General features: G+C 40.3%; 8 protein-coding genes across 14 annotated transcripts; 6 read left to right on the top strand and 2 right to left on the bottom strand.

The window, feature by feature from the left end:
* Window positions 1–19,229: 19,229 nt before the first annotated feature.
* On the top strand, window positions 19,230–23,486 carry LOC111229280 (fibroblast growth factor 8b-like). Its single transcript, XM_022755547.1, has 5 exons — window positions 19,230–19,908; window positions 20,006–20,042; window positions 20,568–20,748; window positions 22,310–22,416; window positions 22,691–23,486. Exons 1-5 carry the CDS (start codon window positions 19,850–19,852, stop codon window positions 22,985–22,987), a joined length of 681 nt encoding a protein of 226 aa, XP_022611268.1. The 5' UTR covers window positions 19,230–19,849; the 3' UTR covers window positions 22,988–23,486.
* Window positions 23,487–24,664: 1,178 nt separating this feature from the next.
* dpcd (deleted in primary ciliary dyskinesia homolog (mouse)) lies at window positions 24,665–27,935 on the bottom strand. The gene is made up of 6 exons (XM_022755700.1): window positions 27,781–27,935; window positions 27,128–27,208; window positions 26,902–27,026; window positions 26,632–26,765; window positions 26,364–26,466; window positions 24,665–25,822 (listed from the first exon to the last, which is right to left on the bottom strand). Exons 1-6 carry the CDS (start codon window positions 27,887–27,889, stop codon window positions 25,718–25,720), a joined length of 657 nt encoding a protein of 218 aa, XP_022611421.1. The 5' UTR covers window positions 27,890–27,935; the 3' UTR covers window positions 24,665–25,717.
* Window positions 27,936–28,100: 165 nt separating this feature from the next.
* Window positions 28,101–33,879, top strand: poll (DNA polymerase lambda). Its single transcript, XM_022755699.1, has 9 exons — window positions 28,101–28,129; window positions 29,237–29,380; window positions 29,533–29,830; window positions 30,030–30,147; window positions 30,333–30,671; window positions 30,870–31,043; window positions 31,783–31,911; window positions 32,555–32,723; window positions 32,828–33,879. The coding sequence occupies exons 2-9, from the start codon at window positions 29,266–29,268 to the stop codon at window positions 33,187–33,189; spliced, it is 1,704 nt and encodes a 567-aa protein (XP_022611420.1). The 5' UTR covers window positions 28,101–28,129; window positions 29,237–29,265; the 3' UTR covers window positions 33,190–33,879.
* Window positions 33,880–34,269: 390 nt separating this feature from the next.
* Window positions 34,270–49,574, top strand: LOC111229401 (WW domain binding protein 1-like). 2 transcript variants are annotated; one of them, XM_022755718.1, is made up of 4 exons: window positions 34,270–34,615; window positions 42,814–42,916; window positions 44,756–44,917; window positions 45,954–49,574. In XM_022755718.1, exons 1-4 carry the CDS (start codon window positions 34,529–34,531, stop codon window positions 46,790–46,792), a joined length of 1,191 nt encoding a protein of 396 aa, XP_022611439.1. In that variant the 5' UTR covers window positions 34,270–34,528; the 3' UTR covers window positions 46,793–49,574. The 2 variants fall into 2 exon arrangements, with proteins under 2 accessions (XP_022611439.1, XP_022611440.1); XM_022755719.1 differs by lacking the exon at window positions 44,756–44,917.
* Window positions 49,575–52,561: 2,987 nt separating this feature from the next.
* Window positions 52,562–58,376, top strand: as3mt (arsenite methyltransferase). Its single transcript, XM_022755563.1, has 11 exons — window positions 52,562–52,656; window positions 52,901–52,949; window positions 53,139–53,266; window positions 53,643–53,793; window positions 54,137–54,273; window positions 54,366–54,435; window positions 54,582–54,663; window positions 54,741–54,872; window positions 56,104–56,243; window positions 56,327–56,449; window positions 57,528–58,376. The coding sequence occupies exons 1-11, from the start codon at window positions 52,640–52,642 to the stop codon at window positions 57,633–57,635; spliced, it is 1,137 nt and encodes a 378-aa protein (XP_022611284.1). The 5' UTR covers window positions 52,562–52,639; the 3' UTR covers window positions 57,636–58,376.
* Window positions 58,377–59,360: 984 nt separating this feature from the next.
* Window positions 59,361–96,565, top strand: cnnm2 (cyclin and CBS domain divalent metal cation transport mediator 2). Of its 6 annotated transcripts, XM_022755605.1 has the most exons (9): window positions 59,361–60,846; window positions 85,210–85,353; window positions 87,199–87,336; window positions 89,614–89,783; window positions 91,308–91,401; window positions 92,588–92,650; window positions 94,843–95,021; window positions 96,284–96,412; window positions 96,482–96,565. In XM_022755605.1, exons 1-9 carry the CDS (start codon window positions 59,361–59,363, stop codon window positions 96,563–96,565), a joined length of 2,487 nt encoding a protein of 828 aa, XP_022611326.1. The 6 variants fall into 6 exon arrangements, with proteins under 6 accessions (XP_022611326.1, XP_022611328.1, XP_022611327.1 ...); XM_022755607.1 differs by lacking the exon at window positions 92,588–92,650; XM_022755606.1 differs by lacking the exon at window positions 92,588–92,650 and having other exon boundaries at window positions 96,284–96,415.
* Window positions 96,566–104,696: 8,131 nt separating this feature from the next.
* On the bottom strand, window positions 104,697–125,014 carry nt5c2 (5'-nucleotidase, cytosolic II). The gene is made up of 18 exons (XM_022755783.1): window positions 124,887–125,014; window positions 123,616–123,735; window positions 118,695–118,768; window positions 112,504–112,621; window positions 112,059–112,154; window positions 111,861–111,952; window positions 111,673–111,730; window positions 110,976–111,069; window positions 109,377–109,430; window positions 109,106–109,189; window positions 108,844–108,885; window positions 108,580–108,687; window positions 107,537–107,603; window positions 107,291–107,461; window positions 106,812–106,863; window positions 106,406–106,466; window positions 105,925–106,101; window positions 104,697–104,960 (listed from the first exon to the last, which is right to left on the bottom strand). The coding sequence occupies exons 2-18, from the start codon at window positions 123,714–123,716 to the stop codon at window positions 104,697–104,699; spliced, it is 1,713 nt and encodes a 570-aa protein (XP_022611504.1). The 5' UTR covers window positions 123,717–123,735; window positions 124,887–125,014.
* Window positions 125,015–128,275: 3,261 nt separating this feature from the next.
* ina (internexin neuronal intermediate filament protein alpha) lies at window positions 128,276–133,028 on the top strand. Its single transcript, XM_022755406.1, has 3 exons — window positions 128,276–129,382; window positions 129,917–130,041; window positions 130,252–133,028. The coding sequence occupies exons 1-3, from the start codon at window positions 128,336–128,338 to the stop codon at window positions 130,514–130,516; spliced, it is 1,437 nt and encodes a 478-aa protein (XP_022611127.1). The 5' UTR covers window positions 128,276–128,335; the 3' UTR covers window positions 130,517–133,028.
* Window positions 133,029–144,179: the final 11,151 nt, after the last annotated feature.

Raw genomic sequence — 144,179 nt, 5'->3', positions numbered from 1 at the left:
GAGTGGGAAGTCCTTAGAGAGAGCAGCCTCTCTGTGCCTTTGCTGATATTAGTCTGAAAGAACAAGGAGAAATGAGAACCCTGCAGGGGAAGGAACAGTATAGGAGAAGAGAGAGGAGGGGGTAAAAGTCCAAACTCGGCATCATTAAGTTGTCAAGTGGACGGGAGGCCCCCGAAATATGACTTGGAGTTATTGCTGGGGCCAGGGCTGATGATATAAGAATTACAGTACATGGATCATAGCCGGATCGATAGGTAGACAAAGTCATTATGGAGGGGCTAGAGTTCAATGCCTCCCTGGGGCTGCAAGTGAGGACAGAGGGCTTATATTTATCACCATGGCAATGTGTAACACACACAACACACAGGTGGGTAGCTATATTTTGCTTGTTGCTCTTATTTCCAAAGCTATCTGTTCCAGCTATATTGATTGTTTGAGTCATCTGTGGGTTCAGAAAAGGATCTCACCATGTGTTTCTCGACCTGGCATTTGTCTATACTTGTCAGCATGTTTGCGCCCTGTGAAGGATGTCCGTACATATGTGTGTTTACAGGTAAGCTAAATTTCTTGGTGCGTGCACATCAGTCAGCGGTGAACATTCGTCCTTCTTTGCTCTCTGTCTTTGCAGCAGAGGGAAGCAGAGGGATGGGGAGCACAAGCAGGGCAGCATCGATCCTATCTGTGCCGAGAGAAATTAGGCATGAAATTAAAGCTCCCATCAAAGGCCAGGGCTGGCACTGTCACCTGATCCAGCACAATTTATACTCCCAGGAGATGATGATGATGTCTCCATCACACTGATGATTACAGGACAGAGTGAAGAGAGAGAGAGAGAGAGAGACGGAGGTGGAGAAAGAGAGTCTCTCCCCTCCATCCACGGTGCCACTGACCTGCCATCATTTATACTGCCAGGGCCCAAGTGCAAGGTTAGCGCCAGCCTGAGCCCCCATAAATCACTGCTCTGCTGGACGGAGAGAGGCCGGGGTCGACGCCTCTTGCAGCCAACCTCTGCTGATGAGAGAGTATTTATAGATCAGGAAGGAGAGAGGGAGGGAAAAGTGTGAGGACGGAAGAGGCAGGATGTGTGTCTCTGTGGCATGTAAAGAAGCGTGTGCACACACATACAGATGTGATGGAAAAATATTAATGTAAATGCCTTCAAATCCACTTGATGATTGAAAGTTTAGCTTGAACAGATGAACTTAATTGTTCCTCTGGAGTAATGTAAAGTCATTGAGCACAGAGGCCTCACAGAGCTGAGAAGAACCTAGGAGACAGTAGGGGGAGCCAGTTAACCACACATCAGACCCCATATGTTCACTAAGCTGTTTCCCTCACACTCATACACTTCGACTTGATTGCAAAAACCCAAATTGCTTTTTCACATATACGAGAGGCAGAAACACGACAGCCATCTTTCCAAGTTAATGGTTCATCAAAAACGATCAGGAGTTCAAAACTTCCACATTAAATCCACAATTTTAAACTCACACGTGTTTCCTCCAGTCACATTCTGTTATGCTCAGTCCCTGCCAAGCACAGTGTTTTGACAGCAGTACAGCAGGCCCAGCATGGTGCTGTAATGACCAGTGGCCAAAGATTGTCCAGGCTAAACGCTGGTTATGGTCACCCACAAGATGACTGGGTGTCCCTCTGTCGCACTTCTTTTTTTTTTCTCCTCAGCCCTTTGCATGCTGCTGGTATGATGCACGGCGTCCACCTCTGCATCAAAAATAAACTGTGGCGCTGCGCCAGATTTTGAAGAAAGAATAACTTAAAAAGGTGGTTTTCAGGATCATTGTAGATCCCGTCTGGGCTCATATACTGCATGTCGTATGATGGTGATTTGAATGTTAGTTTTGTAAATTCACTCTGAATATGTGCAACAATTGTATTAATTGTGAATATTTACATGTGCAGTGGGAGTGTGTGTGTGTGTGTGTGTGTGTGTGTGTGTGTGTGTGTGTGTGTGTGTGTGTGTGTGTGTGTGTGTGTGTGTGTGTGTGTGTGTGTGTGAACAGCAGTCGCCTGGAGGTTAGTAAAGCAGGCTTGTGATTGGTTCAAATCCAAATTTGCTGGCATTGGTAAAGATGTGGAGAGTAACTCAGCACATTTACTGAGGTACTGCACAATACTTACTTATTTACGAGTATGTATTTTATTTTGTTTATTACATTCTGAGATACTTTTAAACTTTTACTAGAGTCTAAATTTCAGAAGGTGATATTGTGTTTTTGACTCGACTACATGTATTTGACAGCTGTAGTAACTTTTCAGAGTAAGTAAGGTTTACCAAATAAAATTTATCATTAGCTCATATGTGACTTAAACTCCAGCAGAGTTTAACACGTCAGTGTGACAAACACCAATCTGTTGGCTGAGTTGTTTTAAATTCAAAAGCTGTTTTCTGTCACTACATGGAGACAAAGTCAGTAAATCAGTTTGTTGTGATTAGTGCTGAAACTTAGGCTTAGTTTCAATAATGGAAATTTTGAAAAAATGCAAAATATTTGTTGGTTTTAGCTCCTCAATGTGACGATTTGTTTTTTTACTTTGCTGCATTGTAACTTTGTAACTTGTAATTTTGGACTGACAAACACAAGAAGCTGTTTGAAGATGCCGACTTGGGCTCTGGGAAATTGTAACAGGTTATTTGTTTTCAATCACTTTACTGACCAAAAAATGTATTGATTCATTGAAAAAAAAAAAGTAATTGGGATGTTAATCAATAATCAAAATAATCAATAGGTGCAGTCCCTAAGTAGGGACTTTTTATCACAGCTTAGTAATGTCTTGGATTTCCACAGACACCAAGCCCACATTACTTATTACTTCCCTTAAAAAAGCTACAGCACCATCAGTATGTCTTGTATAGTTAAACACACACACTTACAATGATCAGTCACAATAATGTTGCATTTTCAAAGAGACAAAAGAATTTCTTCATGATACTTTTTACAATGTAGTACAATTTACCATAGATCTTATACTTGGATTAATGGGCTTTCTACCATTAATTGAAGTGTTAATATTTTATGCATAGATATTTTTTACAATACAGGACTTCACTTCATTGTCATCTATTTTTCGCTAAACTAAAAAGTCAAACTCTATAATATGTTGAGAGTATTTTCTATTTTAGGTTTAAATTAATCAGTTTGAATTGAATTGAGTTGTAGGTTGGATAATAAAGTACTTTTGAAAAGTAGCAACACATTCACAAAAATACACTGATGAAAGATTTCTGTGCACAGAAACTCTGGTATTGTAATAAATTTCCTTACTCAATCACAAGACAAACCCCCAGCCACCGCTGTCTATATACCATTACAATCTCCCCACCCAAACACCCCTCCCCAGGACGTGAAGGTCAGCATGGAAGATAGGAGGGGTGTTTGATCGATAAGCACCACCTAACCCCTCGGCTCACTGACAGCTCCCGTCAAGTGTTCAGCAGGACTCGTATCAAATGGATCAAGCCTTTACCCCCCCACACACACACACCACCACCTCTCGCCTGCCCCCCCCCACTTTAAAGGAGAACTGTCACTAACTGCCACTGTCACATACCAGTCAGGTGCTTTCAACACACTGATAATGTGCCAAGGAATTTCACCAGGACTGTTGGCCCAACTGTACGGGGGAGGATGTGTGTGTTAGGAGGGGAGCTGCTGAAAGTTGTTCTGTTTCATGTGTGTGTGTGTGTGTGTGTGTGTGTGTGTTAGTGTGTGTGTGTGTGTGCCCATTGTGACCCTATTTTCTGCTCATCATTTCATATCTGGCTAAAAAAATAAAAAAAATCCACTCATATTTACACACAGTATTTCATATATTTTCTATGGACAAAAATGTCAGGAAGTTAAGAGTTGGGACACAAACCTGCATGAATTCATCATATGTGGAAGAGACTAACCAGCTGAGATAGGTTATGAGCCTGGAAACCTATAGTTTCAGGGTTTTTTTTTTCTTCGGAGACTCCTTGTTAAAAGAGACCTGCTACTCTCCGTATGTCACCAGAGGAGAGGTGCTCCTCAGTGACCCACATCACAGATGTTGGAGGTGGAAAAGTCCTTTGTGTGAAGTCTGAGAAAACTATGTTTGTGTGTCCCCGCCATAAGGCCTGCATTCTTAGGTTCTTAACACATCGACGACTGTGTCCTTAAACTGAGACGCAGCAAAGCGGGCTGCAGCCTCACAGACTTGGTGTTTGTGTGTCTTAGAGCAGGGGGGTTTAAAGGGGTGACAAGGAGATAGTGTCGCTGATTGACACGTGAAGAGCAACTAAAAAACGCTCCCCTTTGGAATGCGACAATCTCCCAGCGTCCCATGTTGCTCTGTGTCTGACAGTGAATTGTTAAAAGCATTCCTGGCAGTTGGGGTGAGGGTGAAAAGAGGGTGAAAGGAGACGGTCTGGTGCTAAAAGAGGAGTTTGTTTACCCCTAAAGAGGATGAACCATATCCAAACTGCCCCTGCAACATAATAACCCAGGAAAGATAAAGATGGACAACTGGAAGTAGATGAATTTGATGAAAAGTTTCCAGCCTATTTTCACAGTATATCATGTTACTGACATTTCAAAAATCACAAAAATCACTAGCTTCCATTAGCTCCCATCTTTTCTCTTTTAAAACAAGTCAAGCCCACATTCTACATTTTAACTGAGGACAGGGGTTCAAAAGAGGCCTGGTGGTCCCTGAGCTCCTGTGGTCACATAACTACACCCCCCCACACCCCACCCCACCGTCCCAAACCCACCCACTGAGGCAGGCAAGGTGGTGGTGGTGGTGGTGGTCGCTCTATGAGGCAAGGTCCTTTTGGAGCGGCAGGTTAAACCGACCACACGACAGGGGCAAAAGGCCCCAGCTTACAAGGTCTAATTGGTTCCACAGGTTGCAGACTACAGAGGAAAGAGGGGAACAGGGAAGAGTGGGAGGGGGAGAGAGGGGAGAGTAACAGCAGGGAGTGAGAGACAGATAAATGGTAGGAGAAGAGAGAGTAAGGAAGAGAGGAGGGTACAGGAAGGAGGGATCAGATGTGGCGGGGGGGGGCGTAGAAGACAGATAGAATATGAGATCAGAGATGTAAAAGACAGGAAAGAGACAAAATAAGGAAGAGAAGGAAAGATAGGGAGATGAAATAGGAAGACAAAGAGAGGAACGGAGGAATCCTGTTTCCATGATGCAACTGTTGGGTTTGAGTGACTTTTACTGCAGGACTGAGACTGGTTTTATCAGGAAGAGCTGGTGGAATAAGATGTCAGCTTTCAGTTCCAAGTACCACCACATAATAGATGGATAGATAGATAGATAGATAGATAGATAGATAGATAGATAGATAGATAGATAGATAGATAGATAAAAACTAAATGCTACTGTGCTAATGCTAACATGCTGATGTTTAGCACATGTAATAGAGCGCTGCTGAAATAAGGTCTGTGGTTAACTCGAGCTACCCCAGGGTCAAAAAGTTGCTAACAAGTGGCTTAATGAAACTACAGAGGTTATCAAGGACATTCAACATCATCACGCCGAACACGAAAACCAATCTACTCACCAGTCCGCCTTTACAGCCTTGTTGTGTTTATACTTGCACTTCTGTGAACTACTATCCACTTTGTAAGAGGAAAGGCTTTTCATTTGTTTATAGCCTTACAGTAATTTTGTGCTTCTGGTGATTGTAGGCTTCAAAAATCTTAAAAGTAGTGTACATTCATGAGGATTATCATGCTGAACAAAACGTGCACGTATCATAAACTTTTGTTTGCCACAGACCTCATTTTCTGGCAAAAACCAATTTAAAAATCCCATAGAGATTTTGTGGAGGGAACCAGGATGATGCTAACTTCCAAGTTGAGCTACAAAAATATGCCATGCCTGCGGCACTCTGTTTACTGTGTTCACAAACTTGGTTTGGACAAATATTATTATACTTCTTATTTAGGGACGGTTAAATATGGGCCTTTGGGATTAAAAGTGACACTGAATTCATTGAGCCTAATTGGACTAATTTTGACATATGTGGGTTTTTACTTACTCAAAGTGAAGTTCTGATCATGTTAGTATTAAAGTTGTTAGCTGTGAGGCATTAATAATCTCACAGAGCAAACAACTAAGGGCCTCTATGGTGAGGCTGATTTATGAGCTTGTATTTTGTTGCGATGGCGTTTTCTCTGATAGCTTGATATTATTTGTTATGCACTCTATGTGACAATGGACAAGTCAGCTATGGCTATGAAAACCACAGCAAAATGCCTGAAAGCTGTGATGCTATTGCGAAGAAATAAAATCTGGAACTGTTCAGCAGATGAAGGAGCGACTTTGTGAGTCCTCGGAGTATTTATTTCTTTTTATACCCCGACAAGCTTTAGTCTGTATTATTGGTAGTTATGAAGCAGAAAATGGTATTCCCAGAAAAATCACCCTGGGTACTGTCACACTGTAGGAAATCTTACAATTCATTGAATCTAGTTAGGACTCTTTAAATATTATTTTTCTTGAAAATGAGGTTGAAAAATTCTGCCAGTGGTAATTTGACATATTTCCGTTGCAAAAACTGTTTAAAAACGCTCAAAATTTCTTGAACTGTTCATTTCTTTGATACAACCGGAGCAATGTGCCTTGGTTTATACTAAAATACAGTTTCTTATTTCAACTCAGTTTCAGAGACAGTAATACTAAGGTGGGAATAAGTGGGATTACCGGACTCTCAATTTCACGTTTCTGAAAAAATAGGATTTCCTTATTAATATACTTTTTTTTTTTTTGTAGACAGCTTCACCATCTTAGTTCACCCTTTTATAAAGCAGGTCCAGTTTTACATCTCCATGACATCTGTCCTAGACTGTCTAGACCATAGTAATAATACATATAAATTCCTAAAGTGAGTGGCATTCCCATTTGATGTAAAGTGATCTGCTGTGTGCTTGCCAGGATCGAGTGAACAAGATCACTGACACTATTCCTGTTATACGATTTATTTGAAAGAGTCACTAAGTTTTAATGTTCTAAATCCTTGTGCTTTTGTACATGATACTGCAGCTGTAAAAATGGAGTGAAATCTACCGATGCCATTCAAACATAAAAGCCTCTATGAAGCTCCTCATCCCAAGGTTTTATTCACTAACACACACCACATCACCAGACGACCTATTAGAGCTTCTTTTTATTTTTGTTATCTCACAATGGGCTGTTTTCCTAATGTACGCACCTTCAGCCAAGTGATAGTACAGCTGCAGTCAGGTCTAAACTATTATGGCCCAGATGTACTGAGGAGTATGTATTACAGATGTTAACTGGCGCGTTCATAGATGTGTTATGAATGTGTCAAATATCTAGTAAATGTAAGTCTTTACCACATCTTTTAAATTAAAAAGAACTTGAAATAATGTAAAATCTGGTTTCTCGACTATGTGTCAGGACTTTAAACAGGTTATTGGACTGTATCCCGACATATTTATAGAGCCCAAACCCATCCAGTGATTCAACAAATTAATGAGAGCAACACTGCAACTATAGGCTGGCTAGCAGGACAGCTGGCTAACCACTGGGACTGTTAACTTTAGCAGAAGCAAAGCCTAGTGATCACAGCTTTAAACATTAGTGTGTAGGCTGGTCTGTGTGTGTGTGTGTGTGTGTGTGTGTGTGTGTGTGTGTGTGTGTGTGTATGTGTGTGTGTGACAGCACTGGGGGATGGAAGGAAAGGGGTGTGCAGCGTCTGTCTGTGTGTGAGAAGATTGATGCCTCTTCCATGCATGTACAATCGGGAGTTATCTTAGCTTAGCATAAAGATCGAAACAGCTAGCATGGCTCTGTCCAAGTAACAAAATCCACCTACCAGCACCTATAGCTCACTAATGAACACGTTATATCCTGTTTGCTTATCTTGTTTGGGCACGGTGACAGAATTACATACTCTGACACTTACTGGTTTCTTGTTCAAATTTGTTGCACCCATGGTTAAAAGTCAAATTATACAGGCAGCAAGCATCAGTCCAGCCTAAGACAGATATTTCATATTTTTGTAGATGTTTTGCTGGGCTGGACAGGGAGTGTGTGCACGGTCATCAGTTGGCTTTTGGTGTGTGATGCAATGAGACATTTTATCAATCACCAGTGGATCCCAGAGGTGGAAAACATACAAAATCAACAGAAGGTGATACTTTAATGGTATATTTCAAGAATATCTTCATTGTTTGTGTTAATCATCTAAACCTTATTGTGCTCTTGAATGTGAACATTTGAAGTGTTTTCTGGGAGACGAAGGGTTAAGCCCTCAGTTGGTTGGAAGAGATAGGGGCTGAGAGCAGCCCATGAATCCTGCAGTCTCTGCAGGCACAGCATGGTAAAATAATTAAGCTTGCCTTTGAAGGGGACTAAACAAACACAACAGCACTCAACACCAGCCCCGTCCACTCTTTACTTTTTTTCCTCCCTGCTTTAAAGTGGACTTTCCTTCTCTGCTTTCTCACTCTGTTATCTGCCATACTCAGCCCCTTGTGTTAACCAGCCACCCCCACCCTCACCCATATTTCTCATCCCTTCATCTTCCTCTTTCATTTTACATTTTGCGGTCTCGCTCTCTGTGCAGTTTCTCCTGGGGATGAAGGGTGGGGAGTAGGAAGGAGAGAGGGAGAGAGAGAAGGACCAGGTGATTCACAGGTCAGTTTTTTACATCTTCTAAAGTTGGCTTTAAACTGAGGGGGGAAACGGTGCTGCTGGAATACTTAACTACTAATCCATAAGTGTTATGATACTATTAAAGTCCCCTCTGTTAAGTGGCCTTTAAAACACTTGACAGTAAGGGAATGGAAAACGTGTGATTTGCTTCTTATTGGTATTTTAAGTTCTGCCGATGTTGTTTCAACACGTCAGAACGGGAAATGATCTGTCTTCACAGAGCGTTCTTGTACTTTTTGCATTCGTGACATGAAAAAGCTGAATATTGCTATTGTATGTTCATTTCTTATGATATTCTGTCATGTATTTAACATGATGATGATGGTGATGATGATGATGATGATGAAAAGACATTTGACATATGTGTGCTGTCTTATTCAGGATACTATGAACAAAGCAAAACTATTAACAACAAGAATACTCAATACTCACAGAACTCATTTAAAAGAATATTTTGCCATTTCAGGAAAAGGTTTAAACAGTTAAAACCACCCACATAAGCAAACCAGATGTTAAAGGAATAGTTTGACATTTTGGGAAATACACTTGTCAGCTTTCTTGCCAAGAGTTAGATAAGAAGATCAATGCTACTCTCACATTTGGACAGTAAGAATAAAGCTACCGCCAGCCGCATGTAAGATAGCTTAGCATCAGGACTGGAAACAAAGGGAAATAGCTAGCATGGCTCTGTCCAAAAGTTTTAACGAAATATTCCCACTTACAAATGAAAGTTTCCATTGGTTGGCTTTTTGTACAGCTCAAACAAATAAGAAAACACTTGTTAGCTAGCTCTTTGGAAGAGGGCTTCTCCTCTGTTGCTCTTCTTGAGGTTTCTTCCTTTTCTTCCGCGTTAAAAGAGTTTTTTGCAGCATAGAGAAGGATAAAGGGTGTCGGATGCTGTGCAGTTATTTGTGATTGTGAGGTTTATAAATATCTATTGGTTTCCTGGCTTCCTGTATTAATGCTAGCCTAAGTTAGCTGTTCAACAAGTGACTGTGACTGTTAACAGCGAAACATATTGTGCCTGTAGGGAAAACACCCATGGTTCACATATTATATTGACTGGAATAAATGTCCATCAGTGATGTGACCACAAAAACCACACATGGCGCTTGTTAGCGAGGAGGTTAAACACACCGAGGCAAGTCAATTACACCAAATTCAGTGTCTGTGCACATGACCACCCTTATTCCCACACGCACACCAGTTAAAGATACATATCCTACAACTTTAGATTGCCATAACTGCACACTTATGGCAATCTAAAGCAATCATGAACCCAAGTCACTACACTGATAGATCCCAGCAAGCATAAGACTGTCCAACACAAACAAATCAACTACAGGCAGCGCACAGTGTGGCTGGTATGTTCAGAGGGGCAACAATAAGATTAGAAAGCCTAGCAGCTATAAAACAGAGGAGATATTTGAGGAGCACCCATGAGGATGGTACAGATTCTCACCAATTGGTCATTTTTTTTATTATATCCCACCTCTTGGAGGAGTGTGAGGAATTTTAAAACCAGGACGGTGATCTCACCGCAGAGGGGACTGATGGTGATGATGCATGAGGGACATTACGTTCAGCTCCAAAACTCCAGCTCTTCTTTCTGATTTTACAGAAGCTGAGGCTGAAATACATTAATGCTGGAGATGAGAAAAGTGTCCGTTAGTCTTTGTTTCATGCCGCCTTTAAGGATAGAGCCCGAAACCAGGGTTAGTATTGTGTCAGTGTTGCTACACTAACATGATAGTTTGTGATTTACATCAACAATCACACAGGGTGTCCAGGGTGAACTCTCACACACACGCTAGGATTGGAGTCAGCCCCCCTGAGACCTTCAAAAGGATAAGCGGTATAGCTAATGGATGGAAGATGTTTTTTTTATTAACAAGCCTTATGCCTGCATTTATAATTCTGATTGACTTTGAATAAAATGTGTATTGTGATAGGGTTGCTCAAGCTCATGCTTTGCAGCTCTGCTCAAATGTCAGACGGATGAAGAAAACTAGAGGCTGGTGAAGAAAATCAAGTTCCTAGATATGAGCTATGAAGCTAAAGAGTCAGATATTTCCCAGCCGAAGGTTTATCACATTTTGACCCCTAGTGGTCACAGATTAATTCAAAATTGCTTGTTTAAATCTCATAACAGTATAATGACATAAATATAGATATGAATTAATATGGCTTTACATAGACATTATTTAGGATGTAAATCCAGTGAATAAGGTCAAAAATAGCAAGCACCAACTTTACCTTAAACATTGGCAATGAAACTAAGTTCACATCAAAGATGTACAGTATTTCTCTGGCTTCTTGTGGTGGTGGTGTCTGTCATATTCTTCACGCTATATGACCTGATTGTATTTTCAACTCTGGCAACTTTTGTACTTGACAACAAGCTTTGAAATAAAAGGACCCCGGTGAGTGCAGCTCTCAGAGCAGCAAATGTGGGAAATTTCATTGTTTTTAATTGTTTGAAGAGTTTTGATTAAATGTTAGAATTGTATCAAGTCTGGCAGAATTTTGTGATATCGGATGCACGTGTTGCATGTCCTCAGAGTTCAGGTAAACTCCTGATGTGCTGTACAGATACAGCACTGATGGAGAATGGTGTTGATTAGTATCTCTAATTCTAATATCCTAACCTTTTTACTTAAATCTGTAGATGGAAATCTTCCACGGCCACACTCAGTCTGAACCTTTTATGATTACAGAAACGTAATTGTTTTTTAAACTAATCATGAAATAAAAAACGTACACTCTTTTTCATTTTTGGCAGGTTATTATGAGACTATTACAGTTTAATTTCCTGAATTACATTTCTCACAGCTGGTTTTGGCCCTGCTTCTGGCCTGTTCTCAGTCCATCACTGACCCTCACTGATGGCCAGGATTTCTTCCTGCATCTCAGTTCCTTTTCATGCAATTCGATGATTTAGTGGTGAAATAGAGCAACTGTGGCAGAAGGTGATGTGAATCTAAACCAGGGCTGTTTCAGGTTTGAGGGTTGTAACTGGGAGAAAACTTTAAGGACAATAAGTAACTAAGAGGACTGAACAAAAGACTTAGAGGAAGAAGGAGTATCACAATGGTATCACTTTATCTTTCATAGATAGTGAGCTAGCAAGAAGAGAGATAAAGAAAAAGAGAGGAGGATAAAGGTAGAGAGAAAGAGAGAAGGAGAAAAAGAGCAAGAGAGAGGCACGGGGAGGTACTATTCCCAGAGGACCATTGAATTTCCTTTCTTTCTTCTCTGCGTTTTTCATGGTCCTCTCACTCCCAGGTCCGCACAGCTGTTTCAGGGCCGGGGGCTTCTTTCTCCAGAGCCCAGATGAAAGAGCCGCCCTAAGCAGCCCTGCAGGTAGGTCTGTTAAAGCCATTGCTCTGGCTGTCCACTGCCCAACGCATGAAATAAAAAAGGCAGAAAGAGAAAGAGCGAGGGAGAGAAAGAGCAGGGGGGTGAGGAGGGAAAAGAAGATGATATGAAAACAGGGATAAAGAGAAATGTAAAGAAGAGGGAGAGAAGGAATAGAGGACACAGATGACAGACAAGGAGAAAAGATGGAGATGGAGAGATGGATGAGCGAGGGGGAAGCCAGGGAAGGAGGGGAGGCTACCTGCCCTCAGCCACCCCAGACCTCCCCCTCACCACCCCCTGATACCAGGAATGATGTCTGCTTTTATTGACTTTGTTAAACCGTTTTCAATGCTACTTCCTATGTGTTTACAAGACAGTAAATCACGCTCCATTCGGGGTGGGGGGTTATGGGGTGAAATATGGGGGAAACATCCAAGTCGGTGGGAACAAAGAGCGCTTCGACTGAGCCAACGACAACTTTGCAGCTTTCTACCTCACTGCCAACGCTTCATGCCACACACGCACCTTTCCTCACAGGGAATTGATGGTGATGCCACGGTGGGGCCCTTTGTCTTCATCGCTTTCATTTTCATCTGTTCTGACAAGGGCAAATGAGAAATTTAAGACTTACTGAATGATAAAGTTGTTGTTGAGATACTTGAAAACAAGCCTACCATGAGAAATAGCAAAGCAGAACTGCCATACTCAACTGTTGTTAAAAGCTTCAGCAGAAAGCTTCATTTAATATCACTCAGAGCACTACTCAAAGTCGTTATGCAAACACATTTCGGTTATGGCAAAATTGGGTTCCCTTAATCACTTCTACACACCGGGGTCATTCCCAGACAGTCATTTCATCTAGTTAAAAAGTCATTCAAGCTCTCCGCTCGGCTCAAACACGAGTAAGCACTTCAAACGTCATTCAGTGGCGAGAACTTTGACTTGATTTTCCAAATTTTCTCACTGTAACAATGTTCTCAGGCGCTGGCGTTGTGACACCACCACATACACACTCACCAAATCATCACCGCGTGACTGGGTTGCTCCAAGGGGAGTGAAAGGTAGACAGACACCCCACCCCCACCCCACCCCACCCTGATTACCTCATTTTAATGGCACAGTGAAGAACAATTACTGTCCCTCTCACGCTGTCTTTCCATCAGTCCAAATTCATTTCTAAGATGAGAGCAGATTAAAAATGAAAAGAAATTCATGGCGGTACATTTGGGTACTTTATTGCTTCTTTACAGTGGATGAGAGGCAATATCCTCCTGTCTACCCCCTAGTAAGTTATGAAAGTGACTATATTCAAATTCACTCAGTTAAGAACATGTCTACCTCTATGACTGATATGACTCCAGAAGGTCTCCCCACTCAGAGAAATAACCTTTCAATAATACCATTTATATGGTGTTTATATGCTGTAACTGATTGGTTTATTAGTTATTGTATTATAAATCAGCTATAATCTATTAATGGGTTGCCAGATTGTAAAGAAAATCTATCTGGCTGATTAATCATCAATAAAGTCAAGTCGTTAATAAAGTGTCAATAATTTCTCACTTGCATATGTTAAAAAGACATCAGTGAAGTGCAATTAACCATCAAGTATGCTGTTATTAATGTTAATAAATGATTAGGTATGCTTTTATAAATGTTAATAAGGTTAGATTACCAACTAGGCAAAGCAAGCAGCTACCCCGCAGCCCCATACCCTGAGGGGTCATAAAAGCCCCAGGTCACTGCTTGTCAACTGGTTTTAGCAATCTGATTAATTATAAATTAGTTATGCACCACTAAAATACAATACCAACTACGATGGATCCATAGGTAAAAATGTGGCCCTGTGTTGTCTGAGTTTTATTGTTTTATACACAAAACACAGTAAATTGTGTGCAGTGAAATTTAGTATTACTCCGGCATAGGAGTAGTGGTTGTGCTAATAGGAATCTAGAGGAAACAGGGTGCATACACTTTGCACAGAGACTGGCAGGTGGGGGGTCAGTAGGGGCCCAACAGCTAGCCTACCTGCCTTGTGACCCCATAGGTTAATCCAGCCATGTGAGTAAGTCGTTTCTAAATGGTAATAAATATGCTGTTAAACATGTTCTAGAAGTTATTAAGAAATGGTCAAGGGTTTCTGATTTTATAATAAGCCTGCAGCAGAAGTAAGTTTCAATGGTAAAATGTCTATAATGAATAACAAATCCATTTTGGTTTAGATCACACACCAGAAAGGGTCCAGGGTCAAAGGGTCCATACAAAGGGTGACTTATTAAGGGTGGTATCCATTTTTCTATCAGTTATCATTGTCAGTTAAATTTACATCAAAATTTAAACAATGTCAGTAAAGAATGTGAGTGTTTTCATTGCATCAGTACAATGTATGCCTTTCATCCTCCATGTCATCCTGCAAACACACCAGGAACAAATTGTAACTTCCAGTGATGTAGTTGTGAGCCAGCACAAGGTAAGTTACTGGTGTGGTGATGTGGTTACAGGCACATTATGTGGTTCACGTTGTTGCAACAAAGCAGCAGTGCATAATTACGACAGGTGGTTGAAGAGTTTTTCTTCTAAAAAACCGCTGAGGTTTGGGCGGTGAGCGACACTGCTACCAGATGACACTGAGAATCACAACATCCCACATTTTCTTTCCACCTAAACACACACTCATGTGTACACACACACACACACACACACACACACACACACTGTCTCATATTATGTGCGTCTTCCTCTCTGGCTCTGTTTTTTCTCTTCCTCTATGGTGTCTGCCTTTCCATTGGCTCTGTCTTATGCAAGAGTGTGTATTTTTATGTCTCGCATTAGCTAGGGGGAATAATACCTCTCACTGAATGGTAGTCTGCTCTGGGGCCTTTTCAGACATTCAGTCACTCCTCTTCTAAGAATAACCAATGTGCATCTTTGCCAAAAAGTTCCTCTCTCCGATTTCTTTTTTCACAGCGTCCTGTGATTGCTGTTTTTGTACCTCACTCTCTGATACTGAGGCTTTGTATTAGCAAACTGTGATCCAAATGAGAAAAGCAGCATTGGGAGACTAAGAGAAAAGGCAAAAGAGTGGGGAACTGGGGCAAAACTTGGACCTGTGTCAACTTTTCTCAAACTCATTAGGAGGCCAGAGAGGCTGGTCACTAGAGAATCTCAGGAGTGGGGCAGCAGACAGTTAGGTATGTAAAAAACTTGAATAAAAAATGATAGCTTTTGATCATGTTTCAGAAGGAACCTTTCATGTACAGTCTGGAGAATTTTAGCCAAACCTGTCCGACAGGTCACCTTAACCAAATGTCATTTAAGTTTACAGAGATGGAATTGTTTCTAAATTGTAAGTGGCTGTTGTAGACTGTAGTGAAGTAAAAGAGATGTATCAACTTTATATCACTGAGCCAAATGTTCTCTGTCAAGTCTTCTAAAGCAGCAAAGACTGTGAGGGAGATACCGTATGTGGGATGACATAGCTAATACTAAGATGTTGTGTAAAGGAACAGTTCAACATTTAGGGAAATACACTTATTTGCTCACTTAGATGAGGACACTGATACCACTCTCATGTCTGTACATTTAATACAAAACTACAATCAGCAGCCGATTAGCTTAGCTTAGCATAAGGACTGGAAACAGGGGGAAACCCCTGGCTCTGTCTTAATGTCACCTCTAATGCTCACTAATTGACGTGTCATATATTTGTTTAAAGGAGATATTTGTAAGTTTTGCTATTGCTATATAGCCAGCATCAGCATTAACAGCTGTATACTTACCAGTCTAGAAGAAGTTCATTCCCTTGCTCACCAAGAGTCTCCAAGTCTCCGGTGGTGGAAAGCAACACCAATGTTAACTCTTGTCTCTATTACGTTTTTTCCTCTACTGAAGTTAGCACGCTAACCAGCTAGCCCCGGCCCATCCCTCACTGTAGCTTCCAATCTGCCTTGAAGAGTGTTGCTCAGATTGCGTATTATAACCTCTTGTCTTGTCTTGTCGTAAATGCAACAATAGCCGAAGCTCTTTTCAAGCTACAGTCACCACCACCTGCTCCCAGCAAGAAACCATGTTTGGCGGCAGAGAAAACTTTACAAATAGCCGCTTTAATTATGGCAAAAAAAAAAACAAAACTGAGACTTAAAATGACATGTTGTAGTTTCACTCAGGGTTATGCAAAGGACTATTTCTTGAGTGGGTGCAGTGATCTCCTGGAGTCATGACTTCCCCAGGCAAACGGCATAGACTTATACTGAGTGGACCAATGTATTCCTTTAATAACACAGATCAGATTCAGTAAAGATACCAGTGGATTTTCTATATCAGTACAAGTGGCACTTGTCAATAAAATCAATATTACTCTTCTATCGGAAAACTTCTCTTTCTTCACACGACTGACTGCCAGACAAAAAATGTATACTAATCAATAAAAATAAAAAAAAAACACAGATTGCATAGAATCACAAATAAACAAGCCAAGTCACTTTGTCAGAAACAGACCCTTTTTTGTGTACATTTTGCCTAAAATAAAAGACCTGAAACTGTTTTTTTATCAACATACATATTTACAAATCTTAACATTTTTACAAATACTCCTCAAATGTATCCTGTGTATCCAAATGTAGCTTTCCTAGCAATAAAGACAGATGACTTCTGTCATTGTCCTGTCTTGGCTGACATGACCCAAGGCCATGACAAGAGTAGACAAAGATGCAAGCTGGCGAGTATGTCACAGAAAAAAAAGCCACCTTGCAGTAAAATAGTGTTGTTCTTACTAAATTAAGAGACTGATCTGCCTGTCAACAGATCAACATTTAGTGGATGGGTTTGGTTGATTTATTTGAATCTTTATCTATTTTGAATCAAACAGAAATATAAGTAGGCAGTCTGGTACCAATTTATATATTCATGTCCTCTAAAAGGTAGACAACAAAAATAAATATTGATGATTTCCACCAAATCCCTGTACTGATAACCAACACCAGTCAGCAGTATCACAGGAACGTCATTCATCCAATTCTAATCTGACATGAGCTACAGTATGCTATGTGACTTCAGAGAATACAAATAAAAGTTTCTGCTCTAGAATAATGTGTGTATTAGATTACCAAACCTAAAAGAGAAATTTGAGTCATGTAGACTATTACAGTGGGTTTTGAATACATGGAGCCTAACCATGCAGAGGAGTCCAGGTTTCCTCTGCTTCTTAATCGAATTTATTTTAAATGACTCATGAGTGGACTAATTTGTGGGTTCAGACAGTTAAAGAGGCACTTTTGATGAGTCATTGTGTGGTCTTCATAAAAACACACACACACACACACACACACACACACACACACACACACACACACACACGCACTCAACAGCTTTAATTATAATGCATGTGGATTTCATATCAGGATGTGCGACCGTTGCTTCACAGGGGTCAAAATATGAAAATACAAAGTGCTGAATTGTTCCAGGTGGCAAAATCACTTGTTGCTGTGTCCCACTGGAACTAATAAGGCAGGTCCATTTTCACCCCCTAAATCCCCTGCACTGGCTAAAATGACTGATTTACAGCTAAGACATTGACCAAACTCACATAATTACATATATATTATATTTTACTCTTTTACAGCTGTTCTGTGTGAAGGGTGCAAAAGTTTCCCATACTGTTCACACAGAGAACGTGGGCCTGCGTTTATGAAGCCTCGCAGGTAAGAGTCGAAGTCCAAAAATCGGTTTCGGCTCATTAGGACGGTAATCAGATTTGAGGTTTGGAGTCAGTAAACCTATTCTGTCGATTTCCATTTCAAGTTTGAGTATCCAGGCACTGATGTCACCTAAAATCAGTCTCATTCATGGTGTCATGAGGACTCAGATATACAGAAGAGATTTAGAAGGCAGTCCCTGATGTTTTTACACCATTTTGTGTGTTCAGGTTGAGCCTATTAAGTCACACTCTCAAGTTGTGAATGACACTCCTAATGTTTATTTCATCTGTACATGCAGGAACAGTGAAAGTAAGGGAGAGCGGGGTTAAATGTAAGATTTGTTTCACGTTTCCATCCATATCTCCTCACTCATTTCAGATACTTAAACTGAATTTAACTTCAAAATCTGCTGCAAACATCTGTCATGACTCTGTTGCAAAGGTTTTACAACCATAAGCCTACTGCATAACAACCTCTTATTAACTATGAGGGTGTGTGGATGATGGCATTAAGGTTATAGAGAAAAAAAAAGATAATCTTTATTCACAGCCATTGTCTTCACATGTTGGACACAAACAGCAACTGATCACATTTAGAGTTTGTTCCTGACAGGCAGTGTTCAAGGTATTCCATGTTACAACCATCCCCTTTCTTCCCTATCAGATGAATGTGTAACAGTCATGTTCCCTTGAAGGAAACCCTGCTGCTTTGTTGTCACAAAGAATAATTACAATATAATTGCATGATATAGTGTATGAAACCATGCTGTGAAAGTAGCACACCAGGCCCAGGACACACTTTTCGAAAATCAAACCAGGATTGTGAAAAGTTATGGAAGAGTGATTGTGAGCGAGAGAGCATTTGTATCCAAGGCAAAGGCTTTAGATGTTATGTGAAAACCATTTTGTGTCATGTGTTCACATGGAATACATATTACTTACATATGTAGGATGAAAAAGTACATCAAGGTCTGTCCTGAGGGACCACCAACCAACCTCTAACCTGCAGCCAGGGAATAAGTTAATGTAACTGTAGATTTTCTTAAGTACATGCCAGGGAATTTTTCCATGTGGATGCCTGTGCTTATAGAAAAACAAGTGCACTGTGATTTTACATGTATGAAGATACTGCAATACAATGACATGTGCTGAATGAGATTAATGTTTATGACTGTGAATAAATGCTTAGTAAAACATTTTGGAAGACATATTATGTATCATATATTATGTTGTTTTAATCTAACTTGAATATTAACCCACAAATAAGCTCCTGTCTTCTTCATGTGGCTATTTTCATAGGTTGGATAATTATGTGCATTTAAATGATGAATGTTGTGTTTATGGATTTGCAAGCAAATAGTCGCAAAGCAATAGGCAAAGTGTTTTAACAAGTATTCAGTTTCAAATTGGCTCCAGCCTGAACGCTCCGCCTGCTCTCGCCGAGGATATTGACTTTCCCGCAAGTTAAAGTATTTAAATGTAGAGGGAGACAGATGCTGTATGCGGACTGGAGGCAACCACAAGAAATACACGTGTGGGAGGAAGGTTGATGTTGGAGCTTTACTATCTGCGCATCTTATAGAGAGACAGCCGTGCCACCATTGCTTTAACTGCACAGAAAACAAATAAATCCGTGCTGTCATTCATGGAATTCATTCAACATTTCTTTTTAATGTAATCACTTATTCTTAGGAAATCCCTAGTGCGCATCCTGCGTAAAGATCCGTGCGTAAAAATCTAAATCAGTGCCACTGCCGTGTCACAGAAAGTAAGAGAGGATTTATTTCGACTTGAAACGTTAATCAAGACTTTCATTGCTGAGTGGGTGATTGACACGAAGCGGATTTGGTGGAGGTGGTTTGGTGACAGCGACACTTTCTCCGGACTTTCAGTTTGGATTGGCACCGCAGCGCCTTTAAACCCTCTGGACTTTCTCATGTATCAGTAGAGTGGAGAGTGGATCCTTTACCCGCATGGGACCCTGACAGTTTCGGATCTCTTAATTGTCACGGCTATCACCTTCTATGTGTAACAAGAGGGGCATAAAACTGGGCTGAAATCCCTACCAGGAGGAACTTTATTTCCAAGAGCTTCCAGCACCGAATCAGTGGAGTATTCATGAAGCAATATTTGAACTATTACAAGATGAGGCTGAGAACATCGAGGTTAGGATATCTGTAAGTAAAGAGGTGTCAGGGTAATATAGTTGCTTGTGTTACTCACTGAATTCCAGCAACAGGTTAGAGCTATTCACTTTTTCCCTTTTTCCCTCAGGTTACTTCAGTTCACGGCGCTTTGCTTTTATGCACAGGTAACTCACATTTTCACTTCAATAAAAATCACTAATGTTGCGTAAAGTTCTGTAACTAACTAAGTAAAACTTAACAGTTATTCAGGCGCCGTGCTTAGCAGCTCATAGTCCACCGTCTCTACATCTGCAATGGGCTGCAATAACAATGAAAACATTTTATTATGAGTGCTATGGCAATTGGCAACAATTCAAACATCTTGAAAAGAGGTAAGGTCTAGCCTAAAAAGTAATTGTTAAAACACATGTGGATGGAGAAATGCTGAAATGAGAAAAAAAAAGAAGTCAAGAAGGGGCGAAAGATCATCGAGGGTAAAAGAAAAAAAAAAAAAGCAGGATGAATTATTTAAATATGATGAATGACATAATGAAGTGTGGGACAGCAGGGCAGGGCCCTGGCCGTTTGACTGGCAAGCTTCACAGTTGACATTAATATTTTCAGGCTTTACTGAGTTGCAAAGTAAAATTCTGCGACATTAAAAAGTGATTTCATATTTCATGACATGTGTTTCCCATATTGTCCGACAGAACTCTGTGCAGTCTCCTCCTAATTTCAAGCACCATGTCACCGAGCAGAGCCGGCTGTCGGACCGGATGAGCCGCCGGTTGACCCGAACCTACCAGCTGTACAGCCGCACCAGCGGGAAACACGTCCAGGTCCTGGCCAACAAGAGGGTCAACGCCAACGGAGACGACGGAGCAGTACACGGTAAGAAGCAAACGGCAGAAGAATAAAGCCAACAGATAGGACTGTGTGTTATAATGACAAATAACACAATTAAGTATCAATTAAACCACAGTACAATACGAAGCGGCAGCACGTGAGCAATAAAATATGCAGAATATCGCGAGAATATGTCACGAAATTAACTTTTGAGCATTTTGGTAAATGGCCTAGTTTAACCTTCCTTGAGGTGACATATATAATTACATATTTAAATACAGTTTAAGATAGAATAATATAGCTGAGCAAAAGTTCACATATGTTATTCCATTCAGGGAAAGCACTTTTTATTGTCTCTGAAACTATGAAGCAAGTTTACTTCTTAAAGTCCGTGTGCTGTGGCCAGATCCATCAAAAAGCGATGACAGCTAAAGGCCATCGTTTCTTACATTTCAATGGCTTTAAACCTCAGGAAAACAGTAAAATACGAAACATGTTCACCTTACAAACACGGGAATAGTTTGAATTCAATGGTGCGCGGTGCGGTGCTGAAAAGCAGCATAAATTATGTCGTTTTTGGCAGCCACTCGGAAAATTATTTGAGCCAGGAGAAACAGTAGCAGAAATTGTAAACAAAGTTAGTGGCATCGGTGTTACCATCATTTATGGCCTTATGAAGGTAATTTATTTCTGTAGTGTGTTGGTGGTCTAGAAAGTCCTTGACACCTGTTATGATGGACTTCAGTAGGGACTTTTTTTTTGTCTTTACTTCCAGCAGGAAAAAATTGTCTTAAAGGCAGCAGAATTCCTGTCACCAAAGGATTTTGGTGTGTCTAGCCATCTTTCCACCACAGCCACCACCATCCATCCACTGCTCTATGCCTGCTGCCTGCTTTTTGGAGGCTGATTTTATGAGGAATTTTCATTGCTTTACAACTCAATGTATGACTCAATTTATAAGGAGCGGTGAAGTCAGCATCTTCACTTTATACCTTTTCCTCTCCTTGCCTCTCCTGTGTGCTCTTTTGTCTTTTAAATTTCTCTGCTTACACCCACATTCACACACACACACACACACACACACACACACACACATATACAGATTCAGTCAGTCAGTCATGCACACACTGGCTTCACATCCTAAGTGGGTGTCACTCTTGTAACCGGCCCAAATCTGACCGCTGCTCTGTGCTTGTGGCTGTGTCCCTGACCGCAGTATTCTCACTCTCCTTTATCCCCAGACTGAACTGCATCACAGCACAGCATTTACAGACATTCAACAACAATCACGCCGTGTGAAATCACTATCATTTGATGCTATTTTGGAAGGCTTGCGTGCTTTGTTAAAGGTGGCTGCCGGGTCATTAAATTTATTTGCTATCTTCATGATTCTGGTTCCCTGGTCATGATCTCCTCAAAGCGATTTAATGCCATTTAATGATGACATGATGTAACTCCAGTTTATTACAGTCTCGGCTGCACATAAGGAATACATTCAGAGGAAAGAAGCTCATTTGTCTCACACACTGTAACATAATAATCTGCATGTCTGCACCATGTCAGAACTGTGTCATCTCATTATTTGTGATTTGTTTTGTCTGTGCAGCTAAACTGGAAGTGGAGACGGACTCTTTTGGAAGTCGTGTTCGTATTAGAGGGGTGAAGACAGGATACTACATATGCATGAACAAGAGGGGGAAGCTGATCGGCAAGGTAATCTGGAATTCATAGTTTTGTGGCTGCCTAAGACTACAGCAACATCTTGAAGTTTGTCTGTTTCTTGGAAATGTTAGTCCAGCTTTGCAGCTTATGGTGACACATTGTTGAGACACATTTGAGGCCAGAACAAATTAGATTTTTAGATTTGTCTGAGCAGGCTTCTCAAGGTTTCAAAGGGTATTTGATTAAATGGAAAGAAAGACAATGTTTCTGCTCCCTGGAAATTGTCCAAAGTATTTCAGCGTCTCCCCCTTTCTTTCTTTCGCAGCGGAAAGGACGAGGCAAAGACTGCATCTTCACTGAGATTGTTCTGGAAAACAACTACACGGCGCTTCAGAACGCCAAGTATGAGGGCTGGTATATGGCTTTCACACGCAAGGGCCGTCCGAGGAAGGCCTCCAAGACCAAGCAGCATCAGAGGGAGGCCCACTTCATGAAGCGTCTACCCAGGGGGCACTTGCTGAGTGAGAGGAGACCGTTTGATGTTCTTCCTCTCCCTGTCCCCGCGCACCCTTTCAGCAAGCGGACTAAACATTCCCATCACCAGCGCTCAGGGGGCCGCTGAGGACTGAAACCACTGAGGGAGAACTGTGGATGAACCAGCACAGAAGAACCACTACAAGAGAAAGCAAGTGCTCCAAGCGAAATCAACTTTTACAGTCAAGTTCCCATACACTTTTTGCCTCATTTTGTGGACTTATTATGTAATTCTTTGTACTGGATTGTATGTAAACATTGACTATCTAATCTGCTAGTTATTTCCAATTCAGACAGACTTTAGGAAATATTTTTTTCTCTTATTAAATCAGGGGGCAATTAAAGGACTGAAGAACTCAACTACAGTGACTTTGGTTAGAAGTTAGCCAGCTCAGCAACAAAGAATGTTTAAAAGAGAAGTGAGTACAATGAAGCTAGACACGGCAGCTATCTGTGGATTTTCTTGTGGCTACAGCATCTCAGTTGACACGCTATCTTGCCTTTAGGGGGCCATTTTGGAGAATTTTAACCTGTTTTTTCTACATATATGAATATATTTTTACTGTAAAAATGTAAATTACGTCAAATGATGGAAATATTTATTGTAGAGTGTATATTAAAACCACTAAAGAATCAGTTCACATGGTGCTTGGCTTTTCTCTTGTGTGGTTGTTTTGGGATGGAAAGCTAGCGTACAATGTTGGTTGCCCTCAAAAAAACAGTTGTTTTTTTTTCCTTCTTCTTCCTCAAGCTGGAGACCCAGATAACTGAGGGGCAATATCTGTGACAGGCTACTGAATTCAATGTGCTCAGCAAGTGAGACTTGGGCCTGAATGGCCTGAGCTATGCATTAAAAGCGATGAGGTCAGCCCACCATTTTGGCCCAAACAAAGGTTACCACCATGTAGTTGCATTTCTCACGATCGCACACCGTAACTCTCTGATCAAATGGGCCCTTTGTGAAACCTCATATAAAAGGGCATGTTATACAATAGTGGGTTCGAATAATAACACGAGGAGGGGTCAGTTATCAAAAAGAAGCCAGTCACACAGGGAGGGGTAAGAGGGATGGGGGGGGGGTGCAGAGAGGGAGTTGAGGGGTTGCAGAAAAAGCGTCAGGGCCTGTGTGGCAAAATGTGGCATCGGCTGAAAGAGTGGGAATGGCTGGGAAGAGGCATTCGGGAATGAAAGGGAGGCAGAAAAGAAACCCTCTTCCCAGAAGCAGTTGAGCATGACCATCAGAGGCCAAACGACAGGGGAGGAAGAAGACCCGGCTGCTCTCACAATGCATGAGCTGGATGTCCAATTTGTTAGTTGGTGTTTGCTGCCACAGGAATTTGTTTTGACAGCAGCTCAAGCTCTAAAGACTGTAAAGCATTAAGGAAAATTAGCAAAATTAAGACTTCATATAAACGCTTGGTGTTTAATGCATCTGCTAAACAGCAGAAACCTTTTTCATGTTATATCCATTTAGAATCACCACACGTCTTAAAAAAACAAACAAACAGACAAACACTACCTAATCAAGTATGTATGAATGCATTTTTGCGTTCATTTTTATGAATTCATGTCGAAGTTCCATCAAGACCCTCTCAGGAATTTGCAAAACAACAGGACAGACTGCTTTTAAAATGTTTTCTTGTATTCCTGTTCTTTCCATCTGGAAGAAGACAAAGCACAATAGTGAGGGAGACCTGTGGTTTTGTCTCTGCTTTTTGCACTTGCTCTCTGGGTTTGGACAAGTGGTAAAAAATGCAAGGAATCACAAGGTTGAAACAATCTATATTTAAATGCCATTGTCTCTTTTAAACAGCACCATTCTTTTTTTATCCACTGTCTAAGTATTTCTGACAGGACTTTTTCTTTTTTTAATTGAACTTTGTGAAAAAGTAGACATGTGACACAATGTCACATTTTGAAGCAAGGGTCCATACATACAATTATTTTGTACATGTCATATATATACACATGCCATGAGAAAATAAAGGCTTTTTAAATCATCACCCTCTTGAGTGCCTCAGATTTTGCCAAGAATCCTATGTACACATATAATTCCATATGCTAAAGATGTGAAATTTTATATTTGTCCCTCTTAGACAAGAATATCAAAACAATTTGGAAGACACCTCTGGAACAGTTGCTCCTATTTCTAACTTGTGTCTATGGAGTTTTAGCTGGAGACCACAAAGTCACAGTGACCCTCTGTTGTAATGGGAAACGGTAACACTAGTTTCAGTAATGGCTTTCAGGGTGGCCCACTACATGCATGGAACATAAGGGTATTCAGTTAACACAAATGGGACGTGCTCGTAACAGTGACCCCGGAACGAACAGGGATGAGGCATTGTATGTTTTGAGTGTTTTACAAGGACATCAATGAAAGGAGGGTGGTAGGTTATGTGACCCCCATCAACAGGCTCCCTTGTAGGTTTGGTAACAAGGAGCAAAAAAATAGATGTTGTTGCGATACAATGATAATTTCCATACAAATACTTTATGTGAGTTGTGAAATGATTTTTCTATGAAAAATAATTTGGGAAAACACTCATGGTCCAAACACAAAGTTAATATATCTGCCTGTGAGACTGAGAAACTTGGAATATATTTTACTGAAAATGTCAAAAATGTCAAATATCAAACATAAATAATAGGACAAATTTCAACAGTATCAACTCCAAGAAATGGACCCCAATTAAGAAAAGGTCTTTTGAATAAGGGATTCAGATAAATGAGAGCTCACATGTGACTGGAAAATGACGGTGTGAGGATCTGCTTTAAATGCAACGCAGAATTATTCTCTCGCTCCCACATTCACAATTCACTGACTTTTGCAGTCACCGTCCCGTCCTGCAGTGTCCTTCACTGTCTTCAGCTCCTTCAGTAGCTCCTGCTCAAGGGTTAAGATCTCTTTGGGTTTTTTGTACTGGACAAGAGAGAAGAAAAATAATTACTTCAACATTCTCCCCGTCTCCCTCCGGTAAATCCTTCACTGTAGTCATACTGAAAGACCATACAAAATACAAAGCATATAAAACTAAAAGTGCAATAATTTTGGGCAAAAATTATTATTGTAATGTTAAAAAAAAGCTTGACAGGTGCACAGAGGAAAAACTTGATCACAAAATCAAGAAAAAAAACACCCACATCTTGCCCTCATGATTTGCATGAAATACTTGAACACTGAACAAAGTTACACTTTTATGCACTATCACAGTTTAAAAAGTATCTTATGCAAGTGAGGAGGATGGTTTCTTGGACATTTTCTTTGGTTTTGTAAATTAATTTTTCCACTACTTTTGCTTAATTAATATTGCAAAGATGATACTGTTCAGGAACCTGAATTCAACATTTTAGGTAAGAACTAGGAATCAATCTTTAATACTTGCACCTTTATATTGAAAGAATACGGTTTCATAACATAGGTTTAGATTAATTTTTTTTTTTCATTGTAGTGTAGGACTTACGCTGACAATCAAAGTGTTGTTGGCGTGAGTAAAGCTGAGGGCAGAGCAGTCGAATGGCAGCTGACTGCGATCGAGGTCAGGAATATTGAACTTCTTATAATACCTGGGAAGACAAGGAGAAGATGTGATAGGTTTGTCTCGCCACCGTAGACAAAAGTATTGTACACAGTGCCATCTATAGGGAGGACATAAGGATTACATGCAACAAGTGTACTGCACAGGAAAGATGAGATGGCCAGGGAAAACCAGTGTTCTCATGCATATTTACTTTTTGTTTGAGGTTTTTATGATGATGCATCTCTCAGATGGCTCCACAGAAACATTGAAGACATCTTTGGGATAGGGAAGGTTGCGGATTCTCCACTGAAAGCTGCTCTTTATATCTTTACGCATGAACACAGGCTGTGGAAACAAAATCATTGTTTTCTCTCAAAGGAATCAGAGAGAACTCAAACAAACCAAAGTTCACATGAGAATATGTGGAGGTTAAATTGTATTTCTAGAGTCAAAATGAGAAAAAACTGAGAAGAAAACCAACATTGGAGTAGTTCTCCTTGATCACATCGGAGTCCAAAGATGCGACAGGGCTTGCAAGTGGCTCCCCGACCTCTACCTGCCATTGGCCTTGAGCTCCAAGTGTGCTTTTATGACGCCACTTTCGTACTGAAATGTACCAAATGTTTCACAGAAACAAAGAAACTCATTCCATGCATTGACTGATATTCATAAACTAGTAGCCCCACACAGCAAAACTTGTTGCTTACCAATGAGCTCATCTGTTTTTAAGTCATACTCTTCTGCCATTTCTTTTCCATCTGTGAAGAGGTAGTGAATCTTCCTTTTTCCTGGAGGTGGAATTCATAAACATATTTGCATATAAATTAGAACAGGAAAAAAAATCCTGGAATGTGTTTAATGTAGCACAAACAAGCCATATGGTTTCAGTACTAACCCAGCCTGACGTCTTACCTTTCTTAGGATATTAAGGAATATATTAAGCATTTCTTTTATTTTGCAACATACAATTATTAATGAAATATTGGTCAAATCAAATCAGATGCAATTGCTGTAAATATAAACGAGCACGTATGGATAAAGGATAGTGTTTCAAGGATTAGCATCAAGTGAGCAGAGATGCTAACAGGAAGGTTAGACCAGACTTGTCGATCAGAGATCTCACAATTAGCCGGATGTTTAGTTTCTTTACCTCTTCTTTAGCTCTTTTTTTAGTGCACAACTTTTCAGACATTGTGCTATAGATGAGAGATCACCACCTGCTTGTTGCCTAATAACATTAATGTTAACATGCTAACATTAGCTAACAGTCTGAAAAGAACTAGCTGTTAAAGGCAAATAACTGATTCTGGAAAATAGTTTGTTTTGATCATTAAGGCTAGTTTTTCTTCGTTGTACTCACCGTCGTGTATCAAAGCTGTTTTCTTTGATGATTTTAAGATATTACTCCAGCTCTGCACAGCCATGTCTCTACAGATGTTTCTGTTGCATAGGACCACTTCCGTAACCATAGCAACCAAAATCAACCCCAATAAAAGGACGTATATTTAAATATATGTATATATACATACCCTTTATCTTTTCAAAACGTATCACATACATGATATCGAACGTAGACTTTGTAGTTGTTGTATTAGTTAGCTGCAATTTTAAGCAAAACTAAACCGAACAATTGACCCGGAAGTGAAACGTTTGAATAAATGTTGTCCGTCTGTTGTGATTTCTGTACGTATGGTTCCATCTAAACAGAGGTAAGACCCAAAACATTACAGGTTAATACGTTTTATGCTTAAATGCGCAATAATATTCGAATGTGGGGTAATGAGTTAAAGTGTAGTGTATATATTAAGTGAAAAGAATAATCGAAACAGTCAAAACACCGACTGTGTGCTGTTTCTAGCGTTAGCGTTAGCATAAGCTAAAGGTAGCTAGTTAAGACTAGATAACATGAGAATACAGATGTTTTATGAAGCAGAATTAACTGTTCTGTCAAAGTTACAACCCGAAACAGCTCCCACGGTTGGCTATTCCAGTGTCCAAATTGCTGGAGAAAGCTGTAACTGTACGAGAAGTGTACTACTGTTCTGTACTACCTATAAATTAATACAAAACATTCAGTATGGCAGATATCAAACATCTTGCTCAGTCGTGGCAGTCCCGAAGTACGTTTACTAAAGTACTGCAGGACAGTTTTGAGGTCTTTGCACTTTACTTGAGTGCTCCCACTAAATGCCACGTTACTCCCACACCCCTACATTTTAGAATCCGTAATATTGTACTTTTTTCTGCACTACATCGATGTGACAGCTACAGTCACTTGTTACTATGCACATTAATACCATACTATCACAACAAATGATTGTGTTATTAATTAAAATGTGTTGTAAACCAGTAGTTGTATATTATATATATTGTATATATGTATGTTTATTTTTATTGTATATTAAAATATCGATTATAATATAGCATATCGATATTATACCATTCACAGGGAGAACTCTGTCTGCATGATGTGTACTTTTATATTTGATATTTAAGTACATTACAATGATAATACTTCCATACTTTCACTTAAGTAAGATTTTGAAATACCAACCTTTGAGTATTTTTACAACGCAATATTGTTACTGTGAACTTTACAGAATCAAAAGGAAGTATAAAAAGAAAGAATTAGCAAGCAAAAAGTGTTTTTCTACTTAGAGGTGTTATATTTAAAATGAGTCAGTTTTCCAGTATGAACTCACTACATATTAGTATGCAATGCACATTTGGTAGTACACAGCAAATGTTCTAGATTTGCAGGTGGCTTTTACCCTTTAAACTTATGAATAACTTTATAATTGTGCTTCGTGCCACAGGCCACTGGTGCCCCCCTTTAACAGGAAAGATGGAGCCTCGTCATGGCATCATGAAAGCTTTCCCTAAAGTTAAAAGGGCCAGAGTACTGCAGGGAAAGGATGCACCCCCACGAAAGAAGAAACCGGATGAATGTGATGACACAGGTTGTTATTGCTTGTGCATGTGTGACACTGAGTTGAAGAAAACAGATAAAGATGTACTTATAGCCAGAGATAAATACTTTTAACACCAAAGTAGAAGCCAGGCAATGAAACACATTTGCTCATAGTAATCATGTTCCTCTCCTCTGCCTCAGGAAACACTTTTAATGGTGTCACAGTGTACATCCTGCCTGCTGGAATAGGAAATGCCAGATGCCAGATCTTTCAAAGACAAATTCAGCAGAATGGAGGACAGACGGAGAATTCACTGTGTCCCAGTGTCACTCATGTTGTTGTAGATGACAACATGGACAGTGACAGGGCTCTGCGCCTACTGAAAGTGGATTGTATGCCCTCTGGAGTCCAACTGGTGAAATGCACTTGGTTGAGCTTGTGCATCAGTGAAAAACAACTGCTGGACATAGCCAACTACAGCCTTCTTTTACCAAAGAGGTTAATGAGCTTCTGGTTATTTTGTTGAAAAGACTTGCTTATGTCTGAAAGCCTTTCTTAATTGTATCTGTATCTCATGATCTTTCCAGGTTGTCACATAGACTTGTACGACTTGTACTGCACAGAGACAGTGGCTATATATTAGAAGACTGAATGAGTCATCAATCTTAATGCATCTTTTTATTTTCTGTCCATTTAGGGAATCTGAGACACAACATGCAAATATTAAAGAAGGGTTGCCGGATGTCAAGCCTGCAGCAGAAACTATTGTAGAGCCAGTGTCTCATCAAACTAACGAAGGAGAGACCATAGACATGGTAGGTTGCCAGGTCTTGTGAAGAAAAGACAAACTGAATTTGTTTGAATTTATCAGGTTTACCAGTCTTTCAGTAAGTAATCATTTGGTGCAACTGGGGACAAAAGTTAACAGATGAACGCATGAAAACAACAAGTCTGTGTGTGTTGGATCGTTATTATAGTTTTATTTTAATCTTACTCATAGACAGTGCCAGTTACCAAAGAGGAACTGCGAGGAGATGAAGATGGTGTCTCTCAGAGTGACCTGGAAGCGCTCATCACTGGCCAGCACCCCAAAGAGGAGACTCCTAGCCCCAGCCTCACCCCCAGTCCAGACTCTTCTGCTCAGAAGGCAGTCTTAGGGAAGTGGGTCTGTGCCCAGTCCTCTCAATCCAAAAGTAATAACTTCAACAAGCACATCACAGACAAACTTGAAGTGCTGGCCAAGGCCTACACCCACCAGGGGGACAAGTGGAGGGCGCTGGGCTACTCCAAGGCTGTCAACGCACTGAAGAGTTACCACAAGCCTGTTACATCATATCAGGTTATGTCGTGCAGATGCTTTTAATATTATGTTGTTGGTACTGTCAGTAATTTGAACTGTTGTTGGATATACTGTAGCAAGTACTTTTTGTTGAATGACGGATAACACTCAAGCACACAGATTGTTTTAGTGTACACTATTGGAATTATTTTGTTTGTATTCCATTTTCAATGAAAACCTTTTTTCCATTTGTTTCAGGAGGCTTGTCAGATTCCAGGGATCGGAAAACGAATGGCTGACAAAATTGATGAGATCATGGAGAGCGGTCATCTCCGGAAGCTAGATCACATCGGGGAGGCTGTGCCAGTACTGGAGCTTTTCACTAACATTTGGGGTGCAGGAGCTAAAACTGCACAACTGTGGTACCAACAGGTAAGGCAAATACACACACACACACACACACACACACACACACACACACATAAAAAAGACTGTTCTCAAAGGGTATTCACATCAAATCACAACTTACAACACAGTGACATAATATCTTGTAGCCAGCTCTTGTCTCTTGTCTGATAAATCTGCTGGGCTGATATAGTGCTGATATTAGCTTATTGACTGTAAACTGGTGTATGTCGCATGATTAAGGAGCAAGAAATTTCAGTGTAGAAATGCTAAAGAGGTAATTAAGAAACAATGTCTCCATGACATAATTTGCACACCAGACAGCACTGATAAGTTTATTTTCAACCTCAAAATGTCCTGCTCAGTACTTACTACTTACTCACAGCTCTTTAAAATCCAAATTTAAGAAAATGTTAATTAAAAGGGTTTGTTTATATTATGTTTTTGAAAATATATATGGTTATATGGTTGTTATTGGATTTGATTTTCTGAATTCTCAAATACTGAAATATCACTCTCACAAATCCAGAATCAGTCTGGCTTTTGTTTTCATGTATTTTGGAGCTTCTTCATCTGAGGCTTCTGTAAAACAATGCCTTATCAAAAGATTACAATAAAAAAAGCAGACATAATTTAATTGCAATTAAATGAATAACTAAGGCAAGAAGGAGATGGGAAGCAAATGTATAATATATAACATTATGTATTTTTTAAAGGTTTTTCTGTTTTTTTTTTTTTAAAAAGAAAAATGTTATTTGTATACCAGGGATTTCGCTCTTTGGAGGACATCCGCACAAAAGCCCACCTGAGCAACACTCAGAAAATAGGACTGAAGCACTACGATGACTTTCTAGACCGTATGCCCAGAGAAGAAGCAGCAGCCATAGAGAAAGTGGTAATGCATCTTCATTTGTCACAATATCTACATGTAACATTTTGTGATGATGACTGAAATATGTTTACTTCTTTCAACACTTCAAAATGTTTACTCATACGCATAGAAGTGAGATATCTCTGAAAAAGATTCTGCCTCTAACCTTCAGAAATTTGGAAGCAGTAGGCTTAAAGTAGGAAAAAGTTTGTGTCAGCTTTCCTTGACTGCTTGATAATGGGAAAACCAGACTGTATCCTCACAAAGTGGAGCATCCCAAAGGGGAAAACTAACTCTTAAACTTGCTGCATCTTAAGTTAGCCAGATACCTGTTCGCTCCAGAGCGTTGCATACAACGCTAGTTGTTTTCAGATAGTATTACTTGGATTTTCTTTTTCCTTCAAAGCTGCCAAATAGAAAGTGCACAGGAGACAGATGACTAAAGCATGTGTACTCCCTCAGGCTTGTCAAAATAAAATGTGATGCTTTAGTGAGCCTACCTCCCAGTATTTGGCTGGGAACAGGTAAAAGCTTACTTGTTCGCCAGTGGAAGGGACACAGTAAAAAAGAGAGAACATTCAATTTAAACACTGTTATTGAGAGTCCAAAGATTAAATAGATAGATTACAGCTTCTATTTTGTGTCTTTTTTTTCTGGGTATGTGCAGGTGAGGGATGCCACCCAGACTATAGACCCAGGCCTGGTGGCTATGACATGTGGCTCCTACCGTCGGGGAAAAGCCACATGTGGAGATGTTGATGTACTTATATCTCACCCTGACGGCAGGTCCCACAAGGGTATCTTCAGCAAAGTGTTAGAGATCCTCCATGACAGTGGTAAGCTCCATCTTTTTTAGGTGGAACAGATTTTCTCATGTCTTACTAGGTTTGTTTTCCCTGAGAGAAACTGGAGAAAAAAACAACAGTTTTTGTTCCCAAAGGGTTTCTGACAGATGACCTGGTTAGCCACGAGGAGAATGGAGAACAGAAGAAATACATGGGTGTGTGCCGCTTGCCAGGACCCGGCCAACGCCATCGCAGGCTGGACATCATCGTAGTGCCCTACAACGAGTTTGCCTGTGCTCTCATGTATTTCACCGGGTCAGCACACTTTAACCGTTCAATGAGAGCACTGGCAAAGACAAAAAACATGAGTTTATCAGAGCACTCGCTGAACCAAGCTGTGGTGCGTCAGGGAAACTTTAAGGTATATGGCGGCATTCCACTTGCTACACTAAGAGAGGAGGATGTTTTTAGTCTTTTAGGCATACCATACAGGAAGCCTCATGAAAGGGACTGGTGAAAATTTATCAATCACAATGCCATGCCTGGTTTTATAGAAAAATCATGATGATGAATGATGACAATGGAAAACAGCAATTATGCTCAAATAACTAATTTTAAGGATGTGTTACTGCTCCACTGATCACATAAGAAACCTGTTTGACTTGAATGCTATTTTTATTATACAGATAAAATGTTGGGTTAACTCAAATCTCAAAAATAGTATATCTTCTTACTTTGTCTTAGCTGTATCTGTTCCTCCAGCTTGTTTAAGCTGTACATGCTGAGGTTTTCAAGTTATCCACCTCTGAAACTTTTACTGCAATATATATTACACAATAAAAAACAATTAATGTAATTTTGTTGTCGTTTCCGGAGCCTTTGATTTTTATTTTGTATGGTCGGTTTATGGGTTAAGCTGAGTAACTGGGAACATTGTAAAAAGATATATTATAAATATCAGTTTTGTGATAAATAAATAATAAATTTCATCATTATCAGTCATACAAAGTATACAGCAAAAGTTTCAAAGATGGATATCTCCAAAGCTCAGCAGGTAAATCTAAAACTATCTGCAGGACTAGATATCATCAGAGGAAAGTGAAAAAATATGATTTGGCAAGTCGAGTGAACTCACCCCTTAAATACATTTTAATATAGGAAGTGCTTGATATAGTATATTTTATGACAGACGAATAATGATAATAAAACATGTTGAAAGATAATAGCAGATCTCTTCCTGTGTCACTTTTCAGAACGACATCAATTTGACATACTGGGTATAAATTTGACTGCCCTTTGACTTTTATCACTTTTTATTCTAAGTACAGTTTAGTAACAGTGGATAAACCTAAAAGGTTTTGAAGCTAGATCATAAAGAAGGGCAAGACTGACTTTTGAAAGGTGAAGAGGAAGAAGGCGAGGCCAGGAAAATAACAAGGCCATGCAGTAGAGACGCACCGATCAGTGATTGGTCAGCCTCTTCCCAGTTGGCCCGGACTGTCCAATCGCGGGTCAGTCCGCAAAACCAGTGGCGATTAACGCAACTGTACGCATATCACGTTGCGCACATGGATCGGGTCGAGGAGACCACGCCACACCCAGCAGACCGAGGCAGAGTGCCTGTGCTGGAGGAACGGCTTGTGTAACAGCTGTATCAGCCAGTCGCACCGAAAGCAACCAGTTGCGCCAGCACCGTGCCTTGTTGAAATGTCCAGTACGCAGAGGAGGCGGCGCATGCAGCGGCCTCTCAGCGCGACAGGGGCCGATAACTAGTAGAGGATATTCGGACACAGTTTGTGAACAACGGTGTTTACATGCTTGTGTTTTTACCGCAGCTGTAGCCACTTCTTGGAGGAATGAGAGGCCTATGTTCGGCTCTAAAAATGGGATTGTTTTTGCACGCCGTTGGCTCTGTCACCCCCACCGAGTCCGCAGTAGACAGGGTAAGGTTGAGCAGTCAAAAACAAGGCTCTCTCACAGGGCTGTTAGCTAGCTAGTTACGCGTTAGCAAACTGTCCAACTAGAAATGTAGCTTAGTAAGTCCAGTCCATTATTGCAGCATGTTATATCTGTTATCGTTAGATATTGTTTAGCTTTGACTCATACTGTGCTGTCAAGACAGCCTAGCACGTTTGCTAAGTTCGGCTGTTAGCTGCTATAGCTAATGTACCTAGCACAGCTGAAGTAAAGGGACTTTCAGTCTGGGCCTTGCTCTGTAGTGTTTATGGTTGAGGGTTGACATTTTAGCTAGAAGTGAGTTGCATAAACAACAAAAGCAGTTCTTCAGGTATGAATACAGACACACAATGACTTCTCTAATTATCTTTGCCAGCAAAAGAGAAAATGTCTTTTGTTATCTTAGTTTCTTAACATATAAGTTAATCTTCGTCAAGATGTTAATATTGGTGTGTTGAAATTGATTAAGTTATAATCTAGCAATATCTCGCAGTTTTATATTTTATAGAAATTACTTTTTTTCAAAGGGAATTATTATTGTATTACCATGCATTGAGTTATCTTCTTATGTACAACAGTTTCCAGTCATTGATCTTTGCAATAACAAGACACTGATGATTCACAGATGATGACAGGGTGCTTGAAGTGTGATGATGATGTATAGGTGGCTACTTCTAAATTAACACCTCTAGTAGTTAAAAGAAAGTAATCAGCTTAAAATCATATTCCATTCTCAAAATTGATTGCACCAGCCAAGAGAGAGTGAACTTGAAAATAGTTTTTTAATATTCTCTCTGATGCTGCATATTTGGAGACATGCAGTGGCTGCAATATTAAATATTGTTTTGTTTGTTATGACTACACATACCCATGTATAATTTGAGTGGGTGGGTAAATGTTTTTAGTCAGCATCCCATACTGTTTCTAATCAGCATTTGAATTTCATGTAATACAGAGTATATTTAGTCAGGAATTATTCTAGATCATATGACTGCTCAGCATAGAGAATGTAAAGGGCATGCACACTGATTTAAAATCTAGGCATTTCATGTATTTTTGATATGCTAAGGATCTGTTTGAAAACCAGACAAAGCGGATATTGAGTGACTTCACCAGTGTGATGAGGAAGTGATGAATATGAAACCACAAACCTCTATTCTACAAAATAAGACCACTTCATAACTGAATGCAGAAGCACAGCATATTCGTTTTGTATTGTATCAAGAATTTCTGTGGCATAAGAGATGCGGTAAAAACACTCAAAGCATTCTTGTGGTTCACAGACACAAGGATGCATCATAACAACTTCTCCATGAGCTAGACTGTGAGGAAGAATAAATTATCATCCAATACACAGTTCAAAAGATTTTCTTAATGACCCAGATTTAATACATTATCATCCACTGCACTGCTGTTAACTACAAAAACGTACAGATGTCAATTTTCTGGGTCCAAAGCGTATCAACCAAAGCTTTGCAGGGAGTTGCGTTGCAATTAATGTAAATATTAGCTATTTGTCCTGAGAAAACATTTCAGTTATCACCCATATCAGAACCTGACCAGTCCTTTCATACAAGATAACACTCTCTTTGTTTTATCAGTAGCTAATGTGCTAAAATATCTCTGAAGGTTCACATACGTGCTAAAGTTTAAAGTTCCTCTGCTCTGGAAGAACCCTGCTCCTGAAGACATCAGGGCACAAGGGTCAAAGTCTAATAGACTAAGTTGGATTTCTTCTTTTTTTTTTCTCTTTAGGCAATAGCTTCAGTTACTATGATTATCACATGCAGTATCATCTGTTTGTTATCAGTGCACACTCGTGTGCATAAACCATAGAGTTATTAAACAACGCTTATTTGTAGACAATTATCATTATTTTGAAGAACAAGTAGTAAAATGATGCCGGGGATCAGAAAGTATGTCATTTGATGGTGCATGTAAGCCTGACAGCTCCTGGTTACTGGGAAACAAAAGTCACATCACATGGCCCTGAGTAATATCCGCTATTTGCATTCAGACATTATGATTAATATTTTTCATCTGCAGTTCACCTTTGTACAGTCTAACATTTGAGAAAGGTGACATTCACTCTCTAAAACTAAAAAAATGTTTAAGGTGATTTGCAAGGGACACAAAAACCAAATATTTTCCTGTCATTGACTGACTTTTGTTTTAAACAATGACGGAAAAATCTGAAGGCCATCGCTTATTTTGACAGATCAGAGCAGAGTTAGACGACAGGTTCTGTGGCATCATGCTCACATAGGCAGTGGTGTAGACCTTTTCCGTATTGCGCACAAAGTACACAGAGTAATTAACTCCCCTTGGAGCAACACGTCTCGCTGTCTGCATGCTGACAAGGCGTTGAAGAGCTACACACTGGGGGCCTTGGAGCACATCTGTGACCACTATGGATCACGGAGGGGTTCAGCGACACTCTTGGTGCAAAAGGAGCATATGCTGTGGGATTTCCTCCCAGTGAAGCGAGTGCTTGCAGGATCATGAAATCCTACCTTCAGAAAGTCTTGCTGACTTCTGAGCTCTTCCCTGGGAGAAACTTTCCCCAACTTCCAAACTCTGGCTGAAGTAGCGCTGTTAATTCCAGTGTCCATTGTGGCAGCAGAGCACGAATTCAGCCCTCAGAACAAAATCACAGCCATGAGAAGTCGTCTGTGTGGCAAAGATGCAAAACCTAATGAATGCAGCAAACTCACTAGGAGCAAACTCTTTCATATTGTTATACTGTTTTCACATTGTCATTTGATACATTACAGCCATTAGAGCTTAGACCATTAGTTGATTAGTGGATTGAAATAAAACTATTCTGCAACTATTTTGATAATCAATAAATTGGTAAATTTTTCAAGCAAAATAGTGCGAGAGATAAGATAACAAAACTTTTCTGGTTCAAGCTTCTCAAATGAGATAATTTGTTGCCTTTCTTTATCTTAAACGACAGGAAAGTGAATATTTTGGGGTTTATTGACATTTAAAAACATCATCTTTTGCTTTCGAATATTGTCACTGCTTCTGGCTGTTTTATAGACCAAAAAATTTATTAATCAAGAAAATAATGGGAACATTCATCGATAATGATAACAAGGGATCATCTTATGATGGGATCACACCAGCTACGACGCTCGTCAACATGCTGGCGTTTCGACTCAGTCATTACTACATTATTACTTCATTATACTTATAGGTCAGACCACACCCATCTTCAAACTCGGCCTTCATTTTGATCTCAACAACAAAAGCTGTATCTTGAAAAGTTATGACGCTTTCAGAGTGATAAAATCTGTCTACAGACATAAACACCTGCCAAAGTACTCAAAGCTGCCTCGGCGGTAGTTCCTGCTACAGTAGGTGTCCCCAGGGCCACATTTTTTCCATGATGATACACACACACACAGACTAACAAGGTGAAAACAATACCAACCACGTGGTAATAATTGTTTGTTGCAGCACAAAAAAAAAAGCTGCTTGAAGGCAATGATAATCATGCAGAGTAGCGCAGCTTGTTTTGGTAGGGTGTAGATGGGAAGTCCATCCATCCAATGTTCTGCTTGACCCTGCCAGTATCTGGTTTCAGGACACTGGTAATGTTGGCATTACTGAGCAACAGCGGTTCTCTGTCAAAGCTAAATTGTGGTTATTTAATAGCGACAGCTGGAGTTTGTCTAAGTCTTGTATCCTTAAGTGAAGCGTTAGCTGCTGGCCAACATACTGTATGTTCTAACTTTGAGATAAAATTCATCAGTTCACAAGTTTGTTAAACTATCCTCCTCAACTGTTGAAATTTAGAAGACGCTCTCTGAAGGAATCTGCAGTATAACGGTTGCTACAAATACTTCAGCAGTGTTTTGTTCCACATAACCTTAATGACTATGTAAGAGCGCCTTTCTTTGTTACAGGACAGGATAATAAAGAACGGGTCACCGAGGTCTTTGCTTGCATCGGCTAACTTGCCAAGTCCTACAGGCCCGTGCTAAGTAGATCAGCTCTGACCATGCAGTCAAGAATTAACTAAGAACTGTAGCCACTTATCTTCAGGAGCAGCATTCGATAGTCGCTGGGGGATTATTAAACTGTTCTCATTGTCTGCTCATTTCAACAGCTTCTCATTATTAAGGCTGATTATTTTCTAATGCACCAATCATTTCTGGGACGGTAACCAAATCCGCTTTTAATCTGGTCGTACAGCATGAGAGAGGTGGATTTTTTCATTGTTGCCTGTTTGGGCTGGAGACAGAGGAATCTAGTCTGTCCAGATTCTTCACTCGGCCACTGTCTGTCAGGAGAAGTAAATACGAACAGCTAGAAACGTTCTCAAATGACCTAGATTTTTTCAGGTTCAGTTGTTTTTATTGATTGACTGTCACTGCAATCATGTTAAAGATTAGAGGGAGAACTTTTTCTGTATGAAGGACTGTTTGTGAAATCCCGACCCCCTTCAGTACATGGTTGTCCTTTTGCAGCACAGACCGAAGACCCAAACAAACTAGAGGGTTATCTGTATCAAATTGCAAAAAGGGTCCAGCCTGCCCAGTGGAGAGCATGTGGCGCAGAATAGTTAGTGAGCCAGTGAAAACAGCTTAAGTTATCAGAGACAAAGTGGAGGAACAGAACATCATGTGTTTATTACAGAGAGTGAAATCCCTCTGTGTTGGACAAGGGTTTTAAAAACATGTCATGTTGATAAAGATTAAACAACTGATGAGGAATGATTAATCTGTCAGGTTTGTAGTTGTGGCCACATTTAATGTCAGCAGTTTGGTTTGTGCTGTTCCAGTGTGTCGCGTGTGACTAATCATTCCTGTGTTACTGCTCTGTGTCTGGGTCTCTCAGGTCTGGATTTCTTGCCCTTCTCTCCCTGCCTCACACTTTGCACCGCCTGTGTACGCCTTATTAGCAGCTAGGGCTCGGCTAGGAGCTCGCTCTCCACTGCTGCTTGGAAATTTCCGTAGAGCAATCCTTGTCCACTGTTCGGATCTGGATTGGAGTGGGGCGAGGGAGTGTGTTTGTGTCAGTGTGGGTGGGTAGGGTGGACAGAGAGAGAGAGTGAGAAGGGGGGGGGGCGGCAAGGCGGGAGAGAGTGAGAGTATGTTTGAGAGCTGTTTGACTTTTCTCTTCTATGGGATAATGACCCATGAGGTGGAGGGGACTTGTCTGAGATTTTTGGACCCTGGATCATCATGCCTCTCAATCTTGGACCTGCACTGGTAATCTATAGAGAGAAAAAACTGCATAGAACGATGGGTAGCTAATCATTAAGCTAATCTATGAGAAAACATCTGAAGGATCCACAGACCTTTCTCATGAGAGGATTTTGATAACAGTGCTCCCTTGTCTTTTGACTCTATAGATCTATGTGGTCTGATTGTCATGTAGCCCGTGTCCTTCCACAACTTAACTTTTCACAGCTATGATATTAGCAATGTGCTTGAAATGGTAACTTTTGACCAGGCAGAGCTGCTGGTTTGGTCTTTTGACAGTTAATTGTAACATTGGAGCGGAGACAGATGCCTTATCGATTTTGGAGGGAAATCGACTGTTGGGCCAGATGCAATCTGACATTTTCCAAGTTCTGATTAGTTCTCAGCCAAACTTTTAAGTTGAAATCATGTTTCAGTTCTCGGGCAACATACTGAGTGGTTTGGTGCTGGCTGCTATTCAAAAATTTGCACTTGATATGGGTCTTAAACACTGATGAAATTCTAGCAGCTTACCAGCACAAGTGGCTAGGACTTGTTTACTCCAGATCCATAGCTAAGTATAAATGTTGGCTACTAGATATCTGCAGTGTAATCATTATTATTCTAAATCAAAGACCAGGGCTCGCCATGTAAAAAGAAAAAAAAAAAAAATGCAGCGTCCTAATTCTGTACTACATACTAACTGTACACAAGATGTACTACATGCTAATCTTTGTAGTTTTACTGTTTGTTGTAGTTGGTATATAAGAAATCAAAATACTTTAGAAGGTCTGTTTGCTATGATCAACTCCTTTTTCGTCTCCTCAGATCTCCTTGTTTTCAGTTTTTGCAGTTTGGAGTAGTGCCTCCATTTCCTATGTGCATTGCATTGTGAGACAGTATAGTACATCAACAGCACTCTCCAAAAAAAGAAAAAAAGAGTTAATTTAAGTGGGCATACTGACCATCTTTGAGTGCACTATGTTTTTGTTTCTCTAGTGTGTACTTAGTGCGTACCATACTTCTTAAAACCTGTTTAGAAATGTTACATGTGGAACTGGGCCAAAGTGCATGTTTCAGTGGACTGAAGAAAAGAGTGAATGATGATCAAGCTCAAAAACTCCCTAAACAAAGTGTAGACCTCTTATACAGTAGGAAAAGTACAGGTGTAAATAAAAAGAGCAATGGCCGAATTCCGTGTAGGTACTATGGTTTCATTCGCTGCATGCTGGCTCATTGGGACGATTAAATAGAACAGTTCCATTGTGAAGATTATTAGCAACACCTGTCGTGTTTCTGCTATGACAAGTCAAAATGTCTGCTATGAAAATAGCCTGTTGTTTTTATTTTTATTTTACAGTTGATTCTAAATGAAAGCAATAGAGTGGGCACTCTATAAGTGACCAACAAGCGCCATCAGTTGTAAGAAACTTTAACATGATAGTAGTAGCACTTTGAGCCACATCAGGGGAACATGGCGCTCCAGCGATGACAGTTAGTTGGTTTGTCTGTTCGAGCCACTTGGGTCGTGTGGGCTGTGAGGAACAACATGGGTTTTAGTAGTTGACATGTTGTTATCTCGTGTTTATCAGTGGACCACAAAATGACCAGAATGAGAAATCACATTGCCAAAATAAATATAAATTAAGCTTGAATTAGTGGTGTCGCAATATGCCAGTACTGATGACACCTGTGATATTTAAAAAACGAAATATTGATATTGTGCTAATAATACACATGATAATATTGTGATGGCAGATGATAAGCCTTTTGGATCTTTAGTTTATCTTTTGTATATCTCGTTGCCATGGTTACAGATTCTCTCCAGCTCCCTGCTTCTCTTGAGTCTAATTCATTTGCCAAAAAAGAGACAAAACACAATAAACAAAGTTAGAGATGAATTTCACTGATAGTATTATAATTATTATTATTTTTATTTTTTTTTTAATTTTATTTAGATTTAATGTTTCATGGATTCTTTTGGCCACGATAATCGTGAAGTGAAAAGCTGATATCGTGACAGCCCTAGCTTGAATGAAACGTATACTCCCAAAAATGTAAGGACTAGAATAAGTCAACCTGAAAATGAACTGAAACCAAATAAAACTGATTTAAACATGACAACTGAACAGCGTAAATATAATGCATATTGCAAATGTTCATAATTCCGATGGTCGCTACATGTGCATTTTCTGAGTGAAGCGGATTCTCTGCTAGAGTGAGAAAAACGTGTAAATGCTGATAGCAGCGCTGCAAAAACACACACAAAAATTGATAATCAATATTAAGGCCTCAGGTTACCATTTTATTCATCATTGCTCACAGCTCAATGAACACTTGGCTGTGCTGTGTAGTTACTGGCTGAGAGTAACATAATGCTTGTAATGTGTTTCTATTGCTATTAAAATCACTTTTCACTCTTTTATTACACACTGATCATTTCAACTTCACTTGTCACATAGCTTCAGAAAACAGCTGAAGCTGAGGCAGCGATGGTTTAGGTTGTGGCATCATAAAGGGGGCAAATATTTCACAAATAAATCATGCTTTGGCAGCCCTGTGTCAGGAAGTAGAGTCAGTCCTCTGCTAATCCCAGGGGTTGTGGTTCAATCCTCAGCTCCTCCTGCCCACACTGACGCCCAAACTGCTCCCACCCAGCTGTTGGTCCAGTACCTTCCTTAGTAGCTCGCTGCCATCAGTGTGTGTGAATGGTGAATGAGAGGCAAGATGTAAAGTGCTTTGGATAAAAGGGCTACATATATTTAGCTTTTTACCATTGTACTTTTTAGTCGGACTTGATGTAGCTCAATTTAGAGGACAATTTTTACTTTGGCAATAAGCAATTTATCTATTGATTATTGGAAAAACACACATTTTTGGCACTGCACATTGTAACTGGACTCCTCAAAATGGTTCATTTTTTTTTAAAGTTGAGATGTTGACAATACATTCCTTTTAAAGTGGCAGTGTTTCTCCTGCTTGTCTTATAGAGCCTACTGCACTGTGAAGGTGTTAACAACCAGAGCTACGTCTGTGAGTCTGGACACTGCTGCGGAGAGTCTCAGTGCTGCAGCTACTACTATGAGCTCTGGTGTAAGTATCCTGTTTGTCCTTCATTTGTCTTTTTCTTTACCCCTTGCCCTCTCTCTCCATATAGGCACTAATACACTGGATTTGACAGAACTGGTCTGTGATGATCTACTTTGTGATTCACCTTAGATCTAAGAAAAAGAGAAAGTAGAATAGGATAGATCATAAGGGTTGAAATACAGAGATGCATCTTTCTTAATTACTTGTATAAGAACTGAGTCCAGAGGATGTGACACACATTGTGTGATGCAGAAAAGTGTTGACAGGAATCCTGGTCCCAAAAAATGAGAGAAAAAGTTTCATGAAATATTGAAATATTGCGTCATCCTCAGAGCTGTCATTCGACTTGTTCTCATGGCGAGAACAAACTGTCAAGAATTATGTAACGGCCAGCAAAAGGGCTGCATACATGACAAGATAAGGTGGTTTGGATAGATGGTGGTTAACAGGTCAGAGTATTTAAGAAGAGCCTGCTGTAAGCACTCGACGGAGGTAAACTGCAAGATGATAGGTGCAACTGAAATGTTAAGAAATATTAAGATTGATTTAACCATTATATGTATATAGACATTTATATAAGAGAATGAAAATGTCTGTAACTCAGCTCTTGTCCAGTCTTGCTGGAAAGGTCGGCCCAAGGACAAAGACTGGGTCTGGGATTCGGTTTAGGTTTTTAGAAATAAGCAACACTTGACCTGACTTCAGAAGGATTCATATTATGACATTAACTGTTTATCGATGACCTGATGATTTCTGGATTGGATATAACCTTGTTTCTCCAGAATTTGCACAGTGTGAAAGAAGTTGGTAATGAGGTATGGCAGACATTACTATTGTTTCTTGAAACTCACGTGGAATCGGTATATCTTGGGATATCAGTACAGTGCATCACAAGAAAAGATCCACTGTAGTATCGTATTGTATAGTTTACATTCTTATTTCTCAGAGACGAAGGCTGCCCTTGCCCTCTCGTCCTTGAAGTGACGTTCTCCACATTTTGTCAACGTAGTGGCGTGTGTATTTCAGACACACAGTAAACACAAACTGGGTAGTTTTTGAAGTCTCACTCAGTTTTGGTTCTCTGCTGCTGTTTAGACTGGACTGGATAGCACAGTTTCACAAATAATTCCTTTGAAGAAAATTAGGACTTCATGCCTTATTCAAAAAAGTACAAAATGTTCTTAAACAATCACATTGTGATGGGATGTTCATGTCATGAAGAACTCCATCTAGAGATGAGTTTTCTCTTAATGTGTTTTATTATTATTGTTGTCCTCCCAAGATTTCAACATTTTGGAAATTAATGGCTCCCATTATCTTTTGGCATTTATTTTCCTGCTAAGTTGCACTAAAACAATCCAGTCAACATTTATAAATATGAGCAAATGTCTCCCAAAGTGAGAAACTGGAGAACTCAAGAGTTCAGCATGTGATACAGCTGTCAAATAAGGGGGATGCTCCATAGTGGGAAAGACTGTAAAACTGTCAGTGCTTTGTCATAAAGATACGAATCCAATGATGGTTCAATTGAAAAAATGTAAACAGCATAAAATTAAATTCTGTGATGAATTGCATAATACAGTAGATACAGTATGCAGGCATGTGAATGTTTCACTATGTTAGAACCAGATGTTGGCAGTATTTGATCTGCGGTGTTATGTGTGTGTTAGCAGCAGGGGCTTTATGTTACATCACCACATTAGCACAGTTAAATATTATGGATATTGTAGAGCACAGTTTCTCCTGTGTAAACATTTAAAAACATCAAACAAGACATTTTACCTATTTTGTAGGAGCTCCACTGTAAATACAACATGTCTGTGTTGGTTCTTCGCTCCGCAGGGTTTTGGTTGGTGTGGGCAATCATCTTCATTTTGAGCTGCTGCTGCGTGTGCCACCATCGCCGCACCAAACACCGGCTGCAGCAGCAACAACGGCAGCACGAGATCAACCTCATAGCTTACCGTGAAGCACACAACTACCCCTCTGTGCCCTTCTACTTCAGTAAGAGCTACCACTGGCACATGATAAAACCTGATGTTGATCATTTTTTGTGTTGTATGCAAGTTATACACCTATATGAACTCTCTTTATGAATGCTGACGGCAGTTATTCAGATTTGAGTATTTAAAGCTCAGCATCAGCAGCAGACAGAAAAAGTTAACAACTAGGCGGAAAACGGGTGAAGTGCTAAAGAGCCAAATATCACCCTCAGGAGTTGGTGGAGACCAAAACATTAAGGAGAGTGAATATTGGACTTGTACATTTACGGGGTGGCCAGAAACCCGACTCTAAATGAATGCCCCTCCATGTCTGTTGGATGTGTAAAAAGGCAACTCTTTGCTGGAATTGCCACACAGAACACACTATTCTTACCCCGGTAAACATGTTTGCAAAAGCATATATTGATACACTGATTGCACCCTGATTTCAAACCAGTGCACGTCTGCTCATAATGTGTATGTAAACTGTTGGGACGCTTGTTTGACATCTTTTTCTTTGTTGGTTGTTTGTTTAAAGTATAATGTCTCATCAGCAATTTTCCAGCTACATCAAACTGAGATATATAACACAAGTGACAGGCAAAGCAGTGGCTCCTGACTCAAAGGTGGTGGTGCTTGGCTCAAATGTAATGTTTGCACATGAGATCCATCCCTGGTTTCACACAGTGTCAGAACCTTTCCTGTTTGCATGCCCCAGTTTTCATGAAACAGCCAGCATTGCTCTCTTGGTACCTTGCCAGTGTTGCAACATCATCTCACACAGTACTGCAACGGCCCTCAGCACAGAATTGACCCAGAAATGAGCTTGTTTTGTCACATTTTCCCCCTATTGCGTTGGGAATGCTTGAATAGTGGTGTTGGAAGTTCAGTGAGGTCACACTGAAATTTGTGCGACTCAGACAGTGGTGTTTATTTAAGAAAGACTATCCCATCTAATTGTTACTTGCCTTGCAAAACGTATCTTGTAGATTTTTATCTGTGCATATGTAGATTTATGCTTTTCTTACTCAGCTGTTTTTCCATCTTCTTGTCTTCAGGGTTTCTGCCAAACTACCTCCTGCCTGACTATGAAGAGGTGGTCAACCGGCCACCGACCCCTCCCCCTCCCTACAGTGCCTTACACACAGGCCCATCCTCAGTGGCTTCGAGTCCACTTGCCTCAGAGCAGCAGGAGGGACACTGTCCAACCATCCAGCCCACTCCAGTGCCCCAAGTCTCTGACAGTCTGTGTTGCAGACCCAGCATAGAGGAGCCACAACCTCCCACTTTAGACTTTAGGCCAAAGCCTGACAACAAGCCCATGCAGACAGCACAAGATTCAGGCATGATACTGTTGTCAGATGGGCTCAATAGGGAGGGACTCACCAGCCAGGAAAAAAGAAGCGGAAGTGGGGAAGAGTCCTGCAAGGACCCGTTGCTGAAAGACCTGTCAGAGGGTTGCGCTGAGGACAAAGATCGACTCCCCAATGGAAGGAGGAGGCGATTTACAGGGGACTCTGGGATTGAGGTGTGTGTGTGCGGCACACGTGGAGGCAGCAGTTGTAGTGGAGCAGGAGAGACAGGCCAGGAAGGCAAGGAGTTGAGGGAGCTAGAGAGCCTCCTGGGGCGCGAGGGAGACGTTGACGACGACGAGGAGGAGGGGGAGGAGGCGGGTGACTTCTGCGACAGCTGCGGTCATCGGGCCTCCTTCAGCGTGGAGGAGGAGCAGGTGCTGGGCGGGCTGGAGAGGCGGGCCGCACGTGGGCCTTCAGGATCTCCTCAGCCGGCTCAGCAGATAGGCAGCGGCTCGCTCCACCCTCCTGTGTGTCTCCTCCTCCACACCATCAATGAGCAGGAGGGGCCGCACCACAACACCAGCACTGAGCCGCAGGGCTGAAACACAGCTGACACACCATTGTCATCGAGGGAAGGAGAACACTTAGGACAGGACATGGAGACATTGCTTTCGTATTTGAGCAAGTATTTATGTCTAAATGCTTTCTAAGTGAGTATTTTTATGAATGTGTGCATCTTAGATAAAACAGGTGTGGGCGCAGGAAGGGGATTCTCAACTAAATAAGAGTGAGATCCAAAGGTTTAGAAAGCCTGGTCCTCCCCACACTGGAACAGTGGCCTTAACCTGTGTATTTTGGGTTATACTGGGGCAGTGCAAGCCCTTTAACAGCCTGTGGCAATTCAGACTTCTCACACTGCACACACGCACGCACACATGCGCACACACATACTTGCACACACACACACACACACACACATAGTCTGTCACATGTCCCTCATTTACAATGGAAGCTACTGACATAGTCAAAGACTTGATAGCTGAAGCTGTTATGTCAGAACAGGACGTTCACTGCCTAGGATTAATGCAGCTCTCTAAACACGCACACACACACACAAACACACACACACACAAACACACACACACACACACACAGCAGGAACATTTTCAATGAGTGCAATGTGGAATTGCCACAGTGTGTGTTTATGCAAGCTGATACTGTACAGGGACACCAGAACAAGACTGTGTGGGACATCCTGTTAGACTCTTGCTTCTCAAGTGCTTTTTCAGCGATTAAAAACCGCTCTGCCTTGTGTCTGTTTTTGTTGCTCTCTATCTGCCCCGCCAGTGATAGATGAGTATAAGTGCATTAACAGATCTTCATGTGAGCAGTTCCTATTTTGCACAAAATGTATTTATCCTCATAAATGAAGCTTTTGGCTAGAAAATCAAAGCAAAAGTTTTTCTTGTTCATAAATTCAGTCTTACATTGCAGTACATGATTAGTTTCTTATGGTTTTGTTGCAACATCTGTAAAAAATGGACCTCTGTGAATTGTTAGTGGGGAATGCAACACATTCTCTTTGTATACAATCATTTTTAAACTTAATTTAATGAATGTTTCTAGTATGTGCCTACCCAAAAAATGCAGAATGTTGATGAACAACAATAAGCCTCAGTGAAACTGAGAGACCATCAGAAAGCAAGTACTAAAACCAAGAAAACAATACTAAGCTTCTTAGAGGTTACAACTGAGACGGGCGACATCAGATGTGACACTTTTGTTAGTCACATCAGTATCTTACCACCTTCACCAGCTGTACAGTATGAAAAACAAAGATTTACTAAAGATTACTCTTTATGTTGGATTTTCATATCAGCACAATTTTTTACCATACTTTAGTTTTGGTATTCTATGATTAAACATTTCTAACAGCCTGCTAAAGAGTCCATTAAAGGAGATTTTGGTTAACTGATTTTTACCCGTGTGTGATGCTGCCAATCTCCTGCATTTGTGCTATTTAATCTGAGAAATTCTCCTTTTAGTTTGTGCACACAATACGTGTAATATGAAGCATTTAACCCCACAGGGTATTTCAGAACATTATTTCACTGACAGCTGCAGCTGTGGGGGTGAGGCATGAGAACAGATTGAAATTAATGTGTTTTAGATAAAGAATAAATGAGGAAACAAAGAATCAGATTAGGTAATAAAATAACAGTCTGATAGTTTTCTGTGTTTTTTTTGTAATATGTGAATATCTTAACAAGTTTTCACACAACAGGAATTTTCCGGAGAAGCATGTTTTTTTTATGATTACCAAAAGAGTTTTGGCACAAGATGTGATTAATGAGCAACTTGTGCAATTCTACATCATGGACATAAAACAAAGACCATTTAGAAAAAGCACTGAATAGTGTTGATTGATGATGGAAAATTGATTGGCCTCAGGTCATATAATGAACATGATGTGTGAAACTTTTTAAGTAAAATTTTTGTTTGCCCACTCTCTAAAATGCCATTGTGTCATGGAAATATATATTTTCCAGACCTTTTCTCGGAGCACACTCAAAAATGCACACATTGCAATGTCTGCTGAGCACAACTGTTTTAGCCATCAATCTCTCAGATTGATCTACATACCCTGAAACAATCTTAACAGAAGATGTTTCCCAAAAATTTCTAGCACAAGTTAAACTGTAACATGTGAACTTTATGTATTAACGGTAAGGTGATTGAAACCTGAACACACTCTAAAGTGCTTTATATGTTAATGCTTTTTGTGAACTAGAAAATGTAATTGTGGTACATGTAGTACAAAGATGAGCTATTTTTCATATCAGCTGAATCCTTTAAAAATTACTCAAACTGTATAAAATTTCAAAACCACTTTATATTTGCAAATTGAGTACAATATTCTGTAACATGTTTGTGAACCAAATAGTTACTCTCATCATTTTTTTATGAAATCATTAGCTTAATTGTTATGGACAGATTTTCTTTTGTCATTATGGGTATTATTATTTTTTCTGTTGAAAAAAGATTTAACTTCTTATCCTGAAGATGTGTGAAGGGTACATTTGACTAACAATACAGTAGTTAATTTGTTAACAAGATCAGGGGCATCTTGCCAAAGACACTTTTTATTTCTTCACTAGTGTGTGTAAGGTGGTTTTGCACATATTTTTTGAATGTTCTGATCATAAGCCATTTATTACAACTACCAAGATGGATGTATGTTAAATAAACATACTCTTAAATTCAGGCAGATTTTTGTGTCATTGTGGCTTTTTCATTACAGAGTGTTGTTATCATAACTGACTGAAGTTCTGTGCGAAGAACTGTACTTGCATTTCTCAATACTTAGACTAAATTAAAAATATATACATAACACAACATTTTCTTTGGACTTTGACTGTGTCAGCTGTGATTTCCTGCAGTGAGGGACAGGGTGTGCTGTTGAGCAAGAAGTCAACTGTGAAACTCTACTGTGGGACTGTGAATGTATCCATCTGCAAGATGCAAGATGCCCACTACAAGTAACGCCTACTGCAAGACACTCCAACTGTATGTAAGCCTCACTACAAGACACGCCCACTTCATGTGACGCCCACTTGATAGATTCCATTGGTTGAGTTTAACACCATTGCTAACCAAATCAGTATTTAGCCATTTGACCATTGCTGAATACTTCACGTGTCCACCATGTAGGACAAGGCAAGACAGGCCTGTAAACAAATGCAAGTAAATGGCAGTCAGACAACTACTGCAGCTGGATGGAGGAACTGCATGTGAGTTGGCACCCTCTAGTGGATGCATTGTTTAACTTCCATCCCAACGTAAAGGACGCGTGGGAGTATGTGGTCAGTGACGGTTATAACCATTAAAACATATGCATCTATTTTCATACGTAAAAGAAGCATAAATGAGCCATTAAGCTTACATGAGCTAAAACTTAATGTGGTGGAAAATATTTCATACTTGTAAAAACATTTTTCAAACATGAATTTGGCAGATTTTCTAATACTTCTGGATACATCCCTACATAACATAATTTAAGTGGGTGGCTTAAAGTTTGTAATGGGTATATAATGTTTCTAAACTGCCTGGAAAACTATTGACTATACTTAAAAAAAATTTAAAAAAAAAATCAAAGTTCTATCAAGAGCAGAAATGCAAGACAGCAAGACATTGAACCAAGAACAGAGATTAATAAACACATTTCTAAACAGTTGTTCTGTCCTTTCATCAGAGGAAGCTGAACTGGAAGTTTTCTGGCATCATCATCATCATCATCATCATCATGATCACAACCCATTTGAGAACTCAAGATGTCATCCATGCCTCCTTTTCTCCACAACTTGATGAATGCCACCAAATCACATCGCTCCATGAGGTCCTCCTTCTGCCGGCACCGCTCATTCAGTTTTCACAGTGTGGATACCTTTCAAATTACAGTAAAAGACAAACACTTTAGTTGATGAATCACGTATGTGCATGAATGTGTGCTTCAGTTGAGGACTATTGTGCGTTATCTTACAGTATTAAATGAACAAATTCCAACATAGCAATGTTGTTCTATACACTCTTCTGTACACTGTGTATTGTAGGAACCACATACTGTAAGTTTCTTGCATATTCATGGCTGGTGGGAGCGTCACTACGCGGGATAAGATCACACTTCTAACTTGTTTGTGATATGATCATTACATAGAGATTCTCTCCCTCTCTCTCTCTCACTGTGTGTGTGTGTGTCTTGTGTGTTAACAGAAGGTCCTCAGGCTGAATATCAGACACAACAAAGTGGAGGTAAGACATCAGTATAACAGCATCAACAAAACTAAGAACCTTACAAACAAACCAACAGCAACACTGTCAGTGGAAAATGCCTAATCCATGACAAAAAACGAGAAAATAGCAGTAATTGTGACACGACTGAGTCAGGATGATGTGTACACCACACAAGCTCTTCTCTGGTGAATGACCCTACCACCTGCCTCGTCCAGTCGGCTTGTTGGCAATCTTTTTTTTCTTCTTTGGGTTTTAAGGGCAGCTTGCATCTTAAATGTTGAACTACTGCCATCTTCTGGAGTTAGTTAACTCCTACAGTGTCGAGGATGTCCGATTTTCCTCTGTTCTCATTTGGAAGCTGACCAAGCATCTTCTGCCTTGTCCCCTAACACCACACTCCAGTACACTCTGTTAGCCCTAATCTTTTCATTTCATCCAGCATGTCCTTTCTCTGCTACATTTTCCTGCAGCAGTTAACAAGTATGTACTCTACAGTTTCACATACCTTGCAGTGATCATAAAAACCAGTTGGATACTTCCCTGTAATGTGAAGTGCACTGTTCAGATTATTGTGTCATAGTCACGAATCCTGTCTTGTATTTTCTGTAATGTAACTACATGCTCCACAATTCTCCCTCTTAGTATCATTTATCATCACAATAAGGTGGGACTTAAAGGTGTGCTTCCTTCCATTCTCTACAACATGTTCGCTTGAAAGGTCTGACCCTATTTTCACATGGATGGATATACCGCTCAGACAGTCCTTTATCCCGTTGAAAACGCTCCCTCTGACTCCCATAACATAATTTGATCAACAGCCCCTCTCGCCATATCATGTCATGTGCTTTTTCAACACCAAAAAACACTGTGGCCACTGACCCTTTGTTTACTTGAGCTTTTCTTACTTCATCCTCCAGTCCAGACACAACTCGATCCATAGTGCCCCTTCCTCTCCTAAATCCACTTTGGTATGTAGCCATCATACCTCTTTTCTCCATTGACCATCCACCACATCAATTTACAAACATGCGTTGTCAAGGCAATAAGCCTGTATTTTGTTGGATTACCGGCATCCTTACCAGGTTTACTTGGCACAATAATTATTGTTTCCTTCCAGCTCCCTGGGACTCTTCCATCTTCCCACATTTGATTGAATAACATTAACAACTTTTTCAGCCACTACATACTTAAATGTTTCAGCAGAATGTAGCATCATCTTTCCCTGGGGCAGTCCACCCAGTTTTAGTGCCTTTCTTCGTTCTCCCATGCTAAAAATTGGACATTTGGTTCATCCTCAGTGCTTTCCTTTCTCTTTAGTGCCCCCAGGTTTTCTATTCAGACTTGGTTTCTTGTTGTTAGTCCTTCCAGACCAGGCATGTCAATCAAACCATCCATAGGCTACCTCTCTTTGAGGCCCTAATAACTAATTAGTTATGGAATTATTCTCAAAATGACTACAGCACACTGATCAGAAGGAGAGAATTTAACCCACTCAAACACTTTTTTATGGAGCCTGTTAAGAGCCCGCCCCTAGCGGCCCTCAGTGGTATTGCACTTTGAGGCACTTCCGCATTGACTTCCCTTGTCAAACGTACAGTCTACGTCTAATCCAACGTTCCCCTCTCTTTGTCGAAGTCTGCTGTACTCCCTCCCAGTCAATGGCCGAAGAACACAGGTAAGAACTGCCTTGTACATCGTCTCATTTTCATGCAGCACTATAAGTTGAACGAGTGGCATGTGACAGATTTGAACCTTCACCCATAAAGTTCACGAGAGAGATAAAGTTAGTTGAGTGACATAATATCACAGTATTACACTATTATACTTAAAACTTGTGGAGTGCAACTTAGTTGGTGCATAGTTAACTAAGCATGTAATTCGAAGTTAACGTGTAGCTAACTAATAATTTCTTTTTCAAGTGCACGTGCCAAAGGTTTCGTCGATAGCACCGTTCACGTGGATGTCAAGGTGATTTAACGTGCATCAAATCATATTTTTGTAGTTCAACTGTATTCTGTAACGAAAACGTAACTACTGCTTTGAAACGGCGTGTTATTGGTCAGTTCTGCACTGCCAAACTACCTGTTTTATACTAACTGATGACAACCCGCTGTATGATGAGGAGACACTGTTGCTGACATGTCTGTGCTCAAACAGGATTATTATGGCAAGAGGCTGCAGAAAAGCTCAGACCTGCAGAGCAACGCCTGTGTGGCTCCAGCTACGCCCATACCTGCCTTCATCCGCCAGGCTCTGAACAAAGTGCACCATGAAGTGACTGCCAGGTTTGTAGGGCTGCTGTTGCACTGTCTCCTCTTGTATTCACACTGCAAGAATAGAATAGAAATAGAATAGAAAGCCTTTATTTTCATTGTACAGATATACAACGGAATTCGGAGAGCTACTCCTGATCAGTAAAGAAAAAGAAACACACAACAATAGAGAAAAGGACAACAATAAGGATATTGCACTTAAAAGAAAAAAGAAGAAAAGTGCTTTGGGTAATTATATTTACAGTGAATATTAAGATGGTGGTGATTCAAAATAGGTTAGCAGATGATGGTTGTGAGTGTAAGTTTGTGGAGTCAGAGTCAGAGTTCTGATGGCTCAGGGGAAGAAACTGATACACAGATACTTACATTGTGTTTATTTCTACTTCAGGTATTATGGCTGTGGTCTGGTGGTGCCAGAGTGTCTGGAGGGTTGCAGGATACTGGACCTGGGCAGTGGAAGTGGGAGGGACTGCTACATGCTGAGTCAGCTGGTGGGCGAGAAGGGCCATGTCACTGGCATTGATATGACTGAGGGCCAGGTACTGTACATTAGCTCCACAGTATGTCTCACTGATTGGCTGCAGTAGCATCTTGGTGCATACATGTCGCTTGTGGTTAAATGATGTATGGTTAACCTAAAAAATAGCCCTAATGAACATTATTGAAGGCTGTTACTGGCTTGTAAGCTGGAAGACAAAAGTCTGCTCCTCGGTATTTATGTACTGCTCAAGACTCATTCTCTGATCAAATAGCTTGTCATTTACCGCTGTGCGCTAAGCTTCAAATGCAGCCAAATGTAGCCTCCAGACAATCAGAACCACAAGACTGTTAAAAATATAACATACCCCCAACAGAGACTTCATAGCCTGCGGTCTCTTCTAGCTTGAAGTGGCCAGGACATATGTGGACCACCACATGCAAGAGTTTGGCTACAAGAAATCCAATGTAAGTTTTGTCCAGGGCTACATTGAGGCCCTAACGAAGGCGGGTCTAGAGAAGAGCTCATTTGATATCATCATGTAAGATGTCTTTGTTACCTCAGTTTCATATTTTAATACTGTGTAATTCTTGAGATATTGTGCTAAAATGTTGATTCTCTGCCATCCCTTAGTTCCAACTGTGTGGTGAATCTGTCTCCAGACAAGAAGCAAGTCCTGGCTGAAGCCTACAGTGTACTAAAGGTACACTGCTTTAGACTTTTTAATCAAATCTCACATACCATGACAACAATGCCCTAAATTAAGGCAAAAAAAGCTTTAATTATGAGCCATTAAATCTATTTGCATTTATACTCACTGCATACACTGTCCCTCTGTTGGATCATTAGAACGGTGGTGAGCTGTACTTCAGTGACATCTACAGCAGTGGAAGACTAACAGAGGAAATTAAAAATCACAAAGTGCTGTGGGGTATGTCAGATTAATAATACTGCCATAAAGGATCACAGTCACCTGACAGAATATGAGAGTGTGGTTTGTCTTGGCAGGAGAGTGCCTTGGCGGTGCGCTGTGGTGGAAGGATCTGCTACGATTGGCTGAGGAAGTGGGCTTCAGTCCCCCACGGCTGGTTACAGCCAGTGTCATCACTGTCGACAACAAAGAGCTGGAGGATGTCCTGGGTTTGATGCTATTTCCTCTCTCTGAGACATATTTATTTCTGTTTGTGTATTTGCTTGTTTCTGTATCTGCTTGGCTCAGGGTGGGTTGCACTAATGAGCAATAATAGTATAAAAGTACAAAAACACATTTTATGATTATATCCAAGTCAATTGAAGCCTTTTCTAATTATGCATTACTGTTTATTTTCACCTTAGATTGAACCAAAAACTAAAATTCTTGCCCACCAACACAGTTGTTTCCACTTATTTTTGCTAATTAGACTTCTGCTCACGTTGAAGAGGGTGCAGAATTGTGGGAGGTAAACCAATACTGTCTCACAGTAACAGATGCAACAAAGCTAACGAGGGAGTGACAGAGATTGCAACCAAGCACAGTTTGCACACGACCACGCAGTCCTTGGAAGAGGTCTAATTAGCCCTAATAAGTGGAATCCTCTGTGTTAGTGTACCATTGGCGTGTACTCCCTGTAAGGTTTGTGCAGGTTTAGTGATAGGTCATTTGGTTTAATTTTATGAGTAACAACACATTTACCGTTTCCCTCACTCCTAAGGGACAAATATGGCCATGCATCATATTTTTTCTTGACAGCAATGTTTTTCTGGTCACTAAATACCTACTGGGCCACAAGTTTTCTCAGAGGAGTTTCATGTTTATGGAATGAAATATACACTCTGTAGTAATTTTGACAGTGGACTATGGCAGTTAGTATACAAGAAATAATTGTACAGAACTGTTTTTGTATATAACAGGAAATAATCCAAGACATTAGAACACTTCTACCAATTTTTAATGTGAATTCTGAAATTAACATTTTCAGTTTTTGCAGTGTATTATATATAGATATCAGGTATATTAAACACTAGGTACCAAATTGTGCAATTTTAATATCTATGCTATTATTTTTAAGAAGGCGTCATTTTGTAATTTTTTGCTAATGTGAATGGTGTCTTCATTATTCACTGAAACTTGTCTTTAGATTTAGATTTTCATAATTACATATGATTATGACTCATTTAGACTTATAAAGCAAGGGTTAGATTTAATTTACACAGCACAGCTCTGTTTAATGATTAATTCGGGTTTATGTATGATAAAGGTGACTTCTACTTAACTCTGGCTATCACTGTTTGTGCAACACAGCCTAAGGGTTAACAGTTCAGTATTTGTAGTGCACATGACATAGATTTTTGCATTTCATTTAATTCTCTCTTACCGATTCTGGCAATACAGGTGACTTCAAGTTTGTCTCTGCCACGTACCGCCTGTTTAAGGTCCCCAAAGGCAATACCAAGCCCTGTCAGGTTATATATAATGGGAACATTACTGGAGTGGAGGACAGCTTCCAGTTTGACTGTCAGTACACATTCAAGGTCTGTAGATCCTGCAGTACAGGTGAAGCTGTTAAATGTCACATGTACTTTATGTTAAATGGTGTCAAATATGTATTTCACAGGTCAGTGAAGTGGTGGAGGTGGATGGAGAGGTGGCCAGCATCCTTACCCATTCTAGATTTGCGGAGGACTTCACTTTCCAGCCACCTGGAGGCCCCTGTGGGCCCTGTGGAGTCAAACCTAAGGTCAGTGTCACAACTAAATTCTTACATGTGAAATGTGTTTGTCGAATTTGTCTTTGAGCGCTAGAGGTCAGTATGTTTGTAGTATTAGTTTGAAGTGTGTGACACACCCAGAGAGCCCAGAGTGCACACAATCACACATGCATGTGTGCACCAGGACGCATGCTGCAAATTCTTAATTCTTACACACACACACACACACACACACACACACACACACACACACACACACACACACACACACACACACACACACACACACACACACACACACACACACTCACTCACTCACATACCCACTCAAACATACGTACGCACACATCCACACGCACAAGGTCAAGCAGCTGTCTTGGAGTCATAACCAGACTGTGGAGTCATGCTGGGGAACCTTGAACAGGAAGGAATGTTCCCTTCTCAACTAATAGAATACCATCTTATCAGCTCTCATGGTCATTCTGCACACACACACACACACACACACACACACACACACACACACACACACACACACACACACACACACACCACTATACATTTTTCAGTGACTACACTAATCCTTTAATCACTCATGACAATTCCATTCTGGTATTGATGGGTTTTCATTTTGTTTTTGTGGAGCAATGAAGTAAACTAGAAATCTCAGTGATTTATCAAAATCTGTCCCTTGGTTTAACCTTTGGACTGCCCCTCTGAAGTGAAATGTGGACCGAGATGCTTTATTTCAATCAACGCGGCCAGTTGGTGATAATAGCAATAAAAAGCCTTTGGTCTTGTTCTAAAAAGCACAGCTACTGTGAAATGCTGATATAATGAACAACCAGCGTCTGATAACAGAGACACTGAGTTGTACACCAGCAGTAAACATTCATTTAAAAGCTAAGTGTACAACAACATTTTATTCTGCTGTTATACACAATGTTCATCATATTAACTGGTGTTAATAATAATACTGGAAAATAAGAAACTTTTCTACATTTCTTACAATTGAGATGAAATGCAGGTATTATGTAACACTTCAAAGGAAACCGAACACAGGTTGTAATCTCCTAATGATTTCTACCTTGTTGACCTATTAATACAGGCTGACATTGTGGATCCTTTCGAGCTGGTCCTTCAGCTGGAGAAACGGAGTCCAGGTTCAGCCACAGGGGGGTGCTGCAGCACACAGTCTGCTGCCTGCTGCAAGTGATGGTTGGAAGAGCACAGAGAAATACAGGCCCAGCACCAGCACCTTGATGATGGTTGACTATGTACTAAATCAATTGTGCCTTGAGCAGTGTCAATATGTTGACTTGACTTTGATAATTAACATGACTGAAATAATATTTATTTAATTGATAATTATTATTTGAATTAATATTCAGTTGCAGCAATTTAAATGAATCCTTGCTTACAAATAAACATGTGTTGTGGTTGTTCTGTGCACACTTCCCACTCAGTCTCCTCTGGTGGAAAAAAATGAAAAAACAATTTGATTTATTCAGATAACAATGTTGCTTAAACAAAATGACTTTGGCAGTGAACATAGGACACTTCAAAATACATAGTTGTCTTCTCTTTAAGGCTCATTATTTTCCCCATTTATCTGTTGTCTTGAACATCTGAATCTGTGCTAGTCACTCCTTCATGATGATTGTTCCATCTTTGCCAACAAATGACTCTAGTTCAGTTTCAATACCTCTAAATTTAACTTTTTTTCTAATTACTATTATGATTGATTTTTATATTATATATAAAATATGTTCATTATTATGTGGTTATTTCTAATAAGGGAAAATAAATATTTCCAATCAATTGAATATCCTATTTTCATTTTTGCACATATCTTTTTGTGGGTTTAACATGAATACTGCATAAAGAGCTTTTAAGACAGGAATAATGCAATTTGTATTTGAAATAGCCCTGTAGATACAGAAAGTTGGCCACTGGTGTATAGACACTGTAACTATATACTGTAATGGCAATAGTTCACAACCTGGGTGTCAAGACTGACAGATCAAATATGGTTAAGAGGATAAGAAATTATAATAAAAGATTACATAAGTAATTATTTTAAAATTATGTTTTTAAAAAACTGTCATCTGCTTTTGCTTTTCATTGTGAAACACTGAATATTTCTTCAGATTTCTCCTCAAATCTTTCAACTTAAACAATCTGACAACGAAAAATTATTCTTTGGTTGAACTGCTTATAACTCATCCACATCCAAATTAAAGACCTATATTAACCTGCCAGGAGGGATCACAAGTAGATGGGTACTTCATTTTAAGGGGTCACAGGTCACAAAGTTTGGGAACCATGAGTGAAAGGGGAGATTTGGGTTACTGCAGTAGGACAAAATTGCATCAGCATGCCGTAAAATAAAATGTGTAATGCAATGTAAAAAGTAAATAAATGAAAAACAAACATTACTATCTGACAGCCTGAAGATAAATGCAGCATTATGTGGTTGTATTTTTTAGAGTACTGAATTGCATTATATTGTAAAAGTGGTTGCATCCATCCTAAGTGGTATGTCAAACTGACAAGTATATTTTGGTCATGTACAGTGGTTATCTCCTGTAGTAGGATATATGTTAAAAAAGTCACGAGTAGAGTCCTGTCTGTCTCCTAACATGAGGTGCACTTGTTTTGGAATTTGATTCGCCAAGGAGGCTGCGAACGCCCCGCCCCCTGGCCAGCGGACCCTTCTGATTGGTCGCCGCCGTCGCCTGTCTCGGGGACATCAGGGGAGGCACGAGTTGGCCCATAAGCCTGCGCTCGCGAGTCATCAGTGTCGGACACGTAGTGGGAACGAGCAGGTCCCGATGCACAAGTCACGGCGACCCTCGGCGGAGATGAAGGCGGACTCCGACTGGCTTTGATTTTTAACAGCCCTTTTCATTCAGGAGGTTGGTTGCCAATGGTTATCAATATGGCAGAGCCGTTATCCCAAGCACCCACTGCTACAAAAATGGCGTCACTTAACCGGGTCCGAGCTTTGGCGATGATTTTCTTAACTGTCACTGGCTGTTGTGTCGCCCCGACAAGTGGCAAGGAAGGGTCCGAGGAGACCGTCATCATAGGGCTCCGACTGGAGGACACGGACGACATTTCCTTCATGGCTAAGGGCTACCTGCGGGTGAGTGAGCGGTCTCGGGTGAAATTAAGGGTGTATGGGCAGAACATCAACAACGAGACCTGGTCCAAAATTGCTTTCACGGAACATGAGCGGAGCCGGGCAGTAGGGAGCGTTGACAGCTCCTCGGGGGATAACCAGAGCCAAGAGGACCCGTCCGGCTTGCATCCCTGCGGCATTAGGACTTCGGATATAATTATATTGCCCAACATCATCCTGAATCGAAAGACGTCCGGAATAGTTGAAATTGAGGTCAAACCTCTGCGAAAGACGGAGAGGAGTAAAGCGTATTACCTTTGCATCGCCACCTCCACACCGGCTGTGGCTGGGATGCACGACCCGTGGACGGAGAACACTTGGATCTACCACGATGGGGATGACACCAAAGTGATAGTGGTGGAGGAGAAAAAGTTTCTGCTGCCTTTCTGGCTCCAGGTTATCTTCATCTCCATGTTGCTTTGCCTGTCGGGTATGTTCAGCGGGTTGAACCTGGGGCTCATGGCTCTGGACCCCATGGAGCTCCAGATAGTCCAGAACTGCGGCACGGAAAGGGAGAAGAATTACGCCAAAAAAATAGAGCCGGTCAGGAGCCAAGGGAATTACTTGCTTTGCTCGCTCTTGCTCGGGAACGTGTTGGTGAACACCACGCTGACAATCCTGCTGGATGATATCGCCGGTTCGGGTTTGATTGCGGTGGTCATGTCCACCATTGGAATTGTAATTTTTGGAGAAATCGTGCCCCAGGCCATCTGCTCCAGACATGGCCTCGCGGTCGGTGCCAACACCATATTCCTCACTAAGTTCTTCATGCTGCTCACCTTCCCCGCTTCTTACCCTGTGAGCAAGCTTCTGGACTACCTGCTCGGACAGGAGATAGGAACCGTGTACAACCGTGAGAAGCTTCTGGAGATGCTGCGCGTCACGGACCCCTACAACGACCTGGTGAAGGAGGAGCTGAACATCATCCAGGGTGCGCTGGAGCTCAGGACTAAGACCGTGGAGGACGTGATGACGCCGCTGAGAGATTGCTTCATGATCCCTGGGGATGCCACCCTCGACTTTAACACCATGTCCGAGATCATGAAGAGCGGCTACACGCGCATCCCGGTCTTCGAGGGCGAGAGGTCCAACATAGTGGATCTGCTCTTCGTCAAGGACCTGGCCTTTGTGGACCCGGATGATTGCACCCCACTCAAAACCATCACTAAGTTTTACAGCCACCCGTTGCATTTTGTGTTCAATGACACCAAGCTGGATGCAATGCTGGAGGAGTTTAAAAAAGGTGAGACAGATAGTTACACCAGCCATATTTTCTCCTTTATTAAAACTGTGAGTGTGAAAAGTTTTCAGTTGACTCACATCAAACCTTGACACCTAAATATGACATTATATCTATTGTTCTAATGCCAATTGAAAAGCTCACTATATAAAAGGGCCAGACAGCCCTCTTGATCCTCAAGTGATAAAGTTAATTGCACAAACAGGTTAGCCGTTCACCTGTCCACCCTCTCCTTGGAATTGGCAGGACAGACAGAGTTATGTAACATTACATCAGGTATTATAATACTAGGAGCCACAGCTCTTTCCTTCAGTATGCACTGAATGCCTGTGCTGCTCTGTCCATCTATAGGTCAAGCTGTGTTTAGTGAATCCAAAATGTCTAAAACCTGATTTTCAGGAATAAAAGGAGGAGGATGAGGAATTCTTGTCCCCTACAAGATTTCACAAGAAATTCCAGGTAGTGAAGAATAAAGAGAGAGAGGAGGAGGATGGGGTTGTTTAGGCACTTCTTATCAGGCCTGCCTCACAAAGCACTGAAGCAGCCACATCAGTAGTGAGGTGCACTTGCCACAGCTTCACTGGCCACTTCCTGTGAAGGGGAGGAGGAGGTGTCCTTATCTTTCTCCATCGCTTCCATTCAGTGTTAATGTTCACACGGTCTCTTTCTCTTTCTCTCTCTCTCTCTCTCTCTCTCTCTCCTCATGCTCTCTGTCTTGCTTTCCTCCTCTTACCTTGACCTCCTCTCATTCATTCACCTTTTTTTTACTCTTTCCCCCTCCCTCCATCTCTCTCTGATTTGTGAATGCATTAGGACATGTGGGAATGGTGCAACGGCAATGCTAAGGTTATCAGGTGGGGGCATCTTGTTTGAGAACCTGCTTAAATCCCTCTCTACCTCTCTTGTGCTTGCCTCTGAGTGATGGTGGCGATAACTCCTTTTGCCCAGCCCTGGAATGCAGTCGTGTGGATAATGAATAACAGCCTCTAACACCCTCGAGCCCCCCATGTGTTGTGTGTGTGTATGCGCATAGTGTTTGAGAAAGATGTTTACCTCACCCATGGTTTACCTGATGTTTTGCATAGCCACCCCCCCTCTCTGTTGTTGCCTCTGACTTAGTTATTCCTGGCAGTGTTTGTAGATTTGGTACAAGTCTCTTCTCTCTTTATGGCCAAATATTCAGCTATAAGAGTGTCACACAGGCATACCTGTTCAGCAGCTGATTTATTAATACTTAAAATGTGAAAAAAGCATGATTGAGGCATTGCATGCTCATTAGAATATTCACTTTACTTTAAGAGGATTAATTGGGGGCAGAACAAATCATTGAGCTCCATTACCAGAAATTAGGTGTAGTTCTCCATGCCAAATTAGTATTACATAATATACTAGTTGGGGGGGTTTGTTTGTTTTCATCACAGCTAACTATTTACAGACATGCACTAGTTTTCTGAGTAAAGTAAAAGTTATTGTACTGCATTGTCTCATGTTATATTATTACAATAATAATATTACAGAACATGACCCCATGCAGTATCTCTTACCTCATTGTTGTTACATTTTATTTTATGTTAAAGTTGATAGTGAACAGCTGATGGTCAAGATGCTCTGTGCTTGTGTGCCCCTGTGTGTTTATGTTGTTGTGAATTAAATATCTTAGGGCTTTGACTGCTGGTCAGACAAAACAAGTAACGTGAAGGCGACGCCGTGGACACAGGGAAATTATAATGCGCATATCGCACTATTGTTTGACATTTTATAGACAAAACAATTAGGTAAATAAATTGAGAAAATAATTTGCCGATAGCTGCAAAAGCTTGGAATAAGTGTTACTGAAGTGTGACAACAAAGTTTGCTGTGCTGGTGCAGGATCAGTGACCGGCAGCAGACTGCTGCTCTACTTTGTTATCAGTTGTTTTGACCAGAAAACACCTGTTCTGGTTATCATCCTTAAATAGAAGCAAATTGCAATGAGAAAAAAAAACAATATTGAAATTTATTGTCCTTGAAGAAGTTGTCATGACCCGTTATTTTGTTGTCTAAATTATTAATGCTAAAGTTAAACTAAATGAGCTATTAAGTGTAGTCAGTCATGTAGTCTGGAGGAATATTTGGAAATAGTGTTATAGACTTTGTGGTAGATTAATAGTACTACCACACTTTTATGTAATGAACTTTATTCACAAAATCTAAGTTTCCATCCAAGGTGTTGTTTTGGTTTGGGGCATGTGTGTGTGCTTGTTCTGCCCTCACCACATACCCCAGTGCATCAGGTCACTTCTCATCTTTTCTTTAACCCAAACACTAATTACATACCTGCTAACTATGTACATGACCTTCATCTGGGTCCTGGTACATGCTGGAGTCTGTGTAACACATCTAAACACGTCTACCACGTCTAAATTAGAGTTAATGTTGTCAGTTGTACAACTTTGTGCACACTTTGTGTTTGAAACTGTGAGCATGGGTGGAAATGTTTTTTAAATGTTTTTACTACACACAAAGAAGTATATCTTTATCATTATCCTGCATGCTAGCAGGTATGTTAGCTACTATAAAACAGGTTTTTGTTATGATTACCATAATATTAATTAGTCCAATAATGTAGCCCTAGCTGATGCTTGTTGAATAACAGCCTGAAACATAAATGAAGTCACGCTCAACATGTCACGTCTGCACGAGCTTCATATAAAACGTGTAGTAAGTGCATCTCTGACTGAGGTTAAAATCAACTGGCAGTTTAATTGTTTGTGCTTAGGCATCTGTCTTGTTTACTCAACTTAGTGGCATTTTGTGAATTCTGTTTCCTGCCACTAAAAGGCAAACACGTGACATGTTCACACCATTTATTGCCAACATACTTCATCTTTAGGTCCAGTTCTGGTGTGTAGTGGCTGAGGCAGAGTGTTTCTGCGGCTGGCCCTGCGCCAGAGGGAATTCGCCTTTCAGCTTCTCATGGAAGTCATAAGCAACTGTTGTAGGGAGGGCTGCAGGGTCAAAGTTTCCTGTCAATCTGGCTCTGTTCGCAGCGCACACTCAGTTCAAAGTGCTTTGTATTGTAAGTCATTGTTAATTAATTTAATGCCGCTTGCGGAGCTGCATAGTCGTCTGAAGTCTGTTACAAAAACGAAAAACCCACAACATGTTGCTCATATTACAGACTGTGTTGGAGCAGCTGGCGTTGCTTTGCATTGGATCTGAACTTTGTGACAAGGTGTTTTCTCTGTACAGTTGGGATTTTGTAGGGGATTCTTTTATGCTCACATTCTGAACTTTATAACATTACATAACTTGCAATACTCATATAATACTCATATGATACTCATTCTTCCATTCATTTAGACTTCTAATCTACCCAGAAATGACACTAAATTAATGTTGCCCAAAAGAAAGCAGAAATATGAAAGAAAGTCAAAATTCAGATCTTGATCCTCGCTCCGTGCCTATTCTTAAGTTTTACATGGCTCGACCCAGGCCCTAGGTCAGGGGTTACAGTTAGCTTCACGTGGGAGCTTTTTAATTCAGGCAGACACCCTTCTGGAAACTTCTGACCCCTTCATTAATTGCTCTCTGTCTGCGATTGCAACAATTACTGTCATCCAGGGGCTGCTTGTCAAGCTGCAGGTTTACCGGTTAATGAGTGGGTCAATGTGTGCCATTTGGGAGCCAACCAAGTAGTTGAGTCAGAAACATGAATTTAGCTGCCCTTCTGACTTCAAGTTATGTGTGATATTTCTGAAAGTGAAAGTTATTCGCTCACTCACATGCAGGGTAACTAGCCTTGTGAGAGGAGGAAGGCATCAACTGTGAGGAGGTTTGGAGACCTCAAATCAGGTTATGCACAGGTATTCTTCTCCACCACACTGTGTTTTCTGCCCCTGGGGAAGGCAGGCCACTTGCCTAACTTGTATATGGGAGTCCAGAGCGGAACTGGGACTTGACCCAGCAGAAGCAAAGAGAACTTTTTTCCCCTCAGTTGTCTTTCTGCCTTGCTAAAAACAGGTCACAGACACAAACACTCACTCCTTCTTATCTGCAAATCGTAAACTATGTGTATACATTTATTTAGTTTATGCACCACTTGTCGTTGGTGTAGTGTTTCATATTTGCGCTGTTATGACAGGTCTACGAACTATTGTGCAAATATGACACCGCGCTCATTTTAAAGCTGCCAATTTGGGTTTTTTTGTTGTTTTTTTTTTCATTCACATTAGCAGTACTCCTCACTCATCGTAAAACCTGTAGAATATCCTAATGGTAAATTACCGAAATAGCCCAGCGTATGTAAGCTTCACTGTTTGAGAGTAAGGTCCCCAGTGTGAAAGAGCCTACATGAGGCCTGGCACGTCTTGAACTAGTTTCCCGATTGCTGCAATATAGGCCAATCTATGCTTAATTCAGATTCAACAGCCTTCACGGTCTCTTTGCTCAGTACTTTGTCTTAAAGTGAAACTCATTTTTCTCTCTAATGGCCTTATTGAAATACTTCCAGCAGTTTTGTGTTTTGCTTCAGATGGTTTTATTCTTTCTGGGTGTTTGTGTGGAGCGTATCATAGCAAATGTCTAGAAAGCGTGTTGGAGTGTTTGCCTGGTAACCCTTGGTGCTAACGCTGCAACAAGTGTTGGGATTAAATGGCATCATGTTGGTAAGAACACTTAATGTTTCCTGATGAGGGACACCCCTTTGAACTCAGCAAGACTTCTCCTGCCAGCCGCTCACTTTATCAGAACTAATTACCTCGAATCAAAGGTTGTCTGCTTTTCACTATACTTTGTGTTACAGGAGATGGTATTAGTAGTACATTTTCTCTTGTAGGGAATGTTTTTTGATACAAAAGTATTTACATGTAGCAAGTACATGTCACAAACAGTGTAGCATAGTGTTGTTCATTTAAAAATGTTTATTTAAAGACTTTTTAAAAAATCACATCAGCTGTGTTTTGTGCTCATTTATTCAGGAACCTGTCCTGCCTTGTGGCACTGAAGCCTAACTACATACTTAAGTTATGAAAACAAATATTTACTCTATTAATTAGCACCTGTATTTTGTGTATTATTTATATAAGGCCCAAATGTAACCCCATTTGGCAGCGCTTTATGAAAGAAACCAAAAACTGCTGTTGTAGCAACCTGCTGTATGGTAGCTCTTTCTCTATTGTACTATTGACTCTCAATTTAAAGAACCACACAAGCTGTTTTGCATGCATTTAGCCTATTTACCCAAAATCACTACCAACAGTTTTTCCAAGGCATTATTTTGCAGAGACTTGAAAAAACTCTCTTGAAATACTCACCAGTTGATCCAAATGTCATTCTCTCTGCTTTTTGTCACAGTTAGGCTTATGATATATGGTAATGTGTTTGCTCAGAGGACAGTCTTAAAAATTCTGTTGGTGAGTTTAAAGCTTTTTTCTCAATTTTTTTTCCTCCACTTGGCTGAAAACAAGGTGAACATATTATCACCCTTCAAAGTTGTTGTGTTGAATGTATTAGCAAATCATTTCCTATTTACAAATCCAACAGACGTGTAGCAACATTAGAATTTATTTGGAATCATTTATCCAGCCTCCTGGCAAATGTAAGCCCCTTTAAACCTGGTGAAATATCACCAGCTAGTTGCTAACTGTATGTATAACTGTATGACTGTTTGGTGCTGGGCAGGTGTGTTTACAGCTGCCTGATGTAAACGAGGCTTAAAGCAGAGTTCATTGTTCAGAAGCCAAAACATGCTCCAAAATGCTAAAACGCTCTGTAGAACTGCAGATTTGTTTGATAATTCTTGACAGGTTCACCACTACAAGCCACTCCTCACACATTAAATATAGTAATTTGATTGATTGTTTATATTGATTAGTGCAGCTTTAAAGATGTTTTAACATTTAACATTTTCAGAATTTCAGTTATGTCAAACAAGCATAAAAACAACCTACCACTTAAGTTTGCTCATTGTTTGGCTTCTGTTGTTTATTTATTTATTTATTTTTACAAAATCTACCTCAGATTGTCCTTGAATTCACCACCAAAGGTAGTTTTCAAAACGCTCCCTTCTAGTAACTATCAGTGGCAAAACGACATAATGTTGACAAAGAAATGAAAGTGATGAAATGTTAATGGATTTTGTCAAGTGGGTTCAAAGTCTCTATAAGTTGATTTTCATACAGATGAATGAAAATAAGTGGTTCCAAAACACTGTTTAGTGTGCTTTAGGAAACCCTTAGCAGTACTGTAAAATCAAATGTTATTTGTTGTTCATGGTGTAAAGGAATAAATCCATTAATAGTAGGAAGTAGGAATATAGGATGCTTGTGTTGAACATAGCGACATTATGTCTTTTTATTATAGAACTTCCACATGTGATGTAATATATTTCACATTTAAATATCACAACTATTCAAAATATCAGTTAAGTGCAATGTAAAATATAAACAAATGAATATGATTGATTGACTTTTGGTGATATAGATATTGTCTGGATTGAACTCTTCTGTTTGTTGTGTTAAAAGACTGGCTTTTGAATTGGCCTACATTCTTCAGATTCTGGTACAACATGGAGTAGGCTTTTAAGACCAGATTAGTACAACAGTTGAGGAGTGTGAATCTAGGAGCAGTGCATTCCCAAAGCCTGTCTGATCTGGCATTATGACTTTTCTTTACATTTATTTTCTTCCCGGCAACCCACAACACAAATTTAACTCACAGACATCCGAGCGGTCTGTCTGCAGTGGTCCTGATTGACCATCCAGTGTGGTGAAAAGGTAAAACGTTTGCTCTGTGTGCCGCCCAGTATGTATTCAGGTAGGCTATTTCATTGTGCAGTACTGCCCCGCAACTCTTGCTTTTGTTGTTCACCATACAAACAACTGTGTCAGAGTCAGCTTGCTATATTTGGCAATAGTTGGAAATTGCTTCAGCCTCCAAAATTGTCTCACTTGGCAAACCTGTGACAAAAAGTCCCTTGAAGATGGCTTGTTATGAAATACCACTTTGAAGAGCAAATTTCTTTTGATCTAAACCTCTGTGATCTTGCCTCTGTGTGGCAGATGTATTTGTATGAAACAGTGATGTATCTAAAGGCTGCTTATAGTGGAGTGACAATGGGCTTTTATGAATGTACTTCTATGAAAGGATAAATCTGAGGCACTCATTGGAACAGGTATAGTGGTGTTACTGTATTTCTTAGGTCTGTTATGGTTTGAATTTCTTCTAAGGAAAAAGTAACAGTGAACTCTATTGAGTCAAGTGATAAAAATATCTATATTGTACATATTTCAAAGGCTGCTTTTTTTCTTTGGCCCAGCTGTACATGCCACATCCTTTCTTCTTAAAAACCTTAGACTTACTCGTGACTCATTTCATTTCTGGTAACCTCTGATGATGGCTGTTCCTGCGGAAAGGCTTTGATAGTTTTGTGTTGTGGATGTAGTTATGGAGCTGAGTCTGCTTCCAGCACATGTTGCCTAGGATCTGTAGCCATGCACTACTGGGCAAAATTCGTTATTATGCAATCGAGAATGCAGCCACCCCCACGTTCCTTTTAATAAGCTGTTTCCCAAAACAGAGATCACACTGGACCTGTTTATGAAGGACCAAGGTGTTAACAGGGTATTTAGGCTTTATAATTGACATGATAGAAGCACTGTTACCATAACAGCTGAAGAGTGATGTGTGTAACACAGGCTACATAGGACTTGCTCAGTTAGACAAAGGCCTGGATTTGACTTCTGAGGTACAGAGTGAGCAGAAACTTTATTGGGTTTTAAAATGGAGTGTATACTATTCTTTAATCAATTATTTTAACAATAAAATAAATGCCAAAATGAGCATATTTTGTTGTTTTGTGTAGTGATGCATCACTTTATGAGTTTCTAGTCTCAGGCATTATGGAAGACTTGTTGATATGTACAGTGTTGATGGAATGGTCCAAGGCATTTGTGAATTGAATGGCAAATCTCATCAGTCTAAAGGGAAGTACAATTAGAAATGTAACCAAAGTTACTTCGGGACCATTCAGCCAACATTGTGAACATCAACTTCTCTCCCAAAGCTAAAAAACCACAAAACCAAGAACTTTATCTGTAATGTCATCAAATTGAGAGAACTTAAAATGCTCATTTTGCTTTCAGTGGCAGATCTCATCTCTCAAATAAAGTTTAATTCACATTTTAAAAAATCTGTGAATGTAGTGTTTTAGCTCAAAGCCATATTCTTCATGTCTCTGGCGAGAGGAAAATGTCAAAGATATGTTTGTTTTCACTGTAGTTATGTCTTTAAGATATTATCATGGTAATTTGGGTGTTGTGCATTATGTCATTCTTATGAAATGAAGGGAAATTGCAGCAATTAGTGTCCCTGTATGATGATTAGGAGGAGGAGAGAGGAATAATGATGACGGTCACAGTGCTGCAGTGATTATTATGTCTTATTAGCAGAGGCTGAAATGTGCAAATCTGTGAAAATCCATCTAAATACAAGGTTAAAATCAGGCCCATTTTTCACACAGTAAAAGTCTGTCACGCTGGTTAAGTGGTAGAGTATTATAATAAAACAAGAAGGTTGTCTCTGATTCACAGAAAGCTGCTACCATCTTCTATCAAACATGTACAGTGAGTACAGTTGATTAAAATAAATAAATAAAAAATTAATTCAAGCACTCCTTTCCTCTGTCCGTTAGTTTACTCTGCATTTGTACGTACATGTATGTATATACAACTATATCTTTATCTAGTTTATGTCTCACTCTGACTTGAGCAAAAGGAAAAAGGAGGCCCATTCAGGCTGTGCCTCACAGAGGGACAGAAAGCCCTCCAGCTTGGTCAGCCTGGTAACCAGGCTCTGTGCAGCACACTCAGGGAAGCAGAGCCACTTGCTTGTGCAGCAAGTCCCATCCCCCTCCTCCCACATTCCCTCTCTCCCTCTTCTCTCCATATTGTCCTCTTGCCCATTTCCCTCAGTGTTATAAATTACAAACGACACAAACCTCCAGGCCTAATGCCCTGCCATGGACGCCTTCCAAGCTGCACTTTTTGGAGAGCCAAGAGGCTGGCTTCATTGATAACACCAGGCACACTGTCCGTCTCTCCATTTACTGGCAGGAGGAAAAGCCCAAGACGGGCCCTTCACAGGCCCGAAAGACACCAGCACTTTTTACAATCAGCTGATGGAGCCTACTTTTCTGAGACTTTAGCAGTGGTACTGTTTCAGTTCAGCTGGTCCTGTAAAGCACATTAATAAGTAAAACAACAAAAAGGATTGTGCGTCACAACTTACTCTACATACTTACTCTTATAGGATGTCTTATGATTAGATTATTAATGAAGGTCTATGGATGTTAGAAGTCTGTGGGAAACTAATGAAAGTCATTTTTGGGCACATTTGGAAAATTCTCACACCACCGTTTTGGTTCTGAGAAATTGGCACCAGCTACCCCTAAGCATTTATTAGCATAAGCCAATGGGCCATGAAGTGTCATTCTCAAAAGTGCATGTGAACATGTCGTGCCCTCACACTGCCAAAGTGATATCAAAGGGAAAATCCACCTAAAATAGACTTCAATTGACAACAAAAAACTATTTATATTAAGATTAATTACCCTGCGTCACAGCTTTCAGTTAATTGCTATCTTTTTTTGTTTTTTACAAAATGACAGAGCAAAGAAAGAATATATCAATATCTGAAGTAGCCACTTAGGTCCACATATAGCTCTTTTAGTAGCTTCTCTTATACTGCCTGGTTAAAAAAAAGAGACTCACTTCAGATTCTTTTGTCACAGGTGTTATGTAAGTGTAAACAGGAAAACATCAGATTGAATGCACTTTTAGATTTTGTTTGCGCCACATCCATATGCAGATATAAGCCAGGTAGGATCCAAATATCTCTTTATGTGGTTCTACTCTAAATGCACAGATGCATTTTTAGGTCATTCAGTTCTCTTGGTATGCCTGCCCTTTTTCCCTCTCTGGTGTCTCCCAACTAACAGCAAGGGGGGAAACTGCTAGTAGAGCCCCACTATGGGCTGCAGGCCCCTGCCACTGCTCCAGCTGACCCTCCAGACCCAGATCCAGCCTCCAAGTCTTAACCCCATCCGCAGCTGACCCTCCAGCTTGAATTATTATTCCTGTCCTGTTTGCTTCTATTGCAGATGGTGATTTTGCTGTGCAACTTTGCTGTGCTTATATAGGATTTTAGTTGTTTTTAGTTAGTGTTTTAGTCAATTCAAGTCTTGATGTTTTGTTCTTGTGCTTCCGGAGACAGCTGTCTGTGACTGTTGATGACTTTACTTTTTAAAATCATTGAAATAGCACTTCTGTTTTAGGGTGGATTTTCCCTTTGGGGAAAGACTTGTAACAGGTTTAAAGCAAGGTGTGATTTAATGAGTAGTGGTTAATTAGTCATCAGAAGGGTGTTAAGAGAAACAGTGTTTATGGCCATTTGAGCGTTACGGGGTCAAGACCTCCATTGTTTGAGAAGAATTATTTCACATCATTACCAGGAAACACTGTGTGGTGTTCATTGACACTCCTTGCTCAAGGCTGTTCACATACTTCCACTGTGGCAGGGTTGCAGTATTTTAATTAACACAACAACTGATGGGCAAAAGACTTGTAATAATTATAATTAATCATCACTACAATGTTTAGTATTTTTTGACTGAAATGTTAACCACTAACTTTTTATGATACTTTCATAAAAAGTTAATATATTAACATGCTAACTAACAAGCCTTTAAGCTACAGTTTGTAAAGATGAAGACTAGTTTCAATTTCGCATCAGTAAGTCTGCAGCCACTCATACCCTATGAACTACCATTACTAAGTCATCAGTTAAAGTGGTAGTGACAACCAGTCAGCTGTCTAGCTGGATGACATCGAGTGTTTGATTGGAGTGCATATTTATATTAAAAAAACATGATGATAATATTCTTATCTCGAGGATTTATTTAGCCGCGTTTGAGAATTAAAAAATAAGTAAGTCTAATCACTGTCGGTAGCAACTTGATGATTCTGTGTGGACGAGTAATGTAATAAAAACAACACAAGGATGCAGGACATTCTTGCAGGTTTCATGTTTTCCTCAACAACCCACATTCTCAAAGCTTATTGCACAAAGCACGGGAGCTTTTTTTATTGAGTACTTAGCTCATTCTAGCTTTAAGGATTTCGCCCCGGCTAATTGTTTTTATTGAGGTATTAATTATGAGTTTTAAAGCTCCAAGTGCTCTGTGCCAAAAATGCGTGTTTTCAGGTGTTAAATGAGCTTCCTCTTTCTGTGTCACAAGTGAAGAGTGCATCAAATGATCCAGCTGCAGTAGTGAGGGTCTTATGTGACATCATTGCTTGATTCCCTCCTAAAGTTTGTTGTTGCAAGCAAGTAATTCCATTCCACAAAATGTGTAGTGTATGTTTCCATTTTACACATCTCAGGACTTTATTGCACCCTTGTTTTCATACAGTATGACATTTTACCATATGAGCTTGTAAAGGATTAAAAACAATATGAAGTGAATTAAGAGTACTTATTGCAAACAAAATTTGCTTCTACCAACAACCTGGTAGATAAGCTAAATCTTGTGTTTTATTCAACTTTAAAGGGGCCATATATAAAAGAAAATACACCTCTTTTCTCTAGAGTAACATTTTCATAGTAAAATATTTACTAAGTAACTAGCTGTAGTTGACTATAGAGGATGTGATGAAACATTTAGCTTAAAGTTACAGTGAAACAGCAGTTAAAGCATCTTTAGCTTCCATAATGTAATGTATGGATTCAAACACAATATCTCCATGTCTCTGTACAGCCCTTTGCAGACACATGTAGCTACACAGGACTGTTCGCCTCCACCCACACTTTGCTGTCCTGCGTTGTTGGATCAAGAGGCAGAGGATGAGGCAGAAATGACGAAAATTAGACTTCAACCTTGCTCTTTTGGAAATGTGAACAAAGTTTTTGGCAGCTGACATCGAAACACACACCTCCTACTTTATATTGCTCTCCGAGCTACTACGACCCACAAGCTAACGGTCAAGCGTGGGTTTAAATGATGGGAAGGTTAGTTAACTGCCCAGATCACCAGCTAACCTCCCCCATCATATAGCCACAGTTATGTTATATATTAGACTATATTAATATTTTTTTAGGCTAAATATATTATGCATGTATGAAGAAATAAAACAATAACAAATAAATAAACAATAAACAAAGAACAATAAACATAAGGACACATGATTAGATATTGAAAAATATATGTTTTTATTTTACTATGTCTTCACAGAAATGACAGAATAGTTTGTCATTCTGTGAATAAGATGAGAGTACTGGTATCAGTGTGTAACATTCACTAATCAGCAGCCACTGAGGCCACTAGTGGAAATTTCCAAATTAATGACTCACTGAATTACACTTCATTTTCCAAGATTCTCCTGAATCAGTTGCTTCTTTTATGTTTGTGATAATAACATCTGTAACATATGAAAACACAGTGTGGCAGTAACCCATAACCCCCATGGTAACATCAATTGCACAAAAAATATCTAACGTTAGCTAACATTAGCCACCATAAGCTACTGGTCATACGAGACCAAATAACAGTGTAGCAGCAGAACCCCTGCGTGTATTGAAATGAGTAAGGTTGTTTTATTGCTCATAAGTTCAACTTTTAAGAGGAATATTTTATTATTTTGTCTTAGAAATGTTACATGGTCTTACTCATAACTACAGCGCTGTCAAATGTTTGGCCTAGCTTAGCATAAAGACTAGAAACAGAAGCCAAAGTAACAAGATATATACTTATCAACACCTTTTTATGATCACAAATTAACATGTATCTCATTTGTATATAAAAATATTTTAGGGGGATTTACATGCTATGACTGTTTCTTGATAAAAACAACAGTTTACCCTTCTGTCCAGTAATTCTCTGCAGCTTCTTCAGCTATAGCACAAGTTGCCAGACAAGATCAGTGAATGTGGGTTCTGATCTCTTTACAGGAACAGTGGTACCAAACCTGTCAGCCTCACTGTGACGACAAGACTTTGAGATATGCACACATATTGTGGTTTTTACATATCTTTTGTATACATATTAGACCATCAAGATATGTAGTTATTGAGCTTTAAAGGTGTTGGTTGGAACTTTGTTTGACTTTTGGCAGAGCTAGGTGACCTATTTTCCCCTGCTTCAAGTCTTTATGCTAAGCTAGGCTAAACACCTCCCGACTCCGGCTCCATATTTAATGCACAGACATGAGATTTCTATCAATTTTCTTGCCTCACAGGAAGTGCTTTGTTTTTGCAACAATAATGAATAGAAATGAAAGTTATTATCGTTTCTTGATGTTATGTGATCTGCAAGCACTAGATAGCACACTTAATCCAAAGTGCAACAAACTGCAGTTTCTGCATTCTGACCTTCTGTCCTGGGTGTCACTATTGCATCAAGTTTCCACATAGAGCTTTAAAGAGTATGTATGTCTGTCACTGATAGACTGTGTATACTTTCTGTTGAAATGCACAGTCCTTTTAATTAATACCAACCTACAACTACCTCCAAACTATAAAGATAGAAATCAGAAATCAGTATGAGACTAGTGGTGAAACTTTATCAGCACATGTATTGCCAGCAGTAAAGAATTATTTAGTTCTCTGATAGACAAGTAATTTCATCATGTCCTTATGTTAACTGTGCCAAAAGAGTAGCTGTGTGGAGACAATTTCACACTCAGAAATGTAAAAGTTCAAACTTACACAAACATAATTCTACTTTCATGTGTTTTTGCTGCTTTAAAACACCCCCAGTTCTTGTCATCATTGTATGATGTGCTCACTATTCAGCAGTTGCAACACTCACATAACAGAGCAGCACCTGACCACAGGCCCATTCATTTATTCCCACTGGTTTCCCATTGATGCCTCTCCTTATGACTGAGGCCCAAAGGAATCTCCACCCAGGGGACCTTTCAACAACAAACGCAGCCAGCTACGACAGCAAGCTGCTTCTCTGAATGAACAACAATGTCATTCCAGCAGTGTGCGTGTGTGTGGCTGTACTGTATGTGTGTGCGTGTGTGTGTGTGTGTGTAGTGAAACACCACTGGCTAGTAGCAGCAGAGTGATCTTGTGACCAAGGCCTCTTAATGATGGTTAGGAGCTGTGAGCAGACTTAACGTCTCTGCCTTACCCTGATTAGTCCATATCATGCTAACTGAATTGTTTGACCCAAAGGCCGTCCGAGGCCACCAAAGCATCAGTGACTGAACACAAACACCAGGCTGGTTGATGTCACACAGAAATAAGTCTGCTTTAGGGTGCATTTCAGGTGCCTAGAGTTTAAATAAAGTTTTTCAAATAAGTGAGCAGGTGCACATCTACTGTCTCCTTTCAGGCACAATGAACTTGGTGATTTCTGTTGTCACTGAGTGTATAAAGCTTATGACTGTGTCTGTAACCACAGGCCCACCTTGTCTCACATGTGGGTGACTATATTTCCCATGAACCCCTTTAAAAGAACAATTCTTACTTCTGTGCTGTAAAACAGACTCCCTTTATGCTGTGAATCGCAACAGCTGAATTTGTCCTCTGTAATTTCATTGCTCATCAAGAACTGTTTAGCTCGGTCAATCGTGTTTGTGTGTATAACCGCGCAAATGAATCATGAATGAATGTCTGTATGTCTGTGTTTCCCAGCTGTCTGGCTGGATGACCAGTGAATTACAGACCAGAGCCCATAACTCAAGGTAGTGGCCAGTGTCCATCTCTGTCAAGGGGACCCTGCCTGTCCATGTGTCAGCAAGAAAGTGAGGTGCTGTGGTCTTTCCTCATCAAGTTGACAATTACTCTGTATGTGATGGGAAATAATTATTATTAATACGATCTAAGCTCCAGAGGAATTAGTGAGAGTGTTGTGCAGGAAAAAGCTCAAACATTCTGACACAAATATTTCTCACAGTCTCACCAAGGCGCATGAAGATGGGATGGGTCTTGAATTTTCAAAGCACCAGCAACACTTGTAGTATTCAGAAGAGCTTAATGCAACCAATGCGAAACATAACACTATAGCATTTGTAAATTATCCAGGAGACTCCTGTGTTCCTCTGTTGAGGAACATTATCATAAAAAAAAACTTAGGGCAAAGCAGCAAAAAGATTCATGTAACACACAGCTCACCTGTATTTTTCCTGCCCTCAAACATCTGGTTATCTTTGATCTTCAGTCACATTGTACAATGATGGTTGTCTGTGCATTCTTTCTACTGCAAGCAGAGAGAAAGTGGCTTACAGTATTTGTATTTCCTCTTTGCAGTGCTGGCAGAATAATGAAATTTGTTGCTGCTAAACTGCAGTTAATGGAAACCGCCATGTAGCTACTCTCAAAGTGTTCTTGCTCTTCACAGGATTCTTGAAGGATATCAACATAGAGACAGGTGTGATAGTTCTGCAAAGATGCATGTAAACGTCAAGGGTTTCATGAGTAACCATATTTCAAAGAGACACACAGAGGAGCTGATAGAAGTATGAGTTTGAAAAATGCTTTGTAAAAATTCCAGGTAAGGCTGAGTCAGAGTAGTTGTGCCCCAATTCAGGGGCAGCATCCTTCGCTGTCGTAGATTGTGAAGGCTGAGCTGAATTGAGCTGGTCTGGCCTACGGAGGATTCCTGCTTTCCGTCAACAGCTGTGCCCCCCCCAAAAAAAACATGGCTCCTGTCATCTAGCAATCTTAATAATGTCAATTTATTTCACAAAAACTTGAGGTTGTAAGACTCTTGGTTTTAAAGGTTAACCCTACCATTAGCTGTTCAACTGCTCTTTTAAAAGTGTTATTTCCTGGCTCTGTCAGTGTTGTTTGCTGCCCTATTATTTCCATTACTGGCGTGCAATGAATCTTGGGTTAGGTTGGGCTACGAAGGATCCACCTGTTGGATCATTGGTTGCCCAGGAAAAGAGGGCCGCATTTCTCCGATGCATTTGAAGCAGCCTTGGAAATGGTACAGCCTAGTTGCGCTGCTGTGATGCAATCTGTCTTCCAATGTATGTGGACCCTGAATTGGGACACAGCTAGTTTCTAAACAAATGCTAGTATTAGTCAAATATTAGATACCAGTGTCTTAATGAGGTCTCAGGGCAGTTGTTCAGGTAAACACCAGCTACTCCTAAACGCTGCTCTCTTTTCAAACGTTCTTTTCAATCTTGTTGTCTCCAGATATCTCAGCAAAGTTCTTGCACATCATACCGACTTATTGACTTATTGAGTGTAAGGTCAAAAAATTGTAACTGAGGGAACCCTTGTGTCACCAGTTTGACCACACATATGACGTCACTCATAGGATTTCCTCAGAAGTTTACATAGCGTCTCTAGAGCAGCAGCTGCACTTCCCTTTTAAATGACGGATTAATGTTAATTTGTTCCTGTATTTATATTAATGTTATAAATGTCTCATTAGGAGTTTCATTTATCTTTTTACAATACTTGTGGAGGAAATATAAACACTTATACACACAAACATACAGACACGCATTCCACTTATGTCTCCAGATAATACAGGCCAAGACACTGAATTATGTTGTTTTACTGCATGTGTATTCGGACTAAATGTTTATGTAAATTAAGAAGCTCTAAACAGTCGACATGTTACCAGCATCAGGGTGAAGTTTTTGTCCATGTCAATGGAAAAATGGGTCAAAATGCCTGGAAACTTTTTTTTCACGAGAGGTAGATTTAGAAGAAAGACCGTCCAATGGGTTCCCATCACCCTAACATTGCACTATATTTGTCAGTGCTCAAATATTTGGAAAAATAGGAGGAGAGCAAGACAGGGAGGGGGGCAATGATGAGTGTCCAGAACAGATACTGACCCCTCATACTCCCACCCCAACTCTCCGAGCCTTACGTGCCTATTTATAGGGGAAAATTGCGCTATGGAAAAATATGACAAAGCTGCATTCCATAAATAAGCTGGGAATGGTGGAAAAGAGCACACGGCTTAGTCTCTGAAGGCCTGAGTGGTGGTTCTCAGGCTTGGCTTTGGAGCCTCCACACGCCGGAGTAGCAGGGCTGCAGCTACCATTAGCCAGGTTTCTGTCCAAATGTGGTGCAAATTTTAACTGAATTTCCAGAAACTCGGCAGAAGAAAAGCCAAATTAATAGGCGTTTCCATCCAACCTTTATGTGGATATTAGCAGTTGGTTCATCAAAAGTTGGTGGCACCAGTTTGCTAGTCTGATGCCATTAAAATAAATATTTAAGGAAAAAACAACAATATAAATAATGTTTGTTTCATATATTAAAGTTATAATATGTAACTTTCACACATTAAAATGTCTAAAAATGAGGAGATCCATTTTATATATTTTTTGAATTGTGTACTTACATCATCCCAAATTTTTCAAGTAATTCTCATACCTTGGGAAAAATGTGATTTTAATCATGGTAATGGTAGCCTACGTATCATTTGGTCGCCTGTCAATGACGTCATATCCCCTATGCGCATGCGTCAGCGTTGTGGTTGCCTGACAGAAGAGGTCAAAATATACTTTTATGCAATTTTAAGCCACATTTTTAAGACACACTTTGAACACCTTGGTCGTTTTCAGTTATGTATTTAACTGGATGAAGGATTTAATCTTATCTGACATTTGGATCTTAAGTTACCAGAGAAAAAAGCCAAGCAAATGTTGCAGAGCACCCAGCCTCTTCGAGACGTCCTGCGTCCACTGAACCTGCATCGGTGAATCACTGATTTGAAACTGCTTCATTCTGTGTTTCTGTGTTTGTTATGGAGAGGAGGACACTTCTGTGGATAATTTGGCTTCCAGTGAACACCTCCTGGATGTCTGAATCGTAAGCTATCAGAGAAACAATCGAAACAAAGGTTACCGGCAGTCTAAGCTCCCCGCCCTTCACCGATGTCTTATTTCCCTGTAAAGTGTCGGCCAAACTCTGACTTTAAATGTAAAACTGCTTTATTCAGTGTTTTTACTGGTTATAATCATCGGGTCCGTTTGTTATGGAGGAGGAGGAGTCATATAATCCGGCTCCCAGTAAAACCTGCTAAATGACTGCACTGAAGGAATCCAAACTGGAGATAAATTTATAGCATTGATGGTGAAGACAACAACTCCTGTGATCCCACGCTACTTCATGACGTCACCCAACGCCGGCTTTTGTTATTGTTTTGATTGAGAGACCCCTAGCCAGAAGTTACATACTATGTGTTTAATTTGAGGAACATCACATTCTCCTCATCACTTTTAGTCTCTTCAGTGAAAGCTTCATGAATGTTTAAGTCACATGCTTCATTGTCTTTTGTGTGTATCTGTTATCAACACACCAACCTTTCCCCCTCAGCCAAGCATAAACATTTTTTTTGCAATATTTCAACTTTTCTTTTGGTCATTTCCACTCTGGTGTTTTTATGTGGTAATATGGAGGCCTGAAGTTTTCATTTTTATGTAATTTAAAGTTGCACATAGTGGGATTAGTAAAGGTCTAGACAATACCAATATGTTTTGTTGGTCTGTGGGTCAGTCCACCACTCTCAGCCTTACAGAGCTGCTAGCATGGCTGTAGACTCTTAGTATTGTTTAAACTTAGCATTTTTTAATTTGAATATTTTCAGCCCAAGAAAAATTTATAAATACATAAATGAATAAATACAATAGCATCAAATCTTGTTTGCTAAGTATCTTCATCTTTTCACAGCCAGTGTTTTAATGAAACACTGAAACACATTAACTAAACAAACGTGTTGTGGTCCCTGACTGTTTCTTCAGTGTGATTAAGCACTTCCTGGTACCTTAGTCATCTGCTGCTTTGTTGTTAAGGGAAACAAAATAATCCTGTGTGTGTGCGTGCGTGCCTCTTGACTTCACTCAATTATAAATGTAAACTGAAACAGCCATTTACAGTCGCTAATGACACAACCATTATCCTCAGAAATGTTTTAGAAATGCATACAAGAGCCTTTTAATGACTGAAGTGTTCCAGTTCTTGACCAAAAAAAACATGCTGCTTTAATGGATGAAATTGAAAGTGAATTGACCCCCAACCCTGATCTGTGCAGTGTGCCTGTGTGCTGGACTACCCAGCATGCATTCAGTCTCAGCCCAGCTAGACAGCCCCAGATGTCAGGCAGCAGTGGTGGCTTATAGGACCCCAGACGACTGGTCTTCACAAGGACACGCTCTCCCCGAGGCCCACTGCCAAGTTCCAGGCTCCAGAGGGTCCAGAGGGTCAGCCTCCCCACTCTACCTCAAGTCCCCCCCTCACAAAAACCACTGCCATAACAGCAGCTAAGAAGTTTTGAATAAACAGGCTGTCATTGTCTCGTACTATATTTATGGAAGACAGAAGCTGCATTTTTTCTGTCGCTTGTGTGGTATTTTGTCTTTGTGGGAAACTGGAAAGTATGCACTCATCTTGTGGGACAGTGAGACAAAACGATTTGAAGCGGAGCTACTGTGTGAAAGACGAGTGTGTGTGTGTGTGTGTGTGTGCGCGCGCGCATGTATGTTTGTGTGTGTGTATTATTGAGAAAGACAGAGCTAGACTAGATAAACAACAACTCCAGAGGGGAAGTTTACATGGGTACAGAACTCGTAAATTGGCAACTTTTAGATCTTCATTTACATAAAATAGCCCCACATGAAACTAACATCATTTTAGCAGCTGGTGTTTCAGAGACTGAGTTTTGGACTTACTTTGTCATGTTGCTTCCGACAAAAACAAATAGATGTAGTGTAATGACATCAAGAAAGTATCCAAATCTATCTTAACAACCATGAAACATTTGTGAGTTGAATCAAAAGTCCAATTTTACTGTATGACTCAACTGATGTCTGCACTTCTCCTTATAAAAACTAATATAGCTATAGTCTGATATGCTCCAGACGCTAGCTGACACTTGCACATATTACACTTTACATAACACTGACCAACATCCTAAAGTAAACAAAAGAATAATATCTTGGGCACAAACAAGTGGAAAAATAAATGACAAAATAGTATTTGTGTATGTACAGTATCCGGCTGTATGTCTGTCTGTCTGCATGTGTTTAGCCATGCTAACAGCATGACACCTTTCTAGTGAAATGTTGGTTCCTCCACCACCTTGGTCCAATTGTTTTGTTATTTAGTTTTGTGCAGACATTCATGGTCCATAGACGATACCACCAAGAAGACTATGTGAGGCTGTACTTAGGTATGACAATGCTTTGATCTAAATGCTAACATCAGCTTTCTCACATACTCACAATGACAATGCTAATATGATGGTGTTTAGCAACTAACATTAACCAGCTCACCATCTTAGTTTAGCATGTTAGCAGGTTTTGCTGCTATTTAGTCATGAACCAAAGTACAGGACTGATTAAAATTTTGACTTGATGGCAAAGATAAAATATTAAAGGGATCACCAAAGGAACAGGGTTGATTGTAAATTTCATGATAATACATCCAATAGTTCTCTGGACATTTTACTCTGAACTAAAAACACCAACCTCATGGTGGTGCCAATGGAAAAGTCAGGGGATCACCAAAGTAATTAGGATTCATCATCTGGTAGCCATGAATGTCTGTGCCAAACTTTGTGCTAATCTGTGCAGAAGATGTGAATATATTTCACAGGATAGGTAATAAATTTGACCTGCTGGTGGCACTACATGAAAAACCAGGGGATCCTCAAAGTCATTAGGATTGGCCACAAAATGGAATGGCAATCCAATCTATAATTGAGAAATTTCACTTGGGAACAAAGGTCAACCAACTGACCGATATTGTCCGCGCTGGAGCCACAGCTCTAGCATGGCAAAATATTCTCTTAGAACATGTCTGATGATTTCCACATAAAATATACAGAGTAGTATGAAGTGAAAGGCTTGTGTATGACTTTCCCTTTGCCGTCAGTTCCATGGAATTTGTGAAATTTCTGTCTCCTTACATTGCAGCCCATGGGACAGACTCTAGAATAAACACCAACTAAACTTTGCATAAACATGCTTTTCTCTGTCATTGCAATAGTTTCCCATTCAGTTTTTTCCTGTGTGTCATTCTTTTTTTTTTAAACTGGTGACCTATGCGGCCTCTGTTAATAAAGCTCTTACGATGGGTCATCTTTAATAGTTCCCCAAGTAATCTCCTCCATAGAAGGAAGTGTTGGAAAGTGGTCTTTATGTGGACAAACATCCTGATGGGATTAGTTTAACTTGTCAAACAAGTGCCTCGTGCTGTTACGATTGTGTGTTCAGTGTATGTGTGCACATGGCCACTTAAAGAGCAGAACAGATTGTGTGTGATCTCCTCCACCTCCTATCAGCTGGCTTACATAAAGGTCAGAGGTCGCTCTTGTTTTCTGTCAGAAAGGTGAGGTCATGTTGACACAGATTCTGATTGGTTGTTCTGCTTCCTCTGATGAAACCAAACCTGACATTCCTATATCTGCAAGGTGGACACAATAAGAAGAACAGTTTGACACTACACTATATGCAGTATAAACATACTAAATCCCCACAAAAGTAAAAATAAATCAGTGCAACGCTCACTTTTTGTTGAGGCTATGTCAGAGAGGTGTTGAGGTTGTAGCCTTTGGTGTTGCTGGACTACATGCACATGTTGTACAGGAAATGTTTCTGTAAGGGTTGAAAGAGTATATAATTTTATATTCATTTCAGATGATAAGCTAATAAGTTTGCCATGTTTTAAGACTATTTGTTCAAACCTTTAATTTTATTGTTACTTTTCAGAAGATTTCGTAAAGAAATAGTCAGAAATTTAGGGAAATTTGTTTATCTGCGTTCTTGATAGCACTTTCATGTCAGTTTGATAAATGAAACTACAGCTAGCAGCCTGTTAGCATGGACTGAAAGCAGAGGAGACAGCTCTTTGTTGTTTCTGTCTCTTTTTCTTCTTTCTTTCTTTTTTTTTTTTACAGGATTAACAAAATATAATAATTAGGGGGCTTTGTTACCTCTGGACAAAACCAGACTAGCTGTTTCCCCTTGTTTTCTGGCTCTATGCTAAGCTCACCAGCTACTGACTTCAACTAACTTCAATCAGACAAGTGGTCTTCATGTTCTCATCTAACTCTTGGCAAGAAAGAGAATATGAAACATGATTTCCAAAAATGACACACGACTCCTTTTAAAGGAGCTGTTTGTAATTTTTGCTATTGCTACATAGCCAGCGTTAGCATGAGCAGCTGTTTACTTACCAGTCTAGAGGAAACACTGTGAGTTAAGCATCAAACCTTATTCCTTTACTCGCCAAGAGGTGTCTCCAGCATTGGAAAGAAACACTGATGTTAGCACTTGTCTCTATCACTTCTTTTCTTCTACTGAAGTTAGCATGCTAACCAGCTAGCCCCAACCTATTTCATCACTGTCCAATAACAACTCACTGTAGCCTCCAATCTGCCCTGAAGAAGTAGCGCTGCACAGAGGGTGGATTATATCCCGCTTGGTTATAAAGACAACGATGGCTGAAGCTCTTGTCAAGCCACAATCGATCACCACAACCTGTTCCTGGCAAGAAAACATGTTTTGGTGGCAAATAAAACTTCACAATAGCCCCTTTAAATGACAAGGAACAAATACAAGTGACTGTAATGTTACTGGATGTAAAAAGATCTTGAAACAAGTTGATTTGTGCTGAAAAAAAATTCATTCTAACGGAAATGAAATCACTTCACATATTTGCGTATCTTCTGGATTTTCATGTTCAGGTGATTTCAGCTCCCACTTTGAAGTTCAAGGTGACATTTAGGTCAACGTTTTTTGCCTACAAACCTTTATTTGGGAGCTGTGTTCATAAACCAGATGTGAGTGGAGTGGATGCCATTAAAGAGAGGGAAGTGAGCATTGATCTGTTTCACTGTGCTGTGCTGGCCACTCCATTTGCCATTCCCTCCCAGGGCAGTTTAGAGTAATTGCTTGCTCAAGGACTTCAGAGGCCTGATTGCTTTAACCCACCATGGCTCCATTTGTGTTTGTCCTAGTTAAACCCCATCCCGCAGTGATAAAGCAATATGCTAAAGATGTCGAAATATTAATAGAAATAAGCAGATTCCACTCTTGTTGGACACTTTGAAAATAAGACTTGTATACTGCGTGCCATTTGCAGACTCCTTGCGTTTGTGGATTTCTGTGTTTACCTTATTAACACCTCCATTTAGGGATCTTCCCCTTCCAGCCTGTTATCTGTAACCTGAGCATATTTGTTGAAAGCATCAATTCTGCATCTAACCCTCACAACATTCTTACATTCAAACTCTCAGGCTCTGTTCAATGCACATCAGTGTGCCGTCATAGTGTTGTGAGGAAGCAGTGAGCTGCAGTGCAATAAAACACTCTTGGTGATCAGCCCAGAGGTCCTTTCAGCCTGTGCTCGCCTGCACCAAAGCAGCCTACGTTAGCTGAAACAGCATCTGAGCACCGACTCTGTGATGTACCTGTGTTCTCCAAAAATAACCACACACACACTCATGCACCCATACACCCATGCACTCTGACACACGTACATGCACACGTACACACAAGCACACTGATGTCCTCCATTATTTACACCCAGGTGTATCTGCATGCAAACGGCCCATTTCGAGACAATCTGATCACACAGCGGAGGCTTCGCCCGGTCTGTTCCTTCGCTCGGTGAGAATATCGCCGGGGCGGAATGGAAACTTCATTTTGCAGGGGCTAATATTAGCCTGGGCCTCTGGAAAATTCCTTTTAAATGATCACAAGCTGAGAAAAGGCAAAGAATTTGTTTAGTGTTTTGCCTGACAGTATTCTCTGCATACACGGCAGTTTGTTTCTTTTTTTTTTTTTTCAGATGGTACAGCACACAGGAGGGTCCTGGGAACACAGATGTAGAGGGAGGGAAGGAGGGAGGGAGGGCTGTGGGGGCTCATATGATGAAATGTAATGCTTTTTGACTGTCAGTCTGTCTGTCTCTCTCTCGCTGTCTGAGTTTCTGCTGGCACTATTAACACTTGAACAGTTGAACTACCATGTTCTGCATCCCTGCTCATTTAACTGATAAGGAGATCAGATCACTTTGTGTCTCCTGCTCTGTGTGTGATTTGAATTGCAATTCATAACAGCCACAGCTCTATCTGACATGAGTGATTCTTCCCCTTTTTCATAGTATAAAATACAATGTAAAGTATGTAAAGTATTTTTCTGTGATACAGATTATAGATGGAAATACCTGTGTGTGTCCCTGCCTGTTTCTTCCCTTGTACCCCCACCACTGCCTGATGTACATTTAACTCTCTTATCATTATATGACCCTAACTTTATCACCTGTGTTTGTGTATCGGCGCGCGTGTGTGTTTGTGTGTGTGTGTGTCTGTGTGTGTGTCTGTGTGTGTGTATGTTTTGTTAGGAAAATCCCACCTGGCCATAGTTCAGAGGGTGAACAATGAGGGTGAGGGAGACCCTTTCTATGAGGTTCTGGGTATTGTCACCCTGGAGGACGTTATTGAAGAAATCATCAAGTCAGAGATCCTGGACGAGACTGACTTGTACAGTAAGTTCTCTTGAAGCTCAGACTTCTTAGAGTTTAAGACTTCAAGGCGTCACCAGCCTGTCAAAGTAAGAGCTCCAGACTTAAATCCATGGCTTGTTATAAACTGATCCAAGCCCAGCGGTTGGGCTCAATGTAACAGCTCTCTTACATCACAGTGACTTTAAAGCAATCTAATGTGGGTCTAATTCTTGCTGGATACTTACTTAAATATACATTTGTAAACTTGCAGGGGCTCTCAAATAAGCACTAGTGAATGAGTCACATCATATTCTTTATTCTGCTAAACCGCCAATGTTTTTTGGTATCAAGGCTGTAGCTATAATATTGTACAGTATAGCATAGTGTAGTATGCTAGTATAGTATAGCACAATATAGCATGATACCAAAATCTGACAAAAGGCAATGTGGAGCTGATAACTGTTATATGTGCAGAATCTGACGAGTTGTGAATCCTGGAAGACACAAATGTTTAAATGCCAGTTAAAAGGCACAACTAAAGCTGCGCTGATCAGTCGTTTTGTCCCAACAATGTGTAAAGTAAAAAGGGGTTGTTTGTATAGTAATGAACCCACTGGGAATTATGGCACAACTCAGCGCAGCATTCAGCAGTCTACCTGCTTAGCACCAAATATGGTGGAGCATTTACTGGCTAAAGATCCAGATATTCCCCTAAAGAGTTGGTGGAGAACAAAACAAAAGAGAGTGAGTGAATGTATATTCATCAGGTGATCAGAAATATGACTCCAAATGAATGCTAATATTGCAATGTAGCTAGTGTTTGCTAACAATTTGCCTCAGTGTTTTAATTCTAGTTTAATTTAACTTATTTCTGGGTGAAATGGAATATGTGAGTGGAGTTTTCATTTCAAGAGGGATTTGACCAAAGAGTTCAGATCTGATTGGACTGGAGCTGTAGAGCTATTTATGACTGTTAAAGTGTCAGTGTTTTTCCACTGATCCAACAAACACAGACTTTCCTACCATGATATTGTTCTGCTAGCTAATAGACTAACAGGCTAACAGGCAAGAGTGGTCTTATTTGATGGGGAGGGATTAGCTAGTCACCCCAACTTAAATTTAACTAGATATACTTATGTATGTATGTGCCTCCGGATGCAGGGTGAGTCATCAGAAATGTTTTACAGGAAGAGAAATAAGAGGGATATTGATATATATAAATACAGAAAAGTGACAGTTAACACAGAGACACATGAAACTGTCAAAGATGAACTGCTGCCTGAAAATGTTGACAAGCTTAAAAAAAATGTCCTCGTCCTTCCTTGCATCACTTTGTGTGAAGATGTCTCAATTAGGGTTTGGAAAATGTTACTGCAGCTAAGTTCAGACTCTGGAGGAGGACTTTTGCATTAAGACATTTTTTATTATCAGTTTATTTCCATTTAGAAAAAAAAATCTTAATTGTGCAATTTTACACTTAAGATTCTCTACGGTGAAACATTTTACATCCGAGCATGAATAAATAATGATTTTAATGACAAACCTTGAACTGGCTGTACTGTTACAACCCTAATGGTATCAGTGAAGGCCCGCAGACATGGAGTACGTGCCAGTCTATTTGTTGCCCTAATACATATGGCTTTAAGTAATGCTAAGAATGTGGTAAGCTAACAGTGTAGCCCCCTATAGCTCTCCTTTAGTTCTGAGAAGGACGCCACAGCTACGTTTCTGGAAAAAGCAATAAGCTTTGGGTAACTCAAGTTTAGTCACCCTATGACCCGGGACGACTAGCTCAGTATCTGTGCAGTGGTATGGATTGACCTTTTTCTGTTGCAGAAAAGGTCTCAGTTTGTGTCTTACCCTCGACTTTTAATTTTCCCTCCTCAGCTGACAACAAGACGAAGAAGAAAATCACCCATCGGGAAAGGAAGCAGGATTTCTCGGCCTTCAAGCCTACCGACAATGAAATGAAGGTTAAAATATCACCTCAGCTTCTGCTGGCTACCCTGCGTTTCCTAGCAACAGGCAAGTGGGCTGCGTTGCTGCTTGACTTCCCCCAGTGTGCCCTCAGCCCCTCACTGTGGGGAAAGTGTGTGTGTGTGAGCTGTTTGTGTGTGCATGTGCCCGTATGGGCTTTGAATTTTTGGGCAAGTGGGTGTAGGGGGGAGTGAGTATGTGTGTAGAATGAGTATCTGGTGTGTGTGTGTGTGTGTGAGGGAGTGAGTTGTGTGAAGACTCACAACAAGCGTGTTGGTATGCATGTGTGTGTGTGTTTGTGAAGAGGTGGAAGGCCTTTCGGGAGCACGGCACGGGATGTCTGTGCAGACTGTGCGAGCTTGGATCCAAAAAAAAAAAAAAAAAAAAAAAGCAGGCGTCTATTTGCTTGCATGTCATGCACTGAAGGTTACATGTTGAGTCACAGCTTTAAAAACACCACCCTGTTTGCTTACACTCGTTCCTGAGTGACATCACACCCAGCATTTTTGGCCTATGATCGGGGTTCTCACACAAGTCGACATATTTAGTGTAAAATGTGAAATATTTCAACCCACTTTCCCTTGGGAAATGGATTTCTGAACAGACAGAAGAATATCCAAGTTCTGCTACAACAGCAGCAGCAGCAGCAGCAGCAGCAGCAGCAGCAGCAGCAGCAGTTGACCATGCCTCACTGAGGTTGGATTTGCTTTAGAACTTTGACCTAGCAGCTAAGCGTTGATTTAGTTCCTCTAAAGACTATTAGGGAGTTTAGTTCCTGGTGGTGGAGCCAGCAGCCAGCTGACACATATCACCGCCGCTGAGTTGAAGGAGCTGATTGGCCAATTAGGTGGTTGAAGCAGACCAGTCATGATTAGGATACATCTTTTACAAGTTTTAAATGAGTTTTTGGTCAGGTTTGAATGTGTAGAGAGGTTTGTGTGCAGGAACAGAGAGGAAACTATGACTGCAACTATGGGTAAGGAAAAACTCCACAAATAAAAACCCTGTCATGGGACAGAAAAGAAGAGCACCAGAGGAGGGATCACTCTTCCAGGACAGACAGGCCAGCAGTAGGTCTTACAAAAAGAGTAGACAGAAATAACAATAGTGAAGTTTTAGTATGGAGGAACTTGTATTCCTATCCTAAACTTGTGATACTTTTATCTTTGAGGTTTTGCTTGTAATGAAGGTTTGTTTCAACCTGATGAATGCTGCCTGTTCATGAGGAGGTGGACGTTTTTTGTGAAATTTTATGATGAGACTAATTGACACCTCATTCTTCTTTTGGTTCCACTGTTTGTGAGCAAGTTTCATTCACGCAAAGTCAGAGTAGAAGAATTCTAGTCCTGCGTTGAGAAATCAGCAGATAAAAAGTAACTTTGCAGCGGTGTCAGTGGTGGTATGACGGGACCTGAAACAGAAGATGTTAATTGTAGACTACAGCTGCCAACATTGTGTCATCAGATCAGTGACAGAAATAAAGAGTGAATTTAATATAAAATCAGATGCAATGAAAAATCTTGCTAAAGCAAAGTGGTGCATGGCTGAGATGGGAGGTATAATCAAATGATTTAGTGAGAAGAGTGGGAGGATTATCCTAACAACTGAACTGTAGCTTATAAGTTGCCAAAAACAGAATATGCCAATAAAATGAAAAAATATTTAAAAAAAAACAAATTAAAATGAAAAATGTCAAACCTCCCAGTAAACTGGCAAACTATGATGTTGATGATATGGTGAGCATAATAATAATTTAGCAAAGGTTTACTCTACTTGTGTTTATTTCTGTAACATATTTAAACTCCCAATGTAATTCACATTAAGTCATTATAATTCTGAAGTAAAACAAGTGTTTTTCTCTTGTGCAGAGAGAGAGACATTCTCCACATAACTTGTACCACAGGTTTGACCCACTCATATGTTTTCTTCATACTGCTCATACGTGACACTTCAAAACGAATGTGTTGGTGCAAATGGTTTGATTGGATGTTTGGTCTATAAAATGTCAGAAAATGTGTGAAAAATGTTTGTCACAGTTATTGTGGAACAAAATGTGACGTCCGCAAATTGCTCGTTTTGTCCAACCAACACTCCAAAACATAAAAATGTGTAATTTTTAATGATAAAAAACCAGCAAAGTCTCAAACAAGAGCCAACGAAGGATTGGGATTGTAGTTTGAAAAATGGTAATTCATTATGTTAAAAAGAATTACCATTGACCAATAGGAAACTGATATTGATTATTGGTACCAGCCTCAAACCCCAGTATCTGTTGGGATACACTTAATGTTTGACTTCACACTCTCTCTCTCTCTCTCTCCTCAGAGGTCGAGCCATTTGCTCCTGTGCAAATGTCAGAAAAGATTCTGCTGCGCTTGTTGAAGCATCCAAACGTCATCCAGGAGCTGAAATACGACGAGAAGAACAAGCGGGCGGTAGAACACTACCTCTTCCACAGGAACAAGCCCGTGGATTATTTCATCCTCATTCTGCAGGTTTGTGGACACGATGAGGTGCATCAGCAGATTTGTTCCAAACCAAACATGTCCAACATCGGCCACGCTACTGGACTGCATTTAAAATGACGTACAACACAAACATTCATTATCATTCAGACAGTAATAACAGTATTTGTACCTTTTTCTCCTAAAATAGATAGACAGTGTGTTTTGTAGCTCATGCAGTGTGGGTTTGTTTTTTGTTTTTTTTACCTCATCTGTATAAATATTTGATCTTTCCTCTTTTACAACTTAAATTCTGTGTTATCACTGCAGCTACGCACAACTACACTACACTATATATCACACTAAACACATTATAGTGTACTAACACATTACTGTTAGTACTACAAGCGGTTTCCATAGTGTAGCCATTGATCTAACAGAGTTGTGCTGCAGGGGCCACGCATCCTTAATAGGTATGCATGGTATGATTGTACTGCAACAATGCCATAGATACACAACTCGTCATGAATACAAATGTCTGTTCTAAGAGATACACCACTTGAAAGTCCACTTACATCGTTTTTAGTGCACAAGAAAGTGAAAAGCATCATATATAACGTGAAATGTGTATTTCCAAGGTTTCTTAACAAATCATAATGCATTTATCCTCTAATGTAAGTTTATTTAAAAAGCATTAACAGAATATTAGTAGTGGTCACATCCCTCTCCTTTCTCTCTGCCTTTGCAGACACCTAAAAGATATCCTGCTATAGAGTTACCATTATTTATTCAAAAGCAGATCAAAACAAGTGCTGCTGACCTTCATGTAGCCTTACAGTTTGAAAACTGGTCTGAGCGTCTGCTCTGTCTCTGAATGTGCTGCTGGTGCCAACTCAGAGTCTTCCCCTTTGGTGTTAAGGAGAGTATCAAGTATTTCATGAGGCTTGAGATCAAGGGAAGTCCCAAATTATAGGCACTAAGGTGGAGTTGAAAGTCTTTGTGGTTTTTCCACAGTGAAAACACTACACAGAACATTTACAAACATAATTCTGACATTCACATACTTTGTATATTTCCACCCTATCAGTCCACTAAGTCAATATGCGTAGTAGCTGCGGATCAAATGAGGTCCAGGTTGGACAAGTGTGAGGTCACTGCCCTTGAGACCAGGCTTAGGAGCAGATTGGGAGCTATTAAACAGAGTACGGATTTTCTACAAGTAGTAAAAAGGAGAGGAAAGAGGGAGGGAAGGAGCGGGTGGATTTGTTCTAAACTCACGGGCAGGGTGAATAAATGTATTTGAGCAGGAAAAGAATCAAAAGATTTTGAAAAGGGTGAAAGCGGAATTGCAAAGCACAAAGCTGTAGCGGAAATCCTAGATAGAAAGGCTGAGCGAAATATACTGTAACTGACACAATGAAGCACTAATGCTCCACACACAACAACCACACATGCATTTGGATGAATTAAAAAAAAAAAATCATAAAATGCAGACACTTTGAAAAGTAAGCTGAGTACTCCACCTTGTTGTGTTGTGCAGTTTTTGCAGATAACAGTTGGTTGTTACTGTCACAGGGGAAAGTGGAGGTGGAGGCAGGAAAAGAGGGGATGAAGTTTGAAGCGGGGCCGTTTTCCTTCTATGGGATGATGGCTCTGACAGCCTCTCCAGGTAAGACCTCTGACTGACACATCCTGCCTTTGTCTGAAGTTTGAAATACTTTATTTCATTTTCGAATAAATGATTAAAATGCAGTTTCTTGTGTCTGTAGCAGCGGGAATTGAAAACTGTCAAGAACCAAAAACCTAGCATCAAATGCTCGCTTAGCTTCATACTGTTTTTTCATGTATTCTTTGATCAGACAGTTCCTGATTTAGATGATAATTTTTACTTTACTTTATTTTGTTTCTGTAAAGAACTTAACATTAAAAAAAAAAAGATTATTTTATCAAATGAAATAAGGATTTCATAGGAAACACTTTAATATCCCTCAAATAAAGTGTTGAAAAAGTATTGTTTTTGTATCAGTTGTAAAAGTCAGGGATCATATCAGCATAAGAATAAATCTAAATTATTTATAATCATCCAGTTCTAGTCCCATTGTATTTACTAAGTAAGAGATACCTGCAGTATTACCTATTTCTTTCTTGGTGAAGCTTTTAGCAGCGATGCACATGAAATTGAAAGCCAAAGTAAAAGCCAAATACATTGTAAAAAACAGTTTTAACTTTCTCCTAAATCGTGTAGAAATGGACCTGCCCTCCCTTTATTTGTGCTAGTAACCAGGTTGTGCTGCCAAGCCGGCAAAGAACAGATCACTTTATGATCCTCTCTGATCAAAAGCCTAAATTTCCTTTGGTGAATGTTTATGAACAACAGATGTGAGACTGAAAAGGCCGTCCTGCAGTGACATCATGAGAAAGCGTCACCCAGTGATCCGCTCTGTCTCCACAGTTCATTCATAAACTACAATACTATTCTCAGCATTTCTCATCTGTTCTGAGTCACTTGGGTGGTGGGATCTGAGAGACACCTACTGGTGGAAAAGTAGAATAACCTTCCTCTGTGTGTGTGCGTAGGTGCTCAGCATAAAAGAAAACGCACAAATCAAGCACTTGATGATTCTACGTGATAGTGCATTTTCTTTGATTGAACCTTTCAGCACAAGTTCAACAGCGGTTAAGACTGAAGGAGAAAAGTGTGCGGCTTTAATCTGTAGACCTTGTGCTGGTGCTCTTCTGCCTTTTGTCCCCAGAACGTTTACAGTTTGTGGACATGCATTGATTCATTTCCACCTTTAACAGACGTTTCTCCTCTGTTTTTCCCTCTTTGCTCTTTCTCTCTTCTCTTCCCCAAGTCCCTCTGTCGCTGTCTCGTACGTTTGTGGTCAGTAGGGCTGAATCATTAGCAGGATCTCCAGGTACAGTGGCCTCTTCTCTCTATGTGTATATATGTCTTCATATCTAATACCACACACATCCTCCTGTCAACCAATTAGACAGTTTGAAAAATAATGTGTTGTTGAATTCAAAATGTTGCACAGATGATTGTCTGCAAAGTTTAACCTGCATGGTTTGTGTTGACGTAGATCAGAGTGTTTTATCATTTTGATCCTCACTGCCTGCATGTGCATCTTTTTTTGCTACTTTGTGGCAAAGACAGTGTTGGTGTGTGCATGCCTGAAAGTCTGTTTGTACTTGAATGCAACATGCTCTGTATATTCATGTGTGTATAAGTGAAAGAGAAAGAGGGAGAGAGGAAAACAGATTCGGATTGAGACTTTACACGCTCATCCCCTGAGCCATTAGTCAAGTGGCTGAATGGTGTTGGAGACTGGAGGCCCCAGAGCGGACCCAGGCTCCACCCCGCTCGCCCCTAACCTTTAACCCTCCGACTACATAAACAAGACCTACAGCTACAGCCCCCTGCCGGACACCACTGAGCGCACATACAAAGACACACATGCACACATATGTTCACATGCGCAGGCACATGTACACGGAGCGCACACACTCCACACATAACTACGGACATGCTGCCAGGAACACAAACACACCCACATGTATCCGGAAATGCAGTTGAACAAATACGCTCGCGTTCTGCACCTCTTAACGTGTTTTTTTTTTTTTTTTCATCCAGTCTGATGCTGCGCACACAGTTGAGTGTGTATCTGCATGTAGGTAAAGGCATTATGTGTGTATCCTTGACACACACCGCCATTTTTTTGTACTGACCTGGCCCCTGCGGCCCCTAGAAAGTGGAGTACTAATCCGCAAGAGTTCACATGCCAGGTCTTTGGCCCACTGCGCTCAGTCCACACACACATACGCACACACACACACACACACACACACACACACACACACACACACACACACACACACACACACACACACGCTGTTTGTGCGTCTCACTCCCTATCACGCACATATTCCAACATGGGATTACATACATTCCAGTCAGCGTAGTAGCATTAGGCTCGGCCAAGCCGTTTCCACTTTGTTGTGTGTGATTTTCACTAGGCTTCTTTAAGAAGTGGAAAACATAATCTGTCTTTAATTAAAAAATGACAAAAAACACACACACACACAAACACACACACACACACACGCAAAAACAGAGCACGTTCTCTGTGTGGTGGCTCATAGAAGGAAGCCACATCATTGGAGACCACCGACTCATTACCTACAGTATGAAACGTTCCTCACCTAAAGCCTTATACAGAAATTAGATTTCCATACAGTGTCACAGCGAGCTTCTGTGCTAATATCTAACACTTGACCTGGAAAAATGTCATCAATACACAGGATCCTAAGTGCTGCCGGAGCTGTTGTTCAGCTCCACTCATTTCAGAGCGAGCTGTGAGAAGGTTAGAACAGGTACATGATAGAGTTTTAAATCTGAAGAACATGGCCAGATGGATAATGTACTGTGTATCTGTACCAAGCTTCATATAAACTTGAAGATGTAAATGATTAGAGCAATAGAGATGTCAAAGACTGTCAAATAAGAAATCATCACACACTGTCTTGCTCTTGTTCTTGTTCTTGGGAAGAACGAGTCTTATCAAACTCTGTTTCTCCAGCCAGTGTGACATAATGACACACATCTAATTTGTCTCATTTGCCATGTGTTTTTTTATTTTTGTGGATATGACAGCTCTGGTGCAACAGCAGCACAGTCCATAGGAAGAAAGACAAACCAACTGAACCTAATTACGATGCCTAAAAGGCCACAGGTTTTCGGGAATGTGCATTGCATCACTTGCATTTCAACACATTTCCTGGGAACATGCAGAGGTTGAGAGGGAAAGCTAAAGTAAGTTGTGCCTCTGGCAAAAGCTTTGTGAAGGAAAGTATTTTGGAAAGAAATTCCCACCATGGCCTCTGAGGAGCTCGCTACCAATTCTAATGAGAAATCATTTGTGTAAAATACATCAGTGACATCTCAATATTATAGGGCCTTAGGTCTCAATTATTTATATTATTTTTCTCCTAGTCTTCCCTTAAAGAAACAACTCAGAAAAGCAATAAGTATGTATACTCGTTAGACTTGGATCCATTAGACTTCTGTCTTTTAAACATCTTTTCCCGCTCTTTCACCTCCTTACAGAAAATAAATCTCCTCCACGGCCGTTTGGACTCAACCACTCCGACTCTCTGAACAGGAGTGATCGCATCGACGCCATCACTCCGACGCTGGGCAACAGCAACAACCAGCTCAACTCCTTCCTGCAGATCTACGTACCCGACTACTCAGTCAGAGCGCGCTCAGACCTGCAGTATATAAAGGTGAGAACGCAACAACAGCTAGTGTAGTAGTGAGTAACTCACACGGAGGCTGATGTTTGTATACGTATGATTAAAGGTTTGACCAACGTTTATGTTTCATACCAATAGTCTTAATCGTTTGGACAGTAGAAACAGGGGTGATTATGACTATAAAAAACCTGATAATTGACAAATTCAATTGATTTATTGATAAGCAGATTATTAACTATATAGACTATTAAAGGAAATACGATAAAATTCCCAGATAAATTTGATACTGCACCAATCAATATTTCTATTTACAAAATGTGACTCCACAGTTCCCCTCAGCTCTGGAGCGTTTTAGTTTCTTTTATTTTTCATTTTTTCTGTTTTGGTTTCAAACCCCAAATCTTTAATTTTGTTTGGTTGACTCCATCAGCTCTCGTCAGTGTGGACTAACATTCATTAGATACACACACATGGCTCCAAATCAATGATAACCCTAATTTCTGCCAGATGTGTGAATAAGAAAAAAAGTTGATCTTGCATTTGTTCAGCTGCCGCCAAAAAGGCCAAAATACAGTTAACAAAGACATTTAAAGGACAGCTTGTTTTAAGCTAATTGTTGTTCACAGATACATCTGTGAACCTCTGGAGCCTTGTTGTGGCACAATTAGAGCTGTAATGGGCTAAAACCTCATGTCTTTGAGCGCAGTAGTGTTAGGGTCAGGGTTAGTGCATTCCCCTGAAACTCTGAGGAAATGAATCATGTGAGAATCAGTCAATGCTGCTTTTTATTGTTGAATGAATTGCTCTGATTATGATTGGATTTATTTATGCATTGATTTATTACTTTATTCGTTAGTCAGAGCTCATTGATTTATATTTTTAATTCCTTTTTTACTATCCAATAAAATATCAATTAGGTAATTGCATCATGACCATTCAAAAGACAGCACCTTCACATTCAACAAGAAGAAATACACAATTCTCACAAAACCTTTCATTAGACACTAAAACTCTGTTCTGAAACTCAGATACTTTAAGTTTGGCAGTGGTCAAGAGACTCTACTGACTGTAAAAGATCACTAAATTAATTAGAAAATGATTCCAGTTGTGTTCAAGGAGTAACAGTCATCGTGATGGACTAATAAAAACCAATTTCATCTGTACTTGTTGGCAAATCAGTATATCAAACCACTGTTTACAGTCTTATGTTTACCTAGCAGCTCTGTCTCAACTCTATACTGTACATTACAACACAATCAGTTACAGATGACACCATCTTCACTGTTTCCTAGGTAACACGTCAACAGTACCAGAACGCCGTGATGGCGTCACGGATGGACAAGACACCCCAATCCACAGACAGTGAGTTCACTAAGATCGAGCTCACGCTGACGGAGCTCCACGATGGAGTGGAGACCCCAGCAGTCGTCACCACCACAGCCAGCACCACTAGCACCACCCCTGCCGTGGCCATAGCTGTGGCCAACGAGACGTCCCACCTGCTCAACCAGCAGCAGAACTGTGTGGGCCTCAGCAGGAGCAACCACAGCGCCCACAACGAGGGACCCATCTAGCCCCCACCGAGCCCGGTGGAGACCCAGACCCTCCACCCTGTCTCGTGGACACACACGGAGCGGTGGCATAGATGGAGATGAGGGAAAGTGGGGAAGTGGAGGCGGGTGGAGTGAGGGTTCTGCTCCAACCAGTAGCCCCCAGTCAGTCAGTAAGTGAGACCCTTTCATGAAGGGGCAGTGGGGAAGACGGGTGCTGCGTCACCCTGAACGCCCCCCACCTGAACGCTGTCAGAATCCCTGCTGTACTACATCCTCTTACAGAGGCTGCACTCGGACAGAACCTGTGACTGAGCTTCTTTTTTGGGACAATCTGACACTTTCATAGCGGTGACTTGGACGAGAGGACAACGGAGTCATGCAAACCCCGCCCCTTTACCCTACAAACACACACACACACACACTCACAGCATAACACAACATTCGCTGTACTTTCTCCTCAGGCCAAAGACTTTGGTCCCAACCTTTCTTACACTGGACACAGACTGTTTTTGCACACATACTCGAACACGCTCACATTCCCCTACACACACACACACACACATAGAAATGCAACTTACCCACCTGTGCATCTTTCAGGGAGGCTCAGTCGACTGTTGATCCCATCAGCGAGGACTCAAACCCAAACACGCAGAGAGCAACGGTTAGTCAAAGACTGCACCAAAAACCGCTTTGAAATAAACCGTTAAACCACGAACCAAGAATGTTTTCCTGTATTTATTTATTTTATAATATTGTATGTATATATGTATGCGTGGAGACATGATATGACATAAACTGGCATACGAGCATGCACGAGCATAAACACAGAGGTGTGCGTGGGGCACACGTGTCATATCAAAAAGGACATGCTACATATATGGAGATGAACATCCATTCATGTATATGAGGAGGTGAGGGTCTTTTACAGATACAGTATGTATATTACAGATCTTCTTATTTTTACTATTATCCTAAATCAGGCTTATGGTACACTATCTTTTTCACCTTTAAAAAAATCACACTATTGCCTTTAAGAGAAATCATATAATTAATTATTTTAACAAAGTGCAATGAGAGCAATTTATTTAAGAGATGATTATGAATAAAAAAAATCACTGTATTATAAATTGACAGATATATTTGTATGTAAGTACTGTATGTATATGTATATTTGTTTTTGAAAAAATGCTTAACTGCAGCCATCCACAAGCAAAATTGTCTTTAGTCAGTCTCTGTTTTCTCTTTGTCTCTTTCATGTTTTTTTGCATCCTTTGACCTCAAACTAGTATATGTTCATATGGGAGTTATGATGCCTAACAGTGTGTGGGGTTGGGGGTGGGGAGGGGTTTGTTTGTTTTTTTTTGCCAATTTTACGCATAATCAAACTTGATAATTGCACAGTATTAATGACCTCATCTAACATGTTGAGCATCATCAACGTCACAAAAAGCAACCTCGACATTAAACATGTCCATGAATGATACACAGCTATGCTTTTCCACTGTTTATGTGTGTGAATGTGTTTTGTTTTTTTTTTTTTTGTTTTTTTTTTCATGTTTGTTACTTGCATGTGTGTGTCTTCAGAGCATAGCCTGGTCGCTCAGTTCTTAAAGGCTATTTTCTGACAGCAGTGAATATTAAAGAGACTAGACTTTACTTGTTTTGGCTTCCCACATAATGTAGACTGTAACCTGTGTTTAATAATTCTTGAGTTAATACAGATCGACTAAACTATTCTTCTCAAAGAATAAGTCCAGAACATGAACTCCTGTAAAACTACAACCTAGCGTTTTTGCATGTACATTAATTAGCATGTTTCATCTTGTTTTTTTTTATTTCATACAAATTCAAAGTGTAAAAAAGTCAAGTTGTGATTTTTACAGTTGGTTTAATGCTGGACTATTTCTTTACCAATTGTTAAGTTGTTTTTTTTTGTGTCTTTTTTTAAACTTTGGACTGAGCCTGGCTAGCTGTTTTCCCTGTTTTTCCAGTCTTAATGCTAAGCTAAGATAACGTCTCCTGGCTCCAGCTTCATATTTAGCGTACAGACGTGACAGTGGTATCGATCTAACTCTCAGCAAAACAAAAAAAAGAAAAAAGGAAAAAAAAAAAAAAAAAGAGTAAGCTTATTTCCCAAAATGTTGAACTATTCTTTGGATTTTTCTCTAGTACTTTCTTGACCTTATTATTTTATTATTTTACCTCATAAAGACAGGAATGAGTTTTACGATACTGTATGTGTGCTTGAAATTTTTCCTAAAGCTACATGAATCTTAGACTAGAATACTTCTGTTTACTTCATTCCTATTGGGGGTGTAGATTTTAACTCTCTAACTATAAAGTTATTTTGATTCCACTTCCAGGCCTGTTCATTAACATGATATGTACTGTATGCTGGCAGTTTGCCACTTTACAGGCAACATAAAAGTGTCCTAAAGCTGAATCTTTCTGTTAACATTCAGTTGCAGTTTGTAACCACTGGTGGTCGCTGTTTCCTCATGTAACTCACTGTCTCTGTGTGTGTGACGGTCTCTGGAAACACACACGGACACACAGCCCTGTTCAGCATCTGTTCAGCCACGAGGGGCGTCCCTGTTGTATAACAGACGTAGAGTACGTCTGCATTGTTTGCAGCTGTGTTTGCTGTTGTTTATTGTTTACTTGAAAGTGCTCCTATGCAGCTGGCCCCGCTCTGCTCTGCAGGGACAATCACTCCAGAGATGAAGCAATGAATGATGATGATCAGATTGTAAGACTGTGCTTGTGACATTCATACTCTATGCTTCACAAGCCAGTGGATCTCAGTGCCTGACAGGAGAGCAAGAAGCAAGGCGACAATTCAAAAGTCTAAACGCACAATAGAAAACACTGGGGGAAGCATCAGCTGTGACTGAATTATTTTAATATTCTGTGATACAGAACACACACATCCTGTCTTTCTCTCTCTCACACACACACTCCATCATCCGCTGAACGATTCAATTATGTGAATGCTTTGCAAGCCTGTGTTTAACTGGTCTTTTGTCAACCCTGATGCTGCTACTGTACCTGTGTGCTGTCCATAATGCTTCTTCTACCTGAAGACAACATTCCCATTGCCTCCTCCAGCTGGTGGTTTAATAAAAAAGTGAATGATTAACAGACAAGACAGGTGGTGGCTCAGTGTACTCAATCTAAAGCTCTTCTGCTTCTTCATGCTTTCTAATGAGGCTCTTCCTACGCTTTAATAAAAATATACAGTTACTAAATACAGTAATTAAAGTGACACTGTAACTTTTCAATGAAGAAATAACACAATCTTCCTTTTACAAATTCAAAGCTGAGTTCATAAGAAAACAGAAAACTGCCTCACTCAGTTCAATACACTCAGGGGTTTTATTGCTACAGCATTACTTGGTCTGGTATGACCAGCAGCTAATGGCTACTAATGTTAGTCCATGTTGGATAAGTGTTACTGTGACTTTTTGACTCTACTTGTGCATCCATTACACTATGTTTTCCCATAATTGTCACTTTTTAAATAAAATATTTTTGTGTTATTATTATTGCATAATAACATATTTTAATCCACCACATATTTTAACAATATAAAAATCGCTGCATACCAGGCAAAATGCTGAGTCAGGAAATATTGCTGCAGCACACTCACCCTCCTGGTAGTGTGCCATGTGTGTCACAAATAATTACATAATAACATAATTACTATATTATTATTGTTGTTATGATAGACCCAGTAGGAGCCCAGGAGGATGTTTACTTAACTTTTTAAAACTGCAGTCCATAGTGTTGTAGCACTTAAACTCTACAGTGGCCCAATGTAACTTTAGAAAGACGAAATAACACATTGTACCTCGAAATAGAAAACAAGCATATTCGATTCAGTACACTCAGGGGTTTTCGTAAATAAAGTCACATTGTTCCATCTCGTCATTGAGGGTACAGTATATGTTTACTGTGAATTAATTATTCAACCCCCTGACACTTTTACCCAAAGCAACTTCCAAGTGAGGGAGAACACTGAGGCTTCAGTGCAGTAGGAGACCTTGGTGTAAGTACTACAACAGCTTGATTTGGTGTCTTTGAAACTTTGGGATCTCCACTAGTATAATAAATGTCCTGTGCTAATGACTTGCCCGCTGGTAGGTAAGTTATAATGATTTGTCATCACTGTCCTTGAACATGGCATGTCTGTGAGCCACCATGAGATGCTGGTGTCTGCTGCCAGACATTACATAAGTGTCAGGACAATGAAAACAATACCTTTATCACGCAAGTATCACAGCGTCTCTGTCTTTGACTTTTTGTCCGGTCAAGATAACTTCAGCATATCGCACATGTTCCTTGATCCATGATAGCAAAATATGAACAAAAGAAGTACAACAAAATTATGAAAAACTATCTTTATTCTACATTTTTATGTATTTTACCTCAATGTACAGTCTGTAGGGTAATTTCTGGAAACAAACAACAAAACACTGCTCAGGAGAACATAAATTGATATGCATAAAAACAGAGGATTACTATAGATTAGAAAATGAAAGGTGTCTGTTTTGGCACCTGCTGTTAATGTGGATGCATTCTGCGCATCACAACAATGGATAAAAATCTTCTAAAGCACTGTAACTGTTCACAAGGCTTTAGTTAGTTCAAAGTCTGAGCAACAGCCTCCTGTGGTACAGTATAAAAATAAACAAAAAAAAAATGTTATTTGGAAAAAAAAAAAATGGTAAGAAAAGGAAATGGAAAGGTCTATTTACAGTTCTGTAAACCAAGACCATTTAAAAACACTAGCTTAGAAAAATAAAAATAACCCCATGGTGTTGATTACAAGTAACATTTCAGTTACGGTACTTAACATGCTATTCACATTTCCCTTCATTGTATTTTATACAGGTTTACAGTTTTTTTTTCTCCCTGTGTAAAACTACAATGATAAATGCCAAAAAAAGCTTGTCTTAAAAACCACATAGAAGTAAAACCAATGCTACCATAACCACCATGTCAGAACGGATATGCTTCTTATTTTCACATGCATATGCAAATTATGCAAAGAAAGACAGTCGACTACGTCTTATTAGCAATGCAGCTGCCTCATGTAGCATATCGTGTTATTCCATGTTCAAGGAACAAAAGTCAAAACTGAGAATACAAATATTTCATTTGTAAAAAAAAAAAAAAAAAAAAAAGTGGGGAAAAAAAAGATAAACAGCTGTTTCTTATTGTCCTACAAGGTTTTATCCACTGAACCGTTACATAAAGTTGCAGTTAAACACATTCACCTCTCACCACTCCATATCAACCCAAACCAACAAGTAGACAGCACGTTCTTTCCCTTTTGAGGCCTAAATGGAGAGGCCAGATCTTACACGACTGAGACATGTCGAGACTTAATATAAAAGATGAGGAAAGTTAACGTACAGGATACACTGGGTGTTCGAATAGACAAAAGAAGAGGAAAAAAGATCAAGTCACCATGTTTGAAATACTAACTCTGAAGCATTTGGACACATGGACTCACCAGTCATGCTGTGTCTGGGTTAACTGCCCCGAAAACCTACTGTCTCCATCAGCTTCTCACCATGAGTGATAGACTCCTACATGAACACCACCTCTGGTTATTTCACATGAGAGATGACGGAGTTTCTTTTCTCTACTTCTCTACTCTCACCAGTTTGAAGTGGGCAGGGCTCAGTTGAAAAAGAAGGTGATGTCACATATTTTCTTGCACCAGGATCAGGAATTTAGCAACATTTGAATGCAAACCTGGTGACAGTCGCTGGGTTGTTTGGTCACATACCAAGTTTTCATCTAAATTTAGCACAAATTTCAACAAAGTTCCAAAATAAACTTTCTGTGCATTTTCCATCCACTACTGTCGTGACTCTCAGGGAGTTGGCTCATTGAGATTGAGAACAGTCGGTGCCGTTAAACCTCAGCAGAACTTCTTCTACAGTCGCACTGCGGACAGGGTGAGTCTGAAATGAATAAAATGATGTGGAAGACGTGATGGAAAAATGGTGTTTGTGTCTGTTTTGTGTATTAACGTGAGGAAGGTTACAGTCTCCTCATCTCCACACTTATTAACACTTTGTTTAAGTCACTTGTTTCATGTTCTTCATAATTTATTTAATGACACTTTGTTGCACTTGTTTTTGCTATCAGTGTACCAACTATGTTACTGCAGCTAAGTGCAAAAACTTTTTAGAATATTTGGACTTTTTTTTTTTTTTTTTTATAATTTCTGGTGTTTCCACTCAAATTTTTTTTGTGCATATTGAAAATGTGCATGAAAACACATGGGTGGAAATGCACTTACTGTCAGTGAAATCAAACCACAGCCACACAGTGCTGATGGGGCAGATACAATGAGTTGCTGAGAGTTAAACTTTTAATAAATAATGCCTAACCTTTCTTTTCTTTTACTTTGTTGTTGCTTTTTTTTATTCATGAATATTTAATGTTATAAAAAAATACTTAACATTTGAAGTTTTTAAGGCCTTTAAGTTCCATAAGCTTAGCTCATCCTTTGTTGTAAAGTTCAGAGAAAATGAAAAGACAAGTGCTTGAACTCAGAGATTTTCATCCAGGTCAGTAACAAACTAGAACAAACACTACTATGAAATGGTCATATGACAGTGTTTAGAGGTGCAACAGAACATTACAGTATGCACTCAGCCCCACACTCTGCCTCAACATGCCACCCACCCCCGAGGAAAACACCTACAGTTGTGGGTCAGCGGATTAAGAAAGGAAAAACAAAAGAAAAGGCCCAACAAAGCCCCTAAACCAATGAGATACACAAAGCAAGCTAATAACAGTCTGAAGCCAGGTAGACCGACTGAACTGAGCTTCATACTGCACATCTTAATCCTCACTCCCTTGCATACGGAGGCCACTCTCACGTGCCTGTTGCACACTTGACAAAAAAAAAAAAAAAAAATCACATCACACATCTTTAAGTTGCTCCAACTAGTTAAAACTGTCTCGCATTTTATATCCCCCTATCATAATAAAACCCTCTGAAATAGTCAAATACAATGCTCAAGTTTCACCTTCCTAAATAACCAAGCTGAGAAAATACTGCATGTTAGCTGCTCGTGGCTTAAACCTTGAACTAGTTACATGGCAAAAAACATTCACCTGATGGCTATTTACAGAAACACGACTGTAGCTCAGGGTTGTCATAGAGACTATTGGTATAAAACATGGTTACAGTACTCTGTCGTCATTGTTGCTTGGTAACAAAATATCACTCCAACAGCCACTTGTGTACCACATGTTCTCTCAAACAAACTTCAAACAAAAACTGCATCTGGTTATCAATCGCTTTAACGCCGGCTTGTGCTTCAGTGCTCCTGTGCTTCAGTTTAGTACAATGGATCCTTAGCCTGCTGTCACTCAGGATGCTACAGTCTGAGTGAGTCTACTTCGGCAGATACACACAGACACACGCACACCCTTACACACAAGTGAGAGCAAATGACTCCTCTAAAAATGACGACAAAAAGAAACAAAACAGATGAAAAACTGAATGTTGTTCCCATGTTGCATAAAAAAAAATGTCTGTTTTGATACAGGATGTGCATCTTTTTTCAACACCATAACTGAAAACTGTTTTCTTGTTTCATTACAATGTGCATACTGTGTCAGCAAGGCTAGTGTGTTATGATTTAAACCATAGTTTACTGACCATATCTGACATGTTTACTCCACCAGCAGGTCTTAAAAAACAGCTTATAAAACATAATGAAAAATAAAGTGTGATGTTTACTCGAGTGTGTGATCTGTCTGTCTGATGGGAAAAATAATACAGAAATCAAATCAATTAAAACTATTAAGTGTTTTTTTTTCTTTTTTTTATAATGAAGCTAGGAAAGGTTGGATTTTGAGGACCCTCAGTCTTCTGACAGTCACATGATCTGTCTCGCTACTGGTCCTTTAAACTTTCCTCAGAAATCTCCAGTATATGTGTGTGTGTGTGTTTGTGTGCATACAGAATTGATATATATACACACACACACACACTGGAGATGTTTTTCCTCCCTGCCTCACGTTGAGAGAGATCACTACCCAACTCTACTGGGAAACATAAGAAAGCAGGAGCAGGAACGTGGCTCTCCTCTCCATGTCCACCTTACTCCTCTTACTCCTCTTACTCCTCTTCCTCTTCCTCCTCTTCCTCCTCCTCCTCCTCCTCCTCCTCCTCATCATCATCCTCATCATGGCAGTGAGTGATCTCTTGGGGAGTCTGGGGGAACAGGTTGGGAGGTTTGATCTCGCTGAAGGAGCGAGTCAGCTGGTTGCGTTTACACTCCAGGTCTTTGCAGTCGCTGCATTGGGTGCGGTTGCGCGTCGCCAGCGGTGACTCTGTGTCGATGTCCACATGGGTGTGTTCAACGGTCGACTCGTGGGGCATCTGTGGCAGAAAAAAAGACTAAACGTGAGAAAACTACAACTTGGCAATGCTAACGGCCTTACTGGAAGAGCCTGCTTTTTATTCAAGCAGAACGTTTTGAAACAGAGATTTAGTCAGAGAACAACATATCCATGTTGGTCAGTTATCCAAGAGAACTAGAGACAGATGGCCGGCCTCTAATGAATGCTACACCTCCAACATATAAATATGTTTTGCAACAAAATGTTAACATCATCACACAATCACAAAACGCAGAGGAACTTAAATTCACCTAAGTGAATACAGTCGTCTCTGTTTCCTTAAAAAGTTAGTATCCCTCCCCCTCAGTCCCAGATGGAAAACATCTAAATACTGTTTTTATCTCCTTTAAAAGAAGCCTCTGCCAACTTAGCATTGCACTCCTAAAACACTGTCAAACACACGATGGATAGTTTTTCGAAGAATCAAAATTGATGCAGCAGAACCAGAGATTTTTTTTTTTTTGTCTTTTGGTGCCTACATTATCCACAATGCAACTTGGTTATAGATTCGGGTGTATTTTGTTAGTGGTTCTAGTCTCAAACAGAGATGAGGAGCCTTGTGGTCTTCATCTCCGTCAAACAGGTGGAAGAGATGGGTAAAGGAGGAGGGCGGACAAGCATTACAGAATCTGAGAGCGTAATGCTGCTGAGATAAAGTTGGATACTGGGGAATTACTCCAACGCTATCAGCCTTTAGGCAGTAAAGGATAAATAACGAGACTCATGTTAGACCTATCACTTGAGATAAAATAGTTAGACAGTAAGACAAATAACTTGAGGGAAATATCAACAGATTCCAAAAGTCTTGTAAAGATTCAGAATCTTAATTGGTACAAGACAAGACTTTCGTATCTGTATCAGTGAAGTGAAGTCGTGGTATTAGCGCTAACCTTTGAGAGTGTGTGGTTTCATTTAACGACTTCGCTTTACACTCGGATACTCACCAGTACGTGTGCAGCTCTGAAGAGGTAGCTGAAGGGGTAGTACAGCAGGTTGATGAAGGAGGCTGCGTACAGGTCGGCGTAACGCATCACTTGGGAGGCAAACAGGGTCTGTCTGGAGCCGCTGCGGAAAAGGCTACCCATCATGCCGTAGCACATGTCCATGTCATGTGTCACTTTCTAAAGGGCAAGAGGGAGAAGAGAAGACACTGGTGAGCCTGCAACACCATGACGAAAGAGGAGATGATGCATGTTTACCCACATTTAAAAGGATTTACCAGCTTCACCCTGAACATTATAGAACCTTTATCAGAGCCGTTGGTGTGGTTGTTCATTGCAACCGAGAGAACAATCACAGTATATCTTGACTATAGTAGACACAATGCAAATGTGGGCACTGATAACTCGGCCATCTTTGACAGTCAGTGTTAAAAGCATGTCAGGTCCCCTGTCGTCATAGAAACAGAGGTGATTAAGGCCGTACCTTGACTCTTCTCTGAATAGTGCTGATGTCTGGCCTCTCATTACTGCTGCTGTCCAGATGTCTGAGGAAGGACGGGAGAGAAAGATGAAGTCAAGAGAGAGGGTGGGGGAGGGGGATGGAATTGATATCAGTCCGCTGAAAGGTAATGTGTCAAAGAGGTGGTGCAACGGCGAATAGTGCCAGGCTATAAATAACATCAGTGAATCCGGTTATCAGCAGTCCCTTTAGACTTTACCCCATTGACCCCGTTGTCCTCTCTCAGACATGCGCTCACATGCGTGCAAGCAGAAGCTGTTACTGCAGCGAGCAAACAGTAGCAGAACTGGTGTAAGAGATGCTGATGAGTAATGGGGTCGGATATGGTGAAGGGAGGGGAAAAAAAGAGGCTAAAGGTCACAGTTCTTACTTGTAGAGTTCAGCCAAGAAAATGTCCAAACCCTGCAGTTCTTCGAATAATGCTGGAAAACAAGAGAAGAGGGTAAGTCTTACTACAACTATTACTTATGTGCAAGATTTATCGTGCATGTCGTCTTCCAGCTTTAGTTAGCTCCAGTATAAATGAGCATGATTCTGTGAATATGTGCAGAGTGAGTGAGAATGTGACTACCCATAGTCTGAGTTTAGACTTTGTACCTGCTGATTATATGATCTTTATCAAATGTAACTTATGTAGAACTCACTTGTTTTTTCTGAAACTTGCAAGTTTGACACTACAGCTGCTGTTCTAGGTCAAGTCCCTGCTGAGACTGTTTTCTAATGCACTGCAATACTTGGAAAAATCGGAATGTGACTACATACATACGAGAAATGAAATGTACATACAGTCAAACTGGTATTTCCACATGTGACGGTGTGTGCGGGTCTGTGCTTATGTGTTTGTCTCACAGCTCTTGTCGGTCCACACGTGCAGCTCCTGGGCCAGCTCAGGTATGACCAGGAACGTCCTCCAGCCTTGACGTTTCTTGGACTTGAGAATGTCTCCAAAGATATGATCCCCTATGTACACTATGTCCTTCCCCTTGGCCCCCAGCAGGTCGCACACGATGTCTGACGAACCTAAACAACAATCACAACTGCTACAGACAACTGATCACTACTAGACTGAGCGACTGAAAGAAAATGTAGTCCTACCTCCTGAGTAGACTATCCCATGCTGCAGAGGTCCTGTGTAGGTTCCTATCTTTAGACGCCCTGTTGTCTGAAATGAAGAAATCATATGACAAATTAGTGAGAGGATTCTTGGCAGAAGCACTAACAGGGTCAGTTTTATGAACATGAATGAAGCCATATGCTAGAACATAATCTTTAACTTGATTTGTCAAACACAAACTTCTGAAGCCTCATTGTAACTTCATGAACTTTGCAATGTTCTGAGTGTTTTGTCTCCAATCACTTACAGTTAAATTAATTTGGGAGAGTATGTCTTCAGGGCCAGTTTGAAAAGGAGGAACGACTACACCTTTTGTAGTTCCCCGACGGTGGAACAAGCTACTGAATGCTATCAGAGCAGAGGCGTCCCTCTCTATCTTCAAGAATCTCTTGAAGACTCATCTCTTCCAACAACACCTCCTCTCCTCGCACCTCTAACACCCTAACATGTGAAACTATCACTTACTACGCACTTTCGGTGCACTACTTTACCTGATCTCTTTGCACTCATTGAATAGATGTAGTACTTAGTGCTCACATCAAGGTCTCCTACTGCACTGAAGCTTTAGTGATGTCCCTCACTTGTAAGTTGCTCGGGATAAAATTGTTGTGTGCCAAATGAGTTAATGTAAATGTTTTCACTCTGAACTGAATCAGAAGTGGATGTTCTCAAAATCTATGTCCACGACTATGCAGCAAAAACCAGTCAATTTATTACAAAAGGTGTCTTAAAACATGAAGAAAATATGAACAAAAAAGTTACAGACCATGTAATTCAAGAGTCAATGGCCAATCCTGATCTGACATTACTGAATTTGTCATATTTGGTCACCTTCTGCACATGTACTAATTGATTCTTCCGGATGCTTACATATAAATGCACATATGAGGAGAATGTCATCAGGTTAAAAAGCGAACACACGACTGGGCTGCAACATGTCTGGATATGTCAGTCAGTGTTTGCATGCAATGCAGCTATTAGTGATAACCTCCCTGTCCCAGCTGTGTGTTCTGCGTTTGCTCACCGTGTCGACTTGTCTGAGCACTGTACCCTCCCCGAAGAACAGCGGCTTCCTGGCATCCACCAGGATCAGATCAAAGTAGGACTGCCAGGGTCTGTGGGAGGTACCAGGCTGTGGTGGGTTCGCACACGCACACACACACACACACACACACACACACACAAGCACAAAGTTATACATATGAAACACGTCTTTCACCTTCACCTACATATTCGACCCAATTTTAAAGTGTGATCAAAGGGAAGGGGTAAAAAAGTAATATTTTACCTTGGGGCCATGCGGAAAGTCGAACAGGTAGGTCATGATTTTCTGTGGGAACACAGCACACAGACCGACAGTTCAAACGCAGCAGTGTTTTAAATAACAGCTGTTAGTGCTGCCAACAGTCTGCGAGAAAATCTACAAAATGGATCTCAGGATGAACTCATGATCATCTGACTTACTACTGCAGTTTTTTGAATCACCTAATTAGTGTTTGTCCCTAAAGAGTGAAGTTTCTACCACAACCACACACATACTGTATACTCACATCAGTGTATTTGTAGTCACTGTTGGTAGCCAAGAAAACCTTGGCCACCTCATTCATTCGGCTGAGGAGAAGAGGCAGCTTCCCCTGGTGGGAACGGAGAAGAAGAAAAGACCGAAGCTCAAGGCATCTTTTCAAATCCAGCCTCTTCACAGAGTACAAGAATGTGATACTGTGTGTGCGTGCGTGTGTGTGTGCGTGCATGTGTGTGTGTGTGTTTGTATTCTCTAACAGAGTACACTTGTGCCGTTCTCGATGAATACTAACTACTTACATCTTTCACTACATACTTCTCCAAGTTCTCAACCGTCTTCTCCTTCAGGGTACCCTGCAATGTGAGACGCAGGAATCAGACTTAACACTGAAAATCCACCTTTAAATGTTTACATAAAAATATTACATTCTTATAGAGGCATAAAAACAAATCCATCCATTCAGGAACAGTTAAGGGAGCAACTACCAGCAACCGCCCCCGCACAACAGATGGGAACTTGTGGCATTTAGTTGAGGTTTCCACAGGATGTGCAAAATGAGACGGCAGTAGTGATAACAGCAGTGATATCAAACCGACATCTTTTTCAGTTGATATAAAAACAAAACTCTAAACACATCTTTTTATGCATTGCCAAAAAAAGTCCCTGTACAGACTCAAACTGGGAATGTCTTGCCCACAGTAGCTTTAGTATCCCAACCACTAGTCCAGCAGGACGTCCCCAAACTCCTGCTCTTTGATTCTATGGGCCTGACAGCAAAAACGTACGCCACCACAGATGTTTTGAGTATGATGGATATTATTCACCCCAGAGGACAACTGTTTATAATCTCAGTGACTCCCTGACCTTTGGTCTGTTGTCAACATCCGGTTAGCTTCTCCTCTGACCCATGTAACATGACAAGCAGTCTTGATATTATCCTGGTAAGCTGTGATCACCCGTTGTTCAAGGATATAAATCCTTGTGTGCTTTCTCTGTTTGGTTTGTTTCACTTGAACTCTGGTGTGTTTGCCCACTTAGTTGAATTTGTTTTGATCATGGGAGAGTTTTCAGTCAAACTCTGGTTCAGATGAAAAATGCTTCCAAAAGTGTTCTGTAGTAGTAGATGTGATTTTAAATTTAAATTATTATAGGCCCATCTCCTGATCATCAACCTTTCAGAAAGCGATCTCCTGATCTGAAGTCTGTAAGCAATGTACTGTATAACTTCATATACACAATCCTTTGAGCACCATAGTAATACTCATTAACACATGAGTGTGGGGATTTCCCTGATGTATCAGAAAGTGAGAAGGTGATAAACCAGAGGCGTGTTGAGCTTGTGTCCTACTCTTTGTATTTTAGCAGTTTCACAAAAAAAGGGGCGAAGAATAAGTGAAACATAGTAACTGTTCTCATTATGTTACAATCTGTTCATTACTATTTAAGATATACTATGATATGAGCTCTGATGCAGTCTTTACTAATAAGGCTAATGATCAAATATTTCTGTGGGTTCATGTAGCGCTGATGATGCAGGACGACATTACAAACTTCAAAAATCTATGCGTTACCTGTCAGTGCTTATAAACAACATTAGTTTACTCTTGGTTAGTTTGTTAAAAGTCAGTGTGAACATAAACCAAACCAGAATTGAGATGTATAATTTTTCCTTGATCTGGACTAAGTGAACCGAACTACAGGTGTGAAAGCGACCTTAACAACTTCTACTTGTACGAGAAATATCAGATAAAAAAACAAACTTCAGAGCAGATTTCCATGAGCACAGATCATAATCACGTCCAGGAAGAGCACAAACCGACTGTGATCATATTGTGCAGCGCCCACGTGAGGCACATGAAACGTCAGCTTAACAGCTGACACCATCAAAAGTGTCTTACCTTGAAGTGGACCCAGTCAACAGCGTCGCGAACATCCTGGAACATGCTCTTATAGGACATGAAGAGGTCGCCATCTTTGAAGCCAGTTTCACAGCTGGAGGAGAGGAGCAAAGACACACACGTACACAGCCGTCGCACAGGCCACATCTTTACAGAAGGTTTTCAAAAACATGACATTTGTTTTTTGTTTGCTTTTAAATGGGATAGCCTTCCCTTGTTGGAGGGGTCCCCAGCCAAACAGGAAAGCATTCTCCCCCTAAAAGACCAACAACCAGGTTTCAGAGGACAAAGGACATGCAGCCATTCCAGATTACATTCTCAACAAATTTACAGGCCATTATTATATCTCCTTACATTTACATTTAAAAGATTATTTCTTATTTCTTAGTTATATCAAGATTTCATTCTCTGTAAATAGTAGTAAATAAGAATCCATGCTTTTCTACAATTAGTAGTGGCAGAGATGAATTAATCATTGTTACAGAAAATGAAAACAGGTTCAGACAGGTTCTCCAACTGAACTGCCATTTAATTTCCATTTTAAAAAAGATTAGCTGAGATTAGCAGCTGAGACACCTGCGCCCTTCCATGCTGTAGGGCTTGCTCTTGACCCAGTTTGGCTTGCAACTGTCTTTGTGTCACCATGCGGTGTCCAGAAACTTGTTGTATGACAGATAATGCAACTAAGAGACTTTACCTTGTGTATCTGTCACAGTTGGAGAAGAAATCCACTAGGCAGGCAAAGAGGTAGGTCTCTGTGAAGAAAAGCAAACAAGCTGTCAAGTGATATTGTGTCTTGATCAAAAATATAAAAATACCGTTCTTATTTATTTAATTTCTCCGTAACAGTCCCATGGAGTTCGCCTGTGTGTGTAGAGACCTTACCTGGCAGGTTGAAGAGTGTGTTAAGGATATAAAAACGCTCTGTATCATCTCTCTGGATAAACTTGTTTGGGTACCGTTCACGGATCTCGGGGCTGAGAAAAGATAACAAACAAGACAAAATCTTAATGTAGACACTGTCAGAAAGAAACAAGTTAGCTGAAAGTTGACAAACACTATTTACTATTTACTATCGCTCACCCTCGGAGGAAGTTGAATCCATGGACACAGACGAGGATATTACCATAGGCATCAACCTTCAACAGGTTTCCATACATGGTATCAAACACAAGGCCCCTGAAAGTAGGAGGAAAGAAGTGATTGTTGAAGTGCACAAAACAGAATGAAACTAACCTTTCCAACCTAACTGTTGATCATAACATCTGGTATTTCAAATGCTATCATTTGTGATATGATTACAGTTCTTATCAGGATAGACAGAGAGGTTTTTCCCCACCAAATAAATTCAGAGTGGAACTGAACTTTCAACAGGTGATGTGTTTTCGTTCACCCAGTCACTAATACTCGCTATATCCACTGTGGTTAGGGGGTTAAAGGGTTTGAAATGAGAAGAGATGAGGCAGCAGTTTGCCATTAACCTGGCGGCCATCATGGTGTCCCTGTGCTGGGGAGTGATTGGTCTGACCTGGTGGGAAAGGATGGGTCGTATACGAAGCTGAGCAGCTCCTGGGGGTAGCCGATGGAAACCAGACGCTCCACTGTGAGCTCAAAGCCGAGTGACTCGTACTCTGGTGACTTGTACACTGAAAGTGAAAAACATAGTTCTAAATTTTACGCCAATATAAGATCATATAAAGATGACACACAAACACATGGTGCTGTAGGGAAGTGTGGTGTCTAATCTCCTAAAAAAAAAAAAAAAAAAAAAAGACAGATTTTGGTTTCGACATTTAAAACAATTGTGCAGAAGTTTTAGTCCTGGCATTATAAGCCTTGTAAGTTAATGTTTGTTAATTATCTAGCTTCTACACAGCAATGAAACAAAGAATAGATCAGTTGATTGACAGAAAATAAAACAATAACAATTCTGTTAATTGCTGTTAGTCACAATAAGTTGATCATCAAACAATTAATCTATTTTTCATCATCGAATAATTATGTAGTCATTCATCAAGCAAAAATGCCATAAAGTCTATGATTTCAGCCTTTCAAATGTGAGTGTTTTTCTGCTTTTCTCTGGTTTACGTTTCTGTAGTTTGAATATCTTTGGGTTTTTGACTGTTGCTCGGCCCTCACCTTTGGCTCTGGGAACTTGTGATGGACATCTTCCACTATTTGTGACATTTTATAGACAAAACAATGAACTGATAATAACCTCTGTGTGATTACACATCTGACAGTCAGTGGACCTTACTCGTGTTACACAACATGTACATGTGACTTTTCTAAGGGTATCTCATCTACTTCAGACTCTGTGGCGTTGTCTCTTTTGGCAGCAACACACACACACACACACACACACACACACACACACACACACACACATTGCCCTTCTCTGTCCTCACAATCAACAAGGGCCTCTATGTTCTGCACGCAAATCCACAAAGAAATAAGATCAGGCGTGAAAATGAAAAATCGCTCAACTTTCAGCAGCGGCTCTAATGAGCACTGATGACACCGCCACCCCCCACCCCCCCACCCTGTTGCCACCCCAGAGCCAAACCAAAACCAAGGCAAGGGTGGGCTATGAAAATAAAAACACAGACTGATGCTTGGCTAAGAAAAGGCTAGCAGAGGATTAAAATGCTACTTGACACTGGGAAAAGAATATGTCAGATGTTATAAATACGAAACAAAGAATGCACTTGTGTTGTTGCCTGCTTTCTACACTCCCAGTGGGGTGGTGGGAGGCCCCTGGAGGGGAAGAAAAATTGGCTGATGATGCTTGGATAGAGGACAGCTAGTGAGGGAACAGTACTGCAGGACAAACAGGAAAACATCTGTGTCCTACTCTGCAAAATGTGAACGTGCACTTGCTGGGTTGTTAGTTGAATGCTGGGTTATACACAGGAGCATAATGAATACGCTCCAAGATACAGGAAAATCTCAGGTTCAGTAAAGCTCTCTCCTGTCGTTGACACCCCTCCTCTGTAAGATTGAGCTCGTTTCTACATTATAATCACGTAAGCTTGCCCAAACCCCCGCCCTCCCACCCCCCGGCTGTGGTCTCCCAGCAAACTGACGGTTTGGGCCCTGTGCCCAGAGCAGTAGCATACACCAACTAAAATGCCTTTCCTCCTCCTCCTCCTCCTCCTCCTACTTCTCGCTCACTTGTCATTTTCCTCTTGAAGTTCTGAGGCACTACAAAGAAACCTATTTTAAGAGCTGCTCTGTCACCTTTGCTATCATCACTCTCTCTTTCTTTAGTTCACTCTGTGGCTTTTTTCATGAGTGACCTTGGGACCCTGGTGTGGTGCTCCCACCTACACATACAGCTTAGGAGATATGAAATCAAGTCTCCCTCTAGGTTATATAAAAGTGAGTCAGACTGGTCATTCACAAGCAGGAAGTTCTTTTGTTATATTATAATAAGACTATTGTAAGGCTTTATTGGCAACAGTTAAGAGACTAACTACTCTGCTACACTACTCAACTGAATGAAACTACTGTAAGTGAAGCCTCAAACCCCTCAAAACTTTATTTTAAAACTAAACTGTTTCTCTATCACCTTAGATGTTCATGTCTGAATAAGCAACAATTGAAGGTAAAGTTTAAGATAGACATTGTAAGGATTTGCTTATTAAGAGTTCAATGGTCAGAAATGAAACTAAAATGATCTTATTAACATGCCTTGAAAGCCCCTCAAAACTTGGTATCACACCTTAATTATTTTACTATAATCTTTAATATGCATTTAATATTCATGACCCTAACAATAAATAAGTAAAAATCATTGTTTATTGAGACTTTCAAACTCAAAAACTTAATATGCTTCATCGAAACTATGTGGGTGTTGTTGATCAGATTTGATCGACAGTGCTGCACAGAAAGGTGTGACATTACCTTAATCCAACTGAGCTCCATCTACTTCAAAACAGAGATCATCTGTGATGTGATATAACCAAACTGTCCATACAATGACAGCCCATTCAAACACTGTTGAATCTAACACTGACCATAACTTCAAATAACTTTTTTCTTTTTTACTCACTCACTTTTTCTCAGAGAAGTGACTTTAATTACTCTAAAACCACTTTATTGAGAACAACTTGAAAAACAAACCCCCCCTTAAAACCTCCACACAGACACATGACACCAGGGCCTACAGTGTATCCGTGAATCTTGATCGTCGCTCACTATTTCAGATGTCGGACTGCTTGAGCAGTAGTGGAGTGATTTGTAGATCTGTTTTTCCATGAGAGCCACACTACAGGCTACAGTCACGGAAAGTCCCATGTTTAAGTAAATAAGACATCAAAGCAATTATTATCAACAGATGTTCATGAAAACTCACATTTACAACATTTGTGTGCACATCAGATGTTGTGTTATTGTTGCTTGCTGTTTCCTTGACTCCCCTGCATTTCTGTTTTATAGGGGTCCTTGCTCCCCTGCTGTAAGTCTTTTCTCATATTTCTCACGCTGTCAGTATGCAGATATACACGCACACGCACACACACACGCACACGCACACGCACACGCACACGCACACGCACACGCACACACACACACACACACACACACACGGTTATCTACTTAGAACTGAGGCAACATACGGCCTTAGCTTCAGGCATACGTTACCTTGCGTCCCTGATGAGATTGTTGCCACATAATTATACTCCCACTGCTCCAATTGCTAAGGTGTGTGGTGTCTCTCCAGAGTTTATAGGCCGGCTCACCCCAGGCCTATGTGTAACATACACCCTCACACACAAGGTAAACAACCCCCACCCTTCTACTAATAGACCACTGAATCCAAACCACAGAAATTGTGCCAGGCAGAGAATTTATCTGAACCATGTCACATAAAACACCTATATTAAAACTACCACCTCAACTGTTTTAATTTTTCTGAGGCCACTAATATGCAAATATAGGCCTTTGTCACAGATTTATGACGCTATCAAGCACATTGTGGAAAAACGGGAGAACTAATGCACAGCCTCGGGGACCTACATTCCAGCCAAAAGTCTGTTGGAAAACTAGGACAAAACTATGTGTTGCTCTCAATGCAATCTCGGCCTAAATGTGTGTCGGAGCAACATTTTCAACTGGCGATTATGTGCTCCCAGTAGGAGTACAAAGAATGTTGTCTCATGCAATGTTGATTTAGTTTACAAAATCTTACAAATGTATGACGTTCGTGAATGAAATGGCTGAAAGTGTTTAAGCATAAGGGACTTACAATTGAGAAGCCTAAACCCTGGACTTTAGATCGATAAGAGCAATAATAAAAGTAATAATAATAATAATAATAATAACAATAATTTAGATCAATAATTTTCTAAGATATGCATGACAGCACAACAGAAAACAAGAGTAAACTATCAGTATCTTGGGCCACATTCTTCCTTCCATCACACACAGATGTCAAGCAACAACAACACCCACATTATCTAATGTTTTCAAGCTCAAGCATACCTAAGGATTTTTTTTCTAATATTCAAATGTAATTGTTGCTCACGTAGTCATAAATATTTAAGCTAACAGAAGAAAATCTGAAGTTTAAGGGGTTTTAAAGGTAAGGTAAATTTACAACTGTTATATAGGAGCTTAAATCACGTTTTTAGGAACTTTAAAGGGATAGCTGCCTCATTGTAAACAGTATGGAGGGATCCCTGATGGTTGGATATCATCTTATAATATTCATCGTCATATTGCCAAACCTAACCAAACTACATATGTCCAGATATACTGCAGAAAATTGACAGATGCAATAAGACATCAAATATTTTCCTGTAACAAAATCATTAATGAAAAACTTTTTTTTCCTTAACTTCTTTTGAGTAACATGGTGGGTATCATTGGTCTCAACATCAGTTAAACTGCTACATGCTGGGTATAAACACTGACACAGTGTAAAGCATTAGCATTGACTGACAACCGTTGACAGGGACTATGTTTGAGGTGTCCCGATATACGACTTAAATGGACTCCTGCCAGTCAATTAGAAACTACGGTATATTTTTCCCCACACCAAGTTGAGTCCAGAAAGTAAGTCTAGGGAAGAACATTTTTGAAAAAGCAGATGCATTAGGAATTTTGCACGTCTTCAACACCCTCTAAAAACAAAGACTGCAGTCGGCCACAGTGCTGTGGTAAAGCAGCAGCCATTCTGTGAATCTTCCTGCTCTCTGGAGTTGATGTAGCATTTCTGTGGTGAAAAGCTGAACACCCTCCAACGATACATGATAGCCACGCTTCTAGCAAACATTAACACTTGGTTATGAGCGCCCATAAAGAGAGCCATGTCAACAGCTGAGCGTCTGTAAAATCTCCTGCCCTCTGAACGAGGATAGGAGCACGGAGCCAGAGAGGGACTAAGAGTGATCCCCGTTCTCAAGAGAGCCATCACTGGTGAACTCAACAAACAAACGTGACCTGCTTTTCAAAGTGAGGGTAGATTTATTTATAGAGATGGAGAGACCAAAAACTGGAGCTGAGTCACAGAACAAAGTGGCACGAAAAATCTGGAAATTTTTGGCCTAGTTACTGGTCAGAAGGAAAAAGAAGATCTCTCTGCAACTGACTGTGTGTACCAGGGAGCTATGCTTAACATTTTGTTATCTGAGTATTATAGTGTGCTCAATGTGCCACCAGCATTGACCTAAATAATATTTTGTGGACAACAAGCTGCAGTTCCGAGGAGGGGGGGTAAATATAGAGCTGATGGGATATGACTTTAACATCTACATAAAACTCACAAAGTCAAAGGAAATTCAACAATTAAGGATTTCTTGTTCAGACTCCAACAGGTGACGAATCAGAAAATAAATTCCTTGGATATTTAAATTCACCCTGACATTCACAAAAGGCTTTTTTTCCCCTCTTTCCAATTAACCCATCAGATTTTCCATTTCAATGCACCTCCATGGATGCATTCATAATTTATCACTGAACACAGTAAGTCTGAATTTATTATAGGAGCTATTTGTGAGTTTTGCTATTGCCTCATAGCCAGCGTTAGCATTAACAGCTGTTTACCTATCAGTCTAGAAGAAATATTGTGAGTTCAGCTTCAAATGTTACTTTTCTCACCAAGAGTTGTCTCTAACAGTGGGAAGCAACCCTCTTGTTTTGCTTCTATTTCCATTACTTCTTTTCTTCTACTGAAGTTAGCATGCTAATCAGCTAGCTCTGGCCTGGTCAGCCCAGCCTGTTACTTTCTAATACTGAATCACTGAAGAAGTTGCACTGCTTAGAAGGTGTATCATAACCTCTCGTATTGTAAATGCAGCGATGACTGAAGCTCTTGGCTCTTGGCAAGACTGGTAAGTAAAAAGATGTTAATGCTAATGCTGGCTATGTAGCAATAGCAAAACTTACAAAATGATCCTTTAAGTGACACATGCTCATTTTGATAAGTCTGCATCATTAATATGACAACAGGAGGAACAATCCATGTAAACTGAGGAGCTGCTATGTAACCTTCATAGTGAAAATATGGCTGAAATAACAATTATTTTAATTATTAATGAATGTATTGAGTGTCTTGAATTTATAAATTGTTTAGCCAATGAAATGTCTGTCAAATTGTGCAGAGCCCAAAGTGATGTTAATGTCATAAGTTAGAAACCCCAAAGACATTCAATGATAAAGAAACAGTTTTGTTTTTAGCACGAGTGGTGATAAGTCAGATGATGTGTATCAACTTACCTGCTAAAGTGTAATCCATGTCGAAGCCAAAGCACTTAATCTTCTCCATTGCCAAGCTTCTGTTGACAAACACTCTAGAGAAAACAAAATATAATTTTTTTAGTTTCTATACAATCTTCAAGAATTGGATTAGCATTTATTTTAGCAGAATCGAGAGGAGGAATTATTCTCTGAAGAAAATATTTACTTGAGCTGGTTCACATACTGAGTAGACCTATTATAACACTGGCTTTGTTATAGTATTGTTACTCAGTAGCCTGAAGAAACAGGTGAAAATGAACCACAATATTGCTGTTCAGCAGGTGAATTAAGCACACAAAGAAATGTGAAAACTTTGTTCAGACTTTTTGCTTCATAGTCATACATTCTGTCATTGTGTTACTTATGGATGGAAATATAGTGAAAATAAATTATTCCCCTTTTTGCTGAGGAACCCCTCTAGGGACTCCTGGGGATTCCCGGACCTCACTTTCAACTCACCACTGCATTAAATGTCGTGTTTGACTGCACACTGTGTCAGAGAGCGGATGAAAATGCAAGTTGAACCCGTATGAACCCAACAATGAGAAAAACATAGAAGTCACGTAAAGCAATGATTGAACAATAATTCATGCTAGATTTAAGTTATCTGTCATTATTTACATCACATTAAAAGAACAGCTTCATTTTCACCAATGTTCTCGCTACACCAGAGTTTTGTTTTAAATAAAGAAAACAAATATATGACAAAGATATTCTCTATTTTGTTGTTGCTGAAGCACAAAGTAGTTTTACATTGCGAGAATTCTAACATAAACATCAACCATCTGAAAAAGAAAGACCCCGGTTAACTTTAGTCTTACTGTCAGAGAAAAAGACAACTCCACGACGTATCAAGAGACATGAAGAACAAGGTGAACTTGAGGGAAATGTGGAGCCTATTTCAGAGAACACTGACATGTGTTCACTAATACCTAACACAAGGTTAGCTTGTGGAAATCTAAATTAGAACTGAATGCCAATAAAATACCCAGTACATATTTCTGAAACTGCTATCTTACAAGGGCACTTGGCATATTGTTGAACAATATCAGGCCAGTGCAAAGCAACATCAACATATTTTGCCATTTTGGGGGCTATTTGTATAGAACTTTCTACACATTCATACATTACTGGAAGATGCAGATGAGATGAGAGCTTTTTTATCTAGTAAAATGTATTTTAGAAAGTTTTTTCTTCTGGCATGATGGCATTTTCTTTTTAAAGATGTGTAACTATTTGGGTGGTACTTCTCAGTGACTAGCAAACCTACAGTAGCTTAGGAAAAGCAAACTGATAAGATATTGTGGCAAATATCATCAGTCGTGACAATATCTGAAAATACTGGAACATAAAGTGAATGTGAAACACTGATTATCACATCTGCACACTGATTACCACATCTGTACTTTTTATGGTCTTAACATACAGTACTAACAACCTTCTAGATAAAATGTTTCAATTAATCATGTGTCACTAAGTGAGAACTGTAACTTAAATGGCACCATATGATTACACAACTGTGCATAATGAACTTAGGTAACAAGAACTTAAAATCTGAGTAATTCAACACCTTCAGGCCTTTGTTCTGGTGGTGGGTAAAACTACAGGGAGTTAACAAAGCTCTATACCTGGGGATGGTAAAACCCTACAAACTTAACCTGAGCTTGACAATCTTCCAGGAAACAGCTCTACTGTCCTCATAAATCTGCCAGGAGACTGGGGGTCCAGAGAGGCCACAGTGATAGACAGTGTTTACATACCCCGGCTGACACGGCTTCCACAGAAAAGACAGACACACACTGCTAGCTTAACTTCAACTGCTGGCACAGATCTACGCACCTTATCTTCTACATCTGTGACTGAGTTGAATGTGCGGCTGTGTTCCTAAATATTTCCACACGAGTCAATATTTAGTCGTGCTACAAATAAGATGTAAATCAACTAAAGTGAAATCAAAAATGTCACACTGAAATAAAAAAAAGAAAAAGTTACATCACTCGCAACCAGCACAATAATCTGGTACATGAGCTCATAACTCAAATGTCTGACACTGACTGACTCAGCAAGGCAATTTATCATTAATCTGTGACAATGACCTTCTCATCTTTACCAATCTCTATGTCAGTTGTGAAATACCTGGCAGCAGATCCATAGTGAACTAGTTCCCATTTAGATCTTTGTCCAGCAGACGACTGGCGATGCATTCTGTGCGAAATTAAATCTCAGTTTGACTCTCCGTTGGTCTGACCTGCTCCAGCAACACAGGGTAGCTCTGGCCCACAAACAATGCGCCCCCTCCCTCTCTCTCTTTGCTTTCTTGCCATTCAGAAATTTTCTGACTTGTTGCAAAAATGATTGTGGCCATTCCGCGTCATTCTCTGTTGTTGTGTGCTGTCAGTCAGGGCTGTTGTTGTGCAGCGTGATGTTTGTGGGCCCTCAAAGACATCCAGAACAATCACAAGTCAGGTAGAATCAAGCAAGCCCCTGCCCCAAGCGACAGCTGCTCATATCACTAAACACTACCAGTAGTGCTGCAACTACTGATTATTTTCATTATCGATTAGGCGATTACTTTGCATTTAACTTTTTTGGGATGAATTTCATTGGGGCAGCAGGTTTTGTCATTTCATCTTTTATTTTACATGAATATTTTTCAGGGACGCAACAAAGGAAAATTCAATATCTGACTGTGAAATTTAATAACCATGAAATAGTTAAGAAATTTAAATAGCACTTACAGCACTGAAATATTTAGCTTTATTTAGGGTGCACAAATTCAAAAAGAAAGTAAAACTGCCCAGTATTCAAAAAGCATTTTCACTTTGCTCAAATTCTGATGAAAAATTCAACTCAGGTCAACTCTTTCTGATCAAGTTACTCAAGTTGATTAAATTCAGACACCAAATATTAAGATGAAAACCTCAATCTGAAACATTCAGGCTACCAGATACAAGTCAGGCCTTAAAGAAAGTGACATTTGTCAGCCATACAAATACATGGAAATATCCAAATTCATGAACTCAGGAATAAAAGTCTAGTTTTTGCAACTGCAAAACTAGAAAATTTAAATATTTCATTGCTATCATTTCAGCAGTATTTAAATTTCAACGTGAAGTATTCAGTACAGATTATTTATTTAAATATTGCTTCTAAAATTCAAATTATTCTGACATTAATTTGCTTCCATAGCATAATGACAAAACAAATGTTCTACTTTACTGTCAACATTTATCAGTAGTGAGCGGGCATCGGCCTTCTCCAGTGAGGGATTTCAATCTAAATCTTTTCAATTTTGTCATGCTGTTGTCATTTGAAATGCGACCTTAGGATTTGATGCCTGTGGGAGGTGTAGTAAAGGACAGCCAGAAATGATAAGTAAGATTGTGCCTCTCCTAAGCTCACCCATATTGACAGTGGGCGGGGGTGGGTGGGGATGACTTGTAGTCAGGCTCGACTTTAGTCCCACAGATAACAGTAATGCCTCAAATAGCCCACATGGACCACGCCACACCTTCGAGAGAATCCCTCATGACTTTTACTACGAGTGCAGCTGTGCAACAATCTGCCAGATTTTTTCCACTGCACTCTAATCTCCTGTAGACAGTGACTCGACTCCCTGTGATTCAAAGTTTATCTGTGCCGGGAAGAGTCGCCAGCCCTCTGCTATGTGATACACCACTATCAGGACTCTATCAGGCTGCATTGCTTCAGCTGAGCTCTTACTTTGAAGGAATGGTCCTTGTCTGTCTGTGAGATGAACAAAAGGTCACATTAACATTCTTGTACATTTTGAAAAAAATCAATAAAATAGACCAAGAATCCACAGTGAATTTAAACTGCTGTCACAAATGTTTCGTTAATGCAAGGCCAACACCATCTTTCTATCTGTGTTATCTTTGCACGTGTGTGTGTTTCTGACCTATGTCAGCACAGCACATGCAGAGCTAACAGATGAGTGACAGTTTCATAAAAGCCTCTGAGCACAGCATATTATATAATGGTGTGGAAGAACAGCAGTACCCAGTGGACACATATGACTTGGGGAGAGTTAAACATCGAACAACAACACATGTGTTATTACTCAAAGAAGAAATAAATGCCTTCTTACATCAGCCAGAATGCCTAAAAGGAGTTTCCAGTCAATTTTCCAGGTAATAAAGAAGTAGTGTCAAAACAGTTTTACGCAAATATTAAAGCTTAAAAATCTTAACAGGCTTCAAGTTCATGTACTCCCTCACTTTAACAGTCTGGTGACATTTTGCCATGAGGCTGAGAGGAGTCAGAAAACCACACCCAAGACACGATTGTCCTTATGTGAAAAAATCTACTTTTATAGCCCAATTCAATTTCATACACCTATGACAAATGGCCATTGAATGCTTTGTATCAATAATGAAAGGGAATAGAGATTGTAAAGCAGTAAATGCCAGTAAAACTATAAACTACAATATATTACAATGAAGTTATCAGGTTGGTCAGTGACATTTCACTGTTATATTGACATTAAGGAAGTGAGACTTGGTGGAAACACTAAAGAGTTAAGGATTTTACACTTTTTCACAGACCGCATGACCCAACCGCAGTATGGATCAAATATTTTAGGAAAGCAGTAATGGTGACACTTTAAATATAGGCACATTAAGTTTGAATTACTGTTTAAAAAAATAATTGGACACACTTTTTGCTCTGTATTACTCAGCTCTACATAGCGGAAGTAAAGAGAAAGATCCTTTTCCCATTTTTAATTGCCCGGTGATGGTGACATTGGTGGTTGAAATTTAAAAAAAAAACACACACAGACAGAGGAAGTATTAGATACTGACTCAACCAGGGTATAAATAGAAAAGGTAACCAGAAATGTGTCAGTCCTTCCCTACCAACCTTCACTTGTGTTTCTTACCTGTGGTAGGGCTCTCTCCTGTACTTTTTCATTGTCAGGCCGTCCATGTTGGCAGGCAAGTCTGCATAGTTCTGCAGTCTGTCACTCCATGAAGTGGTCATCTTTAAAAACTTTCAGTGTCTGGGGAAGGGAAGCAACACATATGGAGGGGCTCAATTTGCGACATAAATGTATACAACAGTAAAAAGTGGCTAATATAGTGTGAAATGGAAGTTTAATTCAAATCAGTTTTAATGGGAATATTTTGGATTAAAGGAACAAGATTACCTGGATGACAAAACAACTTTGAACTTGTATAAACTGCCATGTTTTATTGACTCATTAATTTAATTAATTAAACATGTCTCTGCTGTGCCAAACACTGACAGTGATGACATATTAACTGTCACAACACAACAGATATTAACAGCGTGAACATCCTCAGAGAGGATCAGGCATGGGTAACATATACAATAGGTCAGACCAGTGGGATCATTTAATGCAAATTACTTAGATCCACCCTTGTCTGTCTGATGTACAGCGTAATGCCAGCACAGCCTGGTACAAAAACATCCCCTCTTTGACTTGTGTGAGACAACTAGCAGCATGGGGACCGATTTTCAGCCATTCTGCTGCATGTTTATTATTTGTTCTATTTTTATTTTTTTAGCTTATGCCTTTGTGACATCTTGGCCCACGGGGTGAACTGGGTCCAGTGGGGACCAAGGGCAGCTGTGGCTTGGAAAGATTCACAGCTAAACATTCAGAAAACCTGCACAACTGCTCTGCAAAGAACAACCGAAAGAAGAAGTCCAACATCCTCTACAGCAGGCTTTGTCATTCTTGGGAGAGAGTGGGTCGATGTTTGTTGCAACAACACTACACGGAGCATTAAGTGTCACTCATTTTTAAGACGTCGTTTCTGTTTACGTATTATCTTTAGCTGTGTAAATATAAATGGCTCTTCAATGTGACCGACGGGTGAACGGTGAGAGCCTAGCTTAAGCTACTGTAAAAGTATCTTTACAAGCTAACAGCAAAGAAAATCCTTGTTCGTGGGGTTACCAAACAAACAACGTCCCGTAATGCGCTGAGCTGTAAAAGCTAGCTAACAGTCCGCTCAAACAGCCAATTTCCTGCTCTTTTTGTCTGACATTGACGATAAGGACAGCCTAAAGTGGTGCGGGCAAAGAAAGCTAACGCCTTAGCTGGCTTTGATGCAAAAACAAAAGCCACAAACAGCCGGGGCAGATTTCACTGCGTTTAGCTGTGACTGGCATTACTGTACTCACCTCTGAGTTCCTGAATACAACAACTGCACCGTCTGTTAGTCTGAGCATGCGCCTTGAGCAGTTAAAAAGTCTGACAAAAACGTCTACTGTGGATTTTCTTAGAGAAAGCTGCAGTCAAAGCGGGGATGTGTACACACTAAAGCCAGGCAGCAGATGAGTGTCCCTGCTTAGCGATCTCTCTCTCTCTCTCTCTCTCTCTCTCTCTCTCTCTCTCTGCTACCAGCTGTTGTTATGAGACATTCAGGGGGCGGTGTTTACTCCTGCCTGTCATGAGGAGGCGGGACTATCTGTCGTCGTGGCACACACACACGTGACTACATCAAAGTCCAAGACAATATCTAAATGAATTGCATCCTTTTATTTTGTTGCAAGAATGAATTAGCTGCAGCAGTGAGATGAGTACCTACTGCAGCCAGGTTGAGATCCTGTTACATTACTGGGATTTATTGCTGCAAGTAAACAACAAGGGAAAAAAAATACTGTACAACTTCAAAAGGCTGAGATAACAGGTCTAAATTATGTAGGAAAATGGAAAATTGCACAAAGTTAGCCACTGATGCTTACATGCATTTGCAACTGTTAAATAAAGACCACTACAATCAAAAATGTGCTTTTTTCACATCCATCTGCTGATGAGGGAAGTATTTTGTACTCTTCTTAAAGTTTAAAACAGGTAGACTACGTATGAGATGGTTTAGTGACATTACAACTAGTATGGTCCAACATGCAACTTACACAACCTGAAGCATCTAATACACATACACATTACGTGTCCAATATTCATAGATTCTGGATTTTCAAAAATGGAGGAAGAGTAGATTTAAATTTCAGACTTTTTAATGAGGTACACTAGTTTAACTTTGTATTAAATGGAATCACTCAGTAACTTTCCACTGTATATTAAACTGTTGACAGTAAGCCATTTGAGCGTGTTTACTAGGGCTGCACAATTCATCGAAATATAATTGAAATCACAATATGGCCATGTGCAATGTCCAAATCGCTGTTCTGCATTGTTAGCACCATAAGTGTTGTGGTGCTAGAGAGATGCTCTGGCCTACATCCTATTCTCCATATGTGAAGGATCATGATTGTTTGGTACAAAAGTCAATAAGAATCACATCAACATTTTTTGTTCTCAGTGAAAATGAAATGCTCAAACAACCATTCCAACTGAATTCTCAATCACATATCGCAATCTCAATATCTGCCAAAATAATCGCAAAATTATTTTTTTTGCATATCGTGCAGCCCTAGTGTTTACAGTGCAGCCCAAGTGTTTGGACAATGACAGTCTTTGTTGTAGGTCTGGAATGAACCAATGACTTTCAGTTTGACTTTGACTTTCAGTTTTAATTTGAGGCTTTATTCAGTAAATAGTGTCAGTGCACACATTGTCTGTAAACAGCAACCAAAAGGAAAAGTACAACACAACTTACAACAGGCTTTGTTGCCTGAGGGACAGACATAGTCCTTCTGTACTGTTTGAAAATGAAGGGGACTATACACCTGGAAGGTTATGAGTCTGTTTACCCCATGGATTTAACCTCAGCCATCCTCAGTGCTAAAAGTCACTGCTTTAACCTCAGTCATTGTTTCATTTCAGGCACAATCTGCTGGAGTAGAGATCAAAAGCAACAGAAAATGTATCACTGTCCAAAAGGATTTCACTGTAAGTTACATAAGGGATTAAAAAATATTTTGAAACCTTTTAAAGATACTAAAAAACTAAATGTGTTTTACTTCCATTCATGGCATACTTTTGGTTAGGACAGGGATTGCCAAACTTTTTACTTCACCAAAAATGTAACATCCTGTTTTGATAAGATTTGGCCCAGACCAACATCTGAGCTGAATCATTGTAGTGCAGGATAAAATAACATAAAATGAAACATAAAATGAAATAAAGGGTTCTCAGTTCAGAATACTTAGCAGCAACAGATTTTAATTTTCCACAGTATAAAGTCAAAAATGCATTTGAAGGGTTTGGATATACAGTACAGTGTTTCCTACTGACAATGGCCTCATAAAACTATGTGCCTCGTCTGCCACAGCTTTGTTGACTTTGGCTTGCAGGGCATCATTTTATTTTTTCACAGACTTTACGACATTTCTTGATATCAGCATAGATTTTTAAAGGCATCCGAGTGGCTCAGCCTGAAATTTCTGTATAATTATAAGGTTTGGACTAATTATAGGACTCTTCGCTTGAAGCTCCTCAACTAAACTATGATACTCATGTGTGCCTGAAATAGGACATACTGAAGGTTGAATGTATTGCAGAATGTTCTGAGAGGGATGACACATCATTTTTTTATGTTGCCCCATACACGCTTCTTTCATGGGAAATTGACCCATACATCTGTGGGCAGATGTGTACAGAGGCTCATCCATACATTCATCCAAACCTCCAGAAGTCTTCATAAACTTTAGGATAATTTCATATAGTTCAAGTACTTCAACAACTTAGTACCAAGTAGGCCTGAAATATTAATGTTTGCCTGCAGTGTGCAGTGATCAGACAACAGAGGGCAGCAAAGGCCCGTTAGTGGGATGTCGTTTCTCCAAAGGGTCTTCAAACAACAAACAAAACCAATTATCAACCACTAGGAGTAACTTTGAACATAATTTAAGATCTTACACTTTCCCTTACTGTAAACTCATTAAGAGTAACTCGTTCATAAAATGTAGGCCCACCACAGTGCATGGGATGCAGTTTGTTGCTGTATGTATAATATATATATATATATATATATATATATACAATATGTGCAGACAATTGTTGGACATTTAAAGTTCACCATGTCCACCAATGTCACCATAAACACTGCAGATAGAAGTCTTGTTGGTTAGTGTCGCTGCAGTGTTTTAGAGAACATAAATAAAGATACTATTTCCATTTACAGTTGCAAACAGCCTATGTGGCTACAATAAAAAGTTTTGATGTAAAGTGCACCATCATATTGCTTAAAATCACCACTGTGCACTGTTTATGCAATAGGTTTAGAACTATTAGGGGAGCATCTGGTTCTTCAATAGTTTTCTCAGTTATAGAAACACTGGATCCGAGGCTCAGGGTTACTGTAAAGGTTTGATTTCAGTCGGCTATTATTTCTTTGTTTGACGTCTACATGTGCAACAAGCGACCAAACACTGACGCATCAGCACTGCGCCAAAAAGGACAGTTCCATCTGCTCCACACAAAGACCAGTGCCAACTCCGCACATCTGGAGTTATGACAGAATTAATGTAGACTAATTGTTACCAACTGAAATCGATCTCCAGCTCGATATTAATCTGTCATATATTTGCATAAAGAGTGGACTACCTGGCCCATCTGGAGCGGATCGGTCCGGATGTTACCAGCGGGCATTAATTAGTGATTGGGTTGGTCCCCCTATAAAAAGGGGACGCGCCCACTGCTCTGCTCTGTCTCCATACAAGCCAAGATGAGCTACGGATCTGAAGTCTTTTCCGCTTCTTCCTACCGGAGGATTTTCGGCGATTCTCCCCGGTACGCGTCCTCTCCATCGCGGACAACGATGAACGTGTCCTCACGGGGAGGTTACCGGTCCTCTTCTCTCTCCCGGAGCAACATTTCATCCCTGGGCTCATACAGCAGAAAGTCCGGCCGCTCCTTCTCGCCTATGCCAGTGGAGACCTTCGACCTGACACAGAGCAGCGTCCTCAACAATGAGTTCAAAATCATCCGCACCAACGAAAAGGAACAAATGCAAGGTCTTAATGACCGCTTTGCAATGTTCATAGAGAAAGTGCGCAACTTGGAGCAGCATAACAAAGTGCTGGAGACGGAGTTGATCGCTCTGCGCCAGAAGCAGACCGAGCCGTCCCGCCTGGCCGAGCTTTACCAACAAGAGATCCGCGAACTGCGCTCCCAGCTCGACGAACTGAACGGTGAGAAGTCCCAGCTGATTATAGAGAGGGATAATATCGAAGACGACCTGCAGAAAGTCAGGGGAAAATACGAAGAGGAGTTCCATGCCCGCGAGGAGGCGGAGGCCACCCTCAAGGCTTTTAAGAAAGATGTGGATGATGCGACCATGGTGCGCCTGGACCTGGAGAAGAAGGTGGAATCTCTCCTGGATGAGATCAACTTCCTCAGGAAGGTGCATGAAGAGGAAGTGGTCGAGCTGACGGACATGATCCAGGCTGCCCAAGTGTCTGTGGAGATGGAGGTGTCCAAGCCGGATCTCACCTCCGCCCTCAAAGAGATCCGTGGCCAGTACGAGTCCATGGCTTCCAAGAACCTGCAGTCCGCCGAGGAGTGGTACAAGACCAAGTTTGCGGACCTGTCGGAGCAGGCTAACCGGAGTAACGAGGCCATCCGCGCCAGCAGGGAGGAAGCGAACGAGTTCAGGAGGCAGCTACAGTCCAAGACCATCGAGATCGAGAGTCTGAGGGGAACCAACGACTCTCTGGAAAAGCAGCTCCGGGAGATGGAGGATAGGCACAATATGGAGATTGGAAACTACCAGGTAAAACACATTTTAATCACCTATTAAGCGCATATCAACAGGATTCTAATACGGAAACCCAACATTTATAATCAGTAACATAAAAGTTTATTTACATTGAAATTAATACACTGAATAGCCTATTTTTTATGAGTAAATATAAATGTCAGAGCAATGGTAAAACCAGGAGCAGCTGCTGTGGCTCGGGCTCTGTCCGTGGTGCTGAAACTCATTCCCCCGGGACAGCCCGCTCAGCAGCTGCATCTGACAACGCCCACTGAGTGTATGAACCCTAAATGGGTACATTCACACAAGTGCTGCTTGTGAATCATCGTTCCCGATAGATGATATTTATATGACAAATATTTCAATCCATTTTTCTCATAAAAGACTCTAATCCGCAGCTACACAGTGCACAGGTAAATAAGAGGAGGTCTTTGTGGTGCTGCAGTTCTTCCCCTGCACTGTGGACGGCCTGACCTTTTTATGCTTTTCACCTCTGTAAATAAACCAAAATATTTGTTAGGAAATGTTGACCTCTAGCCCTGTCCTTAGGAAAACATGGCAGAGCTGGAGAATGAGCTGAGGACCACTAAGAGCGAGATGGCTCGCCACCTGAGGGAGTACCAGGATCTGCTGAATGTCAAGATGGCACTGGATATTGAAATTGCTGCTTACAGGTAGGTTCTTTTTTCAAACACAACTCACATATTGTTCATTACAATAACATCTATAAGGTGGAGGTGAAAGAATCTGATTTAAAAACACTATTATACAGTACATATTTCTGCTCAGGAAAAATTCACTCTCTCCCTTGTTCTTTTTATGTTATCGCCACCCCTATACCTCATTATTCTCTCTAAATCCTCCCTATTTCATCCTGTGTGCAGGAAACTCCTGGAAGGGGAGGAGACCCGGATCGGGACCGGCATCTCCTATCCCAGCCCCTCCATCGGGCAAGGCTACAACTACCAGTCCCGCATCTACACCACCTCTGGCAAGAGCTCTAAGAAGGAGGGCAAGGAAGAGGACCAGCAGCAGAGCAAATCTGGAGCCAAGGTGTCCCAGCAAGTTTATGAGGAGACAGTGGTCACCACTAAGAAGATGGAGAAGCAGCAAGACTCCAACGATGTTCCCACCAATCAGAAAAACTAAGCGCATACTGTAAGCCTGTTCTTGACCCCTAAACCTTCCATTTATCCTGCAAATCCTCTCCTCTCTCCCACCCTAAAACAAACCTTGAGCCTTAACACTTGAGGCACTCATGGGGATCTAAGATGACAGCCCTGCTTTGCCTTCTTATTATTAGCATAGTAAGATTGTCAAGGTTTCTGAAATCTGAAAGAGAGTGCAGGGTTTATGGGTTTGTTTTATGTTGGTTTATTCTTCCTTGTACCTTTAACCCCTCCACATGTGTTCCCCAAAGGAAATCCATTATAACTCTACTATAACCATCACTCTATACAAAACCACAATACATCTGTTGTCTCTTGTTCTCTTTCACAAACTGAACATCAAACAATAACAAGCACTTAGGTAGCAGCAACAGTATGTAATACCAACACATGGTAGATAATAACTCTGGTCATGCACTACTACTACTACCACAAGCTGTGAGATACTGTCAACACATTCCAATGGAAGCATGTGTGTGCAAGCGTTACTGTGTGCACTTGAAACAATCAAAGCACTTCAGCTGGTATCGGTTACTCTCTCTACAGCCACTTATATGATACAAATAAAAGTCTCCTTACATGATAGTCCTTAGTGCAGAGAAAGCACAAGCGTCTGCTTAGATCTCTTCTTACACAATATGTCTAATCACAGTCAGTGCATCAATGGTTTGACTGTGGTTCAATCAGCTCTGCATGACAACGGTATAACAGAGGATGGAGATCCTCAGGCCAGCACTGACCCTTTTTGACTTCGCGATGACGTTTAATTAACAAATGTGGATTACTATAGCTTTTTAAATGACATGAAGACTCTAAGCGAACAAGAAAACAAATGTATTAATCGAGCATAATTTGCATGGAGTATGTAGACGTCATGCTTGCATGGAATCCATCAGCCCGTCGGTAAAAGTTCAGAAGGTTGGCCAGTGCCTTCCTTTTCATCATTGACCATGCTGAGCATCATCATGCACACTCATTAATAGCTGTCATAGACATGTGCTTGCTATAGCCTGTAGGCCAGATTTGAGACTACTGTTATAAATCTTAGGAGTGAGATGGGCTACAGATCTCTGCTGTAGATGCGTGATGCATGTGAAGTTAAGGAGACAAGGTCCTCTGTAAGGCACTTATAGAGAAATTTGGTAATGATGAACAGTTTGCACAATGTGCTATGAAGGATACAGGGAAAAGGAGAAGTTAAGCAAACATACTGTGAAGGAGGCAAAATGCAGCTCAGATGATAAGAAAGAGGAAGTTTTTTCTCCTGAGCCAGTCAATTAAAGACTGAATTGTAAGTTGTGCTTTAGCGCAAATGCATGAGATTCTGTATGATCCATCTGGGTGGGATGAATTGTATGCATATTTAACTCCATTTCCCATGTGCCATTGATGATGCTTGAAGCAAATTTAAGCCCCAGAATCCATACCATATCACTCAGCCTGAAGAAAACCACGCCTACAAAACTCAAATACGTCACAAGTTCTGTGAGAACCTGCCAGGCTAAGATGTGTTTGAAACAACTTGACCTCTTTCGTTTTAACTGTGGCCATGACTGGATAAAACGTCTGTTGTAGTACGACCTCACCAGTAGAAAACCTTCAGTATGAAAGACTTGTAGCTTGTTTTTTCTGCTTGCGCACTGCCAATTCTAGCACAGCTATCTTGTTCTCTTGCTGTTGGTCATGGCGAGCTGTGCCCTGACGAACTGCACTCACATTACGAAAACAAAAAAACTACTGATTGTATGTCAGACTGTCGTGGATTGGGTTACCGCTGTTTAACTGAGGCTTGTGACAAGTATCTTAGTACTGTAGTAAGTGTGTTTGTATCTCTACACAGTGGCCTATCATAACTGCAATTTTTTTTTGGGTGGGGGGGTTAGCAAATCTGAAAGTTGGGTATTTTGTTTTGTGAAATACTGAATTCCAGTGTCAAGCAGAATAAAAATCTGGGAAGTACAAGAACTTATGAATAAACGCAGCATTTTATAGTAAACAGCTATAACAATGGATGAATGGTTCTTGGTTGCAAATGTCAAGCCTTTATCTTTCCAATGTAAACCAAAAGAGTTTTCATGGGTGTCTGAGGAAAAATGTCACTACTACTTTTAAAGCACTGCCAAACTTTTCTAAGCACACATGCAGCACCACTTCATGCAAAAGCAAGCAACTTCTGAAAATACGGTAGAGTATGTCACCCATCCAAAACCGAGAAGCAAGATTTAGCCATAGAACAAATACTGTAGGATATAAAATGCCTTAAAACACCAGCAGCTTTTTTTCTGGCCATGTGTGTGATGTGTATGATTCTGTTCAGTGGGGTGTTTAATCATTATTATCTCTTTATTAGCGTTTATTAGAGCTGCCATGACTACAAAAGCATAGGGATTGAATGTAGATGACATGCTTATTCTCTTCATTGTTATTACTACTTATGTATTGCTGTATGACACCATATCAATAAAGACTTGACATTACTGAGGTGCACATGATTTCATTGTGGATTCTTTTCTTATATTCATCACACACTTTAAAGGAAAGGGTGCCCTACTGGAAAGTAAGAGATAGCCTAATATTCTGTATCATACAGTCTATGTGATCGATTTTAACACACATTACCCGCAACAGTTCATCTATGAGTTCATTAATCCCATTACCACTGTAACTAATGATTAATGACACTGTATTTATACAATTTTGAGTTACTCTACATGAGTATTTCTGGGTTGTTTTATTTTTTTGCTACTATATACTTATACTGTTGCTTTGCAGATTCAGATTAATAAACAACATATAATCAACAACTACATTTTGATGTTTTATTGGAAATTAAGAAAAGATGATCATTTATTGATCCTGGCAGTAAATTCTTACCCAGCAGTAGATAAAGTAATAAAAATTCAATGCAACATCGAAGACATGTACACATGGATGCATTGATAATTATAATCCAAAAATAATATTATTCTGTAGTATAGTATATTCTGATGAATTACTTTTACTTTTATTAACTTTTATTGTATGACTTAATGTAAGTTTTTCTATTTTGTCCTTCTTCCACCACTGATTAATGATGATCAGTCAATAGGATTTGTAAAAGGATGAATAAAGCATGTACACAGTACATGAGTACATCATTTTATCATGCTATTCTTCTGTAGCATGACTGGGACATCAACCTGTAGTAACTGCGATGATAATCATTTAAATTTCTAAGAGTGGAGTTTTCTTTTTCTTGTAGGCTTGAAATGATGCAGGAAGTGCAGGAAAGTCTGCAGCTAAAGAAAAGTCAACAAATCAGTTCATCTGTGAGGTTCAATGCTCAAGAGCCGATATCTCATGTTTTCAGACACGAGATGAGGAAAATGTTTGAGTTGCTTTGATTTATCACTAAAAGTTAATATCGCTTTGGACCAATATGGGCGGAAAAGCAATGCCACCTTGACCTCTTTCTTGGAGATGTTTTGCTTCTCTGGGCCACAGTGCAGATGTGCATTACAGAGATATGATGGATGACTTGCTGCTGTACTGTGTGTTGACCTTTTTACCCCTGCTGCTGCTGCTCCATACACTTAAACACACACACAGCCCCAGACCTTGAGACCTTGGGCCTCGTGGATTGCCTCTGATTAGCCCATCTCCCCTCTTGCCCACCAACTGGGTGGGACAGCCTCGGTGCTGGGTGTGCATGCGTGACGCAGGTTGCAGTTCTTCAAAGATTTATACCCCTGCAATGCTGCTAAGTTGAATGTGCGGTGGGAGCCATTCAGTGAAATGTCACTGTAAAAGCGCTGTTATGAAACAACCCCCCCCCCCCCCCCCCCCCCTTCGACTCCAAACTCGAAAAGTGCTTCAACTTTCTATTTTAAGTCTAACCTTAGTCACCCTGCGCCTCGTTCATAACTACAAGAAATATTACGTGGCCATAAAAACATACAAACAATAGCACTGACTACTACATGTACAAAACATCGCCTCATATAAGAAACTCTGTCCAATCTGGGATTAATTTGAAATTTATAGTAGCTGAAAGCTATCAGAGCGTGTTTAGTCTTCAGTCCCAATGCAATCAGCGTACATTGCAGTTGGCTGATTCCTCAAGTGTGTTGTTCTGTAATTATGGCACACAACACTCACAGTGTTGTGTAAAACGTGCAGTAATAAAAAGACCTAAGAACAAACTGCCTTTTAAGTCAAACTATTTTCTCCTTATGCAGCTTTAAGCTTGGAAACGCCATCTGTTAGTATTTCACTGACATCATCACATATTGCGTTCAACTCTTCATTGAAGGTCTAAAACGTTTATTAAGTGAAATATTCAACGCTCAGTCCATTATTTTTATGGCAACCCCACTTCATCAAAGGGAAATATTCTAGATGTTTCCTGCATCATTTTACACACATTTTCCCAAAATGAACTTGACGTATTTAGTATCTAAAATTTAAAATAATCTCTTGTGGGTTTTAACAATGTTTGGATAGACAGGAGTAGTTTATACTGACTGGCCGGTCAGTGCAATTGGGTGGTTAATAAATATAATCTGTACATGTACACTCCTCACTGACTGTGGCAATCCTTCCTTTTCATGTCTTCCCCTTTGCTATCTGGAGGGATAAGCGAGACTTTGTTGTGGCAGAGCCATGTTTTATGTTCTGTCTGGTGATAAGTGTCTGTGTGGGGCTGTGATGGTGGTCAGGCTGTGGAGCGAGCAGGTCGAGGCTGTAAATTTCATCTGTTTGTCAGCGTCTGCGGATCAAAGCCATTCCTCCTTACAGGACTGAGGTGTTGGCTCTGCAGACATATTAAAGTATGAATGTGTGTGACCTTGCATACACACACACACACACACACACACACACACACACACACACACACACATACACACACACACACACACACACACACACACACAAACACACAAAGACCCATACCATACTAATAGAAACCAAAAAGGTTAGGAAGATGTGATTCCCTGAATAAAGGAGATAGTCACATTCACTTTTAATCTTCATCAAAGCTTCCTCGAGTCTTCAGATGTGTTCAGACAGAACACAAGGTGACTTTTAGACGCAGCATGATTGCACGTAAAGTCAATAGAAAGACGTGAAGTTAACCAGGTCATGAACTGAAGTGAAGCACCTGCAGGTATAGAAACTGTTTCAAATTGATTGAAATAATTCTGCTAATCCCTTTATGAATTGACTTCATAAACATACAGAGGTGTGGGGAAAAAGAAAAACTGGACTGGAAAAACACTGACTTCACGCAAATATGCACTTTGCTCTCTGTCTGAGCACATTTAAATGAATACTATGACAATTTGGGAAGAACATTTGTTTGTTGCTTACTGGGAATCACATGAGAAGATCCTCTTTGTGCGGGACATGTTTAGATTAGCTCATCAAAAACACTGTTATCAGGAAAAAACAGCCAGTCTCTACCATAAGATGGAAAAAAACTTTCCAACAACCACGATTATCTTTTTATATGTTGTATGTTTCTAGCAAGCAAACTAGCATTAATTAACTGGGGTTTCTTTACAGATGGAAAATAGTGCAAAAATGTGTCATTTAACCAACATCTTGTTTTCTATTCTACACATTTCAAAAGACAAAACATGTAAATATAAGTTTTTGCTTTTGAGTTTTGGAAGCACTTTAACAAAGCTGATCTCCCCTGCTTCCACTCTTATAGTAAGCTAGGCTAAACATGTCACTGAGCTCGACCTTGAATGTAGAGAGAAGAAATCAATATCAAACAAGCTTATTTCCCAAAATGCCAGAAAATGTCTTTAACTGCACTGACGCACAGGCAAACATTTTCTCAATGCATTGTTGGTAGGACTGATTCTACCATTTGACTCAATGGCAGGTAGTTATACAAATCTCAGTAACTGTGCCAGGAATCAAAGTGTTAATTTGAGAGTTGCTGCTGCTGTTGCCTTGGAATCTGTTGCTAGCATCCTGCTGTGCTGCAGCAGCCTCTGGGAATGACCACTCACAGAGAGTTCGCTCTTGTCCAGACAGGCAGACAAAGAGGTCTGAAGAGAGGCATACAGACACAGAGGCTGGGAGACAGAGATTAAAAATAAAGAAAGCATTTACAGACACTTAAATATGAAAGTGTAAATTGGATTAGTCTAAAAAAACCTGTGGCAGCAGCAGCAAAAAAAAAAAGAATTTGGTGACAAGCACCTTAGAGTCCTGTGGCGAGAAAATTGCATTTAATGGAGTTCTGTATTTGCGATGACATTACCCATTTAAACAGTTTCCTTGCCTGGTAGGAAATGCTGAATCATTTTGAGGTAGGCCCCATGTGTGACGTAGCCGTCTCTCTGTTAACCAAGCCATTACTGTGTTTTTTTCTTGTTGCTAATAATAGCAGAGACACAGCCAGCAGAGCCAGACATGCAGACAGACAGACTGAAGCAGGGTGTTTTTCTTTGAACAAAAGAGGAAGGTCGCATCCTTCTTTTTGACCAGCGTCTAAGCTCTGAGGATGGAGGGGTATTAGGGGTAATTCAACCTGAGAAACACAATTACATTAGCTAGAAAGTCCATCTCACTGATGAGAAAATGGAGTGGCCTATGGTCACTGTTATTCTTCTAATATTTGCAGTATTGAAGAGAAACTGATTTAGTGTTAAGATTTATTGAGCAAAGGTTAACCAGCTTAATCCAGTTTAGGTGTGCTACATGTTTTTCTTTATCTTTGTTCTTTTTGATCGAGGATTTTCAATTTTACATTTAATTTTGACAGATTCCTGAAATGTTTGCTGATTTGATGAATGCAAAGTGGTTAATGCAAATACTCTATTTGTATCCAGTTTGCACAGTTGTTGAATTCTGAATAGTCTGACACACGAGTGAAGGCAGAGCCAAGCCTTTACATCTTTCATGGGATTGTAGTGGAAAAGGAATACTTGCTTGTACAAACAAGATTTCCACCCTTGCTTCAAGAGCACCCGTGTTTGTTTGTTGAGTACATCCCCAGGTTTTACCCTTCCAGTACACCACTGTTTTTTTGGAACTGCATGTCAGAATAGTCACTTAAACATATACATGCAGACACCATTTATATAGACCAGGTGCTGATGTCGATATCTGTGCATGTAGACGTTTGTTCATAAATGTAACTCTAGAAAAGATTTTGCATCTTTTTATGGATGGTAATGGGAAATGAGTACTTACTTGTGCTTTCACAAAACTCACAAAACAAAAAATCAACTAAAACACTCCACCAAGATTTTAAGATTTCAGGTACAAAGCTAAATACAGATACAGATTATGCAATAATTATAATACAAAAGTACCATGTGTGGGGAATTCAAAGCCTTCACAAAACCATGCATAAGTTTAACTACAGGGTTTCACATTACAATTAGCATACTGACAGAGAAGTTATACACACTATATTTAAAACACATCACACCAGGACTCTTTTCTTTTTTCAATCTTGGGTGAAATCTTATTCCTTCCGTAGGTGTGGAAAAGAATGATTCATCACTTCCTCCAGTGATTAAACCCACTGTCATACAGGGAAACGTCTGATGAAACGTTAAAAGGTAGGTATTTTTAGGTTTCAGATATCAAAAAGTGGAAAAGGAGAAAGGTACACAGAGAAACTGACGGGTACGTTATAAGCTGCAGAATAGAGACTGCAGTCTGCTGTTGATGCTGCACTGCATGCACTGGAGGCACAGTGTCACTGTGCAGATAGATCTGGTGAGAAAGAATGCACATGCCCTTTGGACATTTCAAACCACTTGAGAATATTTTGGAAAATCGGGATTTTGTTGACTTTTGTCCTCAGGCCTTCAGTCTGTAGATAAAACTGGAATCATTTTTTATACAGCTATAATTTTTATATTTTACATTAGAAATAATGACAGTCCTAAATAAAAAACTTCAATTGCTCTATTGACAAATTGGCATTAAAGCATTCCTGAAAAATATGTTTTTTTCTCCAACATGTGATGACTTTCAGTTTAAATAATTACTTGAAATTAGTCCATATCACTGGTAATTATCAGATACATATAAACTGTATCTGTGTAAAATTTTTGCAGAAGTACGGTCACTGAGTTGAAGAAGTAGAAGTGCTGTTTAGGCCCTATTCAGATGGGACTAATTATTTCAGAGGAGACCAGGGAGAGCACAGGAGCGCAGGAAAACAAGTTCAACCTACAGGGATGTGTCCGTAAAGTAATGTTGTGCTGCAGTGTGCAACCACTGACAGCACACAGTCACATTAAAATATCCATTTTGATGATGACATTGTGGTTTATAAGTCTATAACAAGGAAACATCTTCATAAAACACCAGACAATTCCAAAAATATCCTTCATGTTGACAGTGTCAGCTCTGGGCTGCTTTTATGACATCATCCTAATCTTCAACAAGAAAAGGGCACTAACTGAGTGAAAAAAAACATCATCAATAATTTGCATCCTTATCATCTCCTATCATGTCAAAGGCGTGCTTGATACAGAAGTGGATAATACAGAAGTTTATATTCAATACGACACAATTTTTTTTTTTTTTTTTAGAAAAAACGCGTGTAGCTAAAGACCACATGGTACCATCACATTCTGAAATGTTCCTTCAACTCTTTAGGGAGAGAGAGGTGTGTGCTGCCACTGACAAATCCATAATAGAGCAGCTGAGCCCATCCAGGGCTTTCTGTTCAACAGCTAGCCTGAACACTATGACACAGCATTTTGAGAGATAGAACAAAAGGAAACTCAGCCCACTGTCGAAAAGACCCTTTCTCAAGGTGTCGCGAGGGATTAAAACCACGAAGTAAGGGCCAGTAAGTGTAATGAGTTTATCAAATGGAATAGTTAACGATCAGGAGCTCAAAGCTTAGAGAGAGGGTGATGCCTCTGATCAGTTTTTGATGATTCTGTTTCAACAATCAGTGTTAAGAATTCCCACTCTTACTTATGTTAGGGCTAGCCTGATCAATTGAAAGATTACATGAAAGACAAGTTTCTTAATAAGGAATTTATCCGGGGCTGCTTCTTTTTTTGTTCTTGTTCCCCTCTGATAAAATATTTAAAGTACTTTATTACTGTCTTGCTGTTAAATATCTGCTGCAGTTGGAGTTGGTGCAGAGATTTGCACAAATGCTGGGATGGTTCATTTAGTATCTACATCATGTTCCAAAAAATTCATTCATTAGTCTAATATTTTATTAATGGCTTTTGTTTAGCATAATTAGGTCACATCGGTGAACATTAATTTCCTTTGCAGCTGAACAGGTGTGAAACTGGGAGAAGTCAGACAGAGCAATTTCTCCTATCATTAATCTTCAGGCCCTGAGGATATGAATGTAGGCAACGCGCCTTTAAAGATACACTAATGGCTATATTATCATGGTCATCAATAACAAAGTAGCATTAACTTTGCGATAAGAAGTTGCCAGTACTGTATGTACCTGTGTAGGTTAATGGTCAAGTTCTCCTGGTTCTTCCTTTGGGGCAGAAGTGCTGGAAAGATGAACCCAAGAACACACTCTTCTTCTTAATTCCCTGCGGGTTTATCACTGAGAGAGACACCTTCCACATTACACATAGTCATTTGACCCGTCGTTAATATAAAAATATTGATTACTGTAGTTTTAAAGAAATCTTCCATGCTGTCCCCAGCTCCTCTTACTACTTTATGTAAAGTTCTCATCTTTATCTTCAAGAGGATTAGTGCCTAATCTTGGAAAGCCCTTCATTATTTTGTGGTTATTTTGAGTGTGTTAATCTTCAGTAGGCCTATATCATTGTTATTTTCTCACAGAATTGTTGGTTTGTACATGTTGGATTTAATATCTACAACACTTACTGTAGCCTTGACTGGATTAATGAAGATTTTGCTTCTCATCGTCCTGCAATTATTTTCCATTAAAACAACCAGCAGGTATTTTATATTCATTTCCCTACCACAGGACATGGATACATTCCACATTACAAAGAATATCACTTTTAAAGTTGCCCTCTTGTCCAGTTTCACACTGACAGTGGGATTACTGTCCCAGATATACATTAATCCTTCCACTGCCTCAGTAGTGCCTCACCACTGTGCAGCAGAGGATGTAAAAACTAGAAAAGGACACAGAGGGACACTCCCTTCCCCACACAAAGCACTGCGGGCTGTCAGCCTGCAGGAATAAAGATTACCTGCCTCCAGAGGCCAACTTATTGACAAATCTCCCATGCTCCACACAGTATATAGTCTTCAAATATCCAGACGTGCACAAGGACAGCTGGGGGGTTAAGGCATGCTGCTGTTTGAAGGGGGGAGGTGCTGTCCATAGCCCCCTGCCTCCTCTGTCTTTCACCTTCCATCCATCCTCTGTGAGGTGCAGGAACAATAGTGACACATGCACCTAATGAGACATAAAGGTGGGATGTTATATTCTCTTATACAACAACCAAACATACCAGTGATTACCATTCAGCACTGATCAATCACTGACAGTGTTTGATTAATGCACTTGCGTGTACACAGATTTGAGGGATAATTTAGGGAAGACACATTTTGCACATGGCTAAAACAGCTTATTCTTTCAATTCTTTATTTTGTTCATCATCCTATAGAGAAACCCTGTATCAGGTCTGTTCAGGAATTAGAACATCTCTCTTGGCAGTCCATCAAAATGCAAAGCACACTTACACACTGCTGTAAAAGGCTTGAAGGTCATTCATGTTTGAACATGTCCTCTCTGTGAAGAAAATGAAAAATAGAAAATTGCTTTTGAAGAAGTTGAAAAATTGTGTATGCGAGTACCAGACTGAGTAAGGTTTGAAAATAACAAATGAGAGGAGGGAATCCCTTTGCTTTGGGTTCCTCATTGGAAATACAATTGACAGAAAACAACCTTCAGCTTAGGCATTCCTAAGGTTTTTTTTTAATCCTTTATGGTAAAAAAAAACAAACAAACAGTAAAAAGAACAACTGAGCATTGAATTGCAGTTGCTTTTCCTGTCTTGTTGTCTTAATGCATCAGTAACACCCCGCTGATGGACAAGGCGCTGCAGAGCATCCCTACCAAAATCCATTCATTAAAGAATACTTTAGATTTTGGGAAATGCTTATTTACTTTCTTGGAGAGACTTAGATGAGCAGATGGCTACAACTCTCATGTCTGTACAGTAAATATGAAGCTAGAGCCAGCAGCAGGCTAACTTAGCTTAGCATAAAGACTGGAAACAGAGGGAAACAGCTAGCCTGGCTCTGTCCAAATTTATCAAAATACGCCTGCCAATATGTGGCTACAAAGGTTTTATTGCCTCTTTACTGCTGCACACTCTCTTTCAGCTTCCGCCCACTGGAGGTGATAATGCCCGTATGTGATGCGTGGTGTGTGGGTACGTGGGTGGTGCTTAAGTATTCAGCAGTGCCATCATCACCTTACTCCCCATGTGCCCATTTGAGTAGCACTATCTATTTTAGAAGCTTGAGGGATTGACATTAAGAATAGCGATGGACTGCTGGAGAGCGTTTCCCTGGAAGCGAGTCATTCAATCTAACCTGCTAGTCATGGGTGAGTGCAGGGTAATTACAAGATATCATTCAAAATATTAAGGCAGCGAAGAATGATTACAATGGCGTTATGATTTTCTAAGATTGTCGTCCCATGGAGAGGAAACGGGTGGCTGAGGTCAACAGAGCGCTTACCCTCTAAATAAATGTGGAGACAGTTATGGGAACATATCACACTAATGCCTGTTTTCATGAATCAAATGTCACCATAGATCAAATGTGTTGCCCGAGTGATGGCAGCTGAGTGAGAGAAACCTTCAGACAGATGTTAGCTAGTTGAGTCATTTAGTTTTTGGCAGTGCTGCATGGATGTGCTGTTACAGATGTCATAAAGGAAAGAAATGTGCACTTGACAGGATGACAACAAACTGTAGAAAAGTTTTTCTTTACTATTATGTGAGCACATCCCATTTGTTGGACTTATCTCATGTGCAGTGTCACAAGCTTGACACACTATCTGCACTATGTGTGATGGAGGCTTTGAACATCCATCACTGAGGAGCCATGAGTGTCTCTATCAGAAGCCGGGGCCCTGCAGATAAAGCCTGACAGAGAACCGACTGGTGGCCTCCTCTGCAAGAAAAAGAAAAACACATAAGCGCAGACTTATTTCATTTTGCAAAAACACTTACACAACACTGTTTAATCATTATCCACAATTCATCAATGTTGATCAGTTTTAATGGTCTCCTTCTGTCTCTGTCTAAGTTCTTCTTCCCTGGTCTGTCTCATGTTGGTGCTGCAGTGCGCAGACCCACCAGAGACAAATCCTTGATGCATCTGGTGCACCCATGGCCTCACCCTACATCAACACAGCATATACACACAATCCCAACACATCTCATCTCCAGGCCCACAGAATGCAAGTGTGTGTATTTTCCCCTCCCTTCCTCGTCTCCTCCTCCCCACCTCTTCCATCTCCCAAAGTGCTGAGTGGAGCCATTCCCCACCTGCTGGCAGTCTGCCCAGAGGCTGATATACTGTGTCACCATACACACATAAACAGCTATTGATTGGGTAGAAAACACCAAAAGCATCCCATTAGCTTGGCGAGGCCGTGATTAAACATATCAACATTCAGAGCCTGTGGGACTTGAGGCCAAAGACTCATTCAGACAATGTTTCTGAATGATAAACTGTTAAAATAGCCTCCTGTTATGGATGCATATGGATGTGGTTGTGTGGGTACATAACAAGTGCAGCTGATCTGCAGCAAGCTAACGGCCCATAATTAGAGAGCAGATCGATGGAACAGGATCAGCTATTAATTAAAAAGCAGTTTAGAACCTTGTACGGTCAGCTTTTAACCAGAGGTCGTATATCACTTGTCTATATACGTATGTGACTCTCTTTAGGCCTGTCTACAACTCAGTCTGTCTGTGAGGGTTTCAATTTCTGTGTTCATCATGAAATCCAAGATTTAAGCACTTTTCACATCTTGCTTCAGCTATGTCTTTAGAAGCACAGAGAGCTACGAGTGTAAAGGCCAATTTATATTTCTGAGTAGAATGATGCTATAGGTACGGCATGGGTATGGCATAGGTACGGCATAGGTACAGCATAGGTACGGCGTAGGTACAGCGTAGGTACGGCGTAGGTACGGCATAGAAATGACATAAGAACAGCATGGAGACAGCGCACGGACAGCATAGGTACGGCTTACATATGGCTTAAGTACAACTCAGGTACGCCGTGGGTACAGTGTAGGAACGGCATAGGAACAACATAGGAACAGCGTAGGGATAGCGTAGGGATAACGTAGGGACAGTGTAGGTACGGCATAGGTACGGCTTAGATACGCCGTAGGAACGGCGTAGGAACGGCGTAGGAGCGGCGTAGGAACGGCGTAGGAGCGGCGTAGGAATGGCGTAGGAATGTCATAGGTGATTATAGGCACGGCATAGCCCCGTGCCCTATGCTGTAGCTTGGTAGCATCACATTTCTTCCAACGCATTTTCCAGCTGCTCACTCTTGTGGTCAGATAAGCACAGAAAATTCACCCTGTTTCTGCCTCAGTCGGTTCAATGGGCGTACACGCCATCTCCTCCGTTGTCTTCTCTCTTTTCTGTGTTGCAGTAATTTAAGTAAAAGTAACTGTTGCTCAA

Source organism: Seriola dumerili, unplaced genomic scaffold (assembly GCF_002260705.1).
Source record: "Seriola dumerili isolate Sdu_G_001 unplaced genomic scaffold, Sdu_1.0 BDQW01000230.1, whole genome shotgun sequence".
NCBI classification, from domain to species: Eukaryota; Metazoa; Chordata; class Actinopteri; order Carangiformes; family Carangidae; genus Seriola; species Seriola dumerili.
The sequence above is the reverse complement of the archived record's forward strand: the minus strand, read 5'-3'. Positions and strand labels throughout refer to the sequence as shown.

Coding starts and splice junctions, on each gene's coding strand:
- LOC111229280 (XM_022755547.1), top strand. CDS start 19,850: ATGAAGCAATATTTGAACTATTACAAGATGAGGCTGAGAACATCGAGG. Junction 19,909..20,005: donor ACATCGAGGTTAGGATATCT/GTAAGTAAAGAG, acceptor TTTTTCCCTCAG/GTTACTTCAGTTCACGGCGC. Junction 20,749..22,309: donor AGACGACGGAGCAGTACACG/GTAAGAAGCAAA, acceptor TTGTCTGTGCAG/CTAAACTGGAAGTGGAGACG.
- dpcd (XM_022755700.1), bottom strand. CDS start 27,889: ATGGTTACGGAAGTGGTCCTATGCAACAGAAACATCTGTAGAGACATG. Junction 27,209..27,780: donor AACAGCTTTGATACACGACG/GTGAGTACAACG, acceptor TTCCACCTCCAG/GAAAAAGGAAGATTCACTAC. Junction 26,766..26,901: donor TCAAGGAGAACTACTCCAAT/GTTGGTTTTCTT, acceptor TTGTTTCCACAG/CCTGTGTTCATGCGTAAAGA.
- poll (XM_022755699.1), top strand. CDS start 29,266: ATGGAGCCTCGTCATGGCATCATGAAAGCTTTCCCTAAAGTTAAAAGG. Junction 30,672..30,869: donor AGCCTGTTACATCATATCAG/GTTATGTCGTGC, acceptor CATTTGTTTCAG/GAGGCTTGTCAGATTCCAGG. Junction 32,724..32,827: donor AGAGATCCTCCATGACAGTG/GTAAGCTCCATC, acceptor TTGTTCCCAAAG/GGTTTCTGACAGATGACCTG.
- LOC111229401 (XM_022755718.1), top strand. CDS start 34,529: ATGAGAGGCCTATGTTCGGCTCTAAAAATGGGATTGTTTTTGCACGCC. Junction 42,917..44,755: donor CTACTACTATGAGCTCTGGT/GTAAGTATCCTG, acceptor TTCGCTCCGCAG/GGTTTTGGTTGGTGTGGGCA. Junction 44,918..45,953: donor CTCTGTGCCCTTCTACTTCA/GTAAGAGCTACC, acceptor TCTTGTCTTCAG/GGTTTCTGCCAAACTACCTC.
- as3mt (XM_022755563.1), top strand. Junction 54,436..54,581: donor AAGCCTACAGTGTACTAAAG/GTACACTGCTTT, acceptor TTGGATCATTAG/AACGGTGGTGAGCTGTACTT. Junction 56,450..57,527: donor CCTGTGGAGTCAAACCTAAG/GTCAGTGTCACA, acceptor CTATTAATACAG/GCTGACATTGTGGATCCTTT.
- cnnm2 (XM_022755604.1), top strand. CDS start 59,361: ATGGCAGAGCCGTTATCCCAAGCACCCACTGCTACAAAAATGGCGTCA. Junction 60,847..85,209: donor GCTGGAGGAGTTTAAAAAAG/GTGAGACAGATA, acceptor ATGTTTTGTTAG/GAAAATCCCACCTGGCCATA. Junction 95,022..96,283: donor CAGACCTGCAGTATATAAAG/GTGAGAACGCAA, acceptor ACTGTTTCCTAG/GTAACACGTCAACAGTACCA.
- nt5c2 (XM_022755783.1), bottom strand. CDS start 123,716: ATGACCACTTCATGGAGTGACAGACTGCAGAACTATGCAGACTTGCCT. Junction 112,155..112,503: donor GACCCATCCTTTCCCACCAG/GTCAGACCAATC, acceptor TCCTACTTTCAG/GGGCCTTGTGTTTGATACCA. Junction 111,953..112,058: donor GGATTCAACTTCCTCCGAGG/GTGAGCGATAGT, acceptor ATCTTTTCTCAG/CCCCGAGATCCGTGAACGGT.
- ina (XM_022755406.1), top strand. CDS start 128,336: ATGAGCTACGGATCTGAAGTCTTTTCCGCTTCTTCCTACCGGAGGATT. Junction 129,383..129,916: donor TGGAGATTGGAAACTACCAG/GTAAAACACATT, acceptor CCCTGTCCTTAG/GAAAACATGGCAGAGCTGGA. Junction 130,042..130,251: donor ATTGAAATTGCTGCTTACAG/GTAGGTTCTTTT, acceptor TCCTGTGTGCAG/GAAACTCCTGGAAGGGGAGG.